We start from the raw sequence: 144,179 nt of genomic DNA on the forward strand, positions 1-144,179 counted from the left end.
TTCATATTGACATGATTGGCACGATTGGCATGATTGGCACGATTGAGTGCAACTTTTTTGTATATTGTGCATGGAGATAGCTGCTCCTAAGTTAGTACCTATTCACACTAGCTTGGATGTGCCAGTCAGTTTTTTGTTATTTCTATGTTAGCTTTCTGACCCAGCACTCCGCCCTTCATCATGTGGTGATTTTAATTACAGCAGGTTCCTACCAACCCATAAATGCAGGCATTGCTGAGAGAAGTGTTCACATTCACCCAGGAATTCAGACATCAGCCTATGAGAGGTATTCATACATATAGGGACCCACCAAATTTTTCTAAGACCACATTGACGATGGTTGAGGGACAGACATAGCTTGGCCAAATTGTGTGCAAAGTGTATCATTTTTTTTCTAGTATTCACAAGCTTTATAGCTATTCATATTTCACATATTTCATATTGACATGCTTTAGCACGATAGAGTGCAACTTTTTTGTATATGGGAGTATTCATCAGCCACTGACTGCGCGATGTGGGGTACCCCTGTATTTTTCATAACCAGCCAGCCAAAACCGACAACTGCAGGCTGAAACGATCATCTGTTAGCTTCAGCAAGACTAGTTATCAAGAGTGGTCTACACGCTATATTTTTAAATAATTTAAATAAATCATTTAAATGGCATGGAGTCCCCACCATTTTTGACAACTAGCCAAGCTAAAACAGATAGCTGGGGACTGGTATTCTCAGGCTGGTAAGGGGCCATGGATATTGGCCTCCACCCAGCTAACAATAGCAACCCGTAGCTACCCCAGAAAAGACGATGTTTGGTTTTATAACGTGGATGTAACAAAATGGTAGCCAGCACTATTTCTAATCATAACTAGAGATTAGCGGTGTTCGAGTCGAACTGTTCGCCAATTTCAAATTCGAGCTGTTTTGGGCGGTGTTCGAGTCGTTCGACGAACCCGAAGAATTTGCTTAAAATTCGGCTGTTCAAGTTTCTGCTCGATAACTGTTCATTCACCAAAAGCCTAGCTTGATTTGCACATTAAAACTGTTTATCATTGTTAATAGACTGTTTCAGTGTATAGTGGGCGGGGGGGGCGGGGGATAGATCTGTGCTGAAATAATGCCGATCTCCTTTTTTTTTTCTTTCCCGCATTTACAGAGGGGCGGTGCAGTCTCTCAGCCTATCAGCAGTGCACACACACACAGCAATGTGCATGTATTGCACACAAGCAAAGGCATGTGTCATTGGCTGTGTATGTCACATGTCCTTGCCCTATAAGAACCAGCCATTTGCCCCGTCGCCACCATTTCCTCACTGCTGCAGCTTAGTGTTAGACCGCACCGCTGCTGCTGTGGGTGCTATACAGACTAAGAGTATTTTTTTGGAGCGAATTGTCAGAGAGATAGGTTCAGGGTGTCGGGAGAAGTCGGGACTAGTTGTAATATCAGCCTTTTTCAGGGTAGATTACAGCAGTTTATAGCACTGTTGGCCAGGCAGGTCTGAGCCAGTGCTGTGCAAGTGTTTGTCACAGCATTTGGTGTAATCTAGCTCAGCCAATCCTTTTGGGCTAGTAGCATTGTCTGATAGTCATCTGAGTAGCCCGCCTGTGAAGCTACCTACACCGCCTGTATATCTCAATTTTTACTGCATCTAACCCAGTAAATCGTTTTGGGGTTTTGGGCTTAGTAGCAGTGTCTGCATGTCAGCAGAGTAGCCCGCCTGTGAAACAAACTATACCGCCTGTGTATCTCAATTTCTACTGCATCTAATCCAGTTAATAGTTTTGGGCCTAGGAGCAGTGTCTGCATGTCAGCAGAGTAGCCCGCCTGTGAAACAAACTATACCGCCTGTGTATCTCAATTTTTATTGCATCTAATCCAGTTAATAGTTTAGGGCCTAGGAGCAGTGTCTGCACGTCAGCAGAGTAGCCAGCCTGTGAAACAAACTATACCGCCTGTGTATCTCAATTTAAACTGCATCTAATCCAGTTAATAGTTTTGGCCCTAGGAGCAGTGTCTGCACGTCAGCAGAGTAGCCCGCCTGTGAAACTAACTACACCGCCTGTGTATCTCTATTTTCACTGCATCTAATCCAGTTAATAGTTTAGGGCCTAGGAGCAGTGTCTGCACGTCAGCACAGTAGCCCGCCTGTGAAACAAACTACACAGTGTTCCAAATTATTATGCAAATAATATTTCCTCATATTTTCTCTAAATTAACTATCTGAATTGCAGTCATTGTTATTTTCTACTAGTCTAGTATAATTGCAATGTTTTGGAACAAACTGCCTATGAAAACAGTATCTTTTTAAAAAAAAATAAACACTCAAAATGCATGTTCCAAATTATTATGCACAGCAGAGTTTTCAACTTTTTTTTTATTTTGAACAAAAAGATGGTCAATTGTGAAGTTATAAGCATTATCAGCTTATTACAAAATGAAATCAAACAGTTTTCAAGTGAAAACTTTATTCTAGGTGATGTTACATTTGCACATAGGACCCCTTGTTCGAAAGAAGCTTCTGAACTCTCTCGTCCATTGAATTTGTCAGTTTTTGGATGGTTTCTGCTTCAGTTGTTTTGCATGTGGACAGAATACCCTCCCAGAGCTGTTGCTTAGATGTGAACTGCCTCCCGCCATCATAGACACTCCTTTTGATGATGCTCCAGAGGTTCTCAATGGGGTTGAGGCCAGGGGAAGATGGTGGCCACACCATAAGTTTGTCCTCTTTTATGCCCATAGCAGCCAGAGATGCAGATGTGTTATTTGCAGCATGAGACGGTGCATTATCATGCATGAAAATGATCTTGCTGCGGAAAGCACGGTTCTTCCTCTTGAACCATGGCAGGAAGTGTTGTTTTAGAAACTCCACATAGATTAGGGAGTTCATCTTTACCCCTTCAGGGATCATAAAGGGGCCGACAATCTCTCTCCCCATGATTCCAGCCCAAAACATTACTCCACCTCCTCCTTGTTGGCGCCTTAGCCATGTTCTCATGGGGTGTCCATCAACCAGCCATCCTCCACTCCATCCATCTGGACCATCGAGCGTTGCACGGCACTCATCGGTGAACAAAACAGTTTGGAAGTTAGTCTTCATGTATCGTTTGGCCCACTGGAGCCATTTCTGCTTGTGTGCAGTGGATAAAAGTGGTCGACAGGATGGCTTACGCCCCTCTGAAGGACCCTGCATCTTGTTGTTCTGGGGACGTTGGAGGCACCAGCAGCTTCAAAAACTTGTCTGCTGCTATGACAAGGCATTTTTGCAGCTGCTCTTTTAACCTTACACAATTGCCTGTTGGAAAGAGTTCTCAATTTTTCCTTATCAGCACACACACGTGTGTGCTGGGGATCAGCTACATACTTCTTGATTGTGCGATGATCATGATGAAGTGTCTTGGCAATGTTGAGTGTAGTCATGCCTTGACCTAAATACTCCACAATTTGTTGCTTCTCAGCAGCCGACACATCCTTTTTCTTTCCCATTTTGGCAAAAATTGTAGGCTGCTTAATAATGTGGAACAGCCTTCTTAAGTAGTCTTGCCTTTATTTGGACACACCTGCCAAACTAATTTGCACAGGTATCTGCAATTGCTTTCAGTGATATAAAGAGCCCTGACACACATCACCATCAATGAGTTTAAATGACTAACAAAAAAATTCTAACCTTATCACTCCTAAACTCTTTGTGCATAATAATTTGGAACACAGTGTATACCGCCTGTGTATCTCAATTTTTACTGCATCTAATCCAGTTAATAGTTTTGGGCCTAGGAGCAGTGTCTGCACGTCAGCAGAGTAGCCAGCCTGTGTAGCAATGAAGATGTTTAGTGCTGACGATGCCATTATCAGCATGACCATTCCAGTGATTTACATGCTGGAGCACACCTTACACAGTATTTGGAGTCAGGTGGTGGAACAAGAGGAGGAGGAGGAACAAGAGGAGTCGTATGCGGAAGGGATCATATCTCCAAGGTCAAGAAGGTTGGCAGCACCAAGGCGGCTAGCATTGGAGGCTGGGGGACAGGGATTACCAAGGGCGCATGGTAGCAGCCAAACTGTTGAGGAAGGTGCAGGAGGCGAGGAAGAAGTGGAGAACGAATTGGCGCTGGGCATGGAAGACTCATCAGATGAGGGAGACCTTGATCAAATTTCTGCTGTGCAAGGTTGGGGGGAGAGGGCAGACGAAGGAAACATGATTCTCACCTCGCCACCACCAAGACAACAAGAACTTGGTCCTCCTGGATGCGCAAGACACATGAGTGCCTTCTTGCTGCACTACCTGCAACATGACCCTCGGATTGTCAGAATCCGAAGTAATGCCGACTACTGGGTTGCCACACTCTTGGATCCCCGGTACAAAAGCAAATTTGGCGAAATAATTACTGCCATAGAGAGTATCATCAGAGACTGTTACAGAATCTAACATCTGCTTTTCCACAAAACACCACTGGTGCACGTAGTCAATCTCTGAGTTCTAACTTGCCAACCATGGGACTATCAAGTCATCACTCTAACTGTAACAGTAACATCGTATCTGGTGGTAACAGCAATTTTTTCCAATCGTTTCAAGATTTTTTGAGACCATCCTTTGCAAGGCCACAGGAGACAAGAAGTCTGATGCACAGCCAATGCCAAGAGAGGATGGTACAAGATTATCTCCAAGTTAACATCGATGCCATGACTGTGGAACTGGACCCTTGCTAATTTTGGGCTTCCAATCTTGAAAAATGGCCTGAGCTCGCCACTCATGCCTTGGAGATCATGTCGTGCCCCGCAGCCAGCTTTCTCTCTGAACGTGTGTTCAGCGCTGCTGGTGGTGTGCTGACAGATAAGCGCACACGGCTGTCCAGTGACAATGTAGACAGACTAACGTTCATCAAGATGAACAAATCCTGGATCCGCAAGGACTTTTCTACCCCTGTGTCATCTTGGGGAGACTAAAAGCTTGATGATTTTTGAAAATCAGCTCACCAACCGTTTTAAAAATCTCTGGCGAAATTGATGCCACTTAAGTGGTGTCTGTGGCCGAATTTTTTGAAAAAATGGAGACTCTTTTATTTAGTCCCCTTGCTGAGTTTTACGTGACATTGCCATTGTCAATTCCAGGTGGGTTGGGTCGTCTGCAGAGTTGTTTACTCATACTATGGCCTGGGATTCAGAGGTCTGCTCCAAAGCTTCAGTGTCTGCTAGTCAGCAGAGTAGCCCTGCCACCTACCACCTGTTTACCTAAGTACTATTTTTCACGACATCTGGCCCAGGAAATCCTTTTGGGCCTAATAGAATTTGGTGCTACTCAGCAGCGTACCCCACCCATTAAACAAGCTACACCGCCTGTTTACCTAACTACTATTTTGTAACAGCATCTAGCCCGGGAAATCCTTTTGGGCCTAGTAGAATTTGGTGCTAATCAGCAGCGTACTTCACCCATGAAGCAAGCTACACCGCCTGTTTACCTAACTACTATTTTGTAATGGCATCTAGCCCGGGAAATCCTTTTGGGCCTAGTAGAATTTAGTGCTACTCAGCAGCATACCCCACCCATGAAGCAAGCTACATCGCCTGTTTACCTAAGTACTATTTTTAACGGCATCTGGCCCAGGAAATCCTTTTGGGACTAGTAGAATTTGGTGCTACTCAGCAGCGTACTTCACCCATGAAGCAATCTACACCTCCTGTTTACCTAACTATTATTTTGTAATGGCATCTAGCCCAGGAAATCCTTTTGGGCCTATTAGAATTTAGTGCTACTCAGCAGCGTACCCCACCCATGAAGCAAGCTACACCACCTGTTTACCTAACTACTATTTTTAATGGCATCTGGCCCAGGAAATCCTTTTGGGCCTAGTAGAATTTGGTGCTACTCAGCAGCGTACTTCACCCATGAAGCAAGCTACATGGCCTGTTTACCTAACTACTATTTTGTAACGGCATCTAGCCCAGGAAATCCTTTTGGGCCTAGTAGAATTTAGTGCTACTCAGCAGCGTACCCCACCCATGAAGCAAGCTACACCACCTGTTTACCTAACTACTATTTTGTAATTGCATCTAGCCCTGGAAATCCTTTTGGGCCTAGTAGAATTTAGTGCTGTTCAGCAGCGTACCCCACCCATGAAGCAAGCTACACCGCCTGTTAATCTAATTACTAATTTTTAACTGCATGTAGCCCAGGAAATCGTTTTGTACCTAATAGCATTTTGTGCTACTCAGCACAGTACCCCACCCATGAAGCAAACTACACCGCCTGTTTACCTAAGTACTATTTTGTAATGGCATCTACCACGGGAAATCCTTTTGGGCCTAGTAGAACTTAGTGCTACTCAGCAGCGTACCCCACCCATGAAGCAAGCTACACCGCCTGTTTAACTAACTACTATTTTTTAACGGCATCTAGCCCAGGAAATCCTTTTGGGCCTAGTAGAATTTGGTGCTACTCAGCAGCGTACTTCACCCATGAAGCAAGCTACACCGCCTGTTTACCTAACTACTATTTTGTAACGGCATCTAGCCCGGGAAATCCTTTTGGGCCTAGTAGAATTTAGTGCTACTCAGCAGTGTACCCCACCCATGAAGCAAGCTACACCGCCTGTTTACCTAAGTACTAATTTTAATGGCATTTGGCCCAGGAAATCCTTTTGGGCCTAGTAGAATTTGGTGCTACTCAGCAGCGTACCCCACCCATGAAGCATGCTACACCACCTGTTTACCTAACTACTATTTTGTAATGGCATTTAGCCCAGGAAATCCTTTTGGGCCTAGTAGAATTTGGTGCTACTCAGCAGTGTACTTCACCCATGAAGCAAGCTACACCGCCTGTTTACCTAACTACTATTTTGTAACTTCATCTAGCCCGGGAAATCCTTTTGGGCCTAGTAGAATTTAGTGCTACTCAGCAGCGTACCCCACCCATGAAGCAAGCTACACCGCCTGTTTACCTAACTACTATTTTGTAACGGCATCTGGCCCAGGAAATCCTTTTGGGCCTAGTAGCAATTTCTGCTACTCAGCAGAGTACCCTACCCATGAAGCAAGCTACACCGCCTTCTTTCTTTCTCAATCTAACCCCTCGGCTCTGGGGTGTCTACTCTCCCTCCAGCTCTCTGCTTCTCACAGGTGGACTACCACGTGTTTTCACACTGTGGTGAATCTTTTGGGCCCAGGCATAAGAAGTCGTCGAGGTAATGGATAATATGTGCCGCCTTACAAACGTCCATGACGACACAATCGAGGAAGCAACTAAACGCCTCAAGTAGTGAGCAGGATATGGAGCACCCCATGGGCAAACAGCCATCTATGTAGTATGCTCCTTCACAAAAGCAGCCCAATGGGAGGACACTATTCGGAGGCACAGGTAGTAACCAGAACGCCCCCTCAATGTTTGTTTTGGCCATTAGGGTGCCCCTTACCAACTTCTTGACCCGCCTGATTGCCTCGTCAAAGGAGGTACAGTACATAGTACTGTACTTGGTTCCGCGTCGATGTTGTCATTTACTGACCTGCCCATTGGATATGACAAATGGTGGATTAGTCTGAATGTATTGGGTTCATTTTTTGGCACAACTCCCAACGGGGGTACCACTACGTCTTCTAAGGAAAGTGTTCTGAATAGTGTTGAGCATTCCGATCCTGCAAGTATCGGGTATTGGCCGATACTTGCGGTATCGGAATTCCGATACCGAGTTCCGATATTTCTGCGATATCGGAAATCGGAATCGGAAGTCCCCACAGTGCAAAAATCACTATAATGGAAAGTGGGCGGTGCGTGGGCGGAGACTGCATGTCTCTGTGCGGGCGGGGTCTGTGCGAGTGTGCGTGCCTGCCGGGGGGTCTGTGCGGCCTCTCCGGGGTTTGTACGGTCTGCCGGGGGGTCTGTGTGGCCTCTCCGGGGTCTGTACGACCTGCTGGGGGGTCTGTGCAGCCTCTCTGGGGTCTGTACAACCTGCCGGGGGGTCTGTGCGGCTTCTCCAGGGTCTGTACGACCTGCCGGGGGGTCTGTGCGGCCTCTCCGGGGTATGTACGACCTGCCAGGGGGTCTGTGTGGCCTCTCCGGGGTCTGTACGACCTGCCGGGGGGTCTGTGCGGCCTCTCCGGGGTCTGTACGACCTGCCGGGGGTCTGTGCGGCCTCTCCGGGGTCTGTACGACCTGCCAGGGGGTCTGTGCGAACTGCCGGGGGTCATTGTGTCTGTGCAGGCATCGTCCGATGGGACTACAAGTCCCATCAGACGATGCCTGCTACACTGACAGTGATTGACACATTAGCCAATGATGGGACAGTAGTAGTCCCATCATCCGGCTAATGTGTTGAATGTTAAAAAAAAAAAAAATACTCCATACATGCTACATACATGCATACATACATACATGCTACATACATACTCCATACATGCTACATACATGCTACATACATACATACATGCTACATACATGCTACATACATACATACATGCTGCATACATGCTACATACATACGTGCTGCATACATACATGCTACATACATGCTACATACTACATACGTACATTCTACATACATACATACATGCTACATACTACATACAAACATTCTACATACATACATACATGCTACATACATACTACATATGTGCTACATACATACTATGTACATACATAGATGCTACATACATGCTACATACTACATACATACATGCTACATACATACATACCACATACATACATACTACATACATACATACTACATACACACATGCTACATACATACATACTACATACACTCACCGGCCACTTTATTAGGTACACCATGCTAGTAACGGGTTGGACCCCTTTTGCCTTCAGAACTGCCTCAATTCTTCGTGGCATAGATTCAACAAGGTGCTGGAAGCATTCCTCAGAGATTTTGGTCCATATTGACATGATGGCATCACACAGTTGCCGCAGATTTGTCGGCTGCACATCCCAAAGATGCTCCATACAAGGCAGGATGGATCCATGCTTTCATGTTGTTTACGCCAAATTCTGACCCTACCATCCGAATGTCGCAGCAGAAATCGAGACTCATCAGACCAAGCAACGTTTTTCCAATCTTCTACTGTCCAATTTCGATGAGCTTGTACAAATTGTAGCCTCAGTTTCCTGTTCTTAGCTGAAAGGAGTGGTACCCGGTGTGGTCTTCTGCTGCTGTAGCCCATCTGCCTCAAAGTTCGACGCACTGTGCATTCAGAGATGCTCTTAGGCCTACCTTGGTTGTAACGGGTGGCGATTTGAGTCACTGTTGCCTTTCTATCAGCTCGAACCAGTCTGCCCATTCTCCTCTGACCTCTGGCATCAACAAGGCATTTCCGCCCACAGAACTGCCGCTCACTGGATTTTTTTTCTTTTTCGGACCATTCTCTGTAAACCCTAGAGATGGTTGTGCGTGAAAATCCCAGTAGATCAGCAGTTTCTGAAATACTCAGACCAGCCCTTCTGGCACCAACAACCATGCCACGTTCAAAGGCACTCAAATCACCTTTCTTCCCCATACTGATGCTCGGTTTGAACTGCAGGAGATTGTCTTGACCATGTCTACATGCCTAAATGCACTGAGTTGCCGCCATGTGATTGGCTGATTAGAAATTAAGTGTTAACAAAAAGTTGGACAGGTGTACCTAATAAAGTGGCCAGTGAGTGTATATACATGCTACATACATACCACATGCTACATACATGCATACTACATACATACATGCTATATACATGCTACATACTACATACATACATGCTACATACATACTGCATACATACATCCATACATACATGCTACATACATACTACATGCTACATACATACTACATACATACATGCTACATACATACTACATGCTACATACATGCTACATACTATATACATGCTACATGCATGCTACATACATACTACATGCATACATACTGCATACATACATACATACATACAGACATACAGTACATTAAACATAGATTACATACTCACCATTACTTGTCACTTAGTTCCCCGAAGCCAGTGTCATCTGTAAAATATGTGAAAAAAACAAACAACCAATATACTCCCTGTCCGCAGAAATCCACGAGTGTCCCACGACGATCTCCCGAGGAGAGCAGCAGCATCAGATAATGCGACTGCTCTCCAGGGGCTCCAGGAACACAATGACGGGAGGTAGGTATCCTTCCACCACTGTATTCCTCCGCCGCTGTAAGAAAAAAAGTCCCTAGTCTCACTTTATGGCATTGCTGTATGAGACATTTTCCCATGCAGCAATTGCCATAAAGTGACACTTTGAACTCAGGTAACCTCAGTGATACACTGCAGGAGCCATTGTCTCCTGTCAGTGTGTCACTGAGGGTCCTATAGAGCAGTGACATCACCCGTTGTCACTGTTCTATAGGGGAGATCATCGTGGGACACTCGTTATTAATTGGACTATGGCGGACAGGTAGTATGCGGTTTATTATTTTACGTTTTTTGCAGGCGCTGAAGTATGGTAAGTATGGCGAAATGAAGAATATTAAAATACTTTTTTCTAATGTGTGTGTGTTTTATTAACCTTTTTCTTACTATTGGATTAATAGCGGATAGGCGTCTTATTGATGCCTCTCCGTTATTAACCCAGCTTAATGTCACCTTACGATATCAAGGTGACATTAACCCCTTATTACCCCATATCCCACCGCTACACGGGAGTGGGAAGAGAGGGGCTAAGTGCCAGAATTGGCGCATTTTACAGATGTGCCATTTCCGGGGCGGCTGCAGACTGGTATTTGTAGCCGGGGGGGCCAATATCCATGGCCCCTCTCTAGGTTATGAATATCAGCCCGCAGCTGTCTGCGTAGCCTTTCTGGCTATAAAATATAGGGGAACCCCACGTCATTTTTTGGGGGGTCCCCCTATTTTAATAGCCAGTAAAGGCTACGCAGACAGCTGCAGGCTGATATTCATAGCAGGCTACAAATATTGGCCCCCAGCCGTCGGCTTTCCCCCTCTGGCGCAGAAAATTGTGCGGGAGCCCACGCCGTTTTTTTCCGTTTTTTTTTTTTAATTCAACTCTCATAAAGGCCTCTTTCACCCTTGCATCGTTACGGGTCCGTCGCTATGCGTCGGGCCGACGTACCGACGCACGTTGTGAAATTTGTACACGACGTGGGCAGTTTTTCAACGCATCTGCTGCCCATTCTGAAGTGCGGGGAGGAGGGGGCAGAGTTTCTTCTGTGCATGCGCGGTAGAAAATGACGAACACGACGGACAAAAAAATATTCACTTGAACGGTTTTTTTTGCCGACGGTCCGCCAAAACTCGACGGATCCGTTGCACGATGGCCATGTAGCCATTCGCCATGATCCGTCACTAATACAAGTCTATGGGAAAAAAATCGCATCCTGCAAGCACTTTTGCAGGATCCATTTTTTTCCGCCAGATCCGTTTTTTTCCGTTGGATACGGTTTTTTTCTGCCAGATCTGTTTTTTCCACCGGATCCGTTTTTTCCACCAGATCCGTTTTTTTTCCATTAGATCCGTTTTTTCTGCCGGATCCATTATTTCCGCCAGATCCCTTTTTTTCTCATAGAGTTGTATTAGCACCGGATTGCGCCTGATGGCCACACGTTTCATCCGTTTTTTGCAGGATCTGTCAAAAAGCTGTTTCCTCCGGACGGAAAACACATAGGAACGGTTTTTGTCCGTTTTTTTCATGCATGTTTCCATTCAAATCATGCACATTTTCCGTTTATTTATTTTCCAAAAACCTCATCAAAACCTGCATCAAAACTGCACCAAAAACTGCATGAAAAACCGCACCAAAAACCTGCAGCAAAAAAGCACCAAAAACTGCAGCAAAAACAGCATCAAAAACCGCATCAAAAAGCTACATCAAAAACAGCACCAAAAACTGCATCAAAAACCGCACCAAAAACCTGCACCAAAAACTGCATCAAAAACCGCACCAAAAACCTGCAGCAAAAAAGCACCAAAAACTGCATCAAAAACAGCATCAAAAACCGCATCAAAAAGCTACATCAAAAACAGCACCAAAAACTGCATCAAAAACCGCACCAAAAACTTGAATCAAAAACTGCACCAAAAACCTGCACCAAAAACTGCACCAAAAACGGCATCAAAAACCGCATCAAAAAGCTACATCAAAAACAGCACCAAAAACTGCATCAAAAACCGCACCAAAAACCTGCAGCAAAAAAAGCACCAAAAACTGCATCAAAAACAGCATCAAAAACCGCATAAAAAAGCTACATCAAAAACAGCACCAAAACCTGCACCAAAAACGGCATCAAAAACCGCATCAAAAAGCTACATCAAAAACAGCACTAAAAACTGCACCAAAAGCCGCACCAAAAACCTGCACCAAAAACTGCATCAAAAACCGCACCAAAAACCTGCACCAAAAACCTGCACCAAAAACTGCATCAAAAACCGCACCAAAAACCTGCAGCAAAAAAGCACCAAAAACTGCATCAAAAACTGCATCAAAAAGCTACATCAAAAACAGCACCAAAAACTGCATCAAAAACCGCACCAAAAACTGCATCAAAAACCGCACCAAAAACCTGCAGCAAAAAAGCACCACAAACTGCATGAAAAACAGTATCAAAAAGCTACATCAAAAACAGCACCAAAAACTGCATCAAAAACTGCACCAAAAACCTGCACCAAAACTGCATCAAAAACTGCACCAAAAACCTGCACCAAAAACTGCACCAAAAACAGCATCAAAAACCGCATCAAAAAGCTACATGAAAAACAGCACCAAAAACTGCATCAAAAACAGCACCAAAAACCGCACCAAAAACCTGCAGCAAAAAAGCACCAAAAACTGCATCAAAAACCGCACCAAAAACCTGAACCAAAAACTGCACCAAAAACTGCATCAAAAACTGCACCAAAAACCTGCACCAAAAACTGCACCAAAAACGGCATCAAAAACCGCATCAAAAAGCTACATCAAAAACAGCACCAAAAACTGCATCAAAAACCGCACCAAAAACCTGCACCAAAAACCGCACCAAAAACCTGCAGCAAAAAAGCACCAAAAACTGCATCAAAAACAGCATCAAAAACCGCATCAAAAAGCTACATCAAAAACAGCACCAAAACCTGCATCAAAAACGGCATCAAAAACCGCATCAAAAAGCTACATCAAAAACAGCACTAAAAACTGCACCAAAAGCCGCACCAAAAACCTGCAACAAAAACTGCATCAAAAACTGCACCAAAAACCTGCAGCAAAAAAGCACCAAAAACTGCATCAAAAACTGCATCAAAAACAGCATCAAAAACCGCATCAAAAAGCTACATCAAAAACAGCACCAAAAACTGCACCAAAAACGGCATCAAAAACTGCATCAAAAAGCTACATCAAAAACAGCACTAAAAACTGCACCAAAAGCCGCACCAAAAACCTGCATCAAAAACTGCATCAAAAACTGCACCAAAAACCTGCAGCAAAAAAGCACCAAAAACTGCATCAAAAACTGCATCAAAAAGCTACATCAAAAACAGCACCAAAAACTGCATCAAAAACCGCACCAAAAACTGCATCAAAAACCGCACCAAAAACCTGCAGCAAAAAAGCACCACAAACTGCATCAAAAACAGCATCAAAAAGCTACATCAAAAACAGCACCAAAAACTGCATCAAAAACCGCACCAAAAACCTGCACCAAAACTGCATCAAAAACTGCACCAAAAACCTGCACCAAAAACTGCACCAAAAACAGCATCAAAAACCGCATCAAAAAGCTACATGAAAAACAGCACCAAAAACTGCATCAAAAACAGCACCAAAAATTGCACCAAAAACTGCATCAAAAACCGCACCAAAAACCTGCAGCAAAAAAGCACCAAAAACTGCACCAAAAACAACATCAAAAGCTACATCAAAAACAGCACCAAAAACTGCATCAAAAACTGCACCAAAAACCTGCACCAAAAACTGCACCAAAAACTGTACCAAAAACGGCATAAAATACGGCATCAAAAACCTGCACCAATAACTGCACCAAAAACTGCACCAAAAACCTGCACCAAAAACAGCACCAAAAACTTGCATCAAAAACTGAATCAAAAACAGCATCAAAAACCGCATCAAAACTGCACCAGTTTTTTATGCAGGTTTTGATGCAGTGTTTGGTGCGGTTTTTGATGCGGTTTTCGATGCAGTTTTTGGTGCAGTTTTTGGTGCAGGTCTTTGGTGCGGTTTTTGAGGCAGTTTTTGGTGCAGGTTTGTGGTGCGGTTTTTGATGGCGTTTTTGGTGCTGTTTTTGATGTAGCTTTTTGGTGCGGTTTTTGATGCTGCTTTTGATGCAGTTTTTGGTGCTTTTTTTGATGCAGGTTTTTGGTGCAGGTTTTTGGTGCGGTTTTTGATGCAGTTTTTGGTGCAGGTTTTTGGTGCGGTTTTTGATGCAGTTTTTGGTGCAGGTTTGTGGTGCGTTTTTTGATGCAGTTTTTGGTGCTGTTTTTGATGTAGCTTTTTAGTGCGGTTTTTGATGCAGTTTTTGGTGCAGTTTTGATGCAGTTTTTAGTGCAGTTTTTGGTGCAGTTTTTGATGCAGTTTTTGGTGCAGGTTTGTGGTGTGGTTTTTGATGCAGTTTTTGGTGCTGTTTTTGATGTAGCTTTTGGTGCGGTTTTTGAGGCCTTGTTCACACTATCCTATTTTTGCTGCAGATTTTTCAGCTCCTGATTTGGAAAAACCGCAGCGCAAAACCGCGGTGGTTTTCACTGCGGTTTTTTGTGCGGTTTCTACTGCGGATTCCACTGCGGGTTTCCAACTGCACTTTCTGTTGTGATCCGCTTTTTGGGCTCCCCTAGTGGTGGCTGGTGGTACTGGAGACTTGTGTGTTCTTTTCTGCCTCAGCTCACCTGCTTCCATCAGTTTTGGGAGTTCCCTATTTAGCCTTGCTCTCCAGTCACTTCCTTGCCGGTCATCATTGTAACCTGAGTCTTTCAGTTGCATGTTCCTGCTACCAGTCTGCTGATCAGCTAAGTGGACTCTTGTCCTTTTTGTTTTGTATTTTTTGTCCAGTTTACAGTTTGTCATTTCCTGTTACTGGAAGCTCTTGTGGACTGAAATTGCCACTCCTGTGCCATGAGTTGACACAGGAGTCTTAAAGTAATTTCAGGATGGGTTTTTGAAAGGGTTTTTCAGCTGACCGTGAAGTCCTCTTTTGTATCCTTCCTCTATCTAGTAAGTGGACCTCGCTTTGCTAAATCTACCTTCATACTGTGTATGTCTTTTCCTCTGAACTCACTTAATATATGTGGGGGCTACTATCATCTTTGGGGAATTTCACTAGAGGTAAGCCAGGTCTGTTCCTTCCTCTTCCAGGCGTAGTTAGTTCTCCGGCTGGCGCATGGCATCTAGGCAGCCGTAGGAATGCTTCCTGGCTACTGTTAGTTGTGTGGTAGATTTAGGTCACGGTCAGCTTGAGTTTCCATCACCCGAGGGCTAGTCTGTTATTTTGTGTTTCTGATGTTCCCGTGCCATTGGGGAATCATGACAGTATGACCGGCCACTGTTGAAGTAATTGGCAGAAGAAAGGAGAGTAAAAGAAGTCTGTAGATTTTTTTTTTTTTTTCCCTCACATTTTGTACTTCGTTGGCTCAGTTGTATTTCTGCTCTATTTACAGCCTTGCCTTTCTCTCCTTCTAATCCTTGAATGGCTCTGATCTCTCCGGTGTAAGGATGGACTCTCAGAGTTTGGCTGCAGGTTTAAATAATCTTGCTACGAAGGTTCAGAATTTACAAGATTATGTTATACGTACTCCTATTTCTGAACCTAAGATTCCTACACCAGAGGTATTTTCCGGAGATAGATCTCGGTTTCGGAATTTCAAATGTAATTGTAAATTATTCCTTTCTCTCAGACCTCACTCCTCTGGTGATCCTGTTCAGCAGGTTAAGATTGTGATTTCTTTGCTGCGAGGTGACCCTCAAAATTGGGCATTTTCATTGACACCAGGGGATCCTGCGTTGCTCAATGTGGATGCGTTTTTTCTGGCTTTAGGGTTGCTGTATGAGGAACCTAATTTGGAGATTCAAGCTGAAAAAGCTTTAATAGCCCTGTCTCAAGGGCAAGATGAAGCTGAGATATACTGCCAAAAATTTCGTAAATGGTCTGTGCTTACTCAGTGGAATGAGTGTGCCCTAGCGGCAATTTTCAGAGAAGGCCTTTCTGATGCCGTTAAGGATGTCATGGTGGGGTTTCCTACGCCCACAGGTCTGAATGAGTCCATCACAATGGCGATTCAGATTGATCGGTGTTTGCGGGAGCACAAACCCGTGCACCATTTGGCGGCATCTTCTGAAGGGACGCCAGAGAAAATGCAATGTGACAGAATTCTGTCAAGAAGCGAGCGGCAGAATTATAGGCGCAAAAATGGCTTGTGCTTCTACTGTGGTGATTCCGCGCATGTTATATCAGCATGCTCTAAACGTACTAGGAAGGTTGACAAGCCTGTTTCTATTGGCACTTTACAGTCTAAATTTCTTCTGTCTGTAACTCTGATTTGTTCATTATCAGTTATTACCGTGGATGCCTATGTGGACTCTGGCGCCGCTCTGAGTCTCATGGATTGGTCCTTCGCCAGGCGCTGTGGGTTTGATTTGGAGCCTCTTGAAGTTCCTATACCTCTGAAGGGTATTGATTCTACACCTCTGGCTTGTAATAGACCACAGTTCTGGACGCAAGTGACTATGCGTATGACTCCAGACCATCAGGAGATGATTCGCTTCCTCGTGTTGCATAATTTACATGATGTGTTAGTGCTTGGATTACCATGGTTGCAATCTCATAACCCAGTACTGGACTGGAAAACTATGTCTGTGTTAAGCTGGGGATGTCGGGGGGCTCATGGGGACATACCTTTGGTTTCTATCTCGTCATCTATTCCCTCTGAGGTTCCGGCATTTTTGTCGGATTTTGGGGATATTTTTGAAGAGCCTAAAATTGGTTCTCTCCCTCCCCACAGAGAGTGTGATTGCGCCATAGATCTGATTCCAGGCAGTAAATTTCCAAAGGGTCGTTTGTTTAACCTATCTGTACCTGAGCATGCTGCCATGCGAGAGTATGTTAAGGAGTCCCTGGAAAAGGGACATATTCGTCCTTCTTCATCACCTTTAGGAGCTGGGTTTTTCTTTGTCTCTAAAAAGGATGGCTCGCTGAGGCCTTGTATTGATTATCGACTCCTGAATAAAATTACTGTCAAATATCAGTATCCGTTGCCGCTGCTTACTGATTTGTTTGCTCGCATAAGGGGAGCTAAGTGGTTCTCCAAGATTGATCTCCGTGGGGCATATAATTTGGTGCGAATTAAGCAAGGGGATGAGTGGAAAACCGCATTTAATACGCCTGAGGGCCACTTTGAGTATTTAGTAATGCCTTTCGGCCTTTCTAATGCACCTTCAGTTTTTCAGTCCTTTATGCATGATATTTTCCGTGAATATCTGGATAAATTTATGATTGTGTATTTGGACGATATTTTGATTTTTTCTGAGGACTGGGAGTCTCATGTTCAGCAGGTCAGGAGGGTTTTTCAGGTCTTGCGGGAGAATTCTCTGTGTGTAAAGGGTTCTAAGTGTGTTTTTGGGGTTCAAAAGATTTCCTTTTTGGGGTACATTTTTCCCCTTCTTCTGTTGAGATGGACCCTGTCAAGGTTCGGGCTATTTGTGACTGGACGCAGCCTACTTCTCTAAAGGGTCTTCAGAAGTTCTTGGGCTTTGCTAATTTTTATCGTCGATTTATAACTGGTTTTTCTGGTGTTGCTAAGCCTCTTACGGATTTGACTAAGAAGGGTGCTGATGTTGCCAATTGGTCCTCTGCCGCTGTGGAGGCCTTTCGGGAACTTAAGCGCCGCTTTTCGTCTGCCCCTGTGTTGCGCCAGCCTGATGTCTCTCTCCCCTTTCAGGTTGAGGTCGATGCTTCCGAGATCGGAGCGGGGGCGGTTTTGTCGCAGAAAAGTTCCGATTGCTCAGTGATGAGACCTTGTGCGTTCTTTTCTCGAAAATTTTCTGCCGCCGAAAGAAATTATGATGTCGGTAATCGGGAGCTTTTGGCCATGAAGTGGGCATTTGAGGAGTGGCGTCATTGGCTTGAGGGTGCTAGACATCAGGTGGTGGTTTTGACTGATCACAAGAATCTGATTTATCTTGAGTCTGCCAGGCGCCTGAATCCTAGACAGGCGCGCTGGTCGTTGTTTTTCTCTCGGTTTAATTTTGTGGTCTCATATCTACCAGGTTCTAAGAATGTGAAGGCAGATGCCCTTTCTAGGAGTTTTGAGCCTGATTCCCCTGGTGATTCGGAACCTACAGGTATCCTTAAGGATGGGGTGATATTATCCGCTATTTCCCCAGATCTGCGACGTGCTTTGCAAGAGTTTCAGGCGGATAGACCTGATCGCTGTCCACCTGGTAGACTGTTTGTTCCTGATGATTGGACCAGTAGAGTCATCTCGGAGGTTCATTCTTCTACGCTGGCGGGTCATCCTGGAATTTTTGGTACCAGGGATTTGGTGGCTAGATCCTTCTGGTGGCCATCTCTGTCTCGAGATGTGCGTGTTTTTGTGCCGTCTTGTGATGTGTGTACTCGGGCCAAGCCTTGTTGTTCTAGGGCTAGCGGGTTGTTGTTGCCCTTGCCTATTCCGAAGAGGCCTTGGACGCACATCTCGATGGACTTTATTTCTGATCTTCCTGTCTCTCAGAGGATGTCTGTTATCTGGGTGGTGTGTGACCATTTTTCTAAGATGGTTCATTTGGTGCCATTGCCGAAGTTGCCTTCCTCGTCTGAGTTGGTTCCTTTGTTTTTTCAAAATGTGATTCGCTTGCATGGTATTCCTGAAAATATCGTTTCTGATAGGGGTACCCAGTTCGTTTCTAGATTTTGGCGGGCATTCTGTGCCAGGTTGGGCATTGATTTGTCTTTTTCGTCTGCCTTCCATCCTCAGACTAATGGCCAGACGGAGCGAACTAATCAGACTTTGGAGACGTATTTGAGGTGTTTTGTGTCTGCGGATCAGGATGATTGGGTTGCCTTTTTGCCGTTGGCGGAGTTTGCTCTTAATAATCGGGCTAGTTCGGCCACTTTGGTTTCCCCTTTCTTTTGCAATTCGGGGTTTCATCCCCGTTTTTCTTCTGGTCAGGCGGAGTCTTCGGATTGTCCTGGAGTAGATGCTGTGGTGGATCGGTTGTATCGGATTTGGGAACAAGTGGTGGACAATTTGAATTTGTCCCAGGAGAGGACTCAGCGGTTTGCTAACCGCCAGCGTCGGGTTGGTCCTCGCCTTCGTGTTGGGGACTTGGTGTGGTTGTCTTCCCGTTTTGTCCCAATAAGGGTTTCTTCTCCTAAATTTAAGCCTCGGTTCATCGGTCCCTATAGGATTTTGGAGATTATTAACCCTGTTTCCTTTCGTTTGGACCTCCCGGCATCTTTCGCTATCCATAATGTGTTCCATCGGTCGTTGTTGCGGAGATACGAGGTGCCGGTGGTTCCTTCTGCTGAGCCTCCTGCTCCTGTGCTGGTTGAGGGTGAATTGGAGTACGTTATAGAGAAGATCTTGGACTCCCGTATTTCCAGGTGGAGACTCCAGTATCTGGTTAAATGGAAGGGCTATGGTCAGGAAGATAATTCTTGGGTAACTGCCTCTGATGTTCATGCCTCGGATTTGGTTCGTGCCTTTCATAGGGCTCATCAAGGTCGCCCTGGCGGTTCTTGTGAGGGTTCGGTGCCCCCTCCTTAAGGGGGGGGTACTGTTGTGATCCGCTTTTTGGGCTCCCCTAGTGGTGGCTGGTGGTACTGGAGACTTGTGTGTTCTTTTCTGCCTCAGCTCACCTGCTTCCATCAGTTTTGGGAGTTCCCTATTTAGCCTTGCTCTCCAGTCACTTCCTTGCCGGTCATCATTGTAACCTGAGTCTTTCAGTTGCATGTTCCTGCTACCAGTCTGCTGATCAGCTAAGTGGACTCTTGTCCTTTTTGTTTTGTATTTTTTGTCCAGTTTACAGTTTGTCATTTCCTGTTACTGGAAGCTCTTGTGGACTGAAATTGCCACTCCTGTGTCATGAGTTGACACAGGAGTCTTAAAGTAATTTCAGGATGGGTTTTTGAAAGGGTTTTTCAGCTGACCGTGAAGTCCTCTTTTGTATCCTTCCTCTATCTAGTAAGTGGACCTCGCTTTGCTAAATCTACCTTCATACTGTGTATGTCTTTTCCTCTGAACTCACCGTTAATATATGTGGGGGCTACTATCATCTTTGGGGAATTTCACTGGAGGTAAGCCAGGTCTGTTCCTTCCTCTTCCAGGCGTAGTTAGTTCTCCGGCTGGCGCATGGCATCTAGGCAGCCGTAGGAATGCTTCCTGGCTACTGTTAGTTGTGTGGTAGATTTAGGTCACGGTCAGCTTGAGTTTCCATCACCCGAGGGCTAGTCTGTTATTTTGTGTTTCTGATGTTCCCGTGCCATTGGGGAATCATGACAACTTTCCTATTGGTGCAGGTGGAAAACCGCTGCGGAATCTGCAGAAAGAATTGACATGCTACTTCTTTTTTTCCGCAGAAAATCCGTGCTGATTTTCTAGCGGAAAAACGCAATGTGGGCACAGCGGTTTTTGTTTTCTATAGGGTAACATTGTACTGTACCCTGCATGGAAAATGGCTGCGGATCCGCAGCTGCAAATCTGCTGCAGATCCGCAGCAAAAACCGCAAAGTGTGAACATAGCCTGAAGCTGTTTTTGATGCAGTTTTTGGTGCAGTTTTAATGCAGTTTTTGGTGCAGTTTTTGGTGCAGGTTTTTGGTGCGGTTTTTGATGCAGTTTTTGGTGCAGGTTTGTGGTGCGGTTTTTGATGCAGTTTTTTGGTGCTGTTTTTGATGTAGCTTTTTGGTGCGGTTTTTGATGCTGTTTTGATGCAGTTTTTGGTGCTTTTTTGATGCAGGTTTTTGATGCAGTTTTTGGTGCAGTTTTGATGAGGTTTTTGGAAAGTAAATAAACAGAAAATGTGCATGATTTGAATGGAAACATGCATGAAAAAAACGGACAAAACCCGTTCCTATGTGTTTTCCATCTGGCGGAAACAGCTTTTTTGACGGATCCTGCAAAAAATGGATGAAACTTGTGGCCATCAGTAGGGTTGAGCGACCTTTAGTTTTTTAGGGTCGAGTCGGGTTTTGTGAAACCCGACTGTCTTAAAAGTCGAGTCGAGTGAAATCGGCCGACCACCGTTAAAAGTCGGGTTTCGTCCGAAACACGAAACCCGATGAAGGAATTTAATTTTATTTTTTTTCCTCCTCCTCCTCCTCCTCCTCCTCATTCCAAATCCCTACTGCGCACAAGCAATAACATGACAATAGGCGTTCACTCCCCTAAGACCTATGTCATCACTCTGCCCACACTCATTCATTGGCTGAAAAAATGGCGCTAGACGCGTCATACGACACGCGACTTTGCCGCCAAGATCGCGTACCGCATGGCCGACCCCGCACAGGGATCGGGTCGGGTTTCATGAGACGCCGACTTTGCCAAAAGTCGGCGACTTATGAAAATGCACGACCCGTTTCGCTCAACCCTAGCCATCAGGCGCAATCCGGTGCTAATACAACTCTATGAGAAAAAAACGGATCTGGCGGAAAAAAACGAATCCGGCAGGAAAAAACGGATCCGGTGGAAAAAAACGGATCTGGTGGAAAAAAATGGATCCGGTGGAAGAAAACTGATCTGGCGGAAAAAAACGGATCCGACTGAAAAAACGGATCTGGCGGAAAAAAACGGATCATACAAATGTGCTCGCAGGATGCGTTTTTTTTCCCATAGACTTGTATTAGCAACAGATCGCGATGAATGACCACACGTCGCGCCCGTCCTGCAACGGATCCGTCGTGCTTTGGCGGACCGTCGGCACAAAAAACGTTCAAGTGAATGTTTTTTTGTCCGTCGCGTCTGCCATTTTCTACCGTGCATGCGCAGCAGAAACTCTGCCCCCTCCTCCCAGGACTTCAGAATGGGCAGCGGATGCATTGAAAAACTGCATCCGCTGCCCACATCGTGTACAAATTTCACAACGTGCGTCGGTATGTCGGCCCGACGCATAGCGACGGACCCGTACTGACGCAAGGGTGAAAGAGGCCTTTATGAGCGTTGAATTTTAAAAAAAAAAAAACGAAAAAAAAATGGCGTGGGCTCCCGCGCAATTTTCTGCACCAGAGGGGGAAAGCCGATGGCCGAGGGCCAATATTTGTAGCCTGCTATGAATATCAGCCCGCAGCTGTCTGCGTAGCCTTTACTGGCTATTAAAATAGGGGGACCCCAAAAAAAATGACGTGGGGTCCCCCTATATTTTATAGCCAGAAAGGCTATGCAGACAGCTGCGGGCTGATATTCATAACCTAGAGAGGGGCCATGGATATTGGCCCCCCCGGCTACAAATACCAGTCCGCAACTGCCCCGGAAATGACGCATCTGTAAGATGCACCAATTCCGGCACTTAGCCCCTCTCTTCCCACTCCCGTGTAGCGGTGGGATATGGGGTAATAAGGGGTTAATGTCACCTTGCTATCGTAAGGTGACATTAAGCCGGGTTAATAACGGAGAGGCGTCAATAAGACGCCTATCCGTTATTAATCCAATAGTAAGAAAAGGGTTAATAAAACACACACACATTAGAAAAAAGTATTTTAATATTCTTCATTTCACCATACTTACCATACTTCAGCGCCTGCAAAAAACGTAAAATAATAAACTGTATACTACCTGTCCGCCGTAGACCAATTAATAATGAGTGTCCCACGATGATCTCCCCTATAGAACAGTGACATCGGGTGATGTCACTGCTCTATAGGACCCTCAGTGACACACTGACAGGAGACAATGGCTCCTGCAGTGAATCACTGAGGTTACCTGAGTTGAAAGTGTCACTTTATGGCAATTGCTGCATGGGAAAATGTCTCATACAGCAATGCCATAAAGTGAGACTAGGGACTTTTATTTTTTACAGTGGCGGAGGAATACAGTGGCGGAAGGATACCTTCCTCCCATCATTGTGTTCCTGGAGCCCCTGGAGAGCAGCAGCATTATCTGATGCTGCTGCTCTCCACGGGAGATCGTCGTGGGACACTCGTGGATTTCTGCGGACAGGGAGTATATTGGTTGTTTGTTTTTTTCACATTTTTTACAGATGACACTGGCTTCGGGGATCAAAATGACAAGTAATGGTGAGTATGTAATCTATGTTTAATGTAATGTATGTCTATATGTATGTATTGTATGTAATGTATGCAGTATGTATGTAGCATGTATGTATGTATGTATGTATGTAGTAATATGTATGGATGTATGTATGTAGCATGTATGTATGTAGCATGTATGTAGTATGTATGTAGCCTGTATGTAGCATGTATGTCGTATGTAGCATGTATGTATGTAGCATGTATGTATGTATGTAGCATGTATGTATGTAGCAGGTAGCATGTATGTATGTATGTAACATGTATGTATGTCTAATGTATGTATGTAGCATGTATGTATGTAGCAGGTAGCATGTATGTATGTATGTAGCATGTATGTATGTAGTATGTAGCATGTAAGTATGTATGTATAATGTATGTATGTAGCATGTATGTAGTATGTATGTAGCCTGTATGTAGCATGTATATAGTATGTAGCATGTATGTATGTAGCATGTATGTATGTATGTATGTATGTAGCATGTATGTATGTATGTAGCATGTATGTATGTATAATGTATGTATGTAGCATGTATGTATGTAGCATGTATGTATGTAGCAGGTAGCATGTATGTATGTATGTAGCATGTATGTACTGTATGTAGTATATAGCATGTATGTATGTATGTATGTAGAATGTATGTATGTAGCATGTATGTAGCATGTATGTATGTAGAATGTATGTATGTAGCATGTATGTTGTATGTAGCATATGTATGTAGCATGCATGTATGTATGTAGCATGTATGTATGTAGTATGTAGCATGTATGTATGTATGTAGAATGTATGTATGTAGCATGTATGTGGCATGTATGTATGTAGCATGTATGTAGTATGTAGCATATGTATGTAGCATGTATGTATGTATGTATGTAGCATGTATGGAGTATTTTTTTTTTTTTCATTCAACACATTAGCCGAATGATGGGACTACTACTGTCCCATCATTGGCTAATGTGTCAATCACTGTCAGTGTAGCAGGCATAGCCCGATGGGACTTGTAGTCCCATCGGACGATGCCCGCACTGAGACCCCTGCACTCCGCAGAGACCCCCCACACCGCAGAGACCCCCCCCACGCCGCAGAGACCCCCCCACGCCGCAGAGCCCCCCCCACGCCGCAGAGACCCCCCACACTGCAGAGACCCCCCCATGCCACAGAGACCCCCCTCCACGCCGCAGAGACCCCCCCATGCCGCAGAGACCCCCCCATGCCGCAGAGACCCCCCAGCACGCCGCAGAGACCCCCACGCCGCAGAGACCCCCCCATGCCGCAGAAACACCCCCACGCCGCAGAGACCCCCCAGCACGCCACAGAGACACCCCCCACGCCGTATCAAGCCCCGTCACGCCGCATCGAGACTGGGCAGCCCGGGTACAGCGCCGCATAGAATGAGATCCCTGGCAGGCCTGCACAGACCCCGCCCGCACACACAGACACTCAGTGTCCGCCCACGCACGGCCCACACTCTTCCCCCCTCCAGAACCCCATATAGAAGGACAGAAAGGGCTGATTTACATTCCGATACTTGTGTCCCATTCACTTGTATTGGTATCGGGTATCGGTATCGGCGATATCCGATATTTTTTGGATATCGGCCGATCCAATCCGATACCGATACTTTTGAATATCGGAAGGTATCGCTCAACACTAGTTCTGAATGGACCCGCTACCATTCAACCTAAAGATATTTATTTTTTTATTTTTTTTATCAAGAGTTCTGGGTGTTGGTAGAGTGAGTTTAGATTTTTACTCCAGCCTTTCTTGATTTTAGAAGGGCATGACATGCCTATATCTTTGTCTCCTCCTCCTTTTACTCCTCCACCTCTTTTCTTTTCACATGACTATATGTAGTTGTGACTTTTCCATGTGTTTGTTGTGTCTTCTGAGCAGTTTGTCAGCTTTTGGACACCTTTTAAGGTGTTTTCTATGTGTTTTCCATGTGTTTGTATGTGTTTGTGTTTGCCTGCCATTGGTTTCAATGGGGCTCAATGGTGTTCGTTGCACATTCGACGAACAGTTCATCGAACATGTCCCTGTTTGACGAACCGAATCGAACCCGAACACTAGGGAGGTGGCTCATCTCTAATCATAACAACACGAGGATAATTCTGCAGATAGTGCAGCAAGAAGTCATTCATATGTCGGGCTCTACCATGAGGTCCAAGCCCATGCTGTGTTGGTGGCTGGGTAACACTGATGCTTGTTTCCTCCATCCCCTCCCATAAACCACGAACAACAGAGAGGGGATGATTATCATCTTCATCTCCTGACAGTTGCTCGGTCATCACTTCTTCCCCCTCCATTTGTTCCTCGGATCTGGCACATTTATTAACAGTTTGTCTATTATCACCAGCCCCCCTCGATTGCAATAATCCACCCTCCCTTGGCACTTGCCTGTGTGATCACAGTCTAGAACTTAGAGACAATGTTATTCTTTCCACCTCCTCCTCTGCTTCTTCCTCTTCTTCTGGGACCACCACCTTCTCCCGCAGGCTATTCAAAGTCTGCTACAGCATATAGATGACCAGAATAGTAATGCTGATGATGTCATCATCAGTGCTAACCAGCTTAGTAGCCATTTAGAAACTATGCAGAAGGGGGCAGAAGGTCCTTAATCTGTGAGCACTCCATAAACGTGATATGTGCCATGTCCGTACTGCGTTGGCCCAGGCTACATGACATGACGTACTGCATCAGAGCTCGTTGCTGCTGCCACAGTCACTGCAACATGTTCAGAGTTGAATTCCACCCTCTCGGCACATTGCATATCAACCTGTTAACTGGCATTGACAAAGACCTCTGTATCGATGCAAGTCAATGACTTGAGGGGTGCAAATGGCAGAACTGAGCACACAGCTTCCGTGCTTTCTGCAACAGCTCACCCAGGCCAGGATAGTGGCAGAGAAAATTCTGTACCACTAGGCTGAGGACGTGAGCAATGAAAGGCACATGTGTGAGCTTTCCCCACCATAGTGCCACCACCAGATTTATGCCATTATTGGACATGGCCTTCCCTGGATGCAGATTCAGCGGAGGCAGCCATTGCTTAAACTTGTCCTGGAGAACTGTACACAACTCTTCAGCTGTATGGCTGCAATCTCCAAGGCATATCAATTTTAACACTGATTCCAGTGAGCCCTGGCTGCGCTGTACTGAGGTGGTGGGGATTCGCTCTGTACTTTTCAAACGCATTAAGGCAGAGGTTGAGGTGCAGGTGGAGGCCCTAGAGTAGATAGAGGAGGTTGCAGAATCATATAGAGGTTTGTCCTGCAAGCCTTCAGATTCCAAGACTTGTGGAGCAGCACCTGCCCCTACAGCTACCAGAGTCACCTATTGCTCAGTCAGCTAGATGTAACCTAGATGTGACCTTGCTTACTTGTCCAAGTGTCTGTAGTGAAATGCACTCTAGCAGCTATAGATTTAGTCAAGAAACGGGTGATGTTCTTTGCAACATACTGGTGTAGTGCACAGCTTTCTTAGAAAAGTAATGGCAACTGGGCAACTGGTACTGGGGGACTGCGATAGCCATCAGCTTTCAGAAACTGTTTGTATCTACCAGGCGGAAAGGCAGCATTTCCGCGGCCAATAAATTGAAGATGGTAGAGTTCTACTTTTTAGCTTTATCATGCGTAGGAGGAAACAATCTTTTACCTGACCATAACTGCGGTACTGTGGGCTTGCTGCAGTGCTGAGAGAGGGTGGAGTACAGTGACTGGACAAACTGCTGGACCTTGAGGGAGGTGCATGCGGAGATGTTACGGTGGGTAGAGAAAGATGTGTTGTACTAATTCTCTGAGATCGGTCAGAAACAGCAGGCATAGAAAACTAATATAACCTCTGAAGGGAAGAGGTAACTTCCCACACAGGAACTAAGCAAATGCCAGAATATGAAACTATAGTGCTGATTAGGGTTGAGCGAAACGGATCAGACAAATTCAAAAATCGCCGACTTTCGGCAAAGTCGGGTTTCATGAAACCCGACCCGATCCTAGTGTGGGATCGGCCATGCGGTCGGCGATCTGCGCGCCAAAGTCGCGTTTTGTATGACGCTTTCAGCGCTATTTTTCAGCCAATGAAGGAGGACTCAGAGTGTGGGCAGCGTGATGACATAGGTCTCGGTCCCCACCATCTTAGAGAAGGGCATGACGGTGATTGGCTTGCTTTCTGCAGCATCACAGGGGCTATAAAGGGGCGTGCACGCCGACTGCCATCTTACTTCTGCCGATCTTAGCATAGGGAGAGGTTGCTGCCGCTTCATCCAAAGAAGGAATATAGTTAGGGAGGGAAGATTAACCCCCAAACTGCTTGTGCTGTAGCGATTTCCACTGTCCAACACCACCTTTTTTTTGCAGGGACAGTGGAGGTTATATTTTTGTGCATCAGCTCTGTAGCTTATTAGGCTGCCTTATAAGGCTCCCTGATAGCTGCATTGCTGTTTGCACGCTGCTGTGCAAACCAACTGCTTTTTTAAAAGCAAAAATCCTGTTGCTCCTTTCTGCACAGTTATCTTGTTTATGTGTCCACACTTTTGTTTGCAGCAGTCCTTTTTTTTGCTGCCATACTTGTCCTGAGATCATTGTAGGGAGATTGAAATTGTACTTCAGTCCTTGTATTTTTTCATATATCTTCCAGCCACTTTCTGCCACTTACATTGTGTTGTTTTATACACTGGGCCTGAGTTTTGGTTCAGTCTCCAAAAAAAAGATAGTGAGATTCAAATTCTCACAAAGTGGATATACTTCTGTCTTGTTAGTTTGTCGTATATCAGCCAGACACTTTCTGCCACTTACATTGTGTTGTTTTATACACTGGGCCTAAGTTTTGGTTCAGTCTCCCCAAAAAAAAGTGAGATTCAAATTCTCACAAAGTGGATAAACTTCTGTCCTGTTAGTTTGTCGTATATCAGCCAGCCACTTACATTGTGTTGTTTTATACACTGGGCCTCAGTTTTGGTTCAGTCTCCCCCCAAAAAAGTGAGATTCAAATTCTCACAAAGTGGATAAACTTCTGTCCTGTTAGTTTGTCGTATATCAGCCAGCCATTTTCTGCCACTTACATTGTGTTGTTTTATGCACAGGACCTGAGTTTTGGTTCAGTCTCCCCCCCAAAAAAGTGAGATTAAATTCTCACAAAGTGGATAAACTTCTGTCCTGTTAGTTTGTCGTATATCAGCCAGCCACTTACATTGTGTTATTTTATACACTGGGCCTGAGTTTTGGTTCAGTCTCCCACAAAAAAAAGTGAGATTCAAATTCTCACAAAGTGGATAAACTTCTGTCCTGTTAGTTTGTCGTATATTAGGCAGCCACTTTCTGCCACTTACATTGTGTTGTTTTACACACTGGGCCTGAGTTTTGGTTCAGTCTCCCCCCCAAAAAAGTGAGATTCAAATTCTCACAAAGTGGATATACTTCAGTCCTGTTAGTTTGTCGTATATCAGCCAGCCACTTTCTGCCACTTACATTGTGTTGTTTTATACACGGGGCCTGAGTTTTGGTTCAGTCTCCCCCCCAAAAAAGTGAGATTCAAATTCTCACAAAGTGGATAAACTTCTGTCCTGTTAGTTTGTCGTATATCAGCCAGCCACTTTCTGCCACTTACATTGTGTTGTTTTATACACTGGGCCTGAGTTTTGGTTCAGTCTTCCCCCAAAAAATTGAGATTCAAATTCTCACAAAGTGGATATACTTCAGTCCTGTTAGTTTGTCGTATATCAGCCAGCCACTTTCTGCCACTTACATTGTGTTGTTTTATACACTGCGCCTTAGTTTTGGTTCAGTCTCCCCCCCAAAAAGGGAGATTTAAATTCTCAACAAGTATATATACACATTCTACCTTGTTTTACAGTACCATATAACAGTTGTTATTTTGGTTAGATTTTCCAAAAAATGCGGAAGTCTGGTGGAAGAGCCCGTGGGCGGTGGTTGACAGCTGGTACTGATAGTGGTGGTGGTGGTGGTGCATCTGGTGGTAGTGGCAAAAGCAGAATAGCACCTAAGGCTGGAGGTGTTGAGCCAGCGTCATCGTCTGGCTACACAAAGCCTTGAAGGCTCTCTTATCTGGGAGTAGGAAAACAGCTTTTAAAGCCGGAACAGCAGGTAAAAGTTTTGGCTTTCCTTGCTGACTCAGCCTCTAGCTCTTTCACCTCCTCTTCAGAAAGTTCCAAATATAAAAGCAGCGAACAGGAACAAGATGTTTCCTTGTGTCCTTCACCCAAACCAAAAGTGAAGGATGCGTCAGGCGACACTATAGGTTACTCCATGGAGCTCTTTACACATACCGTGCCTGGGTTAGAAAGGGAAATTGTTAACTGCCCATTACAAGGTGAATCAGACATGGAGTGCACTGATGCACAGCCACAGCTAGATTATTATGCTGTTCCATTGACTCAGACCACTACATTGCCCTCGCAGTGTACTCAGCCAGAATCTGACCCTGATGAGACTATGGTGCCCCGTCCTGAACGCTATAGCACCTTACATGGTGTCACAGAGGAAGGTGCACATGACATTGAAGAGGAGGTGATAGATGACCCAGTTGTTGACCCAGATTGGCAGCCATTGGGGAAGAGGGTGCCGCTGACAGTAGCTCAGAAGCGGAGGAGGATGATCCGCAGCCGCCATCTACATCGCAACAGCTGTCATCTGGCAGGCACGTATCAGCCCAAAAAAGTTTGTCAAAAACAAAAACAGTTTTAGGACAGCATGGCCATACAGTGAAAGTAGCACAGCGTGCAATACCTGAAAAGGTATTCCATAGTAGGAAGAGTGCAGTGTGGCAATCTTTTAACCAAGATCCGAATGATCAGTCATCAGCCATTTCATAACTGAAACACATACCTTGCCTGGCTCACACCTTGAACCTGGTGGTGCAGTGCTTCCTCAAAAAATATCCGGAGTTACCAGCCCTGCTCCTGAAGGTGCGAAGACTTAGCTCGCACATCCGCCGGTCGCCTGTACACTCGACGTTGCAACAAGGTGGATATCCACACTGCACATGGTTCAGAGGCTGTGCGAGCAGAGGCGTGCTGTAATTAATTTGTGGGAGGATACACATACACGGGCAGGCACTTGGATGGCAGACATGGAGTTGTCTGGTGTGCAGTGTTCGAAGCTACAAGACCTCTGTCAAGTCCTTCAGTGTTTTGAGGAATGCACATGGCTGGTAAGTGCAGACGACGCCATCATAAGCATCAGCATCCCAATAATGCGTCTGCTGATGCAAAGTTTGACGCACATTAAGGAGCAGGCGTCTGCAGCCGAGGAGGAGGGAAGCCTTGATGACAGTCAGCCATTTTCTGCTCAGGGAACTCTCCTTGATGAGGTGGCAGATGAAGAGGAGGATGATGGGGATGAATATTTATGGGAGGAGGATGCTTCTCAGGGGGCAATAGAAACTGGTGGTGTTGCAAGGTCAGGTACAGGGTTTTTGCGGGACACAAGTGATGTTGATTTTCAAGAAAGTGCTACTCAACCCAGCACAAGCAGTGAATTGACACCTGGAACATTGGCCCACATGGCTGAGTATGCCTTGCGTATCCTAAAAAGGGACCCCCGCATTATCAAAATGATGACCGATGACGATTACTGGTTGGCCTGCCTCCTGGATCCACGATATAAAGGAAAATTACAAAATATCATGCCACATGAGAACCTTGAGCAAATATTGGCTACCAAACAAGCAACTCTTGTAGACCGTTTGGTTCAGGCATTACCAGCACACAGCGGCGGTGATGGTTCTCACACGAGCAGTAGGGGGCAACATGGCAGAGGTGTTAGAGGTGCACATATCCAAAGTGGCATTAGACAGAAGGGTTTTATGACCAGGTTGTGGAGTGATTGCGCAATGACCGCTGACACGACAGGTACTGCTGCATCGATTCAAAGTGACAGGAGACAACATTTGTCCAGTATGGTTACAAACTACTTTTCCTCCCTTATCGATGTTCTCCCTCACAGGTCATTCCCCTTTGATTACTGGGCATTAATGTTGAGCATTCCGATACCGCAAGTATCGGGTATCGGCCGATACTTGCGGGTATCGGAATTCCGATACCGAGATCCAATACTTTTGTGGTATCGGGAATCGGTATCGGGATTAATATCAATGTGTAAAATAAAGAATTCAAATAAAAAATAGGGATATACTCACCTCTCCGGCGGCTCCTGGACTTTACCGCCGTAACCGAGAGCCGTCACTGCTTTCACGCGACCGCTACGCGACCAATCAGAAGCTGCGGATGTCTTCTAAGGTATTTCAAGCGCTTGAAAGACCTTAGGTGACGTCACTGCTTTGTGATTGGTCACGTAGCGGTCACGCGACCGCTACGGACCAATCAGAGCGCAGTGACCTCATCTAAGGCCCTTCAAGCGCGCATTCTTAGGTACAACGGCTCCCGGTTACGGCGGTAAAGTCCAGGCTGCGTCGGAGGGTGAGTATATCCCTATTTTTTATGTTAATTCTTTCATTTACACATTGATATGGATCCCAGGGCCTGAAGGAGAGTTTCCTTTCCTTCAGACCCTGGGACCATACAGGATACCGTCCGATACTTGGTGTCCCATTGACTTGTATTGGTATCGAGTATCGGTATCGGATTAGATCCGATACTTTGCCGGTATCGGCCGATACTTTCCGATACCGATACTTTCAAGTATCGGACGGTATCGCTCAACACTACTGGGCATCTAAAATAGACACCTGGCCTGAATTGGCAGAATATGCATTGCAGGAGCTCGCTTGCCCTGCTGCTAGTGTGCTATCAGAAAGATTCTTCAGTGCTGCTGGTTTAATACTGACTGAAAAAAGGACACGTCTGGCTACCAAAAATGTTGATGATCTAACCTTCATTAAAATGAACCAATCATGAATTTCAAATTATTTTGCCCCACCTTCCCCTGCTGACACGTAGCTTGCCTGAAAAATGTCTTGCTTTTGCCCTCCTCTTACTGACTTCTCCAATTCCTCCATTTGCAGCTGCTGAATGTCCACCATAGGCCATTTTTATACCTCCCTAAATAGGCTGAATCCCCTCACAGGGCCATGGTCACCACCTGGCACAAGCACCCATGAAAGTGCCGTTTGCCATTTGCCGTTTGCCTGGACAGTTGGGTGGGCCCACTCTTGGGCGACAGCACTGGCGCAGGGTCCCTCATAGTACAATGAAGTGTCTCTGACAGTGGTGTGTTGTGTATCCGCTTTTTGGGCTCCCCTGGTGGTTGCTGGTGGTACTGGTGACTTGTTTGCACTTTGCTGCTTCTGTTCACCTGCTTCCATCAGCGTTTGGGTGTTTCCTATTTAGCCTTGCTCTCCAGTCATTTCCTTGCCGGTCATCATTGTAACCAGAGCCTTCGGTTGCATGTTCCTGCTACTAGTCTGCTGATCAGCTAAGTGGACTTTGTCTTTTTGTTTTGTATCTTTAGTCCAGTTTGCAGTTTTTGTAATTCTCTGTAGCTGGAAGCTCTTGCGGGCTGAAATTGCCACTCCTGTGTCATGAGTTGACACAGGAGTCTTAAAGTAATTTCAGGATGGTTTTTGAAAGGGTTTTCAGTTGACCGTGAAGTCCTCTTTTGTATCCTTCTGCTATCTAGTAAGTGGACCTCTCTTTGCTAAATCTACTTTCATACTGTGTATGTCTTTTCCTCTTATTTCACCGTTATTACATGTGGGGGGCTGCTATCATCTTTTGGGGTATTTCCCTAGAGGTAAGCCAGGTCTGTTTCTTCCTCTACCAGGCTTAGTTAGTCCTCCGGCTGGCGCATGGCATTTAGGAAGCCGTAGGTATGCTCCCTGGCTACTATTAGTTGTGTGGTAGATTTAGCTCACGGTCAACTCGAGTTTCCATCACCCGAGAGCTCGTTCGTTATTTATATGTTTCTTACGTTCCCTTGCCATTGGGAACCATGACAGTGGTGGTGCACAACCAACGTCAGACACACCGTCGTAATATGAGGGGCCCTGTGGCAGTACTGCTGCCCACGAGAAAGTGTTCCCCCCAGTGTGAACAGTGCTCTACCACTTGCAATACTTACCTCTCCCTGCTCCACCACTGTGTAGTCTGTGCTGTTAAATCCTTCAATGGCACTGCCAATACAAATTTGTTGAAATTATAGATGATAGTTAAAATATACAGTGGCCCTGGCCTCCATTTAGACTAGTTAATACTTTGTGCCTACTACCACTGTCTGCAACTCAGCAGAGGAGCCCACCCCTACTAACTGTGTCTGCCACTCATTACAGTTATCCTCCACTGAAAAAAGCAATGCCGCCTGTTTAGTCCTGTCACAAATTTTGAACTGCATTTAGGCTACTTTATTATTTGGGCCTACTAACTGTGTCTGCCACTCATTACAGTTGTCCTCCACTGAACAAAGCAATGCCGCCTGTTTAGTCCTGTGACCAATTTTGAACTGCATTTAGGCTACTTTATTATTTGGGCCTACTAACTGTGTCTGTCACTCATTACAGTTGTCCTCCACTGAACAAAGCAATGCCGCCTGTTAGTCCTGTTACCAATTTTGAACTGTATTTAGACTACTTTAGTAATTGGGCCTACTAACTGTGACTGCCACTCATTACAGTTGTCCTCCACTGAATAAAGCAATGCCACCTGTTTAGTTCTGTGACGAATTTTGAACTGCATTTATGTTAATTTATTATTTGGGCCTACTAACTGTGTCTGCCACTCATTACAGTTGTCCTCCACTGAACAAAGCAATGCCGCCTGTTTAGTCGTGTTAACAATTTTGAACTGCATTTAGGCTACTTTTGTATTTGGGCCTACTAACTGTGTCTGACACTCATTACAGTTGTCCTCCACACAACAAAGCAATGCCGCCTGTTTAGTCCTGTTACAAATTTTGAACTGCATTTAGGCTACTTTATTATTTGGGCCTACTAACTGCGTCTGCCACTTATTACAGTTGTCCTCCACTGAACAAAGCAATGCTGCCTGTTTAGTCCTGTTACCAATTTTGAACTGCATTTAGGCTACTTTATTATTTGGGCCTACTAACTGTGTCTGCCACTCATTACAGTTGTCCTCCACTGAACAAAGCAATGACGCCTGTTTAGTCCTGTTATCAATTTTGAACTGCATTTAGCCTACTTTATTATTTGGGCCTACTAACTGTGTCTGCCACGCATTACAGTTGTCCTCCACACAACAAAGCAATGCCGCCTGTTTAGTCCTGTTACCAATTTTGAACTGCATTTAGGCTACTTTATTATTTGGGCCTACTAACTGTGTCTGCCACTCATTACAGTTGTCCTCCACTGAACAAAGCAATGCCGCCTGTTTAGTCCTGTTACCAATTTTGAACTGCATTTAGGCTACTTTATTATTTGGGCCTACTAACTGTGTCTGCCACTCATTACGGCTGTCCTCCACTGAACAAAGCAATGCCGCCTGTTTAGTCCTGTTATCAATTTTGAACTGCATTTAGGCTACTTTAGTATTTGGGACTACTAACTGTGTGTGCCACTCATTACAGTTGTCCTCCACTGAACAAAGCAATGCCGCCTGTTTAGTCCTGTTACCAATTTTGAACTGCATTTAGGCTACTTTATTATTTGGGCCTACTAACTGTGCCTGCCACTCATTACAGTTGTCCTCCACTGAACAAAGCAATGCCGTCTGTTAGTCCTGTTACCAATTTTGAACTGCATTTAGACTACTTTATTATTTGGGCCTACTAACTGTGTCTGCCACTCATTGCAATTGTCCTCCACTGAACAAAGCAATGCCGCCTGTTTAGTCCTGTTACCAATTTTGAACTGCATTTAGCCTACTTTATTATTTTGGCCTACTAACTGTGTCTGCCACTCATTACAGTTGTCCTCCACTGAACAAAGCAATTCCAACTGTTTAGTCCTGTTACCAATTTTGAACAGCATTTAGGTTACTTTATTATTTGGGCCTAATGTGTCTGCCACTCATTACAGTTGTCCTCCACTGAACAAAGCAATGCTGCCTGTTTAGTCCTGTTACCAATTTTGAACTGCATTTAGGCTACTTTATTATTTTGGCCTACTAACTGTGTCTGCCACTCATTACAGTTGTCCTCCACTGAACAAAGCAATGCCGCCTGTTTAGTCCTGTTACCAATTTAGAACTGTATTTAGCCTACTTTATTATTTGGGCCTACTAACTGTGTCTGCCACTCATTACAGTTATCCTCCACTGAACAAAGCAATGCCGCCTGTTTAGTTCTGTTACCAATTTTGAACTGCATTTAGGCTACTTTATTATTTGGGCCTACTAACTGTGTCTGCCACTCACTACAGTTGTCCTCCATCGATCAAAGCAATGCTGCCTGTTTAGGCCTGTTACCAATTTTGAACTGCATTTAGGCTACTTTAGTATTTGGGCCTACTAACTGTGTCTGCCACTCATTACAGTTGTCCTCCACACAACAAAGCAATGCCGCCTGTTTACTCCTGTTACAAATTTTGAACTGCATTTAGGCTACTTTATTATTTGGGCCTACTAACTGTGTCTGCCACTGATTACAGTTGTCCTCCACTGAACAAAGCAATGCTGCCTGTTTAGTCCTGTTACCAATTTTGAACTGCATTTAGGCTACTTTATTATTTGGGCCTACTAACTGTGTCTGCCACTCATTACAGTTGTCCTCCACTGAACAAAGCAATGCCGCCTGTTTAGTCCTGTTATAAATTTTGAACTGCATTTAGCCTACTTTATTATTTGGGCCTACTAACTGTGTCTGCCACGCATTACAGTTGTCCTCCACTGAACAAAGCAATGCCGCCTGTTAGTCCTGCTACCAATTTTGAACTGCATTTAGCCTACTTTATTATTTGGGCCTACTAACTGTGTCTGCCACTCATTACAGTTGTCCTCCACTGAACAAAGTAATGCCGCCTGTTTAGTCCTGTTACCAATTTTGAACTGCATTTAGGCTACTTTATTATTTGGGCCTACTAACTGTGTCTGCCACTCATTACAGTTGTCCTCCACTGAACAAAGCAATGCCGCCTGTTTAGTCCTGTTATCAATTTTGAACTGCATTTAGCCTACTTTATTATTTGGGCCTACTAACTGTGTCTGCCACTCATTACAGTTGTCGTCCACTGAACAAAGCAATGCCGCCTGCTTAGTCCTGTTACCAATTTTGAACTGCATTAAGGCTACTTTATTATTTGGGCCTACTAACTGTGTCTGCCACTCATTACAGCTGTCCTCCACTGAACAAAGCAATGCCGCCTGTTTAGTCCTGTTACCAATTTTGAACTGCATTTAGGCTACTTTAGTATTTGGGACTACTAACTGTGTGTGCCACTCATTACAGTTGTCCTCCACTGAACAAAGCAATGCCGCCTGTTTAGTCCTGTTACCAATTTTGAACTGCATTTAGGCTACTTTATTATTTGGGCCTACTAACTGTTCCTGCCACTCATTACAGTTGTCCTCCACTGAACAAAGCAATGCCGTCTGTTAGTCCTGTTACCAATTTTGAACTGCATTTAGACTACTTTAGTATTTGGGCCTACTAACTGTGACTGCCACTCATTACAGTTGTCCTCCACTGAATAAAGCAATGCCGCCTGTTAGTCCTGTGACCAATTTTGAACTGCATTTAGGCTAATTTATTATTTGGGCCTACCAACTGTGACTGCCACTCATTACAGTTGTCCTCCACTGAACAAAGCAATGCCACTTGTTTAGTCCTGTGACCAATTTTGAACTGCATTTAGGCTACTTTATTATTTGGGCCTACTAACTGTGTCTGCCACTCATTGCAGATGTCCTCCACTGAACAAAGCAATGCCGCCTGTTTAGTCCTGTTACCAATTTTGAACTGCATTTAGCCTACTTTATTATTTTGGCCTACTAACTGTGTCTGCCACTCATTAGAGTTGTCCTCCACTGAACAAAGCAATTCCGCCTGTTTAGTCCTGTTACCAATTTTGAACTGCATTTAGGTTACTTTATTATTTGGGCCTTATGTGTCTGCCACTCATTACAGTTATCCTCCACTGAACAAAGCAATGCCGCCTGCTTAGTTCTGTTACCAATTTTGAACTGCATTTTGGCTACTTTATTATTTGGGCCTACTAACTGTGTCTGCCACTCATTACAGTTGTCCTCCATTGATCAAAGCAATGCTGCCTGTTTAGGCCTGTTACCAATTTTGAACTGCATTTAGGCTACTTTATTATTTGGGCCTACTAACTGTGTCAGCCACTCATTACAGTTGTCCTCCACTGAACAAAGCAATGCCGCCTGTTTAGTCCTGTGACCAATTTTGAACTGCATTTAGGCTACTTTATTAATTGGGGCCTACTAACTGTGTCTGTCACTCATTACAGTTGTCCTCCACTGAACAAAGCAATGCCGCCTGTTTAGTCCTGTTACAAATTTTGAACTGCATTTAGGCTACTTTATTATTTGGGCCTACTAACTGTGTCTGCCACTCATTACAGTTGTCCTCCACTGAACAAAGCAATGCCGCCTGTTTAGTCCTGTTATCAATTTTGAACTGCATTTAGCCTACTTTATTATTTGGGCCTACTAACTGTGTCTGCCACGCATTACAGTTGTCCTCCACTGAACAAAGCAATGCCGCCTGTTTAGTCCTGTTATCAATTTTGAACTGCATTTAGCCTACTTTATTATTTGGGCCTACTAACTGTGTCTGCCACTCATTACAGTTGTCCTCCACTGAACAAAGCAATGCCGCCTGTTAGTCCTGTTACCAATTTTGAACTGCATTTAGCCTACTTTATTATTTGGGCCTACTAACTGTGTCTGCCACTCATTACAGTTGTCCTCCACTGAACAAAGCAATGCCGCCTGTTTAGTCCTGTTACCAATTTTGAACTGCATTTAGGCTACTTTATTATTTGGGCCTACTAACTGTGTCTGCCACTCATTACAGTTGTCCTCCACTGAAAAAAGCAATGCCGCCTGTTTAGTCCTGTTATCAATTTTGAACTGCATTTAGCCTACTTTATTATTTGGGCCTACTAACTGTGTCTGCCACTCATTACAGTTGTCGTCCACTGAACAAAGCAATGCCGCCTGTTTAGTCCTGTTACCAATTTTGAACTGCATTTAGGCTACTTTATTATTTGGGCCTACTAACTGTGTCTGCCACTCATTACAGCTGTCCTCCACTGAACAAAGCAATGCCGCCTGTTTAGTCCTGTTACCAATTTTGAACTGCATTTAGGCTACTTTAGTATTTGGGACTACTAACTGTGTGTGCCGCTCATTACAGTTGTCCTCCACTGAACAAAGCAATGCCGCCTGTTTAGTCCTGTTACCAATTTTGAACTGCATTTAGGCTACTTTATTATTTGGGCCTACTAACTGTGCCTGCCACTCATTACAGTTGTCCTCCACTGAACAAAGCAATGCCGTCTGTTAGTCCTGTTACCAATTTTGAACTGCATTTAGACTACTTTAGTATTTGGGCCTACTAACTGTGACTGCCACTCATTACAGTTGTCCTCCACTGAATAAAGCAATGCCGCCTGTTTAGTCCTGTGACCAATTTTGAACTGCATTTAGGCTAATTTATTATTTGGGCCTACCAACTGTGACTGCCACTCATTACAGTTGTCCTCCACTGAACAAAGCAATGCCACTTGTTTAGTCCTGTGACCAATTTTGAACTGCATTTAGGCTACTTTATTATTTGGGCCTACTAACTGTGTCTGCCACTCATTACAGTTGTCCTCCATTGATCAAAGCAATGCTGCCTGTTTAGGCCTGTTACCAATTTTGAACTGCATTTAGGCTACTTTATTATTTGGGCCTACTAACTGTGTCAGCCACTCATTACAGTTGTCCTCCACTGAACAAAGCAATGCCGCCTGTTGTGATCCGCTTTTTGGGCTCCCCTAGTGGTGGCTGGTGGTACTGGAGACTTGTGTGTTCTTTTCTGCCTCAGCTCACCTGCTTCCATCAGTTTTGGGAGTTCCCTATTTAGCCTTGCTCTCCAGTCACTTCCTTGCCGGTCATCATTGTAACCTGAGTCTTTCAGTTGCATGTTCCTGCTACCAGTCTGCTGATCAGCTAAGTGGACTCTTGTCCTTTTTGTTTTGTATTTTTTGTCCAGTTTACAGTTTGTCATTTCCTGTTACTGGAAGCTCTTGTGGACTGAAATTGCCACTCCTGTGTCATGAGTTGACACGGGAGTCTTAAAGTAATTTCAGGATGGGTTTTTGAAAGGATTTTTCAGCTGACCGTGAAGTCCTCTTTTGTATCCTTCCTCTATCTAGTAAGTGGACCTCGCTTTGCTAAATCTACCTTCATACTGTGTATGTCTTTTCCTCTGAACTCACCGTTAATATATGTGGGGGCTACTATCATCTTTGGGGAATTTCACTAGAGGTAAGCCAGGTCTGTTCCTTCCTCTTCCAGGCGTAGTTAGTTCTCCGGCTGGCGCATGGCATCTAGGCAGCCGTAGGAATGCTTCCTGGCTACTGTTAGTTGTGTGGTAGATTTAGGTCACGGTCAGCTTGAGTTTCCATCACCCGAGGGCTAGTCTGTTATTTTGTGTTTCTGATCTTCCCATGCCATTGGGGAATCATGACAGTATGACCGGCCACTGTTAAAGTAATTGGCAGAAGAAAGGAGAGTAAAAGAAGTCTGTAGATTTTTTTTTTTTTTCCTCACATGTTTGCTACTCAGTTGGCTCAGTTGTATTTCTGCTCTATTTACAGCCTTGCCTTTCTCTCCTTTTAATCCTTGAATGGCTCTGATCTCTCCGGTTTAAGGATGGACTCTCAGAGTTTGGCTGCAGGTTTAAATAATCTTGCTACGAAGGTTCAGAATTTACAAGATTATGTTATACGTACCCCTATTTCTGAACCTAAGATTCCTACACCTGAGGTATTTTCCGGAGATAGATCTCGGTTTCAGAATTTCAAATGTAATTGTAAATTATTCCTTTCTCTCAGACCTCACTCCTCTGGAGATCCTGTTCAGCAGGTTAAGATTGTGATTTCTTTGCTGCGAGGTGACCCTCAAAATTGGGCATTTTCATTGACACCAGGGGATCCTGCGTTGCTCAATGTGGATGCGTTTTTTCTGGCTTTAGGGTTGCTGTATGAGGAACCTAATTTGGAGATTCAAGCTGAAAAAGCTTTAATAGCCCTGTCTCAAGGGCAAGATGAAGCTGAGATATACTGCCAAAAATTTCGTAAATGGTCTGTGCTTACTCAGTGGAATGAGTGTGCCCTAGAGGCAATTTTCAGAGAAGGCCTTTCTGATGCCGTTAAGGATGTCATGGTGGGGTTTCCTACGCCCACAGGTCTGAATGAGTCCATCACAATGGCGATTCAGATTGATCGGCGTTTGCGGGAGCGCAAACCTGTGCACCATTTGGCGGTATCTTCTGAAGGGACGCCAGAGAAAATGCAATGTGACAGAATTCTGTCAAGAAGCGAGCGGCAGAATTATAGGCGCAAAAATGGCTTGTGCTTCTACTGTGGTGATTCCGCGCATGTTATATCAGCATGCTCTAAACGTACTAGGAAGGTTGACAAGTCTGTTTCTATTGGCACTTTACAGTCTAAATTTCTTCTGTCTGTAACTCTGATTTGTTCATTATCAGTTATTACCGTGGATGCCTATGTGGACTCTGGCGCCGCTCTGAGTCTCATGGATTGGTCCTTCGCCAGGCGCTGTGGGTTTGATTTGGAGCCTCTGGAAGTTCCTATACCTCTGAAGGGTATTGATTCTACACCTCTGGCTTGTAATAGACCACAGTTCTGGACGCAAGTGACTATGCGTATGACTCCAGACCATCAGGAGATGATTCGCTTCCTCGTGTTGCATAATTTACATGATGTGTTAGTGCTTGGATTACCATGGTTGCAATCTCATAACCCAGTACTGGACTGGAAAACTATGTCTGTGTTAAGCTGGGGATGTCGGGGGGCTCATGGGGACATGCCTTTGGTTTCTATCTCGTCATCTATTCCCTCTGAGGTTCCGGCATTTTTGTCGGATTTTGGGGATATTTTTGAAGAGCCTAAAATTGGTTCTCTCCCTCCCCACAGAGAGTGTGATTGCGCCATAGATCTGATTCCAGGCAGTAAATTTCCAAAGGGTCGTTTGTTTAACCTATCTGTACCTGAGCATGCTGCCATGCGAGAGTATGTTAAGGAGTCCCTGGAAAAGGGACATATTCGTCCTTCTTCATCACCTTTAGGAGCTGGGTTTTTCTTTGTCTCTAAAAAGGATGGCTCGCTGAGGCCTTGTATTGATTATCGACTCCTGAATAAAATCACTGTCAAATATCAGTATCCGTTGCCGCTGCTTACTGATTTGTTTGCTCGCATAAGGGGGGCTAAGTGGTTCTCCAAGATTGATCTCCGTGGGGCGTATAATTTGGTGCGAATTAAGCAAGGGGATGAGTGGAAAACCGCATTTAATACGCCTGTGGGCCTCTTTGAGTATTTAGTAATGCCTTTCGGCCTTTCTAATGCACCTTCAGTTTTTCAGTCCTTTATGCATGATATTTTCCGTGAATATCTGGATAAATTTATGATTGTGTATTTGGACGATATTTTGATTTTTTCTGAGGACTGGGAGTCTCATGTTCAGCAGGTCAGGAGGGTTTTTCAGGTCTTGCGGGAGAATTCTCTGTGTGTAAAGGGTTCTAAGTGTGTTTTTGGGGTTCAAAAGATTTCCTTTTTAGGGTACATTTTTTCCCCTTCTTCTGTTGAGATGGACCCTGTCAAGGTTCGGGCTATTTGTGACTGGACGCAGCCTACTTCTCTAAAGGGTCTTCAGAAGTTCTTGGGCTTTGCTAATTTTTATCGTCGATTTATAACTGGTTTTTCTGGTGTTGCTAAGCCTCTTACGGATTTGACTAAGAAGGGTGCTGATGTTGCCAATTGGTCCTCTGCCGCTGTGGAGGCCTTTCGGGAACTTAAGCGCCGCTTTTCGTCTGCCCCTGTGTTGCGCCAGCCTGATGTCTCTCTCCCCTTTCAGGTTGAGGTCGATGCTTCCGAGATCGGAGCGGGGGCGGTTTTGTCTCAGAAAAGTTCCGATTGCTCGGTGATGAGACCTTGTGCGTTCTTTTCTCGAAAATTTTCTGCCGCCGAAAGAAATTATGATGTCGGTAATCGGGAGTTTTTGGCCATGAAGTGGGCATTTGAGGAGTGGCGTCATTGGCTTGAGGGTGCTAGACATCAGGTGGTGGTTTTGACTGATCACAAGAATCTGATTTATCTTGAGTCTGCCAGGTGCCTGAATCCTAGACAGGCGCGCTGGTCGTTGTTTTTCTCTCGGTTTAATTTTGTGGTCTCATATCTACCAGGTTCTAAGAATGTGAAGGCAGATGCCCTTTCTAGGAGTTTTGAGCCTGATTCCCCTGGTGATTCGGAACCTACAGGTATCCTTAAGGATGGGGTGATATTATCCGCTATTTCCCCAGATCTGCGACGTGCTTTGCAAGAGTTTCAGGCGGATAGACCTGATCGCTGCCCACCTGGTAGATTGTTTGTTCCTGATGATTGGACCAGTAGAGTCATCTCGGAGGTTCATTCTTCTACGCTGGCGGGTCATCCTCGAATTTTTGGTACCAGGGATTTGGTGGCTAGATCCTTCTGGTGGCCATCTCTGTCTCGAGATGTGCGTGTTTTTGTGCAGTCTTGTGATGTGTGTGCTCGGGCCAAGCCTTGTTGTTCTAGGGCTAGCGGGTTGTTGTTGCCCTTGCCTATTCCGAAGAGGCCTTGGACGCACATCTCGATGGACTTTATTTCTGATCTTCCTGTCTCTCAGAGGATGTCTGTTATCTGGGTGGTGTGTGACCGTTTTTCTAAGATGGTTCATTTGGTGCCATTGCCGAAGTTGCCTTCCTCGTCTGAGTTGGTTCCTTTGTTTTTTCAAAATGTGGTTCGCTTGCATGGTATTCCTGAAAATATCGTTTCTGATCGGGGTACCCAGTTCGTTTCTAGATTTTGGCGGGCATTCTGTGCCAGGTTGGGCATTGATTTGTCTTTTTCGTCTGCCTTCCATCCTCAGACTAATGGCCAGACGGAGCGAACTAATCAGACTTTGGAGACGTATTTGAGGTGTTTTGTGTCTGCGGATCAGGATGATTGGGTTGCCTTTTTGCCGTTGGCGGAGTTTGCTCTTAATAATCGGGCTAGTTCGGCCACTTTGGTTTCCCCTTTCTTTTGCAATTCGGGGTTTCATCCCCGTTTTTCTTCTGGTCAGGCGGAGTCTTCGGATTGTCCTGGAGTAGATGCTGTGGTGGATCGGTTGTATCGGATTTGGGAACAAGTGGTGGACAATTTGAATTTGTCCCAGGAGAGGACTCAGCGGTTTGCTAACCGCCAGCGTCGGGTTGGTCCTCGCCTTCGTGTTGGGGACTTGGTGTGGTTGTCTTCCCGTTTTGTCCCAATGAGAGTTTTTTCTCCTAAATTTAAGCCTCGGTTCATCGGTCCCTATAGGATTTTGGAGATTATTAACCCTGTTTCCTTTCGTTTGGACCTCCCGGCATCTTTCGCTATCCATAATGTTTTCCATCGGTCGTTGTTGCGGAGATACGAGGTGCCGGTGGTTCCTTCTGCTGAGCCTCCTGCTCCTGTGGTGGTTGAGGGTGAATTGGAGTACGTTATAGAGAAGATCTTGGACTCCCGTATTTCCAGGCGGAGACTCCAGTATCTGGTTAAATGGAAGGGCTATGGTCAGGAAGATAATTCTTGGGTAACTGCCTCTGATGTTCATGCCTCGGATTTGGTTCGTGCCTTTCATAGGGCTCATCCAGGTCGCCCTGGCGGTTCTTGTGAGGGTTCGGTGCCCCCTCCTTAAGGGGGGGTACTGTTGTGATCCGCTTTTTGGGCTCCCCTAGTGGTGGCTGGTGGTACTGGAGACTTGTGTGTTCTTTTCTGCCTCAGCTCACCTGCTTCCATCAGTTTTGGGAGTTCCCTATTTAGCCTTGCTCTCCAGTCACTTCCTTGCCGGTCATCATTGTAACCTGAGTCTTTCAGTTGCATGTTCCTGCTACCAGTCTGCTGATCAGCTAAGTGGAATCTTGTCCTTTTTGTTTTGTATTTTTTGTCCAGTTTACAGTTTGTCATTTCCTGTTACTGGAAGCTCTTGTGGACTGAAATTGCCACTCCTGTGTCATGAGTTGACACGGGAGTCTTAAGGTAATTTCAGGATGGGTTTTTAAAAGGATTTTTCAGCTGACCGTGAAGTCCTCTTTTGTATCCTTCCTCTATCTAGTAAGTGGACCTCGCTTTGCTAAATCTACCTTCATACTGTGTATGTCTTTTCCTCTGAACTCACCGTTAATATATGTGGGGGCTACTATCATCTTTGGGGAATTTCACTAGAGGTAAGCCAGGTCTGTTCCTTCCTCTTCCAGGCGTAGTTAGTTCTCCGGCTGGCGCATGGCATCTAGGCAGCCGTAGGAATGCTTCCTGGCTACTGTTAGTTGTGTGGTAGATTTAGGTCACGGTCAGCTTGAGTTTCCATCACCCGAGGGCTAGTCTGTTATTTTGTGTTTCTGATCTTCCCATGCCATTGGGGAATCATGACAGCCGCCTGTTTAGTTCTGTTACCAATTTTGAACTGCATTTAGGCTACTTTATTATTTGGTCCTACTAACTGTGTCTGCCACTCATTACAGTTGTCCTTCATTGATCAAAGCAATGCTGCCTGTTTAGCCCTGTTACCAATTTTGAACTGCATTTAGGCTACTTTATTATTTGGGCCTACTAACTGTGTCAGCCACTCATTACAGTTGTCCTCCACTGAACAAAGCAATGCCGTCTGTTAGTCCTGTGACCAATTTTGAACTGCATTTAGGCTACTTTATTATTTGGGCCTACTAACTGTGTCTGTCACTCATTACAGTTGTCCTCCACTGAACAAAGCAATGCCGCCTGTTTAGTCCTGTTACTAATTTTGAACTGCATTTAGGCTACTTTAGTATTTGGGCCTACTAACTGTGTCTGCCACTCATTACAGCTGTCCTCCACTGAACAAAGCAATGCTGCCTGTTTAGTCCTGTTATCAATTTTGAACTGCATTTAGCCTACTTTATTATTTGGGCCTACTAACTGTGTCTGCCACTCATTACAGTTGTCCTCCACTGAACAAAGCAATGCCGCCTGTTAGTCCTGTTACCAATTTTGAACTGCATTTAGCCTACTTTATTATTTGGGCCTACTAACTGTGTCTGCCACTCATTACAGTTGTCCTCCACTGAACAAAGCAATGCCGCCTGTTTAGTCCTGTTACCAATTTTGAACTGCATTTAGGCTACTTTATTATTTGGGCCTACTAACTGTGTCTGCCACTCATTACAGTTGTCCCCCACTGAACAAAGCAATGCCGCCTGTTTAGTCCTGTTATCAATTTTGAACTGCATTTAGCCTACTTTATTATTTGGGCCTACTAACTGTGTCTGCCACTCATTACAGTTGTCGTCCACTGAACAAAGCAATGCCGCCTGTTTAGTCCTGTTACCAATTTTGAACTGCATTTAGGCTACTTTATTATTTGGGCCTACTAACTGTGCCTGCCACTCATTACAGTTGTCCTCCACTGAACAAAGCAATGCCGTCTGTTAGTCCTGTTACCAATTTTGAACTGCATTTAGACTACTTTAGTATTTGGGCCTACTAACTGTGACTGCCACTCATTACAGTTGTCCTCCAATGAATAAAGCAATGCCGCCTGTTTAGTCCTGTGACCAATTTTGAACTGCATTTAGGCTAATTTATTATTTGGGCCTACCAACTGTGACTGCCACTCATTACAGTTGTCCTCCACTGAACAAAGCAATGCCACTTGTTTAGTCCTGTGACCAATTTTGAACTGCATTTAGGCTACTTTATTATTTGGGCCTACTAACTGTGTCTGCCACTCATTGCAGTTGTCCTCCACTGAACAAAGCAATGCCACCTGTTTAGTCCTGTTACCAATTTTGAACTGCATTTAGCCTACTTTATTATTTTGGCCTACTAACTGTGTCTGCCACTCATTACAGTTGTCCTCCACTGAACAAAGCAATTCCGCCTGTTTAGTCCTGTTACCAATTTTGAACTGCATTTAGGTTACTTTATTATTTGGGCCTAATGTGTCTGCCACTCATTACAGTTGTCCTCCACTGAACAAAGCAATGCTGCCTGTTTAGTCCTGTTACCAATTTTGAACTGCATTTAGGCTACTTTATTATTTTGGCCTACTAACTGTGTCTGCCACTCATTACAGTTGTCCTCCACTGAACAAAGCAATGCCGCCTGTTTAGTCCTGTGACCAATTTTGAACTACATTTAGGCTACTTTATTATTTGGGCCTTCTAACTGTGTCTGCTACTCAATACAATTGTCCTCCACTGAACAAAGCAATGCCGCCTGTTTAGTCCTGTTACCAATTTTGAACTGCATTTAGGCTACTTTATTATTTGGGCCTACTAACTGTGTCTGCCACTCATTACAGTTGTCCTCCACTGAACAATGCAATGCCACCTGTTTAGTCCTGTGACCAATTTTGAACTGCATTTAGGCTACTTTACTATTTGGGCCTACTAACTGTGTCTGCCACTCATTACAGTTGTCCTCCACTGAACAAAACAATGCCGCATGTTTAGTCCTGTGACCAATTTTGAACTTTATTTAAGCTACTTTATTATTTGGGCCTACCAACTGTGTCTGCCACTCATTACAGTTGTCCTCCACTGAACAAAGCAATGCCGCCTGTTTAGTCATGTTATCAATTTTGAACTGCATTTAGGCTACTTTAGTATTTGGGCTTACTAATAGTGTTGAGCGATACCTTCCGATATCGGAAAGTATCGGTATCGGAAAGTATCGGCCGATACCGTCAAAGTATCGGATCTAATCCGATACCGATACCCGATCCCAATGCAAGTCAATGGGACGAAAATATCGGAATTAAAATAAACCCTTTCTTAACTTGTAGGTTCATTCTACATGAAGGAAAACAACTAAGAATAATGTAGGATGTATTGGGGGACGTGGCTGAGACATTAAAGGCACAGAGGTTTAGCCCAATCTAATAGAATAGCAGGATTTTGTTTTGTTTTTTATGACGTTCGGCGTTAGAAAGATTTTGACTATGTTAATTTTTTTTTTATTTTGTCAGATATTGATGTTTCACTACTTCCACGCCCTTCACCTTCTTTTTTACTTCTCCCACACTTTCTTCTTCATTATCCTCATCATCAGCTTCTTTGACATCAACTTCTTCACCTTATTCATCTTCTTCTTCATCTTCTACCTATTATTTTTTTGGTTACATTGTTCATATTCTTTTTATTTTACTATTATCTTCATCATATTCTACTTCTTCATCATATTCTTATTTGTGACAGGCATTCCCGTAGTTGTTATCTATAAAAGTTTGAAGATTACACCTTCCGTTCTGCCTGTCACAAAACAGTTACATTTTTCCGCGTTCAGTTTGGCCTGCAGCATCAGGCTTTATCCAGGGGCACCACGAGGAGGAACGGACTCACCCCCATACACTGCTTAGTCTTCTTCTGCTTATAATTTAGATAATATCTTTTGCTCTGATATTTAGTCTTATGCTTAATGTTCTTCTGCTCTTTGTTCTGCAGCCTCTTGTTCTTCTGCTTCTCAGTCTTCCAGGTCGTCGTCGTCTCCAGGGTTGTCGTCTCCGGGGTCGTCGTCATCGGGGTGGTCTTCAGGGTCGTCGTCTCCGGGGTCGTCGTCATCGGGGTGGACTTCAGGGTCATCGTCTCCAGGGTCGTCGTCATCACGGTGGTTGTCGTCTCTGGTGTCGTCGTCATCTTAGGGGTGGTCTTCCGGGTCATCGTGTTTAGTCTCTTGAACTTGGAAATGTAGCAGAAGGTACAAGAAGGCTGAGAAAATGCCGAGAACCAGCTGATGGAACTGGAACTCGGATGGCTACCCGAAGGTCCAAGAGCCAATGGAACTACCGAGGACCAGCTGACGTTACTGGAACCCGGTTACTAAGCAGGAGGTACCCGTGCCTGAAAGCACTACCAAGGACCACCTGACGTTGGTGGAACTCGGATACCCAGAGGGAGGCACCTAAGCCAAAGGCTCTGCCCGGAACCAGCTGATGGTACTGGAACCAGGATGGGGAGCAGAAGGTACAAGAGCAAAAGACACTGCCGAGAACCAGCTGACGGTGCTGGAACCCGGATGGGTAGCCGAAGGTCCAAGAGCCAATGGAACTACCGAGGACCAGCTGACGTTACTGGAACCCGGTTACTAAGCAGGAGGTACCCGTGCCTGAAAGCACTACCAAGGACCACCTGACGTTGGTGGAACTCGGATACCCAGAGGGAGGCACCTAAGCCAAAGGCTCTGCCCGGAACCAGCTGACGGTACTGGAACCAGGATGGGGAGCAGAAGGTACAAGAGCAAGTGTCTGCGTGGCTTTTGCAGGACACGATGCCGGCTGCACAGCAGGGGAACAGCTGGCGGTGCTGAACCCCACTGACACATTGGCTGGTGTTTTTCTCTGTGCAGCTAGCAGTACCGGGCCCCAACTGGCGTTGTTAGAGCCCGGGGTCAGCAGGAGGAGTAGAGGGAGCAGAGTGTAGGCCGAAGCCTGCACTGGCGGCAGCTTTGGGTCTGTTGTGCCTGCGTGGCAGTTGCAGGACACGTTGCCGGCTGCACAGCAGGGGAACAGCTGGTGGTGCTGAACCCCACTGACACATTGGCTGGTGTTTTTCTCTGTGCAGCTAGCAGTACCGGGCCCCAACTGGCGGTGTTGGAGCCCGGGCTCTGCAGGGGGAGCAGAGTGTAGGCCGAAGCCTAATTGAACCAATTTCAAAGGTAACCTTTAACCCCCCCTCAGGGGTTACAAACTCGAAGAGCCACAGCTTATGCAGCAGTAGTGCTGCACAAGTGAAAGGTTGCTCTTTTAATTTTGCTCCTTGCACACGCTGAATGAAACACGTATAACATTTAGCCCTTTATACAGTCAAACTGTGTTGGAGGCGCGAGTTCCCTTTGTAATGAGACGCAGCACAGATGTCAAGAATCCCACCTTGGTGCTGGGTGCAGCCTCCTGAGCGTTGTTATTTGCTGTACAGGAGTCTGCGCTGTCGTGTTATCCCCTGGCCTAGCGCTGTTAGCGCTGCCCATCTTCTGACATCATTTAATGTCGGCCGGTGCGGTTCGCGATGACCATGAATCCCAGCCCCGCGGTGTCTTAACATTGTTAAAACACTGCGGGGCTGGGATTCATGGCCTGGCGCAGCACATATGTTCGCCTCTCACACTCGGGTCCTTACACCCACTTCAGACTGTGCGGCGTCAGCTGATCCCTTATCGCATGCCACGGCCATGAAGCCGCACAGTCTGAAGAAGGCGGAAGGAGATGAGGGACAGGCGAACTGATGCACTGCTCATGCCCATCAATCACACCCTCGCAGTCCCAATAAATAAGACACCGAGGGGCGTTGTGTGGGTCAGGGCGGCCGCAGAGGCGCAGGCAGCCAAACAATGATGCCAGAAGACGGGCAGCGCTACCAAGGGGGTTGCAGCGTGTCATTACAAAGGAAAGTCACACCTCCAGGACGGTTAAATGGTCACACAGAGGACACATTTTAGACGTGTTTTCAGTTCCACATGTGTGAGGAGAATACGTTTATGAGCCACCTTGCACACATGCAGCATTACCGCTGTACAAGGTGGCTGTAAAACGTACAAACGCCTGGGGGAGGGGGGACAGGTTCAATTTCAGTTCTTGTGTCTGCGTGGCTTTTGCAGGACACGATGCCGGCTGCACAGCAGGGGAACAGCTGGCGGTGCTGAACCCCACTGACACATTGGCTGGTGTTTTTCTCTGTGCAGCTAGCAGTACCGGGCCCCAACTGGCATTGTTAGAGCCCGGGGTCAGCAGGAGGAGTAGAGGGAGCAGAGTGTAGGCCGAAGCCTGCACTGGCGGCAGCTTTGGGTCTGTTGTGCCTGCGTGGCAGTTGCAGGACACGTTGCCGGCTGCACAGCAGGGGAACAGCTGGCGGTGCTGAACCCCACTGACACATTGGCTGGTGTTTTTCTCTGTGCAGCTAGCAGTACCGGGCCCCAACTGGCGGTGTTGGAGCCCGGGCTCTGCAGGGGGAGCAGAGTGTAGGCCGAAGCCTAATTGAACCAATTTCAAAGGTAACCTTTAACCCCCCCACAGGGGTTACAAAGTAGAAGAGCCACAGCTTATGCAGCAGTAGTGCTGCACAAGTCAAAGGTTGCTCTTTTAATGTTTCTCCTTGCACACGCTGAATGAAACACATATAACATTTAGCCCTTTATACAGTCAAACTGTGTTGGAGGCGCGAGTTCCCTTCGTAATGAGACGCAGCACAGATGTCAAGAATCCCACCTTGGTGCTGGGTGCAGCCTCCTGAGCGTTGTTATTTGCTGTACAGGAGTCTGCGCTGTCGTGTTATCCCCTGGCCTAGCGCTGTTAGCGCTGCCCATCTTCTGGCATCATTTAATGTCGGCCGGTGCGGTTCGCGATGACCATGAATCCCAGCCCCGCAGTGTCTTAACATTGTTAAAACACTGCGGGGCTGGGATTCATGGCCTGGCGCAGTACATATGTTCGCCTCTCGCTTGGGTTCTTACACCCGCTTCAGACTATGCGGCGTCAGCTGAACCCTTATCGCATGCCACGGCCATGAAGACGCACAGTCCGAAGAAGGCGGAAGGAGATGAGGGACAGGCGAAGAAATGAACCGTTCATGCCCATCAATCACACCCTCGCAGTCCCAATAAATAAGACACCGAGGTGCGTTGTGTGGGGCAAGGCGGCCGCAGAGGCGCAGGCAGCCAAACAATGATGCCAGAAGACGGGCAGCGCTACCAAGGAGCTTGTTGCGTGTCAATACAAAGGAAAATCACACCTGAGGGACGTTTTAATGGTCGCAGAGGACTCATTTTTAGACGTGTTCACTTCAACATGGGCAAGGAGAATAAGTTTCTGAGCCACCTTGCACACATGCAGCATTACTGTCGTACAAGGTGGCTGTAAAACGTAAAAACGCCTGGGGGAGGGGGGACAGGTTTCCTTCAATTTCAGTTCTTGTGTCTGCGTGGCTGTTGCAGGACACGTTGCCGGCTACACAGCAGGGGCACAGCTGGCGGTGCTGAACCCCACTGACACATTGGCTGGTGTTTGGCTCTGTGCAGCTAGCACATCTGGACCCCAACTGGCGGTGTTAGAGCCCAGGGTCAGCAGGAGGAGGAGAGGGAGCAGAGTGTAGGCCGAAGCCTGCACTGGAGCAAGTTGAAAGGGAAACTTTAACCCCCCCCCCCAGGCGTTTGTAGCTGAAAGAGCCATCGTGTACAGCACTAATGCTGGAAAAGGTAAACTTAGCTCTTTTAATTATGGTCCTTGCACATGCTGAACCTAACACTTATGAAGAGTGTCCCCTCCTACCGTGATACCGTCCGGTAGGTGGAACTTTCCTTTGTGATGTGACGCAGCACAGCCGTCATTCTTACCCCTTTGGCGCCGTGCGCCGCCTCCTCAGCGTTGTTTGAATCAGTCCCGGAGCCTGCGCTGTTAGGTTAGCCCTTGGCCATGCACACATTTTGCACTGCCCGTCTTCTGACATCATTTGGTGTCAGGCTGGCTGTGCCTGTGCGGCCGCGCTGGCCGAGATCCCACCTCGTACTGTCTTCTGATTTAATCCCACTGGGGGCCTGAGATCCGTGGCCATGCGCAGTGCATATCCTCGCCTCTCACTCCCCTCCCTACGGCTTCTTCAGACTGTGCGGTGTCACGGCCGTGGCATGCTATTAGGGACCAGCTGACACCGCACAGTTTGAAGAAGCCGTAGGGAGATGAGTGAGAGGTGGAGGTTCAGATATGCACTGTGCATGTCCATGGATCTCAGGCCCCCAGTGGGATTAAATCAGAAGACAGTACGAGGCGGGATCTCGGCCAGCGCGGCCGCACAGGCGCAGCCAGCCTGACACCAAATGATGTCAGAAGACGGGCAGCGCAAAATGTGTGCATGGCCAAGGGCTAACCTAACAGCGCAGGCTCCGGGACTGATTCAAACAACGCTGAGGAGGCGGCGCACGGCGCCAAGGGGGTAAGAATGACGGCTGTGCTGCGTCACATCACAAAGGAAAGTTCCACCAACCGGACGGTATCACGGTAGGAGGGGACACTTTTCATAAGTGTTAGGTTCAGCATGTGCAAGGAGCACCACGAAAAGAGGCACTTTTTCCCTTTGCATCATTACTGCTGCACAAGGTGGCTCCTTCAGTAACAAACGCCTGGGGGGGGGACAGTTTCCCTTAAATTTAACTTGTTGTGCCTGCGTGGCGGTCGCAGTACACGTTGCCGTATACACAGCAGGGGAACAGCTGGCGGTGCTGAACCCCACTAACACATTGGCGAGGTGTTTGGCTCTGTGCGAACAGCACTTCTGGACGGCAACTAGCGGTGTTGGAGCCCAGGGACAGGTGGAGGAGGAGGAGGTGGAGGAGGTAGGAGGAGGTAGGAGGGATTGCCACACACACAGCAGGGGAACAGCTGACGTTACTGAACCCCTATAACAGAGGAGGGACTGTTGACTGTGCGTACAGCACTACTGGACGGCAACTAGCGGTGTTGGAGCCCAGGGACAGGAGGGGGAGGTGGAGGTGGAGGAGATAGGAGGGATTGCCACACACACAGCAGGGGAACAGCTGACGTTACTGAACCCCAATAACAGAGGAGGGACTGTTGACTGTGCGTACAGCACTACCAGGCAACAACTAGCGGTGTTGGAGCCCAGGGAACGGAGGGGGAGGTGGAGGTGGAGGAGATAGGAGGGATTGCCACACACACAGCAGGGGAACAGCTGACATTACTGAACCCCAATAACAGAGGAGGGACTGTTGACTGTGCGGACAGCACTACCAGGCAACAACTAGCGGTGTTGGAGCCCAGGGAAAGGAGGGGGAGGTGGAGGTGGAGGAGGTAGGAGGGATTGCCACACACACAGCAGGGGAACAGCTGACGTTACTGAACCCCAATAACAGAGGAGGGACTGTTGACTGTGCGTACAGCACTACCAGGCAACAACTAGCGGTGTTGGAGCCCAGGGAAAGGAGGGGGAGGTGGAGGTGGAGGAGGTAGGAGGGATTGCCACACACACAGCAGGGGAACAGCTGACGTTACTGAACCCCAATAACAGAGGAGGGACTGTTGACTGTGCGGACAGCACTACCAGGCAACAACTAGCGGTGTTGGAGCCCAGGGAAAGGATGGGGAGGTGGAGGTGGAGGAGGTAGGAGGGATTGCCACACACACAGCAGGGGAACAGCTGACATTACTGAACCCCAATAACAGAGGAGCGACTGTTGGGACTGTGCGGACAGCACTTCTGGACGGCAACTAGCGGTGTTGGAGCCCAGGGACAGGTGGAAAAGCAGAGGAACACAATGTAGGCCGAAGCCTGATTGGAGAAAGTCGAAAGGGAACCTTTAACCCCCCCCCAAGGCGTTTGTAGCTGAAAGAGCCAGCTTGTGCAGCACAAAAGATGCAAAAGGAAAAGGTGGCTCTTTTCATTATGCTCATTGCAAACACAGAACTAAACACTTATAAAATGTGTCCCCTGAAACCGTGAGACCGTCCCGGAGGTGGGACTTTCCTTCGTAATATGACGCAGCACAGCCGTCATTCTTACCCCCCCGGCGCCGTGCCCCGGCTCCTCAGCATTGTTTGATTCCGTCCCGGAGCCTGCGCTGTTATGTTATCCCTTGGCCAGGCACACTTAGTGCTGCCCATCTTCTGACATCATTTGGTGTCAGGCTGGCTGTGCCTGTGCGGCCGCGCTGGCCGAGAGCCTGCCTCGCAGTGTCGTCTATAATCCCACCGCGGGCCTGGGATCCGTGGCCATGCGCAGTGCATATCCTCGCCTCTCACTCCCCTCCCTATGGCTTCTTAAGACTGTGCGGTGTCACGGCCGTGGCATGCTATTAGGGACCAGCTGACACCGAACAGTCTGAAGAAGCCGTAGGGAGATGAGTGAGAGGTGGAGGTTCAGATATGCACTGCGCATGTCCATGGATCTCAGGCCCCCAGTGGGATTAAATCAGAAGACACTGCGAGGCGGGCTCTCGGCCAGCGCGGCCGCACAGGCGCAGCCATCCTGACACCAAATGATGCCAGAAGACGGGCAGCGCTAAGTGTGCCTGGCCAAGGGATAACATAACAGCGCAGGCTCCGGGACGGAATCAAACAACGCTGAGGAGCCGGGCACGGCGCCAAGGGGGTAGGAATGACGGCTGTGCTGCGTCATATTACGAAGGAAAGTCCCACCTCCGGGACGGTTTTACGGTATCAGTGGACACATTTTATAAGTGTTAAGTTCTGCGTGTGCAAGGAGCTAAACAAAAATAGCTACCTTTTCCTTGTGCAGCATTACTGCTGCACAAGGTGGCTCTTTCAGTAACAAACGCCTTGGGGGGGGGGGGGACAGATTCCCTTACATTTCAGTTGTTGTGTCAGCGTGGCGGTCGCAGGACACATTGCCGGCTACACAGCTGGGGATCAGCTGACGTTACTGAAACCCAATAACACTGGGTCGTATGTTTTGACTGTGCAGACGACACTTCTGAGCCTCAACTGGCGGTGTTGGAGCCCAGGAATTTAAGTTCAGGTGGTAGAAAGATGAACACAACAGGAGACCTGGATAACGTAGACAGTGACCTAATTATTTAATCAGGAAGAGGAGTGGCAAATTCCTGCGAGATCCAGGCCTTGTTCATTTTCAGGAAAGTAAGCCGGTCAACGTTATCGGAGGATAGTCGCATGCGACGGTCAGTTAGTACACCACCTGCAGCACTAAAGACACGTTCCGATAATACACTGGCCGCAGGGCAAGACAGCACCTCCAATGCATACTGGCTTAGCTCTGGCCATGTATCCAGCTTAGAGACCCAAAACTTGAAAGGGGAAGAGCCGTCTGGGAGTACAGCAAGAGGGCAAGACATGTAGTCTGTCACCATCTGACGGAACCGTTGCCTCCTGCTGACTGGAGCCGTCTGTGATGGTGTAGACTTTTGTGGCGGGCACAGAAAACTGTGCCAGAGTTGGGCCATACTGGTCTTGCCTTGGGCAGAGGCACTGCTTCTGCTCCCTCTTTGTGCAGAGCCTCCACCACTGCCTGGACGCACTGAGCTGCTTTGGAATGCACTAGCAGCACTTCTCTCAGTTGGAATGGAGAAGATGATGGAATTCACCAGTGTGTCTTGGTACTCCCGCATTTTTCGCTCCCGGTTCAACGGTGTGATGAGGCTTTCTACGTTGTCCCAGTAGCGAGGATCGAGGAGGGTGAACACCCAATAATCAGACATGTTGAGAATGTGGGCGATGCGGCGGTCGTTTCTCAGGCACTGCAGCATGTAATCCACCATGTGCTGCAGACTGCCAACTGCCCAAGAAACGCTGTCCCCTGCTGGAGGCGTGATCTCTGCCCGCTCGTCATCACCCCACCCTCGCTGTACACACTGAGTACTGGACAATTCTGTAACTCCCTCCTCTGGACGGATGTCTTCCTCCTCCATTGACTCCTCCTCATCCTCCTCACAAACTGTCCCCTGCCTATGCATTTGTGAGGAACCACGTGGCGCTGACTGTCCAGAAGATGATGGAAATGCTGAATCCTCATCCTCCACCTCTTCCACAACATCATCCCTTAGCGCTTGCAGTGATTTTTCATCAGGCAGATAAGGGGGACAGTCATGCTGACTAGTGCATCATCTGCACTCGCCATCCGCGTGGAATAATCAAAGGGACGCAAAACCTGGCAGACGTCATTCATAGTGGCCCACTCTGTGGTTGTGAAGTCTGTACGGCGCTGAGTGCGACTTCTTTGCGCCTGAAGCAGCTGGTACTCCATTACAGCTTGCTGCTGCTCACACAACCACTCCAACATATGTAACGTGGAATTCCACCTGGTAGGTAGGTCACATATGATGCGATGTTCCGGCAGGCGGTGTCGGCGCTGCAGAGCCGCAATGCGCGCTTTTGCCGTGCTGGAGCGCCGCAAGTGAGCACACTCTAGGCGGACCTTGTGCAGCAGTGCATCAAGATCCGGATAGTCCCTCAAGAAACTCTGCACGACCAAATTGAGCACATGTGCCAGACATGGGATGTGAGTGAGGTTGCCGAGGCCCAGAGCTGCCACCAGATTTCGGCCATTATCACACACTACCATGCCTGGCTGGAGATTCGCTGGCACAAACCACACATCGCTCTCCTGCTTGATGGCATTCCAGAGCTCCTGCGCTACGATTCCCCCAAAAAATTAATTTCAAGACGGCCTGTTGACGTTTGGCCACGGCTGTGCTCATGTCGGTCGTAACAGGTACACGTTCATCACGGGTCCATGTGGAGGTGGACTGTGACGGCTCCTGCAGCGATGATTCTGAGGAACTGGTGTAAGAGGAGGAGTCAATGCGTACAGAATGGATTCCTGCAATCCTTGGAGTGGGCAGGACACGTCCTGCGCCACTCGCACGGTCTGTACCCGGCTCAACGACATTAACCCAATGGGCAGTGAGGGAAAGGTATCGCCCCTGTCCATGTTGACTGGTCCACGCATCGGTGGTGAGGTGGACCTTGCTACTGACGGCGTTCAGTAGCGCGTGTTTTATGTGTCCCTCCACATGCTTGTGCAGGGCAGGGACGGCTTGCCTGCTGAAGTAAAAGCGGCTGGGCACATTGTACTGTGGGACTGCCAATGACATCAAGTCACGGAAGCTGTCAGTCTCCACCAGCCTGAATGACAGCATTTCCAGTGACAGAAGTTTGGCAATGCCTGCAGTCAGAGCCTGTGCTCGTGGGTGGTTTGACGAGAAAGGCCGCCTTTTCTCCCATGCCTGTACTACCGATGGCTGTAGACTGGGCTGGGAGTGTGTGGATGACTGGGAAAGTGGTGCTGCGGGTGGAATTACAGCGGGTCTCTGGACAACAGGGCCAGAGGTTCTTCCACGGCGATCCTGGGAGGAAGCCGAACCAGCTGCGTGTGAGCTGGAGGAAGAGGCAACACGAGCTGAAGAGGTGGTAGCTGCCGCTGTTGGTTGGCCTAGCTCTTCAGTGTGTTTTTCTAACTCCGCCGGGTGCCTGGTGCGCACATGTTTCCACATGTTGGAGGTATTGAGGTTGCTGACATTTTTCCCTCTTTTGACTTTGTGATGACACACCTTGCATTTGACATAGCAAATGTCATCTGCAACTGTGTCAAAAAAGGACCAGGCACTGCAAGTCTTTGGAGCGCCCTTTTTGGCTTTTGGTAGAGACATGCTCCTAACGGCTGCCAAAGCGGAGGCTGCAGGATCCGCAGTCTTCCCCCTCCCTCTCCCTCTTTGGGCCGTACGGGGAATCTCTTCCTCAGAGCTGCTCCCACCACCTTCCTGTCCCTCATGCCAAGATGGGTCAAGGACCTCATCATCTACACTACCCTCTGCCCCCAACTGCTCCTCCTGGGTAGTCTCAGCAGCAGAGCACGCACCAGTAAGTGGCACCTGAGTGTTATCATCAGCTGATGCGGCCTGCGATGTGGTGAACGGAGCCACTGGCCCACCCGCCTCTTCAGAGGAAGAGAGAAAAAGCTGTTGGGCATCACTGCACCCTGCCTCTTCTTCCATTTCTCCAATGCTGCTTGGCTGGCCCCCTGTTTCCAAGCCAAGAGATTCAGAGAACAGAAGTAGAGACGGCTCCTGTCCTGGGCTCTCTGTCTGCCTGGGCAATTTGGCAGGTGGTGAAGAGACAGATGGCTGCTCTCCAGTGCTCTGTGTCTGAGAGGATGTGGCACTAATTGAAGTTGATGCATTAGCTGCCATCCATCCGACAACGGCTTCAATTTGGTCTTCACGCAGCAGCGGTGTACGGCGCTCTGCGACAAAGCTGCGCATGAATGACTGTTCCCTTGTGAAAGTGGGTGCTGATGACGAGTCACCGGTGCCCGCAGCAGGCACAGAATCCCCACGTCCCCTCCCTGCTCCGCGCCCACGCCCACGTGCCTTACTCACTGCCTTCTTCATCTTGGTTGACTGATAAAGATAAGCAGAAAAGTACTAACGGCTTTGTGTGCTTATTCCTGAACAACTCCTCCTAACAGGTATAAGAAACACTAATTTTCTAAAGTGTGGACTAGACTTTAATATGAGCTAATGTGGCCTACACAAATGTAAAGTGGTGTCACTGGTGTGTTTGGTGAACTTTATTATTTATTTATTTTTTTGGGGCTGAACTGACAACAGATAGAGCTGCAGTCACACGGAGACCGTGACCACAGCCGTAAACGGCGCTGCAAGGCCCAAAAACCCTCCTCTACGTTATCCTATGTAGTGTTTTTCCACAAGTTAGCTGGAGACGGGTGGAAAGACACTAATAGGAATTTTTTGAAAAAATGTGCAGCAGCCTGCACTACTTAAAACAAAATGAAAATTGATTTTGCGGTATGACGCAGTGAAGAACCCTGAGCTGGAGACAACCAGGCTATGGCTGCTCACAGACTACAGGGCGAGCTGCAGTCACACGGAGACCGTGCAGACAGCCGTAAACGGTGCTGCAAGGCCCAAAAACCCTCCTCTACGTTATCCTATCTAGTGTTTTTCCACAAATTAGCTGGAGACGGGTGGAAAGACACTAATAAGATTTTTTTGAATAAATTAGCAGCAGACTACACTACTTGGAAAAAAAAAAAAAAAGGACAGTATGAGGCAATGAACCACCCTCCCTGAACTGAATACAACCAGCTATGGATGGCCTATGTGGCTGCACTCAGACTAGAGAGTGGGCTGCACTCACACACACACACACACAGACCTTGCAGATCGCTGTGAAAACAGCGCTACAAGGCAAAAGCAAGGTGAATAGTAGGTGAACACAGCGGTTGCTAAATTAGCCTTTGGAAAGCACAAAGAAGCAAATCGCTATCTCTAAACTGGCTCTCAGTCAGCAAACAGCGTCCTGTCACTAACTGAATTCACAGCAGAGTGATCGCAAAATGGCGCCAGCGACTTTTAAACTGCATCATGACATCATTTCAGCAGCCAATCACAGCCTTGCCAGTAGTTTCATGCCCTCCATGCTGAACAGGATGTGCCCACACTTGGAATCATTCTCATTGGATGAATTTGTGCATTTTGAATCTGGGAACTTCCGATTCCGGTATCCGATACGCGGCAAGTATCGGAATCCCGGTATCGGAATTCCGATACCGCAAGTATCGACCGATACCCGATACTTGCGGTATCGGAATGCTCAACACTACTTACTAACTGTATTTGCCACTCATTACAGTTGTCCTCCACTGAACAAAGCAATGCCGCCTGTTTATTCCTGTTACCAATTTTGAACTGCATTTAGCCTACTTTATTATTTGGGCCTACTAACTGTGTCTGCTGTCATGATCTCAATGGCAAGAGAACATAGCATAAGCATATATAGGAACTAGCTCTTGGAAGATGGGAACTGAGCTGACCATGAACTAAACCTAACGCACAACTAGCAGTGGCCGGGTAGCATGCCTACGTTGATTCTAGATGCCCAGCACCAGCCGGAGGACTAAATAAAGCTAGCAGAGGAAAATATTAGTCCTAGCTCACCTCTAGAGAAATACCCCGAAAGGAGACAGAGGCCCCCCACATGTATTGGCGGTGAGTTGAGATGAAATAACAAACGTAGTATGAAAATAGGTTTAGCAAATTTGAGGTCCACTTACTACATAGCAGAAGACAGAAAGGACACTTTCATGGTCAGCTGAAAACCCTATCAAAAACACCATCCAGAAATTACTTTAAAACTCTGGCATTAACTCATAACACCAGAGTGGCAATTCCTGTTCACAAGAGCTTTCCAGACACAGTAACGAAACTACAGCTGTGAACTGGAACAAAAATGCAAAAACAAACATGGACAAGAGTCCAACTTATCTAGTAGTTGTCTAGGAGCAGGAACAAGCACAGAGAGGCTTCTGATAACATTGTTGACCGGCAAGAAACTAACAGAGCAGCAAGGTTATATAGCGACTCCCACATCTTGATGGGAACAGGTGAACAGAGAAGATGAAGACACCAGTTCAATTCCACCAGTAGCCACCGGGGGAGCCCAGAATCCAAATTCACAACAGTACCCCCCCCTCAAGGAGGGGGCACCGAACCCTCACCAGAACCAACACCGGAGCAGGAGGCTCAACGGAAGGCACAACCGGTACCTCATACCTGCGCAATAATGACCGATGAAAAACGTTATGAATAGAAAAGGATGCAGGGAGGTCCAAACGGAAGGAAACAGGGTTAAGAATCTCCAATATCTTATACGGGCCGATAAACCGAGGCTTAAACTTAGGAGAAGAGACCCTCATAGGGACAAAACGAGAAGACAACCACACCAAATCCCCAACAGAAAGCCGAGGACCAACACGACGGTGGCGGTTGGCAAAAAGCTGAGTCTTCTCCTGGGACAACCTCAAATTGTCCACCACCTGCCCCCAGATCTGATGCAATCTCTCCACCACAGCATCCACTCCCGGACAATCCGAAGATTCCACCTGACCAGAGGAAAATCGAGGATGAAACCCCGAATTACAGAAAAACGGGGACACCAAAGTGGCAGAGCTGGCCCGATTATTGAGAGCGAACTCCGCCAATGGCAAAAAAGCAACCCAATCATCCTGGTCAGCAGACACAAAACACCTCAGATATGTCTCCAGGGTCTGATTAATCCGCTCGGTCTGGCCATTCGTCTGAGGATGGAAAGCGGACGAAAAAGATAAATCTATGCCCATCCTAGCACAGAATGCCCGCCAAAATCTAGACACGAATTGAGTCCCTCTGTCAGAAACGATATTCTCAGGAATACCATGCAAACGAACAACATTTTGAAAAAACAGAGGAACCAACTCGGAAGAAGAAGGTAACTTGGGCAGAGGAACCAAATGGACCATCTTAGAAAAACGGTCACACACCACCCAGATGACAGACATCTTCTGAGAAACAGGCAGATCTGAAATAAAATCCATCGAGATGTGCGTCCAAGGCCTCTTAGGAATAGGCAAGGGCAACAATAATCCACTAGCCCGAGAACAACAAGGCTTGGCCCGAGCACAAACGTCACAAGACTGCACAAAGCCTCGCACATCTCGTGACAGGGAAGGCCACCAGAAGGACCTTGCCACCAAATCCCTGGTACCAAAAATGCCAGGATGACCTGCCAACGCAGAAGAATGAACCTCAGAGATGACTCTACTGGTCCAATCATCAGGAACAAACAGTTTATCAGGTGGGCAACGATCAGGTCTATCCGCCTGAAACTCCTGCAAGGCCCGCCGCAGGTCTGGAGAAACGGCTGACAATACCACTCCATCCTTAAGGATACCTGTGGGCTCAGAGTTACCAGGCGAGTCAGGCTCAAAACTCCTAGAAAGGGCATCCGCCTTAACATTCTTAGAACCCGGTAGGTATGACACCACAAAATTAAACCGAGAGAAAAATAATGACCAGCGCGCCTGTCTAGGATTCAGGCGCCTGGCGGTCTCAAGATAAATCAAATTTTTGTGGTCAGTCAATACCACCACCTGATGTCTGGCCCCCTCAAGCCAATGGCGCCACTCCTCAAAAGCCCACTTCATGGCCAAAAGCTCCCGATTCCCAACATCATAATTCCGCTCAGCGGGCGAAAATTTACGGGAAAAGAAGGCACAAGGCCTCATCACGGAGCAGTCAGAACTTTTCTGCGACAACACTGCCCCAGCTCCGATCTCAGAAGCGTCGACCTCAACCTGAAAAGGCAGAGCAACATCAGGCTGACGCAACACAGGGGCAGAGGAAAAACGGCGCTTAAGCTCCCGAAAGGCCTCCACAGCATCAGGGGACCAATCAGCAACATCAGCACCCTTCTTAGTCAAATCGGTCAATGGTTTAGCAATATCCGAAAAACCAGCAATAAATCGACGATAAAAGTTAGCAAAGCCCAAAAATTTCTGAAGACTCTTAAGAGAAGAGGGCTGCGTCCAATCACAAATAGCTTGAACCTTGACAGGATCCATTTCAATGGAAGAGGGGGAAAAAATATATCCCAAAAAGGAAATACTCTGTACCCCAAAAACACACTTAGAACCCTTCACACACAAAAAATTAGACCGCAAAACCTGAAAAACCCTCCTGACTTGCTGGACATGAGAGTCCCAGTCATCCGAAAAAAATCAGAATATCATCCAGATACACAATCATAAATTTATCCAAATAATCGCGAAAAATATCATGCATAAAGGACTGGAAAACTGACGGAGCATTAGAAAGACCAAAAGGCATCACTAAATACTCAAAGTGGCCCTCGGGCGTATTAAATGCGGTTTTCCACTCATCCCCCTGCCTGATTCGCACCAAATTATACGCCCCACGAAGGTCAATCTTAGAGAACCACTTGGCCCCCTTTATGCGAGCAAACAAATCAGTCAGCAACGGCAATGGGTATTGATATTTAACAGTGATTTTATTCAAAAGCCGATAATCAATACATGGTCTCAAAGAGCCGTCTTTTTTTGACACAAAGAAAAAACCGGCTCCTAAGGGAGATGAAGATGGACGAATATGTCCCTTTTCCAAGGACTCCTTTATATATTCTCGCATAGCAGCATGTTCAGGCACAGACAGATTAAATAAACGACCCTTTGGGTATTTACTACCCGGGATTAAATCTATGGCACAATCGCACTCTCGGTGCGGAGGTAACGAACCAAGCTTGGATTCTTCAAAGACGTCACGATAGTCAGACAGGAACTCAGGAATTTCAGAGGGAATGGATGATGAAATGGAAACCACAGGTACATCCCCATGAGCCCCCTTACATCCCCAGCTCAACACTTCTTTTACTCCTGCTTCAGCCCAAACAATTAACACTTTGTTGGCCGGTCAAACTGTCATGATCTCAATGGCAAGAGAACATAGCATAAGCATATATAGGAACTAGCTCTTGGAAGATGGGAACTGAGCTGACCATGAACTAAACCTAACGCACAACTAGCAGTGGCCGGGTAGCATGCCTACGTTGATTCTAGATGCCCAGCACCAGCCGGAGGACTAAATAAAGCTAGCAGAGGAAAATATTAGTCCTAGCTCACCTCTAGAGAAATACCCCGAAAGGAGACAGAGGCCCCCCACATGTATTGGCGGTGAGTTGAGATGAAATAACAAACGTAGTATGAAAATAGGTTTAGCAAATTTGAGGTCCACTTACTACATAGCAGAAGACAGAAAGGACACTTTCATGGTCAGCTGAAAACCCTATCAAAAACACCATCCAGAAATTACTTTAAAACTCTGGCATTAACTCATAACACCAGAGTGGCAATTCCTGTTCACAAGAGCTTTCCAGACACAGTAACGAAACTACAGCTGTGAACTGGAACAAAAATGCAAAAACAAACATGGACAAGAGTCCAACTTATCTAGTAGTTGTCTAGGAGCAGGAACAAGCACAGAGAGGCTTCTGATAACATTGTTGACCGGCAAGAAACTAACAGAGCAGCAAGGTTATATAGCGACTCCCACATCTTGATGGGAACAGGTGAACAGAGAAGATGAAGACACCAGTTCAATTCCACCAGTAGCCACCGGGGGAGCCCAGAATCCAAATTCACAACAGTCTGCCACTCATTACAGTTGTCCTCCACTGAACAATGCAATGCCGCCTGTTTAGTCCTATTACCAATTTTGAACTGCATTTAGGCTACTTTAGTATTTGGGTCTACTAAATGTGTCTGCCACTCATTACAGTTGTCCTCCACACAACAAAGCAATGCCGCCTGTTTAGTCCTGTTACCAATTTTGAACTGCATTTAGGCTACTTTATTATTTGGGCCTACTAACTGTGTCTGCCACTCATTACAGTTGTCCTCCACTGAACAAAGCAATGCCGCCTGTTTAGTCATGTTACCAATTTTGAACTGCATTTAGGCTACTTTATTATTTGGGCCTACTAACTGTGCCTGCCACTCATTACAGTTGTCCTCCACTGAACAAAGCAATGCCGCCTTTTAGTCCTGTTACCAATTTTGAACTGCATTTAGACTACTTTAGTATTTGGGCCTACTAACTGTGACTGCCACTCATTACAGTTGTCCTCCACTGAATAAAGCAATGCCCCTTGTTTAGTCCTGTGACCAATTTTGAACTGCATTTAGGCTAATTTATTATTTGGGCCTACCAACTGTGACTGCCACTCATTACAGTTGTCCTCCACTGAACAAAGCAATGCCACTTGTTTAGTCCTGTGACCAATTTTGAACTGCATTTAGGCTACTTTATTATTTGGGCCTACTAACTGTGTCTGCCACTCATTGCAGTTGTCCTCCACTGAACAAAGCATTGCCGCCTGTTTAGTCCTGTTACCAATTTTGAACTGCATTTAGCCTACTTTATTATTTTGGCCTACTAACTGTGTCTGCCACTCATTACAGTTGTCCTCCACTGAACAAAGCAATTCTGCCTGTTTAGTCCTGTTACCAATTTTGAACTGCATTTAGGTTACTTTATTATTTGGGCCTAATGTGTCTGCCACTCATTACAGTTGTCCTCCACTGAACAAAGCAATGCTGCCTGTTTAGTCCTGTTACCAATTTTGAACTGCATTTAGGCTACTTTATTATTTTGGCCTACTAACTGTGTCTGCCACTCATTACAGTTGTCCTCCACTGAACAAAGCAATGCCGCCTGTTTAGTCCTGTTACCAATTTTGAACTGTATTTAGCCTACTTTATTATTTTGGCCTACTAACTGTGTCTGCCACTCATTACAGTAATCCTCCACTGAACAAAGCAATGCCGCCTGTTTAGTTCTGTTACCAATTTTGAACTGCATTTAGGCTACTTTATTATTTGGGCCTACTAACTGTGTCTGCCAATCATTACAGTTGTCCTCCATTGATCAAAGCAATGCTGCCTGTATAGGCCTGTTACGAATTTTGAACTGCATTTAGGCTACTTTATTATTTGGGCCTACTAACTGTGTCAGCCACTCATTACAGTTGTCCTCCACTGAACAAAGCAATGCCTCCTGTTTAGTCCTGTTACCAATTTTCAACTGCATTTAGGTTTCTTTATTTTTTGGGCCTACTTTGTCTGCCACTCATTACAGTTGTCCTCCACTGAACAAAGCAATGCCGCCTGTATAGTACTGTGACAAATTTTGAACTGCATTTAGGCTACTTTATTAATTGGGCCTACTAACTGTGTCTGCCACTCATTACAGTTGTCCTTCACTGAACAAAGCAATGCCGCCTGTTTAGTCCTGTTACCAATTTTGAACTACATTTAGCCTACTTTATTATTTGGGCCTACTAACTGTGTCTGCCACTCATTACAGTTATCCTCCACTGAACAAAGCAATGCCGCCTGTTTAGTCCTGTTACCAATTTTGAACTGCATTAAGGCTACTTTATTATTTGGGCCTACTAAGTGAGTCTACCACTCATTACAGTTGTCCTCCACTGAAAAAAGCAATGCCGCCTGTTTAGTCCTGTTACCAATTTTGAACTGCATTTAGCCTACTTTATTATTTGGGCCTACTAACTGTGTCTGCCACTCAATTCAGTTGTCTTCCACTGAACAAAGCAATGCTGCCTGTTTAGTCCTGTTACCAATTTTGAACTGCATTTAGCCTACTTTATTATTTGGGCCTACTAACTGTGTCTGCCACTCATTACAGTTGTCCTCCACTGAACAAAGCAATGCCGCCTGTTTAGTCCTGTGACCAATTTTGAACTACATTTAGGCTACTTTATTATTTGGGCCTTCTAACTGTGTCTGCTACTCAATACAATTGTCCTCCACTGAACAAAGCAATGCCGCCTGTTTAGTCCTGTTACCAATTTTGAACTGCATTTAGGCTACTTTATTATTTGGGCCTACTAACTGTGTCTGCCACTCATTACAGTTGTCCTCCACTGAACAATGCAATGCCACCTGTTTAGTCCTGTGACCAATTTTGAACTGCATTAAGGCTACTTTACTATTTGGGCCTACTAACTGTGTCTGCCACTCATTACAGTTGTCCTCCACTGAACAAAACAATGCCGCATGTTTAGTCCTGTGACCAATTTTGAACTTTATTTAAGCTACTTTATTATTTGAGCCTACTAACTGTGTCTGCCACTCATTACAGTTGTCCTCCACTGAACAAAGCAATGCCGCCTGTTTAGTCATGTTACCAATTTTGAACTGCATTTAGGCTACTTTAGTATTTGGGCTTACTAACTGTATTTGCCACTCATTACAGTTGTCCTCCACTGAGCAAAGCAATGCCGCCTGTTTAGTCCTGTTACCATTTTTGAACTGCATTTAGGTTACTTTATTTTTTGGGCCTACTAGCTGTGTCTGCCACTCATTACAGTTGTCCTCCACTGAACAAAGAAATGCCGCCTGTTTAGTCCTGTTACCAATTTTGAACTGCATTTAGCCTACTTTATTATGTGGGCCTACTAACTGTGTCTGCCAATCATTACAGTTTTCCTCCACTGAACAAAGCAATGCCGCCTGTTTAGTCCTGTTACCACATTTGAACTGCATTTAGCCCCTCTTTATTATTTGGGCCTATATCTGTGTTTCCTCCTCATCCTTCCTATTGCCCAGCCACTGCTAGATGAGTCTGCTGGTACATTGATCAAGACCACTACATTCCCCTTGCACTCTACACAGCCAGAATCTGACCCTGCTGAAATTCAGGGTCCCCTTCCCGCATACTATACCACCTTATACGGGGACAAAGAGGAAGGTGCAGATGAAAGTGCAGGTTCCTTCATCAGGTGGGGGGCATACTCATTGGCGACATCACTGGCACAGGGTCTCTCATAGTACGCAAAAGTGTCTCTGCCGGTGGGAGGCGTCACCCGCCGTCAAACACACCGCCGTACTATGAGGGGCCCTGTGTCAGTGCCAATGCCAATGAGTGCGCCCCCCCTGCCTGCTCAAGATCACAGCACTTGCAAAGTTGAAATACTTACCTCTCCCTGCTCCACCGCTGAGACGTATTCCGCGTTTCCTGGGCCCACGAAAATCTTGAGCCAGCCCTACCCCCCCACAACTTTAGCCAAATGACCCCCAGTTTTCATTGCCTAACTATTGTTATAAAGTAAATTAAGGATTGACAAGCTTCAGTATTAAGAATTGATGTTTTTGGCATTAAAATGGGCACTGTAGGTGTTTTCCTGTCCTCCACTCACTGCCGACTTTGATTCCCCATTGATTTGCATTGGGTTTCGTGTTTCAGTCGGTCCCCGACTTTTCGCAATAATCGGCCGAATTCACGCGAAACCCGTTTCAATCCGAAAAAAGTAAAAGTCGCTCAACTCTAGTGCTGATCCATCAGATCATTAAATTATGGAGCATCTGTATGCTCCCTTATAATACATAAAACATCAGGATCAAAAAATGGATAATCATGAGTTAAAATTTAGTATAATACTTTATTAGTGGTGAATAGTATTCAAATAAACAGTTAAACAGATATGTGAGATTTACTAGATGAACAAATAGAGACAGCCAGGGTTAAACAGTATTGAGAGCTCACTTGGTCCTTTTTAAGGGGCCAATACACAGCAGATATTTTGTTCAAAAGTGCATATAGATTTGCATTATAATATAAAATTCAATACATGACAGATGAAAAAAGGGGGGTCATCTATCTTTCCTTAGATTGGAAATTAATATATAACCATAAAGTTAATATCAGATGTCAAGTAGATAAAATATATAATATAAAATAGGCATCCATAAGTGAATCATCTATATGATTCCAACACTATGTAACAGTTTTTAACAAGACCTGAGCTTATAGGCAAAGGAGTATCCACACAGTTAACTCAATTGTAACAGTGTTGATGGTTCAAAAGAGAAAGTAGTACCTGAGGCCATAGATGCTGTGTAGGGAGCAGGAAGATACCGCAGCACCCTTCTAAGCTGCACCTCAAACAGCAGGCATGTCTGCTACCGTTACAACTGATGTCTGGCTCTCAGCGTGACTGGTGCGGGTAATGAACACGAGGTTCTGCGATCGGAGACCTGCTTCTCAATAGTTTGTATGGTAACAGAGGAGGAGGAGGAAGCAACAGATGTGATTGATGGGGTGGCTGATGGTTGTTGAGGTTTGCTGGTCCGTATTTTAGTGCAGTGGGATTCCCAGTGTAACGCATGTTGATTGCGCATGTGACTGTTCATACATGTAGTAGTCAAACTATTGCACTTTTTACATCTACTCAGTTTTTTTTCTGCAAAGTTGGCAGATTAGGTGAGTTGGCTCATCCTTTGCAGTGTCAAAAAAGGTCCAGGCCAGGAAACAATTGCCATCCCTGCAAACTGCAGACCCACAGACACTGTTGGTCACAGTCACAGTTGTGGCTGAGGATGCATTGCTCATTGCGGCTGGATCACTACATGTCTGCAATGTACGGCACAATGTAACTGTGGCACCTCAGGAGTCCAGTTACCACAATGGCATTGCCTTCCTCTAAAGGGGGTGATGTCATGCCTGGAAGTAAGGAGGGAACCCCTTGGCAGGTAACACAAACATACAACACCTTCCTAACTCCAGACCAGAAGGGGGAGCTCTAATCCCGGTTTCAGGGTAGCTTCCCTATAAGTTCTGGTCTGGAGGCGGGGTTAGGGAGTTTAGTGTGAGACACTGAAGGGAAAGGAAGGATGTGAGGAGAGAGACTGGGAATGAAGTATAACTGAACTCTTCCCAGGATTAAGCACACAAAAAAATGGACACAGGACTCCGTGGTTGCACGGGTACTAAAGGCCCAGCTACTAGAGCCGGAGGGCAGGAGATTGCAGGTCTCCTGGCCCGCCTGACTGTTGTGAATTCTGTTTGTGGGCTCCCCCGGTGGTGTTTTATGGTATTGCCACTTATTTGCCTTCTTCTATCCTTGATCACCTGTTGACACTCATTAGGGGAGTTTCCTATTTAAGGCTGCTTGGCTGCTGGTCCGATGCCGGCCAACAATGTATCAGTAGCATTCTGTTGCATTCTCCTGCCTCAAGTTCCAGTTCAGCTAAGTTGAATTTTGTTCCTAGTTAATGTTATTTTTTGTCCAGCTATCTGCAATGTGACTCTCTGCAGCTGGAAGCTCTCGTGGACTGAAATTGCCACTCCAGTGGCATGAGTTGTCACTGGAGTTTTAAAGTAATTTCAGGATGGTGTTTTTGAGTAGTGTTTTGAAGTTGACCGTGAAGTAACTCTTTCCTGTACTTCTGCTATCTAGTAAGCGGACCTCACTGTGCTAAATCTGCTGTTCATCCTACGTATGTCTTTTCCTCTTGACTCACCGTCAATATTTGTGGGGGCCTGCTATCTCCTTTTGGGGTTCATCTCTGGAGGTAAGGCAGGCCTGTATATTCCTCTGATAGGGGTAGTTAGATCTCCGGCTGGCGCGTGGTGTCTAGGGCATCGTAGGAAACACTCCCCGGCTACTTCCAGTGTTGTGTCAGGTTCAGGTCACGGTCACTTTAGTTTCCATCACCCGAGAGCTAGTCCGTTTGTTATTTTTGATTTCCCTGCCATTGGGAAAATCATAACAGTTTGGCCGGCCCACATGTGTTAAAACTATGCACTAAAGCAGGAAAGGATATGAAAAGGTTTTTTTTTCCTTCTGTGTTTGGAAAGTGCACCTTAGTGCTTATTTGTACTCCTTGCTTAAACTGCAGTCTTCAGCCTTTTTTTTTTTTCCTCTCCTCTTAATCTTTGAATGGCTTTGGTTACACCTGTTTGAATCATGGATCCACAGAGTTTGGTTGCAGGTCTGAATAACCTGGCTTCAAAGGTCCAGAACTTACAAGATTTTGTTATACGTGCTCCAATGTCTGAACCTAAGATCCCTATGCCTGAATTTTTTACCGGAGACAGATCCCGTTTTTTGAATTTCAGAGAGAATTGTAAATTGTTTTTGTCTCTGAAATCTCACTCTGCTGGTGATCCTGCGCAACAGGTTAAAATTGTTATTTCTCTATTGCGGGGTGACCCACAAAGTTGGGCATTTGCATTGTCGCCAGGGGATCCTGCGTTATTAAATGTAGATGCGTTTTTTCTGGCTTTGGGGTTGCTTTATGAAGAACCTAATTTAGAGATTTTGGCTGAGAAAGCCTTGATAGCTCTTTCCCAAGGGCAAGATGAAGCTGAGATATACTGCCAGAAGTTTCGTAAATGGTCGGTACTTACTAAATGGAATGAGTGCGCTCTAGCAGCTAATTTCAGAGAAGGTCTCTCTGATGCCGTGAAGGATGTCATGGTGGGGTTCCCTGTGCCTACAGGTCTGAATGATGCCATGAAATTGGCTATCCAGATTGATCAGCGTTTACGGGAGCGCAAATCTGTGCACCATATGGCGGTATCTTCTGAGCAAAAATCTGTGCACCATATGGCGGTATCTTTTGAGCAAAAACCTGTGCACCATATGGCGGTATCTTCTGAGCAAAAACCTGTGCACCATATGGCGGTATCTTCTGAGCAAAAACCTGTGCATCATTTGGCGGTGACCTCTGAAAAGGCACCAGAGCATATGCAATGCGATAGTGTATTGTCTAGAGGCGAACGACAGAATTACAGGCGCAAAAATGGGTTGTGCTTCTATTGTGGAGATCCAGCTCATGTTATATCAGCATGCTCTAAACGCATAAAGAAGGTTGATAAAAAGGTTGATAAATCTTTTTCTATGGGTACCTTGCAGTCTAAATTTCTTTTGTCCGTGACATTGATTTGTACTTTATCATCTGTTACTGTGGATGCTTATGTGGATTCTGGCGCCGCTCTGAGTCTCATGGATTGGTCCTTTGCCAAGCGTTGTGGGTTTGATTTAGAGCCTCTGGAGGTTTCTATTCCCTTAAAGGGTATTGATTCTACACCTTTGGCTAGCAATAAACCACAATATTGGACACAAGTGACTATGCATCTTTCCCCAGACCATCAGGAGATTATTCGTTTCCTTGTGTTATATAATCTACATGACGTATTAGTACTTGGATTACCATGGTTACAAATTCATAATCCAGTCTTGGACTGGAGATCAATGTCTGTGCTGAGTTGGGGATGTCGGGGGATTCATGGGGATGCACCTTTGGTTCCCATTTCTTCATCTACTCCCTCTGAGATCCCAGCATTTCTGTCAGATTTTTATGATGTCTTTCAGGAGCCTAAAACTGATTCTCTCCCCCCTCACAGAGAGTGTGACTGCGCTATTGAGTTGATTCCCGGTAGTAAATTTCCTAAGGGTCGCTTGTTTAATTTGTCTGTACCTGAACATACTGCTATGCGGGAGTATATCAGAGAATCTTTGGAAAAGGGTCATATTCGCCCCTCTTTGTCTCCATTGGGGGCAGGGTTTTTCTTTGTGGGTAAAAAGGATGGTTCATTGAGACCTTGTATCGACTATCGACTTCTGAATAAGATTACTGTTAAATACCAGTACCCGTTACCTTTACTGACTGATCTTTTTGCTCGCATAAAGGGGGCGAAGTGGTTCACTAAGATCGATCTACGTGGTGCGTATAATTTGGTGCGGATTAAGCAGGGGGATGAGTGGAAGACCGCATTTAATACGCCTGAAGGCCATTTTGAGTATTTGGTAATGCCTTTCGGTCTCGCGAATGCCCCTTCCGTTTTTCAGTCCTTTATGCACGATATTTTCCGTGAATATCTGGATAAATTTATGATTGTGTATTTGGATGATATTTTGATTTTTTCGGAGGACTGGGAATCTCATGTTCAACAGGTCAGGAGAGTTTTTCAGGTTTTACGAGCTAATTCTCTATTTGTGAAGGGCTCAAAGTGTATTTTTGGGGTTCAGAGAATTTCCTTTCTGGGATATATTTTTTCCCCTTCATCTATGGAGATGGACCCTGTTAAGGTTCAGGCTATTTGTGATTGGATACAACCTACTTCTCTAAAGAGTCTTCAGAAATTCTTGGGATTTGCTAATTTCTATCGCCGATTCATAGCGGGTTTTTCTGCCATTGCTAAACCTTTGACTGATTTGACCAAGAAGGGTGCTGATGTTGCTAATTGGTCCTCTGCGGCTGTGGAGGCCTTTCGGGAGCTTAAGCGCCGCTTTTCTTCTGCTCCTGTGTTGCGCCAGCCTGATGTTTCGCTCCCGTTCCAGGTTGAAGTAGATGCTTCCGAGATCGGAGCAGGTGCAGTTTTGTCGCAGAAAGGTCCTGACTGCTCAGTGATGAGACCATGTGCGTTTTTCTCTCGAAAGTTTTCGCCCGCTGAGCGAAATTATGATGTTGGAAATCGGGAGCTCTTGGCCATGAAGTGGGCATTTGAGGAGTGGCGTCATTGGCTTGAGGGTGCTAGACACCAGGTGGTGGTCTTGACTGACCACAAAAATCTAATTTATCTTGAGTCAGCCAGGCGTCTGAATCCTAGACAGGCGCGCTGGTCGTTGTTTTTCTCTCGATTTAACTTTGTGGTCTCATATCTGCCTGGGTCTAAGAATGTGAGGGCGGATGCCCTCTCTAGGAGTTTTGAGCCTGACTCGCCTGGTGATTCCGAACCTACTGGCATCCTGAAGGATGGGGTGATATTGTCAGCTGTCTCCCCAGACCTGCGGCGCTCTTTGCAGGAGTTTCAGGTGGATAGGCCTGATCGCTGTCCGCCTGGTAGACTGTTTTTCCCTGATGACTGGACCAGTAGAGTTATTTCGGAGGTTCACTCTTCCGCGTTGGCAGGTCATCCTGGAATTTTTGGCACCAGGGATCTGGTGTCTAGGTCCTTCTGGTGGCCTTCCTTGTCTCGAGATGTACGTATTTTTGTGCAGTCTTGTGATGTTTGTGCTCGGGCTAAGCCCTGCTGTTCCCGGGCCAGCGGGTTGTTGTTGCCCTTGCCTATTCCTAAGAGGCCTTGGACGCACATCTCTATGGACTTTATTTCTGACCTTCCTGTTTCTCGTAGGATGTCCGTCATCTGGGTGGTGTGTGACCGTTTTTCCAAGATGGTTCACTTGGTACCTTTGCCCAAATTGCCCTCCTCCTCTGAGCTGGTCCCTCTATTTTTTCAGAATGTTGTGCGTTTGCATGGTATTCCTGAGAATATAGTTTCTGACAGGGGTACTCAGTTTGTGTCTAGATTTTGGCGGGCGTTCTGTGCCAGGATGGGCATCGACTTGTCGTTTTCGTCTGCATTCCATCCTCAGACTAATGGCCAGACTAAGCGTACTAATCAGACCTTGGAGACTTACTTGAGGTGTTTTGTGTCCGCTGATCAGGACGACTGGCTTGATTTTTTGCCATTGGCAGAGTTTGCCCTTAACAATCGGGCCAGTTCTGCCACTTTGGTTTCTCCATTTTTTTGTAATTCAGGGTTTCACCCTCGCTTTTCGTCCGGTCAATTGGAGTCTTCGGATTGTCCTGGAGTAGATGCTGTGGTTGATAGAATGCATCAGATTTGGGGACAGGTTGTGGACAATCTGAAGTTGTCCCAGGAGAAGACTCAACAGTTCACTAATCGTCATCGGCGTGTCGGTCCTCGTCTTTGTGTTGGGGACCTGGTTTGGTTGTCTTCTCGATTTGTTCCTATGAAGGTCTCGTCTACTAAGTTTAAGCCTCGGTTTATCGGCCCTTATAGGATTCTGGAGGTTCTCAATCCTGTGTCCTTTCGTTTGGACCTCCCAGCATCTTTTACTATTCATAATGTTTTTCATCGGTCATTATTGCGGAGGTATGAGGTGCCGGTTGTTCCGTCTGCTGATCCTCCTGCTCCTGTGCTGGTTGAGGGTGAGTTGGAGTATGTGGTAGAAAAGATCTTGGACTCCCGTGTTTTCAGACGGAAACTTCAGTATCTGGTTAAGTGGAAAGGCTATGGTCAGGAGGATAATTCTTGGGTGACAGCATCTGATGTTCATGCTCCTGATTTGGTTCGTGCATTCCATAGTGCTCATCCAGATCGCCCTGGTGGTTCTGGTGAGGGTTCGGTGCCCCCTCCTTAAGGGGGGGGGTACTGTTGTGAATTCTGTTTGTGGGCTCCCCCGGTGGTGTTTTATGGTATTGCCACTTATTTGCCTTCTTCTATCCTTGATCACCTGTTGACACCCATTAGGGGAGTTTCCTATTTAAGGCTGCTTGGCTGCTGGTCCGATGCCGGCCAACAATGTATCAGTAGCATTCTGTTGCATTCTCCTGCCTCAAGTTCCAGTTCAGCTAAGTTGAATTTTGTTCCTAGTTAATGTTATTTTTTGTCCAGCTATCTGCAATGTGACTCTCTGCAGCTGGAAGCTCTCGTGGACTGAAATTGCCACTCCAGTGGCATGAGTTGTCACTGGAGTTTTAAAGTAATTTCAGGATGGTGTTTTTGAGTAGTGTTTTGAAGTTGACCGTGAAGTAACTCTTTCCTGTACTTCTGCTATCTAGTAAGCGGACCTCACTGTGCTAAATCTGCTGTTCATCCTACGTATGTCTTTTCCTCTTGACTCACCGTCAATATTTGTGGGGGCCTGCTATCTCCTTTTGGGGTTCATCTCTGGAGGTAAGGCAGGCCTGTATATTCCTCTGATAGGGGTAGTTAGATCTCCGGCTGGCGCGTGGTGTCTAGGGCATCGTAGGAAACACTCCCCGGCTACTTCCAGTGTTGTGTCAGGTTCAGGTCACGGTCACTTTAGTTTCCATCACCCGAGAGCTAGTCCGTTTGTTATTTTCGATTTCCCTGCCATTGGGAAAATCATAACACCTGACACCTGGTGGTACCTCAGCAAGTCAGGAGCCTGGGGCTGCCAGTGAGAAGGCAGTGCCCATGACAGGCTCAGGATGTCAATGCATGTAGAAAAGCCGCGGAGACACCATCACGTGTTTCTCAACGCAAGGCTCAGGATGTCAGCCATACAGGTTGGGAGTAGTGTTGAGCATTCCGATACCGCAAGTATCGGGTATCGGCCGATACTTGCGGGTATCGGAATTCCGATACCGAGATCCGATACTTTTGTGGTATCGGGTATCGGTATCGAAACAACATTAATGTAAAAATGTGTAAAAGAGAGAATTAAAATAAAAAATATTGCTATACTCACCTCTCCGACGCAGCCTGCACCTTACCGAGGGAAGCGGCAGCGTTCTTTGTTTAAAATTCGCGCTTTTCTTTCCTTTACGTGAAGTCCCGGCTTGTGATTGGTTGCGTCGCAGTCACATGGGCGACGCAACCAATCACAGCAAGCCGTGACGTAATTTCAGGTCCTTAAGGATTTTAAAATTACGTCCCGGCTTTGTGATTGGTTGCGTCGCAGTCACATGGGCGACGCAACCAATCACAGCAAGCCGTGACGTAATTTCAGGCCCTTAAGGATTTTAAAATTACGTCCCGGCTTTGTGATTGGTTGCGTCGCAGTCACATGGGCGACGCAACCAATCACAAGCCGTGACGTCACGGGAGGCTGGACACGCGCGCATTTTAAAATGCGCGCTTGTCCAGCCTCCCGTGACATCCCGGCTTGTGATTGGTTGCGTTGCGGTCAACCAATCACAAGCCGGGAGGCTGGACACGCGCGCATTTTAAAAATTTTAAAATGCGCGCTTGTCCAGCCTCCCGGCTTGTGATTGGTTGACCGCGACGCAACCAATCACAAGCCGGGACGTCACGGGAGGCTGGACAAGCGCGCATTTTAAAATGCGCGCGTGTCCAGCCTCCCGGCTTGTGATTGGTTGACCGCGATGCAACCAATCACAAGCCGGGACGTCACGGGAGGCTGGACAAGCGCGCATTTTAAAATGCGCGCGTGTCCAGCCTCCCGTGACGTCACGGCTTGTGATTGGTTGCGTCGCCCATGTGACTGCGACGCAACCAATCACAAAGCCGGGACGTAATTTTAAAATCCTTAAGGGCCTGAAATTACGTCACGGCTTGCTGTGATTGGTTGCGTCGCCCATGTGACTGCGACGCAACCAATCACAAAGCCGGGACGTAATTTTAAAATCCTTAAGGACCTGAAATTACGTCACGGCTTGCTGTGATTGGTTGCGTCGCCCATGTGACTGCGACGCAACCAATCACAAAGCCGGGACTTCACGTAAGGAAAGAAAAGCGCGAATTTTAAGCAAACAACGCTGCCGGTTCCCTCGGAGAGGTGAGTATAGCAATATTTTTTATTTTAATTCTTTCTTTTACACATTAATATGGTTCCCAGGGCCTGAAGGAGAGTTTCCTCTCCTTCAGACCCTGGGAACCATCAGGAATACCGTCCGATACATGAGTCCCATTGACTTGTATTGGTATCGGGTATCGGTATCGGATTGGATCCGATACTTTGCCGGTATCGGCCGATACTTTCCGATACCGATACTTTCAAGTATCGGACGGTATCGCTCAACACTAGTTGGGAGTACAGACACTGAGAGGACTTGTGCAGAGCTTCAGGCAGCAAGCGTCAGAGTATACAGCACAGAAGGAAAGCCTCCGAACCCACCTGGCTAGGAGGATCCCAAGCTGTTTCCAGGTTGCCTGGACCCCATCATCAACGGTTACCTGTACCCTGGACTGTACCTGCATTTCATCAGTAAAAGGTAAAGGACACTGCTATCCCTGTGTCCTTCAGTTATTTCCTGCACCCTCAGTCCTGCACCCCCTTGTCAGTCATCCCTCTTACCAACTGTATCAGTAGCCCTGGGGACTAAGCTCTACCTGTGGGGAGCTATACCAACTCTGCTGCAACTCCATTAGCCCCAGTAGACCTCTATAAGCAGCGTCCACCATCCCTAGCCCAATACCCCAGGTGGCATCATGAATTATCCTTTATAGACATTATTCTTCACTTTCATTCACCCCCTTTAACTGGATGCCCAGGGCCATGGACTGGATCACTGCCACTGTGACCACCCGTTTAATGCAATACAAGCCACAGAACCCTTGGTCCCTTCCAATCAGGTGGAGAACAATGGCTCTGCAAGACCGCTGGAGGATTGGTGTCAACAGCTACACATAGGCACTGATTCCACTCCTTTGCACCAAAAGCATGGGGCTTACCGGGTGGTCCAAGAATATGAGCGGGTATTCAGCAAACACCCACTAGATTTTGGGCAGGTAAAAGGGTCCAACATCATATCCCCACTGGAGACCATCCGCCCACTAAAGAGAGGTACCGGCCTGTACCTCCAACTCACTATCAATGTGCCAAGGGTATGTTACTGGAGATGAAGGAGGCTGGGGTAATCAGAGACAGTTGTAGCCCCTGGGCAGCTCTGTTAGTCCTCGTTAGAAAGAAGGATGGTACAATGAGTGTGTGTGTTGACTACAGGCAGATTAACCGCATAACACATAAGGACGCCTACCCGTTACCCAGAATAGAGGAATCATTAGCTGCACTGAAATCCGCTAACTATTTCTCCACCTTAGATCTCACCAGTGGGTATTGGCAGGTTCCTGTGGCAGAGGCGGATGAAGAGAAGACCGTTTTCACGTCACCGATGGACCTCTCCGAGTTCACCTACATGCCGTTCGGACTTTGCAACGCACCAGGGATGTTCCAGAGGATGATGGAGTGTTGCCTCATGCGCAAGAACTTTGAAACCGTTCTGTTGTACTGGATGATGTCATCGTCTTCCCAAAACCTATGAAGACCATTTGAAGCACCTGGCCGAGGTGTTTGAAGCCCTGTCCAACTTTGGCCTGAAAGTGAAGCTGTCTAAGTGCCACCTGTTGACACCCAAGGTACAGTACCTAGCTCACGTGGTAAGCACCGAAGGTGTGGCACCAGACCCTGACAAAGTCACCATGATCAGGGACTGACCAAAACCCAGCACCATTCATTAAGTACGGCAGTTCCTCAGGTTGGTAGGCTACTATCAAAGATTTATCAAGGACTTAACTAAGTTAGCCGCACCCCTGCAAGACCTGTTAGTGGGCCAATCCAAGAAGGCCAAGAACAAGAATCCTCCATTCGAGTGGAAAGACAGGCTAAGAGGATCCTTCACTCGGATGAAGTTGGCTCTCATGGGAGATGAAGTCCTGGCCTACCCTGACTATGACCAACCATTTGTACTCTACACAGATGCCAGCAACGTGGGAATCTGAGCAGTGCTGTCCCATGTGCAGAAAGGCAGAGAGAGAGTGGTTGCCTACGACAGCAGGAAGCTTAGCACCACTGAAACTAACCCTGACAATTACAGTTCTTTTAAACTGGAGTTCCTCACCTTACTCTGGGCGGTAATGGAGTGATTCAAACACTATCTGGCTTCATACATAATTTACCTAATAAAGTTAGGCAAATTATGTAAGCATCTATGATTAAAGTGCTATTTATTGCCAATTTAATTTTGCATTATGGGATTAATAACTATCTGGCTTCAGCAAAGTTCATTTAATTCACATACAATAATCCGCTGACTCCCCTGGAAATGGCAAAGCTGGGTGCATTAGAACAGTGATGGATGGCCCGGTTGTCCAACTAGGAGTTTACCATCAAGCACCGAGCGAGACATATGAATGCTAATGCTGTTGCGCTCTCCAGGATGCCCAATTTACCAGAAGAGGAAGAAGATCCAGAAGCACTCGAAGAAATTGAGTCACCAGCCATCCACCACCCAGTAGCGGCCCAACACTCCCAAGGGGTGAGGAACAAGTGCTGCATCATGCAGGAGGCCACTTTAAACCCATTGCCCCATCATGAGTGGGCAGGGACACAGGATAGTGACCCGGCAGTCTGCCTGGTAAAGGAATTGCTTACACAGGCTGATTCACACCCTGGTCCAGATGCTCCACAAGAGACCCAACAGTTGTGGAAAGATAAGGGCAAGCTGTTCATCTATGAGGGAAAGCTGTGTCAGAGGAACATCAACCCCCATACTCATGAACTAGTCTGGCAAGTGGTAATCCCGAAGCGGGATGCGTCAATGGTCTTGGAAGCATACCACGATGGAGCAGGACACGTTGGATGGAAGAAGTTGGAGGTCCTACTATGTGAAAGGTTCTACTGGACTGGCATGAGAAGAGCCATTAAGAAGTGGTACCGAGAGTGTGGCCCATGCAACATGCTCAGGAAAGACTGCAAAACTAGCGAGCCCCACTACAGCCCATAGTCACCAAACAAACGCTTGAACTGGTAGCTTTGGATCACATCAAGTTAACCCCGAGTAAGACTGGTTACACCTACACCCTCATCATAGTGGACCATTATTCAAGGTTCCTGGTAGTTGTGCCTGTTAAGGACCAAACAGCAATGGCATCCAAGGCATTTCAACAACACTTTTGTTGACCACATGGTTACCGTGAAAAGGTACTCACCGACCAAGGCTCAGCCTTTGAAGCAGAAGTGTTTCAAGAGTTCTGTAATCTGTACGGATGCAAGAAAATCAGAACAACGCCGTACCATCCGCAGACAAATGGCTGTATGAGAAAATAAAGCAGGTGGTAATTGACCTGTTGAAGACCTTGCCCCTGGAAGAGAGAAACCTGTGGCCAGAGAAATTGCCAGATCTGGAAGATCTCTACAATCATATCCCAGTGAACTCCACCAACTGCACTCCAGCCTACCTAATGAGACCTGGCAAGTTACCTGTTGACTTCGACATGAGAGTCTTAACACCTGAAACAACATCACCAGATGCAGACTGTGATACAGAGCGGCAGCAGCAATACCGCAAAGTACAAGAAAGTGTAGAGAAAAGTTTGCTCCCATCCAGGCAAAGACAAGAAAAGAGCAACAACCAGCAAGCTCCGGCTACTTCTTTAGTACCAGGACAACAGGTTCTCAAAAGAAAAAGGAGGATGCACAAACTAGATGATCAGTGAGAAGCTAAACCATACACCGTCATGCCTTTGATAATACCAAGGTATGCATCGTCAGTAAGATGGAGGAGAAACCTCAGCAGCCGTATGAAGAGATCACCTGAAGATATGCCCTGACCAACTGAAAAACAAAGAAGAGAGGAGGAAGAGAAAATCCATACCGTTCTTGGAGACTTTCCCCAGTCATGGACACAGGTAAACCAAGCCATCCTAGTGCCTGTCCTGATCTTTCCTCAACCTACTGCACCTGAAGCAGTGGAGACTGAAGACTAACCTGAAGACATGTCAGCTCAAGCAGCAGATGTCACAACAGCAGAGGAGCAAGAGAGTCCACCCCCTGCCAGCGGCGAATCTGTTATGCCCACAGTGAGCAGGAGCAGTTGTAGGAAATCAGGTATACCTGTGCTACATAGAATCACCCGTAGCGTAGCTAATAGTGAGCACACTACACCAGTGATAGCAAGCATAGTGAACCCGGTTAGGTCACTACTAGTGTTGAGCATTCCGATACTGCAAGTATCGGGTATCGGCCGATACTTGCTGTATCGGAATTCCGATACCGAGATCCGATATTTTTGTGATATCGGGTATCGGTATCGAAACAGCATTAATGTAAAAATGTGTAAAAGAGAGAATTAAAATAAAAAATATTGCTATACTCACCTCTCCGACGCAGCCTGCACCTTACCGAGGGAAGCGGCAGCGTTCTTTGTTTAAAATTCGCGCTTTTCTTTCCTTTACGTGAGTCCCGGCTTGTGATTGGTTGCGTGCCGCCCATGTGACTGGGACGCAACCAATCACAGCAAGCCGTGACGTAATTTCAGGTCCTTCAGGATTTTAAAATTACGTTCCGGCGTTGTGATTGGTTGCGTCGCAGTCACATGGGCGACGCAACCAATCACAGCAAGCCGTGACGTAATTTCAGGTCCTTAAGGATTTTAAAATTACGTCCCGGCTTTGTGATTGGTTGCGTCGCAGTCACATGGGAGACGCAACCAATCACAAGCCATGACGTCACGGGAGGCTGGACACGCGCGCATTTTAATTTCGTCACGGCTTGCTGTGATTGGTCCGCGTCCCGGCAACATGGCCGCCATTAACCAATGACAGCAAGCTGTGACGTAATTTCGTCACGGCTTGCTGTGATTGGTCCGCGTCCCGGCAACATGGCCGCCCTGACCAATCACAAGCCGGGACTTCACGTAACCAAGTAAAAGCGCGAATTTTAAACAAACAACGCTGCCGGTTCCCTCGCTGAGGTCCAGGCTGCGTCGGAGAGGTGAGTATAGCGATATTTTTTATTTTAATTCTTTCTTTTACACATTAATATGGTTCCCAGGGCCTGAAGGAGAGTTTCCTCTCCTTCAGACCCTGGGAACCATCAGGAATACCGTCCGATACTTGAGTCCCATTGACTTGTATTGGTATCGGGTATCGGTATCGGATTGGATCCGATACTTTGCCGGTATCGGCCGATACTTTCCGATACCGATACTTTCAAGTATCGGACGGTATCGCTCAACACTAGTCACTACCTGTACCAGTGCTACGAAGATCTACACGTAGTACCAGAGGTCAGATGCCAGCTCGGTATAGGGACTAAAATGCCACTGTATTAGTAATGTAAATAAATTGAAATGTATGTTAGCAACCATTAAAGCATGAGTACCTACAGAGACTACTGTATGAACATTTAAACATGCATAATAACCTGTTAAGGACAATTGGGCCACAGGACTATGTGTGGTCAGGACCTTTTCTTGCACATAGTTACCCCGGTTTGGCCTAGAAAATAAACCGCCGGTGTGGCCGAAGACCAGTGCCACCAACAGAATGCCCTGTAGCCACGCCCAGATGTTACAGCATAGTAAAGGGGATTTCATGAAATCCCGTCTCCACTATGCGGTAATACACGCAGGTGGCAGACCCGCGTAAAAGGACATGCGGTGCGTCTTTTCAGAATGCAGCATGCCTGTTTACAGTGCAGCGATGCTCCGTCGCCGTGCCGTAAATTTCACATAGATAATCATTAGATGCGGTAAAACCGCATCTAATGATTAGTGAAATGCGTAGAAACTGCGTTAATGCAGCTTACTACGCATGTCACATAACTTAGCTGACCGCGAGAACTGCCGTGCATGTGACCGGGGGTTATCTCCGGTCACACTAGGCTGGTTCTCACGGTCGGCTGAGAGTGCTAGAATGTAGGTGATCGTTGGAGAGTTATCTCCAGTGATCATCTACAAGCTCTGCTATGTCTGGGTGTCAGGCATCCAGATGTAGCAGAGCTGGACTCGTTGTGGGACACTTGTTATGGGATATCTGCGGACAGGGAGTATGAATTTGTTTTTTGTTTTTTTTGCTTTTTTGCAGGACGAGAGTCTTCAAGAGGATTGAGCATACAATAAAGATATGGTCAAAAAGTGTGTGTAATCATTTCATTAAAATACTTTTTCCTAGTGTCTGTGTTTTACTTACATTTTACTAGGATTAATAATGGATGGGCGTCTTATTGACACCTTGCCATTATTAACCGGGCTTAATGTCACCTAAGGTGTCATTAACCCCTTATCACCCCATATCCCACCGCTACTCGGGAGAGGGAATAGAGAGGCTAAGCGTCTTATAGATGCGCCATTTCTGGGGGCTGGTATTTGTAGCTGGGGGGCCAATATCCATGGTCCCTCTCTAGGCTATGAATATCAGCCCGCAGCTGTCTGCGTAGCCTTTCTGGCTATAAATTATAGGGGGACCCCACATCTTTTTTTGGGGGGTCCCCCTATTTTTATAGCCAGTAAAGGCTACGCAGACAGCTGCGGGCTGATATTCAGAGCCTTGGTAGCTCCATGGGTATTAACCCCTTCCCAGGCTGCAAATGTCAGTCCCCCAGTCGCTGGCTTTCAGCTGCATAGAAATACATGCAGCTGCACACTCTGGTCCCGAGTGCCCGCGGCAGTGCCTGGTATTAAAGCGAGAGACTTGTGTGAGTTTCTCGTAGGTGTGACCCTGGCCTAACATAGATTTCATGGGTGTATATGTCTTTATTTAAGGCCAGGATCACACATGCGAGAAACTCAGACGAGTCTGGCATCTTAATACCCGGCACTGCCGCCGGCACTCGGGACCGGAGCATGCGGCTGCATAAAAATACATGCAACCGCACGCTGCGCTCCCGAGTGCCGGCGGCGGTATTAAGATGCGAGACTCATCCGAGTTTCTCGCATGTGTGATACATCTATCGTATCTACTGTATCTATCGTATCCATCTAGCGTATCCATAAATCTATCGTATCCATCTATCTATCGTATCTATCGTATCTATCTATTAATCTATTATCTATTTATTATCTATCTATAAATATATCTATCTATCGATATACTGTATCTATATATAGATAGATATATTTATAGATAGATATATCAGTAGATAATAGATAGATATATTGATACGATAGATGGATATGATAGATAGATAGATATGATAGATAGATACGATAGATACGATAGATATCTATCTATCTATCTATCTAGCTGTGTGTGTGAACATTATTATTCAATGGAGTATGTAAATGAAGAGGTTGGACAAGAAATGACATCACAATTCTTTTTTTTTGTATATCTTTTTTAGTATATCTTTATTTAGCTTACAAAAACACACACAAATCCGCATGAAAAAAAAAAACGCATGAAAAACGCATGTAAAAACGCATAAAAAATGCAGATGACCTGCCAGTGACCTCAGGTGCAGATGTGGTGCAGATTTTACCAGCGTCAAATCCTGAGCAAATCCTGATGCAATCCTGAACGTGGACACATACCCTTAGGACATGGGAGGAAGCAAGGGTAATTTGGGTGCCACATCTGTGGACTGCACTGAGTGTGATGTTGAGGTGGAGGAAGAGGAGAATAGGCCACTTGAAACTGTGCTTGCCATCCACTCGAGCACATGCCCTTTCTGGGCCTCATGAACAAGGCATATCGCTGTGTGTCTGTCAAAGAAAGGTAATGGAGTAGCTCATCCAGTAACAGAAGTTGTCAGTTGTCTATACATAGGATGTGATGTTGTTGATTCACTAGTGCTTTCACAAATATTACCACCTACCCCACGTACACATTGAACACCAAGCCTAATCCACCTTCCACCAAGACCTCGCTCTTTGCTATTCATGTTGCTCAGATAATGTGGAAGAAGCACAGTATTAACAACAAAAAAATTGATTTTAAACTCTGCACCAGCTCTGCAAACAGCTGAATTTTAACAGCAGTAACTGACAAGGTGAAATATGGCATGCTGAATCGTGTTAGTCACAGAGGGAAGAATTGTTTGAGTGTGGATGAGGCCTGTATGACAAAGGAGCTATGCTCCAAACAATTTTAAAATTATATTTCCCCTTCTGTATGACGTTAGTAACACAAGAATTTTTTGGGGGCCGGTGGATTAGGCCTCTATGACAGACTAGATACTGCAAACAATTTGAAAGTGAGATGTCCCCAACTGTACGACATTAGTAGCACAAGAATTTTTGGGTGCTTGTGGATGAGGCCTCTATAACAGACTAGATACTACAAACAATGTGAAAGTGAACTTTCACCTACTGTAAAACGTTAGGAACAGAAGAATTTTCTTGGTGCCTCTGGATTAGGCCTCTATAATGGACTAGATACTACAAACAATTTGAAAGTGAGATGTCCCCTACTGTACGACGTTAGTAACCGAAGATTTTTGGGGGCCTGTGGATTAGGCCTGTAGAACAAACTAGATGCTACACAAAATTTGAAAGTGAGATATCCCCTCTAGTAAAATAATTGTTTTCTTAGTGTGGGTGACACCTAAATAACCTAGAAGATATGCTCCAAGCAATTTCAAATTTGGATTTAGCCTGCTCTATCACATTTATAAAACCACCAAAAATTAGTTTTTTCTATGTGCAACAGCTCTGCACACGCAACAATTTAAACTCCACAAAATTACAAGGTGGCATATGGCGGGCTGTATCACGTTTAGCAACAGAAAAAATTATATATATTTTTAATGTGCGTTAGATCTGCAGACCACCACCACAAAATTAAAACTTGAAATATGGCAAGCTGTATCACTTTTAGCAACGAGAAAGAAACTATTATCAATATTAGTTAATGTGCATGAGCTATGCACACTGAGGAATTTCACCGACACTAAATAACAAGGTGAGATTTGGCATGGTGAATAACGCTAGCAACTTCCCCCCCAAAAATATTACTTCATACACAACAGCTCAAATCCCAAAACTGTGTCACCACTGCACTAAATGACAAAGTGTGATATGGAATGCTGTTTCACATTTAGCTAGTGAAAAAATAAGATGTAGAACTCTATACTCGTGCATGGAGCACAATAGAAGCAGACCACAGCACACTTATATGAACTATGCTCTTCTCTCTTTGTCTGAGGACCTCATTAATGGTAAAAAAATAAAATTGCTAGAAGATCAATTTCACAACCACATAGTACACTACCTAGCTAAACTGTCTGAGTAAGAAACAACCACCTAGCTATCTAGCTAAAATATAGCTGGTAACGCTGCCAGCATCAGGAGTAGCCTCTCTGCACTGTTGCAGTTTCATAATGGCGCTAAAACAAGATGTCCACTGTTTATATGGAGAGGGACATGTGATTTCAACAGTCAATGATACAAGCCATTGTGTCAGGACATTGTGGTTGTTTCCTGTGCCCTGATTGGGTAGCTGCATTGTGGACTCAAAGTTAGGAAAAGATATACTGTTTACAAGAACACTGCACCCCACACTCATGATACACCACCATTATCGTGGCAAAAGTGCTGAAAATATTTTTGTGGCAGCGCAAATATTTTCCCGCACTTTTTACCAACTGTTTCCAATTTTTCCTGATTTTATAAAGTTTTGCTTGTGTTTCCGATCATGAATCCGAATGTTTCATATTTGTGCCAAATTTATGTTTGGTGTTCGTTTTCCGAACAAATTCGCTCATTACTAATCACTATATGAATTCTCCTCATGTCCTGCTTGAAACAGGCAGGGCAAGAGGCCAGAATCTATCAATGGAAATGTGATCAGCTCTATGGAGTGCCCAAGTGTGGGATCACTGGTCTCCAGGCACTCGTCATGGTGGTAGGAAGATGGATTAGGATGAGGATTATGTGGTCCAGAATCATTGTTACAGAGAGTGGACCATGTGGAAGACAGGCTGGTGCTGGCAACTTGACTGGATGCATTACCTGATATCCATCCAAAAACCTTTTCATACTGGTTTTGCTTCAAGAGTAGTGTTCCACGCTCCCTGCAAAGTGGAACAGAATGCTAGATCGACATGATGTGTGTGTTTGTTATGCTCCCGTGGTAGGTGCAATTTCACCTCAGCCTCTGTGCTAACCATGAGCGTCTTGTCCACTTTCCCGTCTATTACCCATTTTAACTTACATATGATATATCCCTTTTGAGAAAATGTTGCAGTATTACAATGGCAGGAAAATGTACCCACTTCAGATGGAAGTATTGGACTGCAGTATTAATATAAAAATTCTATGTGTAACCAAACTATTTTTTTGTGTGTCTTTTGAGGCACAACTCTAGCACGATAAATGCCATACAAAATTTCACTGTTGAAAAAATACCTATTTTAACTTATGTATGATATATCACTGTTGAGAAAACGTTGCAGTATTACAATTCCAGGAAAGTATGCCTACTTCAGATGGAAGTATAAGACTGCAGTATCAATAAAGCAATGCTATTTGCATCCAAACAATTTTTGGGTATTTTGAGACACAATTCAAGCACGATAAATGGTGTACAAAACTTTACTGCTGAAAAAAAATGTCACTTTTACTATTGTAGGAAAATTTGCACACTTCAGATGGACTGGTTACACTGCAAGAGCAATAAAGCAATGCTATTGAGATCCAAACAAGTCTGGCTGTGTGTTTTTAATGCACAAATAGCGCAGTAAAAATTGTGTATTATATTTCAATGCTCAGAACAATATGCTGGATTAAGAGCAAGAAGAATATTATTAGCACTGAGAAGGGGTTTTTGGTATAAGTTGCTGGCTGCACCATAAAGGACATGCAATTAACCCTATCTTGTTGTACATGATTCCTTCAGTACAATCTTTCCCTAAATGCTGCTAACAGCAGTATTACTATTGATTATAATTAGCCCAAAGAAAGGCTGTTGTTGTACTATAAATGTGGTTGAATCACTGGCTTATACGCAGCTACAATTATGTTCCTCTTTCTTTTACAATGTAGCAAGCATAACATCACAGGTCTTATATAGACCTGATGACGCTATGTGGCCAGCCAACCACAGTAATGCCACAATCAAAATGGCTATGGCATTACAGTGACTGGCAGGAAATCCGAACGTGTTCATTGGCTGTCTAAAAAGCACCAAACATGCGGGGCAGCGACTCAAGTTCCTGCCCAAACATTCAAAAAAATACTCGCTGAGTAACGAGCATCCCGAGCTCACTGATGCTCAAGCGAGTAACGAGTAGTGACAAGATACAACCCCTTTATTAAGATGTGCAGAATTGTTAGGCAGCTGTTTTCACTCAGGGAAAATGAGCTAAAAAGATTAGGCAGCTGTTTTCCCTCAGGAAAAATGAGCTAAAAAGAGAGTTAACTGACTTCGAATAGTCTAAATATGGCTAAAACTGTTATGCAGAAATACAGCACTCATGAATTTTTTCTTAAAATATTGAAACTAGTGATGAGCAAGTGTATTCGTTGCTTGGGTTTTCCTGAGCACGCTCGGGTGGTCTCCGAGTATTTGTAACTGCTCAGAGATTTAGTTTTTGCTGACGCAGCTGCATGATTTACGGCTCCTAGCCAGCCTGAGAAAATGTAGGGGTTGCCTGGTTGCTAGGGAATCCCCACATGTATTCAAGCTGTCTATCAGCTGTAAATCATGCAGCTGAGGCAACGAAAATGAAATCTCCGAGCAGTTACAAATATTCGGAGGCCACCCGAGCGTGCTCCGGAAAAGCTAAGCAACGAGTATACTCACTCATCACAAATTGAAACATGATCCCAGAACCATAAAAAATGATGGTGCAAATAGTCAACAATGTTACAAAAAAACATCTGGAGAAAAACTTGAACTAATGTACCAGAAGATTTGAGACTAATCAATCTTGCTGACAGGGCAACCCAATGGCACCCCTCAATCATGTCATGTGGGCCGATCAGTGTGGAAATATGTGCCCCTTGGACCACACACTATAAATGCTGCTGTCAGAAATTGACAATGTCATTTAAGTGGTTAACAGAAGAGAGTGGCGCTCAGTTCTAATCGCTGATGTTAAGCTGGGTTCACATGAGCTTATTTTTTGGTCTGTATATGGAGTGCAATGTCGAGACTGACTACAGACTTCCTGACATGAACTTACAGCCTCATAAATACAGTACATATAAGGCCAGGAGTTCTGGTTTTCAGATCCTCCACCAGACTAGGCATTACGTTGCGTACATCCTAAACCTGGTTTAAGCTTCAGATAATAGCGGAATAACAAGGCCGTCGAATGCCGTGGGTTCAGTTTCTGAGCCTACATCAAAGAAAGGGACCTGACATTGGATGTACCAGTATGTCCAATGTAGGGAAGGGCTTAATTCAAAATTATTATTTAAAATTTGAATTGTATCTTTTTGTACTGTTGGGAGACTTGAAGCTGCATCACTTGATAGAATTTGTAATGCTTTTTAATAATATTATTGCCTGTCAGTGATACACTGTGAGACAATAAACCAAGCCATTGTTAAGCCACTGGCTCCCATGGTAGCCCATGGGCACTACATGGTCTAGTGTTGGGGGGCTCCAGTGGTCTGACAGAAGGAGTCACTGTCCTCTGTTAAATCCATTATGTGCTATGGTCACTAATCAGTCAGGCTCCTTCAGGCACAGCTTCTTTGCCTACTCAATTATTAGGACACGATCAGAAGACTGTAATTAAAATAAAATGGCTAAGTATACTGAACATTTAGGAAAAGGGGTTAAAATATGTTTAAATCTGGAGCTTGAATTTATTTCTTGGCTATATAACTAAATTTAAAAGCACTCTAGATGTCTTAGCTATCAGATTTTTATATTTTTTTTATTATTTATATATTTCACTGGCGTGCACTAATATGACAGTTGAATTAACACTGTGGCTTCCAATGTGACCAATCTGCTATGACGTGCCCTTCCTTGAGGCTATAAAATTCTCAAACTTCTGTATCTGGTATATTTTGATTGCAAATTAATCCCAAATGAATGTTTCTGGTCAATACGCATAACTCTGAATTAGTTTGGCTTGGATACTAAAAACCAATTTGCAAATCTGTTGATTGAGTGTAAATCTGTGTTTTCAACCAAGGAAAATTTGCTATTAAAGTATGACTCTTAGGGACATGTTGACAGTAATTGAGTATACTTTTGCGTAGTTACTTCTGGCGCACTAACAGCGATATTAGTACTTGACCATTTGCAGAGGGCACTGAGCTCTATACTAAATATGAAAGGACAGGCTGTAGATTATAGGGTTTGAAAAGTGAAATGTATGATTGTGCTTGCACTGCACTGAAATTAATACCAATTGCCCATGTGGATTGTTTAAATGTTTAATATTTTTCAGAATATCTTTGAAGAACAATCAGAAAACACATTCTTTTCATGTAATAATCATAATTTCAATGTTTTTAACAATAACTTTGTTTTAATAAGGTCTCAAGGTCTACTCATATGTAAGTTTGGAGTATGACACTTTGTAAATGCATAATCATACATTACGATTTAGCATGAAAGTTATCTCTGGGCACTTCAAATCAGTTTAATAAAAGCTTACAGTAGAAACCATAATAAATAGCTACAGATGAAGTGAACTCTTGAAAAGTCAATATTTTTAAGGAAGATTGTTTATCCTAAAGCTCTTGTTCTTTTGGCATTAAGAAATGCTGCTAAATAATATCTGATATCAAATTTACAAGGGCACTAGTGGGAATCAAGACAGAGTTAAATGGGGAAGAATAAGTCGAGCTTAGGAAGTGGTAAAACTACATCTGATATTGGAGATGCAATGAATTTTTATATGTATTTACAATCTATATGGATTGATACATAACATTTTTCAACATAATCAATGCCTGGCGTATTCAGTATATGACCGAGATATAGAAGCATATGACACTTTCATCTAGATGTCTTTGTTGAGCAGCTCTTCTGGCACTTCGGCGCTGGCAGCACTTCTGTGAAGTTCTGGTGCTTCTGTAGAAGCAAAATGAAAACAAGGGGTTGGAAGAATCCAATAAACAGTATAATTTCCTGCCACCAATTTTAATTACCTATGAGAATAAATATTCTTCAAAGAAAGCTGCTGTCTCCAGCCAAAGCGACTAATTTCCCTGACTGATGAAGTTGTATCTGAACAGTTTAATGAAAGTTTTACTTTAGCAATTGAAATCAATATCCTCGAGGACTCTTCATATTATTTATATTATGACTGCTGCCCCATGCACTTTGGATGGTATAAAACTGATATTATCACAGTTTAGAGTAAGCTACACTTTCTTAGAGAACTACATATCCCAAAATACTGGACTTGTTAAAGTGTTTTGAGCTTCTCTTATCAGATACTTTCTGCAGGCATCAATCAGGCTAAGCAATGTATGTGTCACCTACTTCAGTGCCTTTAATGCCTTCGTTCAAGCACATTAAGCTGTGAACAGAGCTCCCTGAATGCCTTCCAAATCAAATACAAAAGTGCTGCTGCTGTTGTAGATCTGTGAAATAAGACTTTGTATAATTTAGCAACGCAAGGGTCCTGGGATCAAATCCCACCAAGGACAACATCTGAAAGGAGTTTGTATGTTCTCCCTGTGTTTGTAGGGGTTTCCTCGGGGTTCAAACACTTCATACTGAGAGTGCCGAAGGTGATAATGTCTGCAAAGCGCTGGTGAATTAATGGCGCTATATAAGTGAGTAAAATAATTAAATAAATGACACATATTACATTACTTAAAAAATTGCAAGGCATGCCAAGTCTTGCATGAAGACATGCAATAATATTACATTGCAAATTAATTAAATGGGGGAATTCTCAGGATTTTGTAAAGCTGTGGTGCGTTGTTGACAGCCATGAACAGGCACATGAAATGTACTTCAACGTGTAAACATTTGCTAAAAAGTTCCATTCAATCATCATAATAAGTAATGTTGCAAGCTATAATTATGGCACTAAAGGCTCAGCTATGTGCACAAACCCGCAGAGCTCCACATAGAGGACACTACAGTTGAGTAATGCAGATTTTTGTTCCGTATTTTTGCTGTTTTTGACAGATCCCCGTACAGGGGTCAAAGGGTGAACACTAGTGATGAGCAAGTGTGCTCGTTACTCTAGATTTTTGAGCATTCGCGGGTGTTCTCCGAGTATCTTGGGCATGCTCGTAGATTATGTTTGAGTCCCCGCAGCTGCATGATTTGTGGCTTCTAGACAGCCTAAATACATGTGGGGATTCCCTAACAAACAGGCAATCACTGCATGTGTTCAGGTTGTCTAACAACTGCAAATCATGCAGCTGTGGGGACACAAACATAATCTACGAGCACGCCCAAGATACTCGGAGAACACCCGAGCATGCTCGAAAATCTAGAGTAACGAGCACACTCGCTCATCACTAGTGTTCACTCTTTGACCCTTGTACCCCCGTACACTGCAAAAGTCCATGAAGTAGCTGTTGACTGTTGCATCAAGTTGGCAGTTCAATAGTCTACTTACTAGATGTGTCAAAACCAGAGCAATGGTGCCAAACTCATCATCAACATACATCAATGAGTCAGGGAGAAAAGGTCTATAATCAAAAACAAAATGAACAGGTGAGTGAAGGATTAAATAGCAATTGTACTTTCAACAAATTTTGCATAAATTAATAGTAGATGTAAATATAAGAAACTTTATAATATATTTTATCAGAGAATTCTGCTTCTTTCTTCAGCTATCATGCACTTCTTCCCCTGCCTTATGAACCTGTCATCCACCCTGAACAAACAGCTCACTCCATGTTGCTCAAGATAAGATATACACACAGTGAGTTGTCAGGTCATACAGCCTGTTATGCTCTATGGAGAATGGAATGAGAAGGAGAAGTGTGGAGAAAAATAAGAATCAAAGGAGGACAGCAAAATTGTGCAGAGCTTTCTAACAAGTTATTCTCTTCACTCCAGAGCTGAATTCATATCTACACAACTCAGTACTGCTGCAACAGCATCCCTCCATGTGCCATGTAATGAATGTTCTGTGATGTGTATGGCAAAAATCATGGCAGCTAGTCTTCTCCCTCCATCTCAGAGTCATGTAACATGGCTAAGAGTCACATCCATGCTCCACCATGCTAGAGAAAAATGGGGTTCATGGCTAGGCGTGTGCGCTGTTACCTTGCACACTGCAGCGCTTGACATGCCAGGCTAGGACTCGAAGAATTAGAGATGAATGAGGGAGACCAGAGTCTAAAAATAAACTTTTCTTTAATGATCAAACTGAAGAGAAGTATATACATTAGAAAGCAGGCATAACACTTAAAGAATGTATCTCATGTCCAATCTAGAAACCAAAACTTCACGTTTACACATGGTAGTACATTTCTTCTGTTACTTGTTGCACTAGAAAAGAAAATCTCTATGGGAACCTCCATCTTCCTTTCATGTGAGGACATCACTATTCTCAAAGTCCATTGGATGTGGGCCACATATCACTTTATCTGCAATTCCTTGTATGAGAACACGTGTCTAAGCCTTGCCATCTTCTCTATGACCCTAAGGTCTGGCTATACTTCCACTTCTTATCTAGTATAATGCTTGCTCTTGGCCCCCACTTGCCCGAGATGAAGAATCCTTCTGCCATTTAATTCTTGTGCAGTTCAAAGCCAGCTATCGGAATGTGGTCTCCGCTTTCAGCACACAAAACCCTTTTCAATGCAGTTCTGCTAATATTAGGACCATAAGTGTTTCTCTTTTCAGTACTGTCACCTATCAGCCTCACAAACAGGTAGCTGAATTTCCTATGCCCACTTAACTCCTCCCACCAAGAGTTGGCCTCAATAGTTAATCATGACCACTAGTTTAGCTAAGTACTGTAGGCCACAAAATAGATGAAACAACATTTAAAACAGCACAATGATTTATAAGAGCTTCAAGAAGGGGGGGTTGACAGCTTTTCCACTTCTTTATAGTCACTTGCAAATTAAGAGATAGAGGATATAAAGGCAAAAACTAGGGAAAATGCAAGGTACAAGTAATATATGGGTAAGATGTAGTGTTATTCCTCATTCACATAGGCAATGGCTTTTTGATACGGCTGTGACCGCAGACGCGGCCAAGCCGACGCCTCCACGTCACCAGACATGACGACGTGGGGCGAGCGTCCCTAGTGGGAACGGAATGTGGACCCACTGGACCACATAGAGTTACCTGGACCTACCCAGACTAGGGAAGGGCAGTAAGCAGGGTCTGTGGCAGCTGAGCATGTGGACAAGATGGCGATATGCAGAACTACATTACACCGCACAACTTCAGGTATTAAGAAAGAAAGTTTACTTAAAAGAAAACACAGTAAATAACAAAACATAATGATGTCAGGATCCCGATTCCACACATCAGAGTAGGGTACACGTTTCAGGATAACAGACGAAGGCAGGAAGACATCACGGGTTGATGAAGTCCAGGGTTATCTGGCATGGGCATACTTAGACAGCCTCACTCTCAGGCCTCAGGTGCAGCATAGGTTCAGCAGTAGAACACCAGACACCGACCTCGGACGGACTTCAGATGATGGCAGGGGTCATCACGGGTTGATGCAGTCCAGGGTCATCTGGCACAGGCATACTAGGATGTCCTCTCTCTCAGACCTCAGGCATAGCACTGGCTCAGCAGGAAAACATCAGACACCGATCCCGGAAGGACGTTATCACAGGATGGACCCCAGGGAAGCGGAGGAACATCGGGTCACAGACTAGACATCAGGACATAGGCTGGACATCAGGACACAGACTGAACATCGGGACATCAAGACACGGACTGGACATCGGGACATCAGGACACGGACTGGACATCAGGACACAGGCTGGACATCAGGACATCAGGACACAGGCTGGACATCAGGACATCAGGATATAGGCTGGACATCGGGACATTAGGACACAGGCAGGACATCGGAACATCAGGAATACCGGATAGACATCTGAGACACTGGCGTGTCAGCCCAGATCATCGGCTGGGACACTGGCGTGGCAGCCCTGGGCATGAGTTACATCAGAACATCGGACACAAGAAGGACATCAGGACACAGGCAGGGCATCAGGACATCAGGAATACTGGATGGACATCTGGGACACTGGTGAGGCAGCCCAGGTCATCGGCTGGGACACAGATGGCACAGGACCAGGCAGCGGTGGTCATCAGTTTCGTAGCTACGGCCATCAGGCTCCGGGCATCAGACCTAGGAAGGAACTCCAGCATGATGGTGCAAGCACTGCCGGACTGAATCTGGGCCGGAAGGGGTTAGCACCGCATAGCAGGCTGAGCACAGCAAAGTAAGAGCTTAGCAAGAACACCGGACTCCATCTTTAAAAGATGAGCCCAGGAAGTTCAGACACTAGGTACGGGGTGTCAGACACAAAAGGATTTCAGGAACATAACACAGAGGACACAGTTCAGACAGGATCAGGTACTGGATATGCAGCCTCCAGGATAGGCGGGTCTGGGTACTCTGCCCCCAGAATAGGCGCAAAAAAAACACAAACGGATCTGGATATGCAGCCTCCAGGATAGGCGGAAGAGCAAGACACAAATGGATCTGGATATGCAGCCTCCAGGATAGGCAGATCTTGGTACTCTGCCCCCAGAAGAGGCGGAAGACAGGTATCAGCTCTCCCAGAACATACTGCAGACAGAACGGGAGCTGGATACCTCACACACAAGGCAAGACTCAGAAACACAATGCAATGCTCTGGCAATGCCCAACACGGAAGAGGGAGTTTATATAGGAGCTGCTCCTCAGCAATAGGCTGATGAAAGCAACACAGGTGCACACACAAACCCCAATAAAAGCAGGGTAGGTGTGGCTGAGCGCACCCTAGGCACCAACAGAAACCATTACAGCACAGTCAGCACAGGAACTATGCACAGCACAGTCAGCACAGGAACTGTGGCTTAGGGCACCTGGCAGCGACTGCTAGCCTGAACACACATGGAAAGTCAGGCACCAGCTGCAGAGTACCTCTTAACCCACGGATAGCTGCCATAGTGGCAGCCAGGGACCGCACATGCGGATGGTCATGCAGCAGAGCAAAGACATCACAGCACATGTGCAGCTATGCAGTGGAGCAGGGAACTGAGCCGCATCCATACAGGTAACAGACAACAGTATCCCTGAACATTAGGGGGAGAGGAGAAAGGGTTAAAGGAGAGACATGCAGAGCAACGCTGAAGTATCAAGGTATAAACTTTTTATGAAAAGCTATATAAAAGTACAATTATTGATCGGGTAATCTTGCACTGTAGCAAGAGTCCTGCCTACATTTTTGTCTGCACATCATTCCGCAGCAGCAGCATTGATGCCATGTTTGCTGTTCCTTGCCCTGAGTACAATAAATGGTACCGAGTTCTACCCACTATTAATTTCAATTTTTTTTTGTTACCTTTCATCCTTCTTTTTTAAATAGCTCATTCTGATAGCTTTTTTAAGAAAATGTGTTTATTGTTAAAAAAAATAATAATTTTGCTTGCCCTATTTCTCTGTTGTGTCGAAGTAGGTTTAAATATAAGAACTTTGCATGGTCATTTGAAAAATACACCTTCCGGGAGGCCTGTCTCAGGGGACTCTCACCAGGAGGGGTCTGCGTTCAGCTTGCCCTGCAGCAGCAGGGAGTCTCCAGGGGTACCACGAGGAGGAATGGACTCACCCCCATACACTGTTTCGTCTTATTCTGCTTAGACTTAGTTTTTTCTTCTTCTGCATTTTATCATTCTGCTTATTCTTATTCTGCTTATTCTTTTTTTTCCTGGTCTTATGGTATCTGGTTCTTCTGGCTCTGGTGCTTTGGGTACTGGTGCTTCTGGTTCTTCCATTTCCTAAACCTTTGCTTCATCTTCTTCTTCCACTGGTTCTTCTTCTTTGTCTTCTTCCTCTTGTACCGGTTCTTCTTCCGCTTCTTCTTCCTCTGGTTCTTCTTCCTTTGGTTCTGGTTCTTCTTCTTCCTCTGGTTCTTCTTCCTCTCGTTCCGGTTCTTCTTCTTCTGGTTGTTCTTCTTCCTCTGGTTCCAGTTCTTCTTCTTCCTCTGGTTATTCTTCCTCTTGTTCCGGTTCTTCTTCTTCTGGTTGTTCTTCTTCCTCTGGTTCCGGTTCTTCTTCTTCCTCTGGTTCTTCTTCCACTGGTTCCGGTTCTTCTTCTTCCGGTTGTTCTTCATCTGGTTCTTCTTTTTCTAGTTCTTCTTCTTTTGGTACTTGTAGTTATAATTGTAATTTGTGAAGCATGTAGTTCAGGTGCACGGAGGAACAGCAAGAAGTACCAGTGTCCGAAAGCACATTTGTGGACCAGGTGATGTTAATGGAACCCGGATACACAGTAGAAGGAACCTGTGGCAAAGACATTATCGAGAACCAGCTGGTGGTGCTGGGACTCTGTTATTAAGCAGAAGGTATAAGTGCCATTGACACTAGTGAGAACCATCTGATGCTGCTGGAACCCTATTATTAAGCAGAAGGTATAAGTGCCATTGGCACTAGCGAGAACCATCTGGTGCTGCTGGAACCCTGTTACTAAGCAGAAGGTATAAGTGCCATTGGCACTATCGAGAACCATCTGGCGGTTCTGGAACTCGTATTGGACTGCAGGGTTAACATGTGTTACTAACCCCCAAAATAAAGGACAGCTTCTGTTACTGGAACCCGGAGCCACAGCAGGAGCCGCCTGGACTACTTGCACTCTGGATACCCAGCTAACTCTACTGGAGCACGGAGCAGAAGCAGATCAAGTTGTGCATCTGCCCGATTACCAATCTACCTTACCAGAACCCAGAGCCAAGCTAGGAGGCAACTGTCCTGCCAGCACTCTTGAGAACCAGCTAACAGAGGAAACAGTGCAGGGCAACAGCAGGTGGTGCTGAGGCCTAGTGGTACAGGATTAATTGTAGGTGGACAGCAGAATTTGAATTGCCAATAGCACAGCCAGAGTCCAGCTTGCGTTGCTGAACCCCAAAAACATGGCAGCGGTTATTAACTGTGCCACGTGCACTTCCAAGCAACAGCTAGAGGTGCTGAAGCCCAGGCAGACAGGATTCATTGTAGGTGGACAGGAGAATTTGAAATGCCAAAGTCCAGCTTGCGTTGCTGAACCCCAACAACACGGCAGCGGGTGTTCACTGTGCTACGTGCACTTCCAAGCAACAGCTGATGGTGCTGAAGCCCAGGTGGACTGGAGTATTTGTAGGTGGACTGGAGTATTTGTAGGTGGACTGGAGTATCTGATTTGTCAGTGGCACAGCTAGAGTAAAGCAGGCCAGGTTCATCTTTATAAAAGTTAGGCGGTCAACGTTATCAGTGGACAGGTGCGTGCGTTGGTCTGTTAGGACTCCACCAGCGGCGCTAAAGACATGCTCTGATAACACACTGGCAGCGGGGCAGGCCAGCACCTCCAAGGCATACTGGCTAAGCTCTGGCCATATATCAAGCTTGGAGACCCAAAACTTAAAGGGGGCAGAACCATCCTGGAACACACTGACCTGGCTGGACATGTAGTCTGCCACCATCTGACAGTAATGCTGCATCCTGCTGAATGGAACTGTATGGGATGGTGCATGATGTGGTTGTGGGCACACAAACTTTGCCACATTTTGGCAAGACTGATCTGGCCTTCTGCAGAGGTGGTGCTCCTGCTCTGTGGACGGCTTCCTCCCCGTCCTGGAGGCACTGAGCTGCCATGTGAAACACTCAAAATAGTCCTCTCAGGTGGAAATGAGGACATCATCGAATGTACCAGTGTGTCTTGGAACTCTTTGCATTTTACGATTCCGGTTCAATGGTGTTATCAGGGTTTGTAGGTTGTCCCGGTAGCGAGGATCCAGGAAGCTGGCCACCCAGTAATCATCAGTGTTGAGAATGCGAGCAATACGGCGGTCGTTTCAAAGGCACTGCAGCATGAAATCACTCATGTGTTGCAGACTGCAACTGGCCATGCCCCACTGTCCCCTGCTTAAGGCATGCTCTCTGTCTCCTCTGCATCCCCCCATCCTCGCTGTAAATGATGACTACCAGTGTGTGGTATACCATCCTCCTCTGGCCATACCACTTCCTCCTCCAGTTCTTCTTCCTCCTCTTTATCAAAAAGTGTCCCCTGTCTGGACCTTTGTGAGTTGCCGTGTTGCCTGGCTAACACCACACAAAGAAAAGTACATGCATCATACCAATGGGATCACCACACCAATTGTTTAGGTACAAAAATATAAAAAGATTTTTATTTAGACAACACCTCACAAAAAACTGTAGTTTAAAAACAATTAAAAACTCCCATAGAAAGGAATGGGAGATAAAGGTCCATACAATACATAAGTTGAATACTCAAAGAAACATTGCATATTTATGAAAATATGGAAATTTGGCAATAATTTTGAAAATTTAGCAATTTTCACAATTTAAGTTTTTGTGCCCTTAAATCAGAGATTCATGTCACACAAAATAGTTAATAAATAACATTTCCCACATGTCTACTTTACATCAGCACAATTTTGGAAACATATTTTTTTTGTTAGGAAGTTAAGGGTTAAAAGTTTACCAGCAATTTTTCATTTTTCCAACTAAATTTACAAAACCATTTTTGTAGGGACCATCTCACATTTGAAGTGACTTTGAGGGGTCAATATGATGGAAAATGCCCACAAGTGACACCATTCTAAAAAATGCAACCCTCGATGTGCTCAAAACCACATTCAAGAAGATTATTAACCCTTCAGGTGCCTCATGAGAACTAAAGCAATGTGGAAGGAAAAAACTTTTTTCTCAAAAAATTTACTTTAGACCTAAACTTTTTATTTTCACAAGGGTATCAGGATAAAATGGACAACAAAATTTGTTGTGCAATTTCTACCGAGTACATCGATACTCCATATGTGGGGGAAATCCACTGTTTGGGTGCATGGCAGGGCTCAGAAGTAAGCGAGCACCATTTGACTTTTTGAACGTAAAATTGTCTGGAATCGATCGCAGGCACCATGTCATGTTTGGAGACTCAATGATGTGCCTAAACAGTGGAAACCCCCCAATTCTAACTCCAACCCTAACACAGCCCTATACCCAACCCTAACCCCACAATACCCCAATCCCTAACCACAACCCTAACCCCAACCCAACCTTAACCCAACACATCCCTAACACAACGCTAACCACAGCTCTATCCCCAAATCTAACTGCAAAGAACGGAAAATAATTCTATTTTTTATTTTATTATTGTTATCTAACTAAGGGGGTGACAAAGGGGTGTTTGATTTACTATTTTTTTTATTTTGATCACTGTGATAGAGCCTATCACAGTGATCAAAATGAACCAATATGAAAAATCTCCTATTGTTGCCAGGTACCAGCCGGCATATCTTTACGGGTGCACTGCACATGTGCCCACCATTTTCTTCCAAGAAGATGATGTGGAGGGCTGGGGGATGGAGCAGGAGGATCCGGGGATGGCAGAGGTATCAGGGAGGGGGGCTTGTGGGACCCCATGTCTCTCTCCTCTGGTATGCTAGATCATATCAGAGGAGAGAGAAATGAATGGAAAACAAGACTTTTTTGTGATCGCCATAGTTCAGCGAACAGCAGTGATCATGTGACAGGGTACAGTAAAATCCGATCCGAATCATGTTCTTCTGGGGTAGTCGAGACCCCAGAGATTTTCTGACGCTAGGGGGTACTATACACTTATTTCTCAATGAAGTTAAAAAGCATCGCTGAGGAATAAGGCCCCTTAACTGCTGTCATTAAAAGGCGTATCGGCGGTCAGTAAGTGGTTAAGATACACAAATGAGCACATGGTTGTGGGTGTTATATACATGAACTTTTCAATCTGTCACTTTGTCAAGATCACCTATATTTGAGCTAGTAATCATAGTAATTAGAGTTGAGCAAAAAATATGCTGGACCTTGGGGCCATGATGACCACAGGCCTGTGAACTGTGAACTTCCTCCTACCTTCAGGCATCCCTGGTGCTTCCTCTGATTAGTGGGTATCTAATGTTATATGCCATATAAGATTATGTTGTGTTATGACGTGATGTATGCTTTGTGCTGCAAAATTACATCATGCTTGGCTGACTAAATAATTGAGGTGTCCGGGATGCCAGCAGGTAGTAGCAGGTTTTCAGTGTTCTGGCCAGTGGACCAGGGTTTTGCAAATCTTTTTGCTCAATTTTAGTTGTAATAAAGAATAGTACTGAATGTTGATTATTAGCATACAATTCATCAAAATTAAAACTAAGACTAAGAGTTACAAATAATTTAAAGTCACACTTTAACCGTTAAGTTAGGGGGACTTATAAGAAAACCTCAGCTTCTATCTTATTAAAGTTAGATATATAGTAAGTTATAAGAGGATTTATGGAGTATGGTATTCCAGTTAGAGAATTGAAGTGGAAAGGGGAATTCAATCTTGTGCTTTGTATGACAAAATCAGTTTCTTAAGCTTTTACTTTAGTCTCTGCATGGTCTTATACACACAGAAGTGGCCACACAGATACTACAAAAGACAGATCACATACGATTAGTCACACATATGGTGATTCCTGATCTCCTATCTATTACTTAGTCTGTGGGTGAGTCAAATATTTAACAGAGTTTCAAGTGAAGATGTTAAATGTTCACATAAGTGGGAGATCAGAAAAACTGTGTAAGTCAAACAGCCCTTTGGATTTTCATTTTATTAAAAGAAAAAAAACACAACTTGTGCTTTGCAGAGTATCATGTCATATTTCTGTCATAGATAGCCAAGGTCAATTGGAATGAAATCTCTGAGGAGTGCACCGGTCAGTCTGCTTTGTTCAGTGCATGCCCATAACAGAGTTTTCATCTCAAACTTTTATTCTACACCAATTGGGTATCGAGTTGGTATGACAGTAATATTCATAGTTCTTAATAGGCAGTGACATACAACTTTCTTGTTTTTCAACAAAGATTTGGCTTGATGTTACCTTACAATGTCAATCATACAAAGGGTAAGGTAGCCAATATAATAAATAGTATGTTATCATGGACATGTCTATTCACAAATACTGGGATTAGTCTTTAGGATGCATAACCACTCATTTTCATGGTATAATAGATAAATTGATATGAAAGTCCACAGAATAGAAAGAAAGAAGGACATCACAATTGATATACCATGTACATGGATGCAGTGCCAGCATTAATGGTGGCAAACAGGAATTTCCCCAGGAAGCTATCCCCAAAGGAGACACCTGTGACTTCCTACAAAGCGACAGGATCAATGAGCTGGTTAAAAGATGGACTAATATTAAAACGGTAGAAGGACTACTGCAGATATCATGGTCATATAACCAAAAGTCCTTCACTCTACGGGAGTTTAATGGAACTGAAGAAGGGGAGAAAAACTGATATGTCCTCGCGTTAAGATTAGAATGGAGATTTTAGAAGTATAATCTGTCAGGATTCAGGAGTCTGCAGTCACATTATGTTAGGGCTAGCGGAACGCACCGAGTAAATATAGATGTTATTATTGGTGCATTCGCAGCCCAGGGTCCACCGTGCAGGAGGAACCTGCTGCTAGCAAATGACGGCACTATATGGCGGTTTAAGCGAACTCTGTTACTTCACAGAGTCGCACGGAAACAAGACGCTGTGCCCTGTTAACCCCACAGGAGTTCACAGCTAACTGCCGAGCTGAAGGCAGTCTGTGGTCACGCAAACATACAATCTCCTCACCGGAGGAGCCGGTATTCTAGGGGCTTATTTCAGCCGGGGCCCTAAATCCACGCACACAATCTCCTCGCCGGAGGTGCCGGCATTCTAGGGGCTTATTTCAGCCGAGTCCCTGAACACACATAAATGTGACCTCACTGGCGCATGCACATAACAGATTTGATACTAGCGCATGGCCGTGCGGCAATGCGAACCCTTTATAGCTGCAGCAGGTACATGACCTTCCAAAAAGGACCAATGAGAGTCTACCACAGAGCCTGAGCACCTTCAGGACCTTCCTGGAGGACCAATGGGTTTTGCTGCAGTATCAAACCATGTGACCCTCGACCTCCAATAAGAGATCTCACCCTGGGCATGCTCAGAAGGTGAAAAGCAGGACAGTCCCAAAAGCGTCTGCTCGCCGCTGCCCAGCACTGGTCTTAATGGCAGAACCTGGAAGAACAGAAGTAACCAGGTGCAGAGTATCTGCCTGAGTCAGACGCTGGGACCGACGTCTCCGCTGAGTAGGCTCCACTGCGGCTGGAGAAGGATGGGAGACCGCAGTGGAGATGGCTAGAGATTCCCCCTGTGCAGAGGCAGGAACTCGACACCTAACATTACCCCCCCTCCTAGGGCCCCCCTCCTTGGACCTCGCTACGTTCGAATGCAGCAATGAGCTGCGGAGCTCGAATATGCTCAGCAGGCTCCCAGGACCTGTCCTCTGGGCCATAACCCCTCCAATCCACCAAATAAAATTTGTTGCCACGTACCACCTTGCACCCCAAGATAGCGTTCACATCGTAATCATCCGAAGATGAACCCGATGTCCCGGCAGATGACTCAGAAAACTGGGACATGTATACGGGCTTTAAGAGGGACACATGAAAGGTGTTGGTGATACCCATGCGTGGAGGAAGGGCCAGACGGTAGACCACAGGGTTAACCTGTTCGAGGACCTTGAAGGGACCCAAGTAGCGAGGTGCAAACTTAGTGGACTCAACTCGCAGCCTGATGTTACGGACGGAGAGCCACACTAAGTCACCAGGAGCAAAGATCGGAGCGGGGCGCCGATGTGCATCGGCAGAGGACCTCATTCTCTCCTTGGAGGCCCGGATGGCATCCTGAGTGTGGTCCCAAATGTCCCATGCCTCCACAGCCCAGTCTGCCACCCTTGAGTCGGCAGAAGACATGGGCATAGGCACAGGAACCCACGGAATCTGACCGTAATTAAGGAGGAATGGAGTCTGACCAGTGGAGTCGGCTATGGCATTGTTAAGCGCAAACTCCGCCCACTGTAGCAAGGATGCCCCGTCATCCTGCCTAGCAGAAACAAAAGGTTGCAGATATGTGACCAGAGTCTGGTTGGCCCTCTCTACCAACCCATTCGTCTCGGGATGATATGCTGAAGAGATATTCAACTCATTGCTGAGTGTTATGATCCTAGTGGCAAGGATCGCAATTATGACTAGCTAAGTAACTAAACCGACGACCAGCTCTGGGAAGTGGTATCTGGATTGACCGCAAACCTAAATCTATCCGCAAACAACTATAGGCAGCCGTGGAACGTTACCTGAAAATCCTAGACGTCTCTTCACGGCCTGAGAAACTACCTATTCCTAGAGGGAAAGTAAAGTCCTTGCTTGCCTCAGAGAAATGACCCCAAAGATATAGAAAAGCCCCCCACAAATATTAACGGTGAGTTAAGGGGAAAGCACAAACGCAGAGATGAAATAGATTTAGCAAATGAGGCCCGCTAACACTAGATAGCAGAAAATAGGAAGGGAGCTGTGCGGTCAATAGAAAACCCTAAGCAAAATATCCACGCAGAGATTGCTCGAGCCCCCGCACCAACTAACGGTGCGGGGGAAGCAACTCCGTACCCCAGAGCTTACCAGCAGCAGGAACTCACATATTAGCTAGCTGGACTAAACTCATCATACACTGAAATCATATTGCAGACTGATGAGCAAAAAATAATCAAACAGAAACTTAGCTTCTCCAGAAGAGACTGAAAACAAAGATAATCAGGGGAGACCAGAATAGCACTGAATACATCGACAGCCGACAACAAGTGGAGGTGAAGCAGAGCTAAATAGGAAACTCCCTAGTGCATAACGAGGCAGCTGATTAAGCCACAGATCCGCAGGATAACAAACAAAGCCACCAGGGGGAGCCCAAAAACAAAACTCACACAATACCACCTGTGACCACAAGAGGAAGCCCGAAAACAGAGTTCATAACAGTACCCCCCCCTTGAGGACGGGTCACCGAACCCTCATCAAAAACCCCTAGGGCGATCAGGGTGAGCCACATGGAAGGCACGAACCAAATCAGCCGCATGAACATCAGAGGCGACAACCCAGGAATTATCCTCCTGACCATAGCCCTTCCACTTAACCAAATACTGAAGCCTCCGTCTAGAAATACGAGAATCCAAGATCTTCTCCACCACGTATTCCAATTCTCCCTCAACCAGCACAGGGGCAGGAGGCTCAACCGAAGGAACCACAGGCACCACATACCTCCGCAACAATGACCGATGGAACACATTATGAATAGCAAATGATGCAGGGAGGTCCAAACGAAATGACACAGGGTTAAGGACTTCCAAAATCGTATAAGGACCGATAAACCGAGGCTTGAACTTGGGAGAGGAGACCTTCATAGGAACAAAGCGAGAAGACAACCATACCAAGTCCCCAACGCGAAGTCGGGGACCCACACAGCGACGGCGGTTGGCAAAGCGCTGAGCCTTCTCTTGTGACAGCTTCAAATTGTCCACCACATGATCCCAAATCTGATGCAACCTATCCACCACAAGACCCACTCAGGACAGTCAGAAGGCTCCACCTGACCCGAGGAAAAACGAGGATGAAACCCCGAATTACAAAAAAAAGGCGAAACCAAAGTAGCAGAACTAGCCCGATTATTAAGGGCAAATTCGACCAATGGCAAAAAAGCCACCCAGTCGTCCTGATCAGCAGAAACAAAACATCTTAAATAGGTTTCCAAGGTCTGATTAGTTCGCTCAGTCTGGCCATGCCAATCTTAGCACAAAAGGTCCGCCAAAATCTAGACACAAACTGGGATCCTCTGTTGGAAACAATATTCTCAGGGATCCCGTGCAAACGAACCACATTTTGAAAAAACAGCGGAACCAACTCGGAGGAGGAAGGCAACTTAGGCAAGGGCACCAAATGGACCATCTTAGAAAAACGATCACACACCACCCAGATGACAGACATTCTCTGAGAGACAGGGAGATCCGAAATAAAATCCATGGAAATGTGCGTCCAAGGCCTCTTCGGGACAGGCAAAGGTAACAGCAAACCACTGGCACGAGAACAGCAAGGCTTAGCCTGTCATGATTCCCAATGGCAGGGAAACATCAGAACACAAAAATAACAGACGAGCTCTGGGTGATGGAATCTCGAGCTGACCGTGAGCTAAATCTACCACACAACTAATAGTAGCCAGGGAGCATACCTACGACTTCCTAGATGCCACGCGCCAGCCGGAGGACTAACTACACCTGGTAGAGGAAGGAACAGACCTGGCTTACCTCTAGGGAAATACCCCAAAAGATGATAGCAGCCCCCCACATGTAATAACGGTGAGTTAAGAGGAAAAGACATACACAGTATGAAAGTAGATTTAGCAAACAAAGGTCCACTTACTAGATAGCAGAAGGATACAAAAGAGGACTTCACGGTCAACTGAAAACCCTTTCAAAAAACCATCCTGAAATTACTTTAAGACTCCTGTGCCAACTCATGACACAGGAGTGGCAATTTCAGCCCGCAAGAGCTTCCAGCTACAGAGAATAACAAAAACTGCAAACTGGACAAAAGATACAAAACAAAAGGACAAAGTCCACTTAGCTGATCAGCAGACTAGTAGCAGGAACATGCAACCGAAGGCTCTGGTTACAATGATGACCGGCAAGGAAATGACTGGAGAGCAAGGCTAAATAGGAAACTCCCAAACACTGATGGGAGCAGGTGAACTGAAACAGCAAAGCACACACAAGTCACCAGTACCACCAGCAACCACCAGGGGAGCCCAAAAAGCGGATTCACAACAGTACCCCCCCCTTAAGGAGGGGGCACCGAACCCTCACGAGAACCGCCAGGGTGATCTGGATGAGCCCTATGAAAGGCACGAACCAAATCCGAGGCATGAACATCAGAGGCAGTTACCCAAGAATTATCTTCCTGACCATAGCCCTTCCATTTAACCAGATATTGAAGTCTCCGTCTGGAAATACGGGAATCCAAGATCTTCTCTACAACGTACTCCAATTCACCCTCCACCAGCACAGGAGCAGGAGGTTCAGTAGAAGGAACCACCGGTACCTCATATCTCCGCAACAATGACCGATGGAATACATTATGAATAGCGAAAGATGCCGGGAGGTCCAAACGAAAGGACACAGGGTTAAGTATCTCCAAAATCCTATAAGGACCGATGAACCGAGGCTTAAACTTAGGAGAAGAAACCCTCATAGGGACAAAACGGGAAGACAACCACACCAAGTCCCCAACACGAAGGCGAGGACCAACACGACGACGGCGGTTAGCAAACTGCTGAGTCCTCTCCTGGGACAACTTCAAATTGTCCACCACTTCTCCCCAAATCTGATGCAACCGATCCACCACCGCATCCACTCCAGGACAATCCGAAGATTCCACCTGACCAGATGAAAAACGAGGATGAAACCCTGAATTGCAAAAGAAAGGAGAAACCAAAGTGGCAGAACTAGCCCGATTATTAAGAGCAAATTCTGCCAACGGCAAAAAGGCAACCCAGTCATCCTGATACGCAGACACAAAACACCTCAAATAAGTCTCCAAAGTTTGATTAGTTCGCTCCGTCTGGCCATTAGTCTGAGGATGGAATGCAGACGAAAAAGACAAATCAATGCCCAACCTGGCACAGAATGCCCGCCAAAATCTAGACACGAACTGGGTTCCCCTGTCAGAAATGATGTTTTCCGGAATACCATGCAAGCGAACCACATTTTGAAAAAATAGAGGGACCAACTCAGATGAGGAAGGCAACTTAGGCAATGGTACCAAATGAACCATTTTAGAAAAACGGTCACACACCACCCAGATGACAGACATCTTCTGAGAAACAGGGAGATCAGAAATAAAGTCCATAGAGATGTGCGTCCAAGGCCTCTTCGGAACAGGCAAGGGCAACAATAACCCACTAGCCCTAGAACAACAAGGCTTGGCCCGAGCACACACATCACAAGACTGCACAAAAACACGCACATCCCGAGACAGGGAAGGCTGTTGTGAATTTGGTTTCTGGGCTCCCCCGGTGGTCACTGGTGGTACTGAACTTGTGTGCTTCATCGCCTCTGTTCACCTGTTTCCATCAGGATGTGGGAGTTGTCTATTTAGCCTTGCTCCTCAGTCATTTCTATGCCGGCCAACAATGTTACCAGAAGCCTTTCTGTTGCATGTTCCTGCTCCTAGACTACTATCAGCTAAGTTGGACTTGTAGTCCTAAGTTTGTTTTGCATTTTTGTTCCAGTTCTCTGTGATTGTTTATTTCTGAGGCTGGAAGCTCTTGTGAGCTGGAATTGCCACTCTGGTGTCATGAGTTGATATTAGAGTCTTAAAGTAATTCCAGGATGGTGTTTTGAAAGGGTTTTCAGCTGACTGTGAAGTTCCCTTTTCTGTCTTCCTACTATCTAGTAAGCGGACCTCAATTTGCTAAACCTATCTTCATACTTCGTATGTCAATTTCCTCTGAAATCACCGACAATATATGTGGGGGCTACTGTCTGCCTTTTGGGGAAAATTTCTCTAGAGGTAAGCCAGGTCTGTATTTTCCTCTGCTAGGGTCAGTCAGTTCTCCGGCTGGCGCTGGGCGTCTAGGGATAAAACGTAGGCACGCTACCCGGCCACTGTTATTTGTGCGGTAGGTTTAGCTCACAGTCAGCTCGAGTTCCCATCTTCCAAGAGCTAGTCCTTTTTGTATGCTTTACGACGTTCTCTTGCCATTGAGAACCATGACAGAAGGCCACCAGAAGGATGTGGCCACCAAATCTCTGGTACCAAAAATTCCAGGATGACCTGCCAGCGAAGAAGAATCAACTTCCGAGATGACTCTACTGGTCCAATCATCAGGAACAAACAGTCTACCAGGCGGACAACGATCAGGTCTATCCGCCTGAAATTCTTGCAAAGCACGTCGCAGATCTGGGGAGACAGCAGACAAAACCACCCCATCCTTAAGGACACCAGCAGGTTCAGAATCCCCAGGAGAGTCAGGCTCAAAACTCCTAGAAAGAGCATCTGCCTTAACATTTTTAGAACCCGGTAAGTATGAAACCACAAAATTAAACCGAGAAAAAAACAATGACCATCGTGCCTGTCTAGGATTTAGGCGCCTGGCAGACTCTAGATAAATCAGATTCTTGTGATCAGTCAAAACTACCACCTGATGTCTGGCACCCTCAAGCCAATGACGCCACTCCTCAAATGCCCACTTCATGGCCAAAAGCTCCCGATTACCAACATCATAGTTTCGCTCGGCGGCCGAAAATTTTCGAGAAAAGAACGCACAAGGTCTCATCACTGAGCAGTCGGAACTTTTCTGCGACAAGACCGCCCCAGCTCCTATCTCGGAAGCATCGACCTCAACCTGGCAGGGAAGAGAAACATCAGGCTGGCGCAACACAGGGGCAGACAAAAAGCGGCGCTTAAGCTCCCGAAAGGCCTCCACAGCAGCAGGGGACCAGTTGGCAACATCAGCACCCTTTTTGGTCAAATCCGTCAGAGGTTTAGCAACGCCAGAAAAACCAGTTATAAATCGACGATAAAAATTAGCAAAGCCCAAGAATTTCTGAAGACTCTTAAGAGAAGTAGGCTGCGTCCAGTCACAAATAGCCCGAACCTTGACAGGGTCCATCTCAATAGAAGAAGGGGAAAAAATGTACCCCAAAAAGGAAATCTTTTGAACCCCAAAAACACACTTTGAACCCTTTACACACAAAGATTTCTCCCGCAAAACCTGAAAAACCCTCCTGACCTGTTGAACATGAGACTCCCAGTCATCAGAAAAAATCAAAATATCATCCAAATACACAATCATAAATTTATCCAAATATTCACGGAAAATATCATGCATTAAGGACTGAAAGACTGAAGGTGCATTAGAAAGGCCGAAAGGCATTACTAAATACTCAAAATGGCCCTCAGGCGTATTAAATGCGGTTTTCCACTCATCCCCCTGCTTAATTCGCACCAAATTATACGCCCCACGAAGATCAATCTTAGAGAACCACTTAGCCCCCCTTATGCGAGCAAACAAATCAGTCAGCAAAGGCAACGGATACTGATATTTGACTGTAATTTTATTCAGGAGACGATAATCAATACAAGGCCTCAGAGAGCCATCCTTTTTAGATACAAAGAAAAAACCAGCTCCTAAAGGAGATGAAGAAGGACGAATATGTCCCTTTTCCAGGGACTCCTTAATATACTCTCGCATAGCAGCATGTTCAGGTACAGATAAGTTAAACAAACGACCCTTTGGAAATTTACTGCCAGGAATCAGATCTATGGCGCAATCACAATCTCTGTGGGGAGGGAGTGAACCAATTTTTGGCTCCTCAAAAATATCACGATAATCAGACAAAAATGCCGGAATCTCAGAGGGAATAGATGACGAAATGGAAACCAAAGGTATGTCCCCATGAGCCCCCCGACATCCCCAGCTTAACACAGACATTGTTTTCCAGTCAAGGACTGGGTTATGAGATTGTAACCATGGTAATCCAAGCACCAAAACATCATGCAAATTGTACAACACAAGGAAGCGAATCACCTCCTGATGGTCTGGAGTCATACGCATAGTCACTTGCGTCCAGAATTGTGGTTTATTACAAGCCAAAGGCGTAGAATCAATACCCTTCAGAGGTATAGGGACTTCCAGAGGCTCTAAATCAAACCCACAGCGCCTGGCAAAGGACCAATCCATAAGACTCAGAGCGGCGCCAGAGTCCACATAGGCATCCACGGTAATAACTGATAATGAACAAATCAAGGTTACAGACAGAATAAATTTAGACTGTAAAGTGCCAATTGAAATAGACTTGTCAACCTTCCTTGTACGTTTAGAGCATGCTGATATAACATGCGCAGAATCACCACAATAGAAGCATAACCCATTTTTACGCCTATAATTCTGCCGCTCGCTTCTGGACAGAATTCTGTCACATTGCATTTTCTCTGGCGTCTCTTCAGAAGATACCGCCAAATGGTGCACGGGTTTGCGCTCCCGCAAACGCCGATCAATCTGAATAGCCATTGTCATGGACTCATTCAGACCTGTGGGCGCAGGGAACCCGACCATAACATCCTTAACGGCATCAGAAAGGCCCTCTCTGAAATTTGCCGCTAGGGCGCACTCGTTCCACTGAGTAAGCACAGACCATCTACGAAATTTTTGGCAGTATATCTCAGCTTCATCTTGCCCTTGAGATAGGGCTATCAAAGCTTTTTCAGCTTGAATCTCCAAATTAGGTTCCTCATAAAGCAACCCTAAAGCCAGAAAAAACGCATCCACATTGAGCAACGCAGGATCCCCTGGTGTCAATGAAAATGCCCAATTTTGAGGGTCACCTCGCAGCAAAGAGATTACAATCTTAATCTGCTGGACAGGATCTCCAGAGGAGTGAGGTCTGAGAGAAAGGAACAATTTACAATTATATTTGAAATTCAGGAACCGAGATCTATCTCCGGAAAACACCTCTGGTGTAGGAATTTTAGGTTCAAACATCGGAGTATGTATAACAAAATCTTGTAAATTTTGAACCTTGGTAGCAAGATTATTTAAACCTACAGCCAAACTCTGAGGGTCCATCTTTAAACAGGTGAGATCAGAGCCATTCAAGGATTAGAAGGAGAGAAAGGCAAAGGCTGTAATTAGAGCTGAAATACAACTGATCCAACTATGGAGCAAGCATAGGGGGAAAAAAAAAAAAAATCTACAGACTTCTTTTTTCTCTCCTTTCTTCTGCCAATAACTTTAACATGGGCCGGTCATACTGTCATGATTCCCAATGGCAGGGAAACATCAGAACACAAAAATAACAGACGAGCTCTGGGTGATGGAATCTCGAGCTGACCGTGAGCTAAATCTACCACACAACTAATAGTAGCCAGGGAGCATACCTACGACTTCCTAGATGCCACGCGCCAGCCGGAGGACTAACTACGCCTGGTAGAGGAAGGAACAGACCTGGCTTACCTCTAGGGAAATACCCCAAAAGATGATAGCAGCCCCCCACATGTAATAACGGTGAGTTAAGAGGAAAAGACATACACAGTATGAAAGTAGATTTAGCAAACAGAGGTCCACTTACTAGATAGCAGAAGGATACAAAAGAGGACTTCACGGTCAACTGAAAACCCTTTCAAAAAACCATCCTGAAATTACTTTAAGACTCCTGTGCCAACTCATGACACAGGAGTGGCAATTTCAGCCCGCAAGAGCTTCCAGCTACAGAGAATAACAAAAACTGCAAACTGGACAAAAGATACAAAACAAAAGGACAAAGTCCACTTAGCTGATCAGCAGACTAGTAGCAGGAACATGCAACCGAAGGCTCTGGTTACAATGATGACCGGCAAGGAAATGACTGGAGAGCAAGGCTAAATAGGAAACTCCCAAACACTGATGGGAGCAGGTGAACTGTGACAGCAAAGCACACACAAGTCACCAGTACCACCAGCAACCACCAGGGGAGCCCAAAAAGCGGATTCACAACATTAGCCCGAGCACAAATTCCACAAGACTGCACAAAGGAACGCACATCCCGCGACAAGGAAGGCCACCAAAAGGACCTGGCCACCAAATCTCTGGTACCAAATATTCCAGGATGGCCTGCCAACACCGAAGAATGAACCTCGGAAATAACTCTGTTGGTCCATCTGTCTGGGACAAACAGTCTCTCCGGTGGACAACGGTCAGGTCTATCCGCCTGAAACTCCTGCAGCACTCGTCGCAAATCTGGGGAGATGGCAGACAGAATCAACCCTTCTCTGAGGATACCAGCCGGCTCAGAATCTCCAGGAGAGTCAGGCACAAAACTCCTAGAAAGAGCATCAGCCTTCACATTCTTCGAACCAGGCAGGTACGAGACCACAAAATCAAAACGAGAGAAAAACAACGACCAACGAGCCTGTCTAGGATTCAGCCGCTTGGCAGACTCGAGATAAATCAGATTTTTGTGATCAGTCAAGACCACCACACGATGCTTAGCTCCCTCGAGCCAATGTCGCCACTCCTCAAATGCCCACTTCATAGCCAACAACTCCCGATTACCGACATCATAATTTCGCTCGGCAGGCAAAAAACTTTCTTGAAAAGAAAGCACATGGCTTCATCACAGAGCCATCAGAGCTTCTCTGCGACAAAACAGTCCCCGCTCCAATCTCAGAAGCATCAACCTCGACCTGGAAAGGAAGAGAGACATCTGGCTGACATAAGACCGGAGCCGAGGAAAACCGGCGCTTCAGCTCCCGAAAGGCCTCCACAGCCGCAGGAGACCAATTAGTAACATCAGAACCCTTCTTGGTCAAATCCGTCAAAGGCTTAACACCAGAAAAATTAGCGATGAAGCGACGGTAAAAATTAGCAAAACCCAAGAACTTCTGAAGACTCTTAACAGATGTAGGCTGAGTCCAGTCATGAATAGCCTGAACCTTGACTGGGTCCATCTCAATAGTAGAAGGGGAAAAAATGAAACCCAAAAAAGAAACCTTCTGGACTCCAAAAAGACATTTTGAGCCCTTCACAAATAAAGCATTGGCACGCAGGACCTGAAACACCATCCTGACCTGCTTAACATGGGACTCCCAATCATCAGAAAAAAACAGAATATCATCCAGATACACAATCATAAATTTATCCAGATACTCGCGGAAGATGTCGTGCATGAAGGACTGAAAAACAGAAGGAGCGTTAGAAAGTCCAAAAGGCATCACCAAGTACTCGAAATGGCCTTCGGGCATATTAAATGCAGTTTTCCATTCATCACCCTGCTTAATACGCACAAGGTTATACGCACCACGAAGATCTATCTTGGTGAACCAACTAGACCCCCTAATGCGAGCAAACAGATCAGATAACAATGGCAAAGGATACTGAAATTTGACCGTGATTTTATTTAGAAGGCGATAATCAATACAAGGTCTCAGGGAACCATCCTTCTTAGCCACAAAAAAGAATCCTGCACCCAGAGGGGAGTAGGAGGGGCGAATAAATCCTTTCTCCAAAGACTCCTTTATATAACTCCGCATAGCAGCATGCTCCGGCACTGACAAATTGAAAAGTCGTCCCTTAGGAAACTTACTACCAGGAATCAAATTTATAGCACAATCACAATCCCTATGAGGAGGTAGAGAACTGAGTTTGGGCTCATCAAATACATCCTGGTAGGGACTTCAGAAGGAGTGGATGAAGCAATTGATACCACAGGAACGTCACCATGAATCCCCTGGCAACCCCAACTTGACACAGACATTGCTTTCCAATCCAGGACTGGATTATGAGTCTGCAACCATGGCAGACCCAACACGACAACATCATGCAAATTATGCAGAACAAGAAAGCGGATCACCTCCTGATGAACAGGAGTCATGCACATGGTCACTTGTGTCCAGTACTGAGGTTTATTCATAGCCAATGGTGTAGCATCAATACCCCTTAGTGGAATAGGGAATTTTAAAGGCTCCAAAACAAAACCACAGCGCCGGGCAAATGACAAATCCATCAGGCTCAGGGCAGCACCTGAATCTACAAAAGCCATAACCGGGTAAGATGACAGGGAACAAATTAGGGAAACAGACAAAATGAACTTAGGCTGTAAAGTACCGATGGTGACAGATTTATCAATCTTTTTTGTGCGCTTAGAGCATGCTGAGATAACATGAGCTGAGTCACCACAATAAAAGCACAACCCATTTTGCCGTCTATAATTTTGCCGTTCACTTCTGGTCAGAATTCTATCACATTGCATAGACTCAGGTGTCTGTTCAGAAGACACCGCCAAATGTTGCTCAGGTTTGCGCTCCCGCAAGCGCCGATCAATCTGAATGGCCAGAGTCATTGACTCATTCAGACCTGCAGGCGTAGGGAACCCCACCATGACATTCTTAATGGCTTCAGAAAGACCCTTTCTGAAATTTGCAGCCAGGGCACACTCATTCCATTGAGTAAGCACCGACCATTTCCGAAATTTCTGGCAATACACCTCTGCTTCATCTTGCCCCTGAGAGAGGGCCAACAAAGCTTTTTCAGCCTGGTTCTCAAGATTAGGTTCCTCATAGAGCAATCCAATGGCCAGAAAAAATGCATCCACATTGAGCAATGCAGGATCCCCTGGCGCCAATGCGAAGGCCCAATCTTGAGGGTCGCCGCGCAAGAAATAAATAATAATCTTAACTTGCTGAACAGAATCACCAAAGGAACGAGGTTTCAAAGAAAGAAACAATTTACAATTGTTCTTAAAATTCAGGAACCTAGATCTATCTCCAGAAAACAACTCCGGAATAGGTATTCTAGGCTCTGACATAGGACTGTGAATGACAAAATCCTGAATACTTTGTACCCTTGCAGCAAGATGATCTACACTGGAGGCCAAACTCTGGATATCCATGTCAGCAGCTGAACTCAGAGCCACACCAAGATTAAGAGGAGGAGAGAAGCTGGACACACAGCAGCTAGACACACGGCAGCAAAAAAAAAAAAAAGTCCTCAAGGCTTCTCTTCTCCTGCTTCTGCCTTCTGCCATGCAATTAACACTTTCTAGGCCGGCTGTACTGTTATGATCCTAGTGGCAAGGATCGCATGTATGACTAGCTAAGTAACTAAACCGACGACCAGCTCTGGGAAGTGGTATCTGGATTGACCGCAAACCTAAACCTATCCGCAAACAACTATAGGCAGCCGTGGAACGTTACCTGAAAATCCTAGACGTCTCTTCACGGCCTGAGAAACTACCTATTCCTAGAGGGAAAGTAAAGTCCTTACTTGCCTCAGAGAAATGACCCCAAAGATATAGAAAAGCCCCCCACAAATATTAACGGTGAGTTAAGGGGAAAGCACAAACGCAGAGATGAAATAGATTTAGCAAATGAGGCCCGCTAACACTAGATAGCAGAAAATAGGAAGGGAGCTGTGCGGTCAATAGAAAACCCTAAGCAAAATATCCACGCAGAGATTGCTCGAGCCCCCGCACCAGCTAACAGTGCGGGGGAAGCAACTCCGTACCCCAGAGCTTACCAGCAGCAGGAACTCACATATTAGCTAGCTGGACTAAACTCATCATACACTGAAATCATATTGCAGACTGATGAGCAAAAAATAATCAAACAGAAACTTAGCTTCTCCAGAAGAGACTGAAAACGAAGATAATCAGGGGAGACCAGAATAGCACTGAATACATCGACAGCCGGCAACAAGTGGAGGTGAAGCAGAGCTAAATAGGAAACTCCCTAGTGCATAACGAGGCAGCTGATTAAGCCACAGATCCGCAGGATAACAAACAAAGCCACCAGGGGGAGCCCAAAAACAAAACTCACACAATACCACCTGTGACCACAAGAGGGAGCCCGAAAACAGAGTTCACAACAGCTGAGTAGACGACAAAGCTCTCTCCAGAACCGAGATGCAAACTGGGGACCCCGGTCACTGACAATTTTGTCCGGCATACCGTGTAGGCAAAAGATATGTTTAATAAACAACTCTGCCAGAGCCCGTGCAGAAGGTAGCCGTGGAAGAGGCACCAAATGCACCATTTTGGAAAAATGGTCGGTGATCACCCAAATAATGGTGCAGCCACGGGACTTGGGTAAGCCCACCCCAAAGTCCATCCCGACCATCTCCCAGGGCCTGTCTGCCACCAGCATGGGATAGCGTAAGCCAGCTGGCCATTGTCTGAATGAACTGGCGATAGTAATTAATGAACCCCATAAAGCGCTGCACCGCTTTGAGAGAATGGGGTTCTTGCCAGTCCATCACAGCCTGTAGCTTGGCAGGATCCATAGCCAGTCCTTGGGCCGAGATGATATAGCCCAGGAAAGGCAAAGACTCCTGCTCAAACACACACTTCAACTTGGCATAGAGGGAATTTGCCCATAGGAGGTTGAAGACTTTGCACACATCTCTCCGGTGGGAGTCTATATCTGGAGAGTAGATGAGAATATCATCCAGGTAGACTACAACCGAGGTGGAGAGCATATCCCAGAAGATATCATTTACAAAGTCTTGGAAAACGGCGGGGGCATTACAAAGCCCAAAGGGCATCACCAGATATTCATAGTGCCCATCCCTGGTGTTAAAAGCCATCTTCCATTCGTCCCCCTCACGGATGTAAATCAGGTTGTAAGCACCCCGCAGATCTAGTTTAGTAAACACTCTTGCTCCCCGAAGCCTGTCAAAAAGCTCAGATATCAGGGGCAGAGGGTACTTGTTCTTAACGGTGATGGCGTTAAGACCCCTGTAATCTATGCATGGACGTAATTCTCCGTTCTTCTTCTGCACAAAGAAGAAACCAGCCCCTGCAGGTGACACAGACTTCCTAATGAATCCCCTTGCCAGATTCTCCTGGATGTACTGAGACATTGCCTCCGTCTCTGGGAGAGACAATGGGTAGACTCGACCCCGGGGAGGCTCAGCACCAGGCAAAAGGTCAATAGGACAGTCATAGGGGCGGTGAGGCGGAAGAGTCTCCGCAGCCCTTTTGGAGAACACGTCCGCATAGGGCCAATATTGCTTGGGGAGAGAGGAGAGATCTGCGGGTCCCTCTGTGGTAGCAACCTGAACGCATTCCCTCTGATATCTACCCCCACAAGATTCACTCCATTCCAAAATCCTGCCTGTGGACTGCTCAATATGAGGAGAGTGGTAACGTAGCCAAGGTATCCCTAAGAGCACCTCATCAAGTCCCTCAGGAATGACGAGCAGAGATATTATCTCCTCATGAGATGGTGACATGGAGAGAGTAAATGGGATGGTCTGGTGTGTAATCTGTGAGGGCAGTGTCGACCCATGCACCACTCGTACGGTCACTGGTTGGGCGAGCATCACCAGAGGTATTGCGTGTCGTTGGGCGAAGGCAGAAGACATAAAATTGCCCTCCGCCCCGGAATCCACGCAAAGCTCTACCGAATGAGTGGATGGGCCAATGGTAATTGTCCCCTTAAAGGACAATTTGGAGGCAAATGTCGCTGTGTCTAGTGAGCCTCCACCTACTACCACTAGACGCTGACGTTTCCCCGACCGCTGAGGCGGTCCCTGTGCAGAGGCGGGAGCTCGACACCTAACACATAGTGACATTAAGTGACTGCAGACCTTTACTAGAAAACTAGACAACTCTTTAAAGAGAGGAATACAAGAAAAAAAATGCTCAGCACAGAGGACAACATTAGTTGGAAAACAGGTGCAAATTAGTGCAAAATAAGTACAATAATTAAATTAAAAGTTTGAATGTTGAATATGGTGTGTACCTTTTAATCCCTTTCAAAGGCAACCTGTCAGGTCCCCTGAATGTCTTCGACCACTACTACTGTATATAGGTGTACAAATTAATTTTCATTTTAGTAAGGTGTATGAATTCAAACTTACAAGCAATGCGCTATTTGAAGAATGTAGCTTTACCCTTTAGCATCACATAGACACCTTATTTGAATAAAATAAATTTGCACACATACCGGAATAGTAGCAAGGTATCCATTTCATCTTTTGTGGCCCATGAGCGAGCTATTGTAACCATAACCATCATAAAAAAAAGTGTGAGTAGTTGTTTTCATAAAAAATTGTCAACACTAAAAAGAGAAAAGTAATATATACATTATTGTGATAGTATTGATGAAAAACTGGTGAGGAAACTGTAGTGTACCTTAGGAAAAAATAAAATCTTCTCAGTCCCTTAATGGCTTTTTCCATGTCAACCAGATATGGCATGCTTTCTAAGCCTTCTATTGAGACTTCAATAGAAATTATTAGAGAGACGTGCACAAGGGCTGGTTTCTAAATTTTGGCCATGGAGCAAGGACACAGCTGTAGCCCATAAGCTTTAAAAAGAAGGGGATTTTCCCTTCTTGAAGAAGCATACACGCGAAACGCGCGTCAAGGGGTTCCAGTGGGAGGACCTATACTCTATATGGGTTATAATGGGTGAGTTTCAGCTAACCTCTGGAATATGTGGGGTCTTTGGGGGCTTGCTCTACTAGGCAGCGTCTATGGCACTTATTTATAGCTCCTCTACCTGTATATACTTCACATACTAGAGCTGTAAGGGGCGCAATTAAATTAATTCTGTAAAAAGCAAATCAAGGCAGCAGAAATTGAGACAGAGAGACTCATTGCCAGAGAGAGTAAAAATAATCCCAAAATATTTTTTAACTACATAAATAGTAAGAAACTAAAAAATGATAGTGTTGGCCCCCTTAAAAATAGTCTGGGTGAAATGGTGGATGAGGATGAGGATGAGGATGAGGAAAAAGCCAATGTGCTAAATGACTTTTTTTCATCAGTATTTACAAAAGAGAAAATCCCATGGCAGACAAAATTGATCAGTGATAGCAAAAATTCCCCATTAAGTGTCACCTGCTTAACCCAGCAGGAAGTACGGCGGTGTCTAAAAATCACTAAAATTGACAAATCTCCGGGCCCGGATGGGCCGGATGGGATACACCCCCGAGTAATGCAGGAATTAAGTACAGTCATTGATAGACCATTATTTTTAATCTATAAAGACTCCATAATAACAGGGTCTGTACCACAGGACTGGCGTATAGCAAATGTGGTGCCAATATTCAAAAAGGGGACAAAAACTGAACTCGGTAATTATAGGCCAGTAAGCTTAACCTCTACTGTGGGTAAAATCCTGGAGGGCATTCTAAAGGATGCTATACTGGAGTATCTGAAGAGGAATAACCTCATGACCCAGTATCAGCATGGGTTTACTAGGGACCGTTCATGTCAGACTAATTTGATCAGCTTCTATGAAGAGGTAAGTTCCGGACTGGACCAAGGGAACCCAGTAGATGTAGTGTATATGGACTTTTCAAAAGCTTTTGATACGGTGCCACTAGTGTTGAGCATTCCGATACCGCAAGTATCGGGTATCGGCCGATACTTGCGGTATCGGAATTCCGATGCCGAGATCCGATACTTTTGTGGTATCGGGAATCGGAATCGGAAGTTTCCAGTGTATGGTTCCCAGGGTCTGAAGGAGAGGAAACTCTCCTTCAGGCCCTGGGATCCATATGAATGTGTAAAATAAAGAATTAAAATAAAAAATATTGATATACTCACCTGTCCGGAGGCCCCTGGACATCACCGCTGGTAACCGGCAGCCTTCTTTGTTTAAAATGAGCGCTTTCAGCACCTTCCATGACGTCACGGCTTCTGATTGGTCGCGTGCCGCTCATGTGACCGCCACGCGACCAATCACAAGCCGCGACGTCATCCCTCAGGTCCTAAATTCCCTTCTAGGAATTTAGGACCTGAGGGATGATGTCACGGCTTGTGATTGGTCTCGTGAATGGTCACATGGGCGGCTGCGACCAATCACAAGCCGTGACATCATCTAAGGCCCTGAACACGCTCATTCTTAAGAAGGAAGGCTGCCGGAAAGAAGCAGGGCGTGTCCGAGGGTGAGTATATACCTAATAGGAATATACTCACCCTCGGCTTCTTTGCGACAGCCTTCCTTCCTAAGAATGAGCGTGTTCAGGGCCTTAGATGACGTCACAGCTTGTGATTGGTCACGGCCGCCCATGTGACCGCCACGCGACCAATCACAAGCCGTGACGTAATTCTCAGGTCCTAAATTCCTAGAATTAGGAATTTAGGACCTGAGAATTACGTCACGGCTTGTGATTGGTCGCGTGGCGGTCACATGGGCGGCCGCGACCAATCAGAAGCCGTGACGTCATGGAAGGCCCTGAACGCGCTCATTTTAAGCAAAGAAGGCTGCCGGTTACCAGCGGTAAGGTCCAGGCTGCGTCGGAGAGGTGAGTATATCAATATTTTTTATTTTAATTCTTTATTTTACACATTAATATGGATCCCAGGGCCTGAAGGAGAGTTTCCTCTCCTTCAGACCCTGGGAACCATCAGGGATACCTTCCGATACTTGAGTCCCATTGACTTGTATTGGTATCGGGTATCGGTATCGGATCAGATCGGATACTTTGCCGGTATCGGCCGATACTTTCAAGTATCAGACGGTATTGCTCAACACTAGGTGCCACACAAAAGGTTGATACATAAAATGAGAATAATGGGGATAGGGGAAAATATGTGTAAGTGAGTTGAGAGCTGGCTCAGGGATAGGAAACAAAGGGTGGTTATTAATGGAGCACACTCAGACTGGGTCGCGGTTAGCAGTGGAGTACCACAGGGGTCAGTATTGGGCCCTCTTCTTTTTAACATATTTATTAATTACCTTGTAGGGGGCATTCATAGTAGAATTTCAATATTTGCAGATGACACTAAACTCTGCAGGGTAATCAATACAGGGGAGGACAATTTTATATTACAGGATGATTTATGTAAACTAGAAGCTTGGGCTGATAAATGGCAAATGAGCTTTAATGGGGATAAATGTAAGGTCATGCACTTGGGTAGAAGTAATAAGATGTATAACTATGTGCTTAATTCTAAAACACTGGGCAAAACCATCAATGAAAAAGACCTGGGTGTATGGGTGGATGACAAAGTCATATTCAGTGGCCAGAGTCAGGCAGCTGCTACTAAGGCAAATAAAATAATGGGATGCATTAACAGAGGCATAGATGTTCATGAGGAGAACATAATTTCTACCTCTATACAAGTCACTAGTTCGACCACACTTAGAATACTGTGCACAGTTCTGGTCTCCGGTGTATAAGAAAGACATAGCTGAACTAGAGCGGGTGCAGAGAAGAGCGACCAAGGTTATTAGTGGACTGGGGCATCTGCAATACCAAGATAGGTTATTACACTTGGGGCTATTTAATTTGGAAAAATGAAGGCTAAGGGGTGATGTTATGTTAATGTATAAATATATGAGGGGACAGTACAAAGACCTTTCTGATGATCTTTTTAATCAGAGACCTGAGAAAGGGACAAGGGGGCATCCTCTACGTCTGGAGGAAAGAAGGTTTAAGCATAATAACAGATGCGGATTCTTTACTGTAAGAGCAGTGAGACTATGGAACTCTCTGCCGTATGATGCTGTAATGAGTGATTCGTTACTTAAATTTAAGAGGGGACTGGATACCTTTCTGGAAAAGTATAATGTTACAGGGTATATACACTAGATTCCTTGATAGGGCATTGATCCAGGGAATTAGATTGATTGCCGTATGTGGAGTCGGGAAGGAATTTTTTTCCCCAATGTGGAGCTTACTCTTTGCCACATGGTTTTTTTTTGCCTTCCTCTGGATCAACATGTCAGGGCATGTTAGGTTAGGCTATGGGTTGAACTAGATGGACTTAAAGTCTTCCTTCAACCTTAATAACTATGTAACTATGTAACTATGTACTAGTGTTGTATGGCCCCATGTGTACCCGTCTGATTGGGGTTTGCTATTTTCACCCTTAGCTAACTTACCAATGACACTTGTTGTTCCTCCTGCTGTGCTGGCAGGTTCCCTATACTTATTCTCCTCTTTTGTCTGAAACCTTATTATTTGGCTAGCATTGTTTGTATGTGTATATGATTCAATAAACTATTTTGGTTTTTATTCTACCTCTTTGGTGTTCTCTGTACTTCATGGTTTTTTGTGTTGAGGTATGGGATATTGTTGATTTTTTATTTTGGATTTTTTTTTACAGAAGAACGAGGGCTTTGCTTGGATTGAGAATGTAATAAATGTAATACCTGTGTGTTTCATTATTTCATTAAAAGACTTTATTCTTAATGTGTGTGTATTTTTAACCCTTTCATACTATTGAATTAATAGAGGAGAGGTGTCTTATTGACAGTGCACCGCTCAATTATTAACCAGGCTTAATGTCACCTTACAATAGCAAGGTGACATTAACTCCTTACTACCCCATATGTCAAAGCTACAGGGCAATGGGAAGAGAGAGGCTAAGTGACGGAATAGGCACATCTTGCAGATACACCTTTTCTGGGGTAGCTGGGCAGATGTTTTTAGCCAGTGGGGGAAATAACCATGGTCTCTCTCTAGGCTATTAATATCTGCCCTCAGTCACTGGCTTTCCCTCTCTGGATGAGAAAATTGCGCGGGAGCCCCCCAGTTTTTTCCGTGAATTAATTCTTTAATTTAACACCTATAGCCCCACAATTTAACACACACACTTTACTAACATTATTAGTGAGGGAAAAATAAAAATCTAACTGATATGCAGTGGTTTACTGTATGTAAACCATGTGTCATATCCTGTTGGGTTTTGTAATGATTTAGGAAAAGCCGACAAATGAATTACCGGCTATTCTGCTATCGAGCTCTGTATGAAATATAAATATATATATATATATATATAAATATATATATATATATATATATATATATATGTGTCTCACTGAGATATATATATGTATATATATACACTGTATATATATATACAGTATATATATATATATACACACTGCTCCAAAAAATAAAGGGAACACTCAAATAACACATTCTTGATCTGAATGTCTGAAATATTCTCATTGAATACTTTGTTGTGTACAAAGTTGAATGTGCTGACAGCAAAATCACACAAAAAGCATTAACGGAAATCAAATTTATTAACCAATGGAGGTCTGGATTTGGAATCCCACTCAAAATCAAAGTGGAAAATCTAATTACAGGCTGATCCATCTTCAATGGAAATGCCTCAAGACAAGGAAATAATGCTCAGTAGTGTGTGTGTGGCCTCCATGGGCCTGTATTACCTCCCTACAATGTGCGGACATGCTTCTGATGAGGCAGCGGATGGTCTCCTGAGGGATCTCCTCCCAGACTTGGACTAAAGCATCTGCTATCTCCTGGACAGTCTGTGGTGCAATGTGACGTTGGTGGATGGTGCAATACATTATGTCCCAGATGTGTTCAATCGGATTCAGGTCTGGGGAACGGGCAGTCCAGTCCATAGCTTCGATGCCTTCATCTTGCAGGAACTGCTGACACACTCCAGCCACATGAGGTCTAGCATTGTCCTGCATTAGGAGGAACCCAGAGCCAACCGCACCAGCATATGGTTTCACAAGGGGTCTGAGGATTTCACCTCGGTACCTAATGGCAGTCAGGCTACCTATGGCAAACACATGGAGGGCTGTGTGGCCCTCCAAAGAAATGCCACCCCACACCATCACTGACCCACTGCCAAACCGGTCATGCTGAAGGATGTTGCAGGCAGCAGATCGCTCTCCACGGCGTCCCCAGACTCTGTCACATCTGTCACATGTGCTCAGTGTGAACCTGCTTTCATCTGTGAAGAGCATAGGGCACCAGTGGCGAATTTGCCAATCCTGGTCTTCTGTGGCAAATGCCAAGCATCCTGCACGGTGCTGGGCTTTGAGCATAACCCCCATCTGTGGACGTCAGGCACTCAGACCATCCTAATGGAGTCGGTTTCTAACTGTTTGTGCAGACACATGCACATTGGTGGCCTGCTGGAGGTCATTTTGCAGGACTCTGGCAGTGCTCCTCCTGTTCCTCCTTGCACAAAGGCTTAGGTAGCGGTCCTGCTGCTGGGTTGTTGACCTCCTACAGCCCCCACCACATCTTCTGATGTACTGGCCTGTCTCCTGGTAGCGCCTCCAGCCTCTGGGCACTACGCTGACAGACACAGCAAACCTTCTTGCCACAGCTCGCATTGATGTGCCATCCTGGATCAGCTGCACTACCTGAGCCACTTGTGTGGGTTGTAGAGTCCGTCTCATGCTACCACGAGTGTGAAAGCACAACCAACATTCAAAAGTGACCTAAACATCAGCCAGAAAGCATTGGTACTGAGATGTGGTCTGTGGTCCCCCCCACCTGCCGAACCACTCCTTTATTGACGGTGTCTTGATAATTGCCAATAATTTCCATCTGTTGTCTATTCCATTTGCACAACAGCATGTGAAATTGATTGTCAAACAGTGTTGCTTCCTAAGTGGACAGTTTGATTTCACAGAAGTTTGATTTACTTGGAGTTATATTCTGTTGTTTAAGTGTTCGCTTTATTTTTTTGAGCAGTGTATACATATATATATACAGTATATATAGACTGTTTACATGTTTTCACGAATATTTGAGTCCATGGATTCATTATATGTCCATTTTGCAAGCCGGCGAGAAAATGTCGCCATACGGATGTCATACGGATGCTTACATGCGAGAAAATCGCATTCTCGCACGGCACATGGATGACATACGGATCACTGTTCAGGGAACATTTCTGAGATTCTCGTCTGTGTAAAACAGAGTGTTTTTTATACGTTGTGTGTGACTCCAGCCTTAGGCTGATGTCTGAATTCCTGGGTGAATGTGGACACCCTTCTCAGCTAAGCCTGCATTTATGGGTAGCTAGGAACCTTCTGCAATTAAAATCACCACATAGTGAAGGGTGGTGTGCACAGTTAGTAAGCTAACATAGAAACAACAAAAAAACTGACTGGGCATATCCAAGCTAGTGTGAATAAGTGCATACCAGGAAGAGCTACCTGCATATACAGTCTACAAAAAAAAGTTGCACTCTATCGTGCGAAAGCATGTCAATGTGAAATACATTAATATATGAATAGCAATATGGCTTTTGAATATAAGGAAAAAATGAATGAGACGCTTTGCACAAAATTTGGCAAAATGTCTGCCCATCAACCGACGTCAAGGTGGTCGCAAAGACTGATGGGTCCCTAACCAATGTGAGCACCTCTCTTAGGCCGGGGTCACACTTGCGAGTGCAATGCAAGAAACTCGCATGAGTCTCTCGCATCAATACCCGTCACTGCCGCCGGCTCTCGGGAACGAAGCATTCAGCTGCATAGAAATACATACAGCCGAACACTTCGGTCCTGAGTGCTGGTGGGTGTGCCGGGTATTGATGCGAGAGACTCGTGCGAGTTTCTCACAGTGTACTTGCAAGTGTGACCCCAGCTTTAGGCTGATGTTTGAATTCCTGGGTGAATGTGGACACCTCTCTCAGCAAAGCCTGCATTTATGGGTAGCTAGGAACCTGCTGCAATTAAAATCACCACATAGTGAAGGGCGGAGTGCACAGCTAGTAAGCTACATACATATGTACAGTATACAAAAAAAGGTTGCACTCCATTGTGTGAAAGCATGTCAATGTGAAATACATGAATATATGAATAGGAATATGGCTTTTGAATATTAGGAAAAAATGAATGAAACGCTTTGCATAAAATTTGGCCAAATAATGTATGCCCATCAACGGACGTCAAGGTGATCTCAAAGACTGATGGGTCCTAACCAATGTGAACACCTCTCTTAGGCTGATGTCTGAAAACCTGGGTGAATGTGGACACCTCTCTCAGCAAAGCCTGCATTTATGGGTAGCTAGAAACCTGCTGCAATTAAAATCACAACATGGTGAAGGGCGGAGAGCACAGTTAGTAAGCTAACCTAGAAACAACAAAAAAACTGACTGGCACATCCAAGCTAGTTTGAATAGGTGCATACCAGGAGTAGCTAACTCCATATACAATATACAAAAAAAAAATTCTTTCCTACTATACCACACTCCTATTCTTGGTCCCCTGATGAGCCCTGACAAAAGGAGGGGGCGAAATGCATAGGGACTAGGGACAACTACTACAACCAAGCTAAGTGATCCATTGTGATCTCTCACAAAATGAAATGGGTGTGCAATTGTCTATGATGAAATGAAAAATCTTTTTTTTTTGCTTGCCTGTAGCACTGTGTGTATGTTTGAAGGTGGTCTATGTATATTGAGACAGTACATAGGCACTGTGTGTATATCTGAAGGTGGTCTATGCATATTGAGACAGCACATTGGCACTTTAACTATTGAAACTGTTATTTGACTCTGATGATTTATTTTCGATAATCAGAGATGACAGGTAAACTTATTCAAACTATTGGCTCCCTGACACTAAGTTAAACAATTGGAGATATTTCTTCTATACACAGTTTAGGAGATATACTTTCAATCTCATTGAATGGACAAGCAGAGAGGCATTTATGGCTACATGTAATTTTTGATTCTCTGATATTGACGTAAACCACTAGAGATATTTATCCAGCTATCAGAGATTGCTTATGGAGCACCCCAGCCAGGGCCTAGGGGAACTCGGTACCGGGTCCGGTCGTCATTAAAGGGGTGGTCACGGTGGCAGCAACCTGGTCCGTGGCCCTGGACGTCCAAATTAAAGGAAAGGTCTTAAAAGGGGTTTTTAGAATAAGAAATGTTCATGACGCCACCTGTGGTATTCGGTCAAGGATGACCGACGCTTCTAAAAGCGGTCCACTGGGGTGATGTTATGGCAGCTGGGATGGTATGGCTTCCCACAGGTGAAGCTGGGTCCCCAGGGCTCCTGCTGTAGTAGGGACAGATGGTAGATGGTGTAGAAAGAAACAGAGGACACAAGTTGCAATCTATTTACCTCTTTACTGTAGAATTCAGGCTGCCACAGTCCAGGGTACCGGATAACAAGTACTGGTATGGTCTGGCTGGCTTGGAAGCGAATCTGGAATCCCCCTAAACAGGTGGGGTATGGAGCCTTCCTTCTAGCGCTGAATTGTAGTCCCTTGCTGCCTTAGGCCTCACACAAGGTCCTCACATTTTCTCTCTGTCCCGCTTTAGGTAGGATAATACCCATATGACAGGTAACTCAAGCCTTTTTACAGGGTCTCTCAGATGACACTGGGCTTTATCTGCTACTGTGTCTTCGGGTGTTAATGGTGGATAGGTGACTTGCAATCCAGCTGTCCGCTGGTTTCTGCCAAGGGGCATAGAGTTACCCCCACAACCTCGGTCTTCCGGCTACCGGAATTCTGTTCTTCAGGGTGGAGGAAGCTCAGTGGCAGCTTCCCTCCAGCTCTTAACTCTCCTTTGCTCCTTTTCCTCCTTCACGCTTTATGCAGCTTGTTCCATCCTTTTCTCTCACCCTTCCAGGAGCTGCAGCACCTCACGTGGCTGCACGGCCCCACTCTTTCCTCTCTCACAGACTAATTGCTGTCCCTGCTTCTGTCAGACTCTCCTACTTTCCCTTCAGCCAGAATATATATAGGGGATCCACCTACAAACTGGATCAGAGCTCCCCCTTCTGGCCTGGAGTAAGAACATGTTGCATGTTTGTGATACCTGATAAAGGGATCCTTCCTCGCTTCCAAGCATGGCATCACTCTCCCCATAAGGAAAGCAATGCCACTGTAACAACCGGTTACCTGGGGTGTTACACATACATTCACACAGCTTAGTAGCGTTATAGACAATCTGTATAGTGTGTGCATGTTGGTCTTCTTTTGACTCTCTTTAGAATAGGGGCCTGCAGGTATTTGAGGGACAGCTGATGCTGAGTGGGGGTGCCGTGTCGAACTTAGGGTGCAAACCTCTGCTGCTAGGTAGGCCATTAGCTCATTAGGGTCCTATTAGGGCCAGTATAGGATTATTGTACCATAACTCCCTGCTGTGAGATATAATTCCCTTTGTGGGCCACCCTATTCTAGAGGCTTGGGAGGTGCTATTTTTTGCATTATTTATATATAAAACTGTGAATTTTAATATAAGTAATTAAAAGTAAAATTTGATAGGTTTGTTTTTGCCTCCCATTGAGATGAATGGCATTCAGTTAGGTTTGGCGAATATTTGATGAATTAATAGTTGAATATAGCAAATTTGGTGATCGTAATCCGAACCAAACATTGAAATATTCGCTCATCTCTATTAACACTAGGACTACCGGACTGGTCACCCCTCCTAGAACTACTGAATAGAGTAATTTTGACTTCTGGCTTGTTTTCATTTATTTTTAGAGTTTCTTGCTCCTGTTATTGATGCAACTTTAATTTATAGAATGTATAGAATGTATATAGAATGTATAGAATGCAAAATAGCAAGAATATCATCAGGCTTTAGTGCACTTCTTCTAGCCATATTAGCAATTAGCTAAACTGCAGGCCATATTCTACAGAAATTATGTAGTCCACTCGAGAGTTCACTGGTTCACTGATGGATGGTCTGTATATGTCCTGTGAATGTCAAGTATATTTTAAGTCTTTAAGTATTTGAGTTTAAGCCAACATTTATTCTAAACATACAAGAAAATGAAAACTAAAAGAAATAATAACATTTAGCGACAAAGACTCGCAAGATGTAGTAGGGAGTCAAAATGACTTCCTTTAGTAATTAAAGGTAAATTTTGAAAAAAAGGGTTTTTTTTTCAAAAATAATTTATAGTCACAAAATCTTTCTTCGCATCATAAATGAGTAAAAGTCCCCGAGTCTCAAGCCGGAATTCGGAAAAATGTAGTCACAGTAGAGAAATAAAAATTACGAGGAGTCAAAATGACTCCATCGGTAGTTCTAGTGTTTTAATGAATACTCCCTTTAACCGCCACATGTTCTTTCTGTTAACAGTTGAATACAACTTTCAACATTGTCCCCTGCTAGCACTGATCGCAGCGGCCCATGCTAATGGAAACACTGACGTCTGAAAGTGCCGATTTTTAGGAAAAAAGCTTGGGAATCCGAAAAAGAAACCGAATGTGCAACGTTCGTATCAAATTTGAGATTGGCGAATGTTTTCCGAACAAGTTCATTCATCTCTATTTCTGACAACTGGCCAAGTTTCCTGCATGCAAGCTTGTCGACTTCTCCATTCACAGAAGCATCAAACAGTGTCCTGTTCTAAGTGGTGGGACCTGCATCTATTATTGATGGCATATGTTGTGAATATATAGTACCATATTTAATTGAGACTGACATACTCCATTAAAAATCATTAAATTCTCATGTTTAGTACCTATGTAGACTTTTCCCTCAAAACTCCATCATCATCTCCTACATTTTATTTCAAGAAGTTACGCTGATTTACCATGTTATTTATGCAGTGCAGCAACATCATTGTTATTGGTCATATATTGCTGTAGCATCTCCATAATAACGCCCTTCCCACATTGTTTTATGCTGCAGAGACTGCATGGTTGAATTATTGGTAATATTGCTGTAATCAAAGGTATTTGCTAACAACTTCATTCTACAGAGTCATAAAGAGCCTGTAATTTCTTGCTTGTTTAAAGTATTCAAGTTATTCAGGAAGGAAGTAAAAGACTGCAGAAGCTCAGATCTCCTCCTACTTTGTCTAAATTGAAATCAATGAAGTGTGCAGCATACATGATTATAAAGCTATTAAACAACATGGAACACATGCAAATTCTATGACTTTTTTGAAGTAGAGATATGCTTTAAGACAATATACAGTGTTTACGGAAAGTATTCAGACCCCTTTAAATTTTTCACTCTTTGTTTCATTGCAGCCATTTGGTAAATTCAAAAAAAGTTAATTTTGTTCTCATTAATGTATATTCTGCACCCCATCTTGACTGAAAAAAACAGAAATGTAGATTTTTTTTCAACTGTATTAAAAAAGTAAAACTGAAAGATCACATGGTCATAAGTAGTGTTGAGCATTCCGATACCGCAAGTATCGGGTATCGGCCGATATTTGCTGTATCGGAATTCCGATACCGACATCCGATACTTTTGTGATATCGGGAATCGGTATCGGGATCGATATTAATGTGTAAAATAAAGAATAAAAATAAAAAATATTGATATACTCACCTCCCTGACGTAGCCTGGACCTTACCGATGTAACCGGCAGCTTCCGTTCCTAAGAATGAGTGCTTGAAAGACCTTAGATGATGTTGTCGCGGCCTGTGATTGGTTGCGTGGCGGTCACGTGACCGCTCATGCGACCAATCACAGGCCGCGACGTCATCTAAGGTCTTTCAAGCGCTCATTCTTAGGAACGGAAGCTGCCGGTTACATCGGTAAGGTCTAGGCTGCGTCGAAGAGGTGAGTATATCAATATTTTTATTTTTATTCTTTATTTTACACATTAATATGGATCCCAGGGCCTGAAGGAGAGTTTCCTCTCCTTCAGACCCTGGGAACCATACAGGATACCTTCCGATACTTGGTGTCCCATTGACTTGTATTGGTATCGGGTATCGGTATCGGCGATATCTGATACTTTTCGGGTATCGGCCGATACTATCCGATACCGATACTTTCAAGTATCGGACGGTATCGCTCAACATTAGTCATAAGTATTCAGACCCTTCGCTCACTATTGAGTAGAAGCACCCTTTTGAGATAGTTCAGCCATGAATCTTCTTGGGAATGATGCAACAAGTTTTCACACCTGGATTTGGGGATCCTCTGCCATTCTTCTTTGCAGATCCTCTCCCGTTCTGTCAGGTTGGATAGTGAACATTGGCGGACAGCCATTTTCAGGTCTCTCCAAAGATGCTCAATTGGGTTTAGGTCAGAGCTCTGGCTGGCCAGTCAAGAATGGTCACAGAGTTGTTCTGAACCTACTCCTTGGTTATTTTAGCTGTGTGCTTAGGGTCATTGTCTTGTTGGTAAGTGAACCTTCAGCCAAGTCTGAGGTCCAGAGCACTCTGGAAGAGGTTTTCATCAAGGATATCTCTGTACTTGGCCACATTCATGTTTCCTTCAATGGCAACCAGTCGTCCTGTCCATGCAGCTGAAAAAACACCCCCATAGCATGATGCTGCCACCACCATGTTTCACTGTGTGGATTGTATTGGGCAGGTGATGAGCAGTGCCTGGTTTTCTCCACACGTACCTCTTAAAATTATCACTAGTGATGAGCGAGTGTACACAGTGCTCGGGTTTTCTCGAGCAAGCTCGGGTGGTCTCCGAGTATTTATGACTGATCAGAGATTAAGTTTTCATCACCTCAGCAGCATGATTTACAGCTATTAGCCAGCTTGAGTACATGTGGGGATTACCTAGCAACCAGGCAACCCCCACATGTACTCAGCCTGGCTAATAGCTGTAAATCATTCAGCTGCCGTGAATCTCCGAACACTAACAAATACTCAGAGGTCACCCGAGCGTGCTTGGGAAAACCCGAGCAACGAGTACACTTGCTCATCACTAATTATCACCAAAAAGTTCTATCTTTGTCCCATCAGACCAGAGAATGTTATTTCTCATTGTCTGGGAGTCCTTCATGTCCTTCATGTGTTTTTTAGCAAAGTCTATGTGGGCTTTCATATGTCTTGCACTGAGGAGATAGCAAAAAACTCGGCACTCAAATTAACGTAATCAGACAGGTAATTTTATGGTATCCACATTAATTTTGCTGTTGCATATACGTCAAATTAAGCTAATAAATAGTGTTGAGCATTCCGATACCGCAAGTATCGGGTATCGGCCGATACTTGCGGGTATCGGAATTCCGATACCGAGATCCGATACTTTTGTGGTATCGGGTATCGGTATCGAAACAACATTAATGTAAAAATGTGTAAAAGAGAGAATTAAAATAAAAAATATTGCTATACTCACCTCTCCGACGCAGCCTGCACCTTACCGAGGGAAGCGGCAGCGTTCTTTGTTTAAAATTTGCGCTTTTCTTTCCTTTACGTGAAGTCCCGGCTTGTGATTGGTTGCGTCGCAGTCACATGGGCGACGCAACCAATCACAGCAAGCCGTGACGTAATTTCAGGTCCTTAAGGATTTTAAAATTACGTCCCGGCTTTGTGATTGGTTGCGTCGCAGTCACATGGGCGACGCAACCAATCACAGCAAGCCGTGACGTAATTTCAGGCCCTTAAGGATTTTAAAATTACGTCCCGGCTTTGTGATTGGTTGCGTCGCAGTCACATGGGCGACGCAACCAATCACAAGCCGTGACGTCACGGGAGGCTGGACACGCGCGCATTTTAAAAAGCGCGCTTGTCCAGCCTCCCGTGACGTCCCGGCTTGTGATTGGTTGCGTCGCGGTCAACCAATCACAAGCCGGGAGGCTGGACACGCGCGCATTTTAAAAATTTTAAAATGCGCGTGTGTCCAGCCTCCCGGCTTGTGATTGGTTGACCGCGACGCAACCAATCACAAGCTGGGACGTCACAGGAGGCCGTGTTTGGGGGCAGACAGCTGGAAGGACAGGACCCGGTATTATCAGTGGGGTAGAGCTGCCCCCACCGGTATACACAGCGACCGCCGCTACAGCAAAGGGGACGGTAATAATCCGACGGAGAAAGAACAGAGATTGAGAGGGAAATTCGAAACCAGCAATTTATAATGCGCGCGTGTCCAGCCTCCCGGCTTGTGATTGGTTGACCGCGAGGCAACCAATCACAAGCCGGGACGTCACGGGAGGCTGGACACGCGCTCATTTTAAAATGCGCGCGTGTCCAGCCTCCCGTGACGTCACGGCTTGTGATTGGTTGCGTCGCCCATGTGACTGCGACGCAACCAATCACAAAGCCGGGACGTAATTTTAAAATCCTTAAGGACCTGAAATTACGTCACAGCTTGCTGTGATTGGTTGCGTCGCCCATGTGACTGCGACGCAACCAATCACAAAGCCGGAGCGTAATTTTAAAATGCTGAATGACCTGAAATTACGTCACGGCTTGCTGTGATTGGTTGCGTCGCAGCCACATGGGCGGCACGCGACCAATCACAAGCCGGGACTTCACGTAAGGAAAGAAAAGCGCGAATTTTAAGCAAACAACGCTGCCGATTCCCTCGGAGAGGTGAGTATAGCAATATTTTTTATTTTAATTCTTTCTTTTACACATTAATATGGTTCCCAGGGCCTGAAGGAGAGTTTCCTCTCCTTCAGACCCTGGGAACCATCAGGGATACCGTCCGATACATGAGTCCCATTGACTTGTATTGGTATCGGGTATCGGTATTGGATTGGATCCGATACTTTGCCGGTATCGGCCGATACTTTCCGATACCGATACTTTCAAGTATCGGACGGTATCGCTCAACACTACTAATAAAACAAGTGTAAAAAAAATCAGCAGTAATGTTTGTGACACATACACACTTTGTGGCAATATTGTTGACTTACTTCAGCAAATTCTAAAAAATATGTGATTGAACTGCTTCAGCATTAGCACCATAATTAAACTGATCATAGCAGCAAACTATATGGCCTTGTGTTACAGACTTGATCTGCTTCACTATATCTCTCTCCCTAGTAATTTAATCTGTATTATTCTCTTTTCCTAACACACTAGTCTATCTCACTATTGTGCTCTCACACACACACATCTGCAACATTTTTTAAATATTGTATGTCTTTTTCTCCCTATCTCTATGGCTAAGCTGTGAATTATAACATCCAGTCATTATCCAGATTCACCCCAAAATGGCTGCTGCATTTCTTGCTTCTGCCTTTATGCATGCTGTGTGTCACGCTGCAGCTCTGCAGGTAAATGCAAACTTCACTAGATGGCAGCAGAGTGGAGAGAAGGCTGCAGGATGCAGCGCAGAAAAATAGCAGACCTGACACCGGAACGAGGCAGAGAAAATTAACCCCTGACATGACCAGACCGGGGAAAGGAGAGACAAGACCCAAAACCCGGTTTGGATCATGACACCATAATAGTCTCTACCATATAGTGTGATATCTTCAAGGCATTAAGACAAAGCACACATGGCCGCAATTAGGGCACAAGAAATTTCTCTAATACAATGTGCAGAATGCTGATGGGCAATATAGATGATTCTTTCAAGGCAAAATTGTTCAACTTCACCTGGTTCAGTAGATTCTGAAAAATTGTAAACAAATTTCATTTGCATCAAATCGATTCGCTCATCTCTGATACTCTACATACTGGTTTATATAGCTCCATGGGTACTGCAGAAAGTTTGAATACAATGGGCCAGATTTATCATTGGATTTATGTCATACTTTAAAAATATGGCATGTCAGCAGACAATTGAGATTTCTAAAACTTCAAAATAGCTGTTCTCAACAGTATGTGTGTTGTATGGAAAAAGTAGTGGGTTGAACAAATATCAATATAATTTAAGACTGATTAGAAAAATTGAGAAAAAGAAATACATGTTGGTTTTTAGCTAATCATACATTCATCTTCAGGATTGTGCCATATCGACTAATGTGGCACATGCTGTATGGAGGAAAGATATTGACTCATTGTTCAGATGGTACACCTTTTTTTTATTGAATCTCACCTACTGTGGCTGCCAATTACAGCAGGAATTTCATATAATACCATTTCTTAATAATTAGGTTCAGCTTTTTCCAAACTGATAGTAAGATTTGATGCTAGTGAAAGGTAAATGGCTTTTTGCCAGAGAGATTTAAACCATAGCTACAAATAAGAAAATCCATCACCTCCAGTCATATATTATTTATTATGCTTGCTTATATAGCGCCAACACATTCTGCACTTCTTTACCTTAACAACCTCATCCCCAGACTAAATTGCCTATTTTTTTGTAGTGTTTGAAGACATCCAAGCAAACACTGGAAGAGAGTACAAAATCCATGCAGATTTTGTTTTTGGTGGGATTTGGGCCCCAAGATCACATTGCTGGAAACAAACAGTGTGTACCACTGGGCCACCATGCTGACCTGCTCATTTAAAATTAGTGCAGCTCTAAGTTAAGAGTCTAACTTGCATATCTTTGATTATTTTTAATTTTCTTCAAATGCACGTGTTCTTTCTCTATTCTTTCAAGCAACCTCTTTTTCTCAGAAATTCACCCCAAAATTGGATTCAGCAATGGATGTTATTCATTTCTATTAATTTGCAATGCCAAAGTCCAAGAGGTGCACAAATTCCATGCATAGTTTATACCACTGCACAGTAGCTCTATACTTGGAGTGAATTCTGTACACTGTAAGAGCCCCCGTACATATTAGACAAATGTCGTTTGAACCCGCCAATTTCAATGGGTATGCCTGATGGTCTAATATATATGAGCGCTCCAGCCGACTGATAGTTAGGAGAGATGTCGATCGCCTATGTCCAATTTCGAACTGCTGATCAAATTGTTCTCCCTAAGATAATCATCCAGCCAATGTGTCAGTCCCCGACTTTCTCATAGAGAACACAGTAGAGCTCGACCAGTCAAGTGACCCTGTGTATCAGAGAGTCGGCTCAGATGTCTGTATGGCTAGCTGAAGTTTTAGCATAAATAATGTTTCCTCCACCTCTTCCTCAGTTTTACCCCCTCCCAAGGTCTTTGACAGATTACATTCTCATTAAGCTTGTCCACTACTACTTCAAATCAATAGGAGGCGGAGGAGCAGTACATGGCCATAGTCAGAAGACAGAGCAGCTCCGCAATTGAGCATTTCCAGCCTCAACACTGTAGAAAGCTGATTGGTAGGGGTGCCATGTGTCGGACCTCGACTGATCAGACATTGACCTAAGGATAGGTCATCAATGATAATTTTTTAGTGCATGTTTGTGTGTCTTTGAATGGCATGAGGAAGGGTGTGGTAATTCATGCACCAATTTCCAGTGTCTGCCCCTGTAGAGACCTCAATGGCATGTTAATCTCCAATATCTTAAGTTTATTGAAAATGTAAGTTTCAGTAATTTATGATGTATGCATTATTTTGTCAAAACATGTATTAAAGAAGATGAGTAGATACTATATTATATGTAGGTGAGCACTCTGTATTTATAGCTCAGTACTTATCATGAAAGAGCATTAAGAGATTATTTAAGTGTTGACAGGTTGTTGTGAAACAGAAAATCAATAGTAAAACTGCTGCCTTTCATAATTAGTCAGTCTGCTTGTGTGAGTGTACATTCCCATCATTAGTATGGAAAGCATGTGTCTTAAACCCTACAGAGTATTCTGAAATGGATGCACTGTCTGGATGCTTTTCAAAACTAGAGACGGCTATGATTCCACTTACTGTTTATTGTACTCAGGTTTTCTTTTGCACGTGAATTTTGATTGGGTTTTGCATGCAAATGTACTAGAAAATCTACAGACAGTAAGAAAAATGTTGAAAGTTAAAACTATGCAAAAGTGAATTTAGTTTTAATGTTTTCTATTTTATCAGGTACATATGCATAATTTATAAATGGAAAAGGAGACAAGTATCGAATAAAAGTTAATACATTTAAATATAGTTAATAGTAAAGCACTAATAAGATTAGTTGAAGGTATATTGATGGAGGTAGAGCAAAAATAATAAGCAATATAAGTATACAATTTTAGTAATTACATTCAGGCAAAAGGGATTATTTCCCAAGCAGCCAATATAGGAGAGTTATTGGTATTATAAAATATAAGGTCTATTTAAATGGGAACATTATATTGGATTTTCCATCCTTATTTCAATTCAACTTTCAACTCGTGTAGTATTTAAGCAATGAATGAGAATTTGGAGAATTAACTGTATAGATCTACTGTCTTTATCAAACATTTAATTTAGTGTTATCTCAACACAGCAAAAGCAACATTTTACATCATTTATTGTAACTTCTACTTAATGCATTTTTATGCTTAGATCAAATAACATTAGGAGTTGTACACTTGAGAATATTACAGCCCTGTGCAATTTCAATGTTCCTAGACCTCTCTGGGGCTGTCCTTATTTCTACATGCCTCAGATTTTAAATGGAGGTTGGTAAAGAATCCCACTGTTAGGATTGGCAGATCGCTCTAAATATAAATTAAGATGAAGTGCGATCGCAACCTGGGGTCCACCGTGCAGAGATGAAAAACTGCAACTAGTATGAACAATGGCGGAACAAGACAGCGAGCGCTAGTTAGCTCGCACTGAGTTAAATGTCACTCAGTGTATATCCCACAAGGCTGTGTCAATCGCACACAGCAACAGAAAAGATGCTCTGTAGTAGAGCTGTGTCACTCACACACAGTGACAGAGCAGGAATGGCACTAAACACAAACCCTGTTAACTTCACAGGAGAATGCTACCCTCACTGGGGCAAGGGAACCGGTAGTGGACACACACACAGTTTGTGCACGCACACTAACTCCTCTCCGGAGGTGCTGGAATTCTAAAGGCTTTACGCCTGCCCTTAGCACACGCAGACAAGTCCACACTACCATTAGTTTCCACACTCACATAACATAAATGATCTTAGCGCACCGACGGGTGCACCAAAGATCCTTTTATAGACTGTGCCAATCAGAGAGGACCTTGCTTGCCGGCCAATCCGAAGCTGGCACAGGAATTGAGCAGCTGATGACTGACCTCCAATGAGAGGTTGCCACCTGACGAGCATGCTCAGTAGAACGAATCCTGGACTTAGTCTCAGGAATGGCAGCTCGCTGCTGTCTATTATTAGTTACCATAGCTCAGTGTTCCCCAACTCCGGTCCTCAAGAGCCACCAACAGGTCATGTTTTCAGTATTTCCTTCGTATTGCACAGGTGATAATTGCATCACCTGCGCGGGCAATAATTCCATCACCTGTGCAATACTTAGGAAATCCTGAAAACATGACCTGTTAGTGGCTCTTGAGGACCGGAGTTGGGGAACACTGCCATAGCTGAACCTGGATAGGCAGCGGTAACAATGCGCATAGCATGAGTCTGAGCAAGACGCTGAGACCGGTGTCTTTGCTGAGCAGCATCCACTGTGGTTGAGACTGAATGGGAGACCGCAGAGGATGATAAGGCTTGGGAGCTATCCTGTGCAGAGGAATAATCCCGATGCTTAACTCCCACTGCCAGTAATTGTGATATACTCTTTTAGATGCCATATTGCTTAAAGCAAACCTGTCAGCAGGATTTTGCTAAGTAAACTACAGACACTGTCAGGTTGGCATTGTTAAACTGATAAAATAATACCTTGGGTGAAGAAATCCATAGTGTAGTTCTTATGAAATAAGTGATAGAAGGCTTCAGTTAATGATATTCTTGTGCTTTGGGGCAGGACTGTAGTCAGAGTCTTATCTTCCTCTAAGGCAGAGAAACCAAGCTAAGCAGGGGAGAAGGGATGACAGCCAGCTTCAGCGCCATGCGCAGGGGAACAGCGCTTACAGTAGCGCTGCTTCCCCGGCGGCCATCCGTGCACACGGAGGACAGTGTACACTGTTCTCGGTGTGCACATGTGTGGCACGTTTGGCAGCCTGTGTGTCCAGGTAAAAACGGACATGTCTGCGTGTTTTGCACACGGACAAACGGTCCGTCAAAACACAGTGACATGTGCATAGACCCATTCATTTCAATGGGACTACGTGTGTCAGTGTCTCTGGTACGTGAGAAAACTGTCAGTACACGTACTGAAAACACTGACATGTGAAACCGGCCTAAGGCTGTGTTCACATGTTGCATTGTTACTGCATTTTCTCTGCAGGCAAAACCTGGTCTTTTGGCAGTAAAGAAGCTACTTACAAAAAGCATATTTGTTGTGCTTTTGCTGCATTTTCGTTGTCTCTTGTACATGCTGATAAAGTTTAGGGCCCCCAAAAAACATGATGCAAATTTATTAGGTTTTTGCACCAAAAATGTAGCAAAACCTAATACCTGCTTTTTTGCTGTATTTTTGGACTTGTATTGCTTTGTATGGGTGAATAAACGCTGCAAAAAGCTGAAAAAACACTGAAAAAGTGACATACTGCAGTTATCAAAAACGCAGCAGTTTTCCAATTCAACCAGCAAAAAAAATCAATGTGTGTTCATGAGATTTCTGAAATTTCATAGATTTTTGCTGGTACTGTAAAACGTAGCTTAACATTTGCATAAAAGAACAGCAAAAAATAAGCAAAAAAAGGAGCAAAAATGCATTGTGTGAACATAGCCTCATACTAAATCAAAGGCATGTGGAATGCCTCAATACCCAACCTTCAGTTGATATCTAAAAGTGCGATAAGTTTAGGGAGGAATAGTAGCAGACTCTGGCATATTTTATGCTAGAATTTCATTTTAGCAATTTATTCACTTTTCTGTGATTTTTGCTAGTCCAAAATATTTGCTAATATATCACTTTTGAATTCTGGAAATTCTAGATTAAAATTTTATTATATTTAATTTTCATTTCATAAGGGCTTCCTCTTGGGAACATCCCCATATTGAACTTCAATCTCCCTTGTTAATACTACCTTGCATTTCTTTACAATGAAAGTTATTTTGTGAGAATGGAAATGGCATCTCATTTTGGAAGATAAATAGACTGAATAGAAGATCAATATTCTGGAAGTGTGCACAGAAAGCTGAACAGCCACAATCATGTAACACTTGTAGCAATGTATACAATAGAATTATCTGTAAACAATTTTTACAACCAACCATTACATATAGATCTGATTGGGTAAGGCCAAACAGATAAACTATTGGCTGTAGAAATGAGTAAAACCATTTCATGCAAATCAAATTTGTATCAAATTGTATACAATTTTATTTTCACTAATTGCAAAATAAAGACGTCCGTCAAGTTTTTACATATTGCAGAAGATTGCCTCAACAAGAAAAGGCTCACATGACCTATCATGCCACCACACAGGTTTCCATAATTCTTTTAAGCAATCACATGGTATAACAGAGCTAATCAGGAGGGACACTTAGAGCCATTATAACAGCTTAGGCTGGTGTACGAGAGCACCATATGTGGTAGCCTGTTAGCTCCTAGCAGAACTTAACTTGACAGTCTTAAGGCCCCGTCACACTTAGCGACACTGCAGCGATACAGACAACGATACCGATCTCTGCAGCGTCGCTGTTTAGTCGCTGTGTGGTCGCTGGGGAGCTGTCACACAGACCGCTCTCCAGCGACCAACGATGCCGAGGTCCCCGGGTAACCAGGGTAAACATCGGGTTGCTAAGCGCAGGGCCGCTGTAAAAATGCTGTAAAATGTAAAAAAACAAACAGTACATACTCACCTTCGCGTCCCCCGGCGTCCGCTTCCTGCACTGACTGAGCGCCGGCCCTGACAGCAGAGCGGTGACGTCAGCGCTGTGCTGTGCTTTCACTTTACGGCCGGCAGTCAGTCAGTGCGGGAAGCAGACAGCAAGGGACCTGACGGACACCGGAATGTGAGTATGTAGTGTTTTTTTTTTTTTTTACATTTACGATGGTAACCAGGGTAAACATCGGGTTACTAAGCGCGGCCCTGCACTTAGTAACCCGATGTTTACCCTGGTTACCAGTGAAGACATCGCTGAATCCGTGTCACACACACACCGATTCAGCGATGTCAGCGGGACCTCAACGATCAAAAAAAGGTCCAGGCCATTCCGACACGACCAGCGATCTCACAGCAGGGGCCTGGTAGCTGCTACGTGTCAAACATAGCGAGATCGCTACTGAGGTCGCTGTTGCGTCACAAAACTTGTGACTCTGCAGCGATCTCGCTAGCGACCTCGCTTAGTGTGACGGGGGCTTTAGTGCTAGCCACTCTGTTTACCAGATATCAGAGATTAACTTTGTTTTCACCCCTTGACCCGTGTACAGGGATCTGGACTTACACAAGGATCCCTGGGTTTGTGCCACGGAGTTGGTTGCTGGCCACTTGAGCAAGCTGGCCATAAAAAGGGACATTACATGGAGAGGATACCAAGAGGTCTAGCTGCGGTGCTATCCAGGTGCATCAATTTGTATGGGCAGAGCTGGGAGCTTTACATCTTCTCCTGTGTTATTCAATCCAGTCATCAAAGCAAAAGGTGGCTACTTTGAAGAACCTAGAATATAAGACATAATTTCAGTTGTTTCACATTTTTTTGTTAAGTATATAATTCCACATGTGTTAATTCATAGTTTTGATGCCTTCAGCGTGAATGTACATTTTTCATAGTCATGAAAATACAGAAAAATCTTTAAATGAGAAGGTGTGTCCAAACTTTTGGTCTGTACTGCATATATATGTCAGTGAGACATATATATATTTAGATTTAATACAGAGCTAGATAGCATAAAAGCCGGTAATTCAATTGCCGGCTTTTGCTAACTCTTTACCAAACCCAACAGGATATGAGACATTAGTGGCATATCCAGGGGGGGCAGCCGGGGCATGTGTCCCGGGCGCAGTTGACAGGGGGGCGCCAGTGGGCCGCCTGATACGGCAGTCCAAGGAGGAGGCATTTTGCCACCCCCACACTGAGATTCTCCCATTCTCTGAGCCGGCTGTCAAATTGACAGCCGGCTCAGAGAAAGTGCTGCGCATCGGTTCCAAATCCCAAGGATGTACTAGCCACGCTAGTACCCTTGGCTTGATCCTTGATCTATTTCTAAGCCCTGACCGCTGACCGCCACCAGCACTCCACCTCAGTGAAGTGCCAGCAGCGTGATCAGGTCACATGATCACGCTGCTGACTTCACTCGCCAGCTCTTCACAGACACACACACAGGGCTCAGGCAGCGCTGGTGATAAGTGCTTCAGCTCCAGACGGCGGGGTAATGGAGCTGAAGACACCAAAGATTAATGTTTGAAATTTAAGGGGGCTAGAAAGGGCTGGTTCGGGTCAGCTATATGGAGCCTACAGACAAAAGCATAGGGAGGGAGCAGAGGCTGAAAATTGAGGTCATTATAGGGGGCAGAAATCTGAAGCCATTATAGGAGGCAGAAATCTGAGGCCTATTTTTAGGAGGCAGAAAACTGAGGCCATTATAGGGGCAGAAATCTGAGGACATTATGGGGCACAAATCGTATGTATGAGGAAACAGTACTGTGGAATGGGGGGCATGTATGAGGAAACAGTACTGTGGAATGGGGGGCATATATGAGGAAACAGTACTGTGGATTGGGGGCATGTGTGAGGAAACAGTACTGGGGAATGGGGGGCATGTATGAGGAAACAGTACTGTGGAATGGGGGCATGTATGAGGAAACAGTACTGGGGAATGGGGGGCATGTATGGGGAAACAGTACAGGGGAATGGGGGGCATGCATGAGGAAACAGTATGGGGGAATGGGGGGCATGTATGAGGAAACAGTATGGGGGAATGGGGGGCATATCTGAGGAAACAGTATGGGGGAATGGGGGGCATATCTGAGGAAACAGTATGGTGAATGAGGGGCATATCTGAGCAAACAGTATGGGGGAATGGGGGCATATCTGAGGAAACAGTATGGGGGAATGGGGGGCATATCTGTGGAAACAGTATGGGGGAATGGGGGGCATATCTGAGGAAACAGTATGGGGGAATGGGGGGGCATATCTGAGGAAACAGTATGGGGGAATGGGGGGCATATCTGAGGAAACAGTATGGGGATGGGTGCAGACAGTATGAGGAGCAAATGGGGTTATGTATGCGGGAACAGTATGAGTAGCGATGTGAAAAATGTATGTGGACAGAGTATGGGAAGTGAGGGTGATGAGATGTGTGCAGACACAGTATGGGGAGTCAGGTGAGCAGGCAGTATAGAAAGTGATGGGGTAAATATATGAGGAGACAGTATGGTGAACAGGGGGAGATGAGAAGAGACAGTGTGAGGAGGGAGGGGAATAGTGTGAGGAGACAGTATAGGGGGAGAAAACTGAGTGGGCACAGAATAGAAACTGAGTAGTGGGGATGTAGCATGGAGGGACATTGTAAGGGCACAGCCAGGAGGGGACAGTATACCAAGGAGGGGGAGTGTGATGATAGAGTACAGTATAAATACTGGGCCCTATAGGGGGACACAGTGTGAGAGTACAGTGTGAAGAGGGGGTTGGTATGGAAAGGAGAGGTCAGTGTAAAGAGCATGTAGACATAAGAGAAACGATATGGGGGTCATATTTTGTGCAGACAGTATAGCGAGGGGCAATTTTTTATTCAGGAACATTATAATGACACTTGTATCTTTAAGGGCCTCATGTGGAGATTTTCTGCAAAAGAGCGGAGAAGATGGAAGTCTGCAGAGACGGCTGTGAATGAGAAGCTCATCATGGGGTCTGGACAAGATGAAGAAAAGGAGAATGGCTCCAGAGATGACGTCATCTATAAGGTACCTGGATGTAAATACTATGTGTGATACTAACTAATTCTCATGTTATTATTTATATTAGGAGCATTAAAGGGGTTGTCCAGGTTTGTAATGAGTCTGCAGTCATTCTTTGTGACTGCAGACTTCTGAATTCTCACAGTGCGCACTGTCAGGATTCTCTCGTGCTGGCGATTTACATACATGCAGTCATGCACTGACCAGACATGTGTGGCCTGAGTCAATGAAAATGAACTGAGTGAGGCCAGGCACGTATAGTCTCGGAATGTGGCCAGAAGTATACAAATCGCATGCTTGTGCTGACATGACCGTCCACCGGCAAGGGAGAATCCTAAAAATGTGCAGTGCATTAGTTGTGAGAATTCAGTAGCCTGCAATGTCAGGATTCAGCTCTGCAGGTTCCAGTAGTCGTCACATGGACACTTCACTCATATGTGATTTTCATACTTGTGGTCCTGTGACAACGAGCTTCTCTTCTGCTTCTCTCAGTTTTTCACTGAATATTGAGAGCATTAGAGAGAGTGGCTCCTCGGTGCATGACTGAGTGTGCAAATCGCATATGTCCTGGGGGAAGGGGGGGGGGGTGCCAAAATGAATTCTTGCCCCGGGTGCCAGAAACCCTAGATACACCTCTGTGAGACATGGTTTACATACTGTAAACCATTTCATATCAGTTATATTTTTGCATATTCCTCACTAATAATGTTAGTAGTTTTGTGTTTGCAAAATTTGGGAGCTCTAGGTGTTAAAATAAAGGTTTAACCCCTTCACCCCCAAGGGTGGTTTGCACATTAATGACCGGGCCAATTTTTACAATTCTGACCACTGTCCCTTTATGAGGTTATAACTCTGGAACGCTTCAACGGATCTTTGCAATTCAGACACTGTTTTCTCGTGACATATTGTACTTCATGATAGTGGTAAAATTTCTTCGATATAACTTGCGTTTATTTGTGAAAAAAACGAATATTTGGCGAAAATTTTGAAAATTTTGCAATTTTCCAACTTTGAATTTTTATGCCCTTAAATCACAGACATATGTCACGCAAAATACTTAATAAGTAACATTTCCCACATGTCTACTTTACATCAGCACAATTTTGGAACCAAAATTTTTTTTTGTGACGGAGTTATAAGGGTTAAAAGTTGACCAGCAATTTCTCATTTTTACAACACCATTTTTTTTTAGGGACCACATCTCATTTGAAGTAATTTTGAGGGGTCTATATGATAGAAAATACCCAAGTGTGACACCATTCTAAAAACTGCACCCCTCAAGGTACTCAAAACCACTTTCAAAAAGTTTATTAACCCTTCAGGTGTTTCACAGGAATTTTTGGAATGTTTAAATAAAAATAAACATTTAACTTTTTTTCACACAAAATTTATTTCAGCTCCAATTTGTTTTATTTTACCAAGGGTAACAGGAGAAAAT

Source organism: Ranitomeya variabilis, chromosome 5 (assembly GCF_051348905.1).
Source record: "Ranitomeya variabilis isolate aRanVar5 chromosome 5, aRanVar5.hap1, whole genome shotgun sequence".
NCBI classification, from domain to species: Eukaryota; Metazoa; Chordata; class Amphibia; order Anura; family Dendrobatidae; genus Ranitomeya; species Ranitomeya variabilis.